General features: G+C 47.5%; 1 protein-coding gene across 1 annotated transcript; it reads right to left on the bottom strand.

Moving 5' to 3' along the window:
* Positions 1–43,874: 43,874 nt before the first annotated feature.
* Positions 43,875–143,914, bottom strand: LOC119386306 (zinc finger protein 135). Its single transcript, XM_049414300.1, has 6 exons — positions 143,702–143,914; positions 142,303–143,063; positions 127,901–128,040; positions 100,239–100,524; positions 78,457–78,816; positions 43,875–44,538 (listed from the first exon to the last, which is right to left on the bottom strand). Exons 1-6 carry the CDS (start codon positions 143,736–143,738, stop codon positions 43,876–43,878), a joined length of 2,247 nt encoding a protein of 748 aa, XP_049270257.1. The 5' UTR covers positions 143,739–143,914; the 3' UTR covers position 43,875.
* Between the last annotated feature and the right edge of the window lie 265 nt (positions 143,915–144,179).

Below are 144,179 nucleotides of genomic sequence, written 5' to 3'. Positions count from 1 at the left end.
TGATGCAGGTGTTGTGTTGTACACGAGTGAATGTGCAAAAGCTTCATGGGATTTTTGCTGTGTTTGTATGGGGCTCCACTTGGGAAAGATGTAGTAGGACGAATCTGTTCAGAAGAGTAAAAGAGGGGGGACTCAGTCTGTCGCGTCTATTTGCACGGCAACTTGTTAATCGCTTTATTTTCTTTCGGGATGCTCGAGACCCCTTGAGAACAATATGCCATTTGCGCCTTTGTCGTGTGTTGCCTAACTTTGTTGTTGGCACTGTAAGCATGCCCGGAGCCATGCGAGGTTTTTTAATGAAGTTGTGAACAGCTTCCGCTTTTTGTCAGATAGGTTTTTAAATGAATACCTGTTTTCAGTCGGTCGAAAAAAATTGCAAACATATGCGACATGATTTTTCCGGTACCTATGTATAGGGTAATAAATAGGGGGGGAGGGGGGGGGAGGGCAACGATGTTCCCAAACGTGTTAAGAAAATTCAAATTCAGCCAAGCACAAAAACCTTTTTCTTTAGGTTACATTCGGGCACCCTGCCGGTTCGGACGTTTTTAGAAGATCGAGGAGTTCATATGCCGTGGGGTTATGATTATTTTATCTGCAGAAAGCCAGAGACAGAGCCAAGCTGGTGCTTGAAACTCGTTTGCAAAAAGAGAGGCGTTATGTCGGGCAAGGAATCTTGTTAACCTATGCAATTATAGTTTGGCAGAAGAGTAAAATAACAGCCAGTCCTCACACAATCCTAATTGCGCAACGCTCAGCCATAATTCTTCGTCGTCATCAGCCACATGCAGCATCAACAAAGTGCACATAATACCTTACAGATCTGCGCCTCGCTTATCCGCAGAAACACGAATAATGGCATATATAGTGGGTGCGGTCCCACTTGACAAAATTTATAATTTATGGCGTAGTCGATACCTTGCGGAAAGTCGGAACTTCAAACACAGTTGGCCTTTATCGGTTTTTACCGATAAATGCGGTGTTTCTACGGGCGATTTTCTAGAAATTATTTCCATATATTTAAAGTCGACGCTGGTACGTTGGAAGGAAGGCGTTTATGTGCAAAAATCAGCGATTTGTATGATTCTAAGGTTGCTCTGATTCTTAGTGATTTATACCTTAGCAAGATTGACAAACGTCTAGGAGGCGCCTTGGGTAATTCTATTAGAAAGGTTTTCCGTTATTTACTTTATTTTTTGTAGTGGTGAGGACTTTGAAAGGAAGGAAAGGGACAGGAGAGAAAGGAAAGACGGGGATGTTAACCATTCTAGAAGGACCGGTATGCTACCCTTCACTGGGGGAAGGTGAACTCGTGGTAACCTCAGTGAGAGAAAAATTTGAATCAAATGGAAGAGGGCAGGACTTTACTAAAGAATTGCCTCAGAATAATGGAATACAACTTCTAGACATTTCTTTAACGTTTCAGAATAACCACGCACGCTGGCAGCATTCTCTTGAATCTTCAAAACCACGGTTAACTTTTTCCTCGAAGCATTCTAAGGTTCTAGCGAACGGTATAGCCATGTCTTGCCTTAAAGGGGCACTAAACCGCAAAACGATTTTTCTCATATTAGTAAAGTACTCTGTCGCAATACCAAAAACACCACTCTTGCTGCGAGAAGACACGCAAAAACAAAATGTGGGTGGCGACGCCACCTTGAAGTTTGCGCACCATTCGCCGTGACGTCACATGTTTTGACGGCGCGTACTGGGGACTACGTAGTTCCTCATCGGTAAAAATGAAGTACATTGTTCTCTGAGGGGCCATAGACTTAACATACCAAGTTTGGGGTAATTTTGTTGAGCCAATGGCGCCAAAATAAGATAAATACACTTTGAAATCCGTGACGTCACGCGGGGAAATTTAGGCGGGAAATTTAAAAATGCAACTTGGAACTTGATTTTCTCCTCTATTAATAAACCTATCATAGCGAAACTAACGATATTAGAGTTCTCAGAACGCAATTTATCGATCTCAGCCGATTCATTGTTTCTCTTTAGTGTCCCTTTAAGTCTTCCCTCACCAAGTCGTGTGAGCTCAAACTGAGTGCCAGCTTTAGCGCACATGTTACGCGTCTTTTAGATGTAGGTTATCCTCGCGTTGCTGTGGCCACTGTCGCTAAACATTTAAAGAAGTCGGTTTTGTTAGGCCCGAGTACGGTTGCAGAAAGTGACGGGAAAAAACGAGTCGTAGGTATTCCTTACATTCATTACGTATCTCACAGGCTGAAGAAAATGGCAAGTAGATACGGCGTTAATCTTGCTCTTACGGCTCTTTATGAGCTAGGTAATATTCGTGTCAGAGAGACGCGATGTCATGATGAAGACAGGAAGGCATGAAGGCAGACAGAGCTCAGGAAGGCCGGCTGATAGACCACCAGGACTGGAAGACAGACAGACGGGAAGGCATGAACACAGGTAGACAGAAGGGAAGGGAGGAACACCGACAGACAGGAAGGCATGAAGACAGGTTTCAAAACAGGAGAAAGTGCCTCAGATCAGGCTGGCCGACATTTCGATAGGGGACCTATCTTTGTCAAAGGCGCCTTGTCATCCCTGGCGTGTTAGTTTTAAGGGGTTAGTGATGACGTCATGTCCAGCGGTGGCGCGTCTGTTGCTGTTGGTAATTTCTGCCTGGAAAGAGAGAAACTCGAAAGCAGAGGAGTGTAGCCCTTGCCACATTTCAAGAGAGTTTGCAAACACGTTCGGGTCTGCCATGTCAGAGTTAAAGGTAGCTGCAAAGAAAGAAAAAAAAAAGAGAAAAAACATGGCTGATCCCTCCGTCATAGGAATCGGTATAACACGAAAGTTAAACGTGTCTTCACAGAAGTAGTGCTTATTGTGTAGTGATGTATGAGATCTTGTACAATGTCTATTCGTGTTTGGCAGCGATAGCACCGTTTGACGTGGATGCACCCATGTTGACAGCATGTCTCTATCGCGACGACTAACGCCCATGATCATTATTAAACCGTTCTGGTAGCTGACGATGTGATATTTGGACACAGCGAATCGTGAATCCCGCGTAAGGATGATATCAACAAGCTCATAATTAACACTGGTACCCGGTATGCGCTTCTTCAAAGCGTCGTCAATTAAGGAGAGAAACGGCACGGTGTGCGCTTTCTAGTAATGGGTAGCCGACGCCTGTGCTCATGCATACATAACACACACTGCGCTTCAGCAACACGGGAGGTAGAGTAGTCTGAGCCGCAAACGCGTGCGTCCCGCTGGCCTCTGTCTCGCAGGCGCGGCTCTCGCTCCACCAAGGCACGACATTCGCCCGTCGAAATCGCGTCCTTTCTGCAACGCATATTGCAGCAGTTTTGTTAGTCGGTGCTCTCGCAATTGAAGCAGTCGGCCGCGGAGAAATCCCGTTGGTGCACGTGGAAGCTGCACTACTCCGATGAGCCGACGCACGCTAACACGAAGCCAAAGGCAAAGAACGTAACTGCGTCAAGCGTGCCTCGGCGACGCCAGCGCGGCCAGTCTACCTCTCTGGTATCGAGACGCTTTAAACATTACCTCCGATATCGCGTGCAATCTCGGAGGAAGCGCTAGTAAGTGTCGATCGTGAAGCATTACTTCTTTTCACACCTCACAGACGGCGGCACCACCCCGCTCCGCCCGCCGCGAAAGAGAATGTGTGAAAGATATAAGGCGCGTTCGCGCTGTGTCTAGCATCTTCCGAGTTAGCTTACTTGGTAGCGCGTCGGGCGCTTGCCGTCGCGGCCGCAACGTCGTGGGTTCGATTCCCAGCGGGGTATATTTTTCTTGGTTTTTTTCTTTCTCACCCGTTGGCGTCCATTTTATCAACGTCATATCCGTGACGGATGTACTTGGTGAACCCCGGCATAAAACACTTTCGCGTTAAAAGAAAAGGAAAGGGGGGGGGGGTTCAACCAAGCGAGAGGGCGAGTGCAGCCATCACAAAGAGCTGCAGAAGGTGGTGAGGAAGGAAACTACAGGCGGGGAGAAAAACCGGGCGGCTTACGTTTAAATGTCCGCCAAGGAGCTGCAGAAGGTGGTGGGGAAGGCAGCTACAAACGAAAAAGAAAAGAGGTTCTCGGGCGGCGTACGTTTAAAATTCCGCCTGCCTACTTTAAGTGATATTGAAAGGGTTGCCTGAAAAGCTCCTGCTTAATGGGTGAAGTAATTGGCTGGCATATGCATCCAGTGTCGTCGGTGGCTTCCAGTGCATCCAGTGTCGTCGGTGACTTGGCAGCAGCGAGGGCAGTCCGACAACCTTCTGAAGCTACATTGTATATTTGCAGCTTGGACCACTGTTTCAACAGCTACTTGTGGCACGCTGCAATATCAGCAAGTGCCAGGCTCACCTGCAGTGACTACGTGTTGCTGCCAGTGACGTCACGCCTACCAGGTGGAAGAACAAGCTACATAAAGGCCTGCATCTTCGATCTGCGATCACTTGGCAGCAGCGAGGGCAGCCCGACAACCTTCTGAAGCTACATTGTATATTTGCAGCTTGGACCACTGTTTCAACAGCTACTTGCGGCACGCTGCAATATCAGCAAGTGCCAGGCTCACCTGCAGTGACTACGTGTTGCTGCCAGTGACGTCACGCCCACCAGGTGGAAGAACAAGCTACATAAAGGCCTGCATCTTCGATCTGCGATCACTTGGCAGCAGCGAGTGCAGCCCGACAACCTTCTGAAGCTACATTGTATATTTGCAGGTTAGAATTATTTTTCAATCAATACAGAAAACACTGATTTCTGCCTTAGCTGCTGCCGATACCAGTGCTTGTGTGCTCTCTTGTATTGTGCATGTTATGGCTGATTCCGCCAAGTTTCGTGAGGAGCTTAGGAAGGAAATGTCAGATTTCAAATCTAAGCTGGAACGCGAAGTCAGAAAGGAGCTCAGAGAGCTGAAGGCAAGCCTTGACTTCTGTCATGACGAACTCGAAAAGGTCAGGCGTGAAAAAGATGAAGTCGCGAAAGAAAACAAGGAGCTCAAGGCAATTAACACACAACTTGCAAGCGATTGCTCAACGCTATCAAAGCAGATTTTTCAACTCGAGAACCGTGTCACTGTGTCTAAGCAGTACTCAAGAAACCGCAATCTCGAGATAAAAGGTGTACCATTGACTGAAGGTGAAAGCCTCCCTAAAGTTTTGCACAAAATCGGTGCGGCTTTGAGTGAACCTATCATAGAAACAGACATTGAAGTGTGCCATCGTGTGCTAACAAGGAATGCTGATGCTACCCCAAACATAATCGTGCAGTTTAAGAGCCGCACCAAGCGGGATTCAGTCCTGCAGAAAGCAAAAAAGTCACGCCTGTCAACTCAGAAACTGGGTTTTTCCCCCGGTTCACCGCTGTTTGTTAACGAGCATCTTTGCCCATCGCTGAAGCATCTTCTTGGCATGGCGCTTGCGCAAAAGGGAGTGAAAAACTGGCGATTTGTTTGGTCAAGCAGCGGCAAGATTCTGGAAAGGAAAGATGAAACGTCACCGATTGTGCACATTCGCAGCGAGCGTGACCTAGAAAGGATTAACTAGGTCGCGTCGACTGCACATGTTTTTTTTTTTGTTATTTAGTGTTTCTGCAATGGCTCTGTCCCCAGAATATGTTAACAATGCATTTCACCTTTCTAAAAACCCTTTCACCTGTTTTCACTTGAATGTGCGTTCCCTCAGAAACAAGGAGGATGAACTGTCGGTTTTCTTAGGTGAATTTGTTTTCAATTTCGACGTGATAATGTTTACGGAGACATGGTGTTCTGCAACTACTGAAATTTTCAACCGTGGTGGTTATCAAAGCTTCTTCCTTAATAGGCAACATAAGCAAGGTGGGGGTTTAGAAGTTCTCGTGAACCGTGAGTTAGAATGTGAAATTGATACCCAGCTTTCCATTATATCCCAGGACATAGAGTGTTTGACGCTATTATCCCGCGAATTTTTTTTCACTGTCGTGTATCGGCCACCGAAGGGACAAATGCAAAATTTCATTGAATACCTTGAAAAGCTTTTCAATCATGTGAATTCGAAAAAAGCGAAACTAATTCTTGGCGGAGACCTAAATATTGATATCTTAAAATGTAGCCACAATACAGAAGCACTTTTTTCCGCAGTAGAGTCATCTGGTCACGCCATCATAACAGATACGGCAACGCGCGTTACATCCCACACAGAGACACTCATCGACCTTTTTATTACAAATATAAATACAGAAAGCTTGACAACCGGTGTCCTGAATTGTGATATCAGCGACCACTTACCGATTTATTTGCTTATCAGGGGTGAAGGTCAACTTACATACACGCGAATGAATGACGTAAAGACGGTACGAAATATCGTACCAACAACTTTAAGTGCCTTCTACGCATGCCTTGAAAAAGAAACTTGGAATGACGTTTACCATTCTTTAACGGCCGACGCTGCCTACGAGGTTTTCATTCGTGCTTTCAAACGTATATATTTCAAGCATTTTAAAGAAAGAATATTGCCAAAGTGTAACAAAAGCCGGAAACCGTGGATCAACCGCGAGTGTCTACGCAGAATAAAAAAGAAAGCAAGATTGTTCCAAAAATTTCTTAAGACCAGGTCACCAGAGGATCTCGATATTTACAAAAAATACAGCAATAAGCTTAACACTTTTCTAAAAAATGAAAAGCGTTGTTTTCTGCATGATCAATTTAGTAAAGAGAAGTGTAAGGACAGTGCGCAGATGTGGAATAAGCTCAACAGTTTGCTAAATCGCACACCAGTCTCGCCAGCAGTCACTGAGCTAACCCATCAAGGACATCATATTGAGGGGTTCGAGCTTGCTCAGCAGTTTAATAAGTTTCTCAGAGATGCTGTGTCCGGTCCGCGAAGGTCAAGCAGGACAAATCATGCTATAAACAGGAACCCTTCGAGCATGTATCTCGAACCAACCAATGAGGCCGAAATATGTGCTATATTTTACTCATTCAAAAACGGCAAAGCACGTGATATTGATGGCATAGAGATAATTCCGGTTAAACACGTGGTTAAACTAATAGCACCAGTATTGGCTTATGTATATAACTTATCGATTACTTCAGGTTGCTTTCCAAAACTGATGCAAGTAGCCAAAGTCAGTATGCTTTTTAAAAGTGGTGACAGAAATGACATGGCCAACTATAGGCCAATTTCGATTCTGCCAATTTTTTCCAAGGGCTTGGAGAAGATAATTTATAAACGGCTAATGAAATTCTGCATGAAATTTAACTTGATTACTTATTCACAGTATGGCTTCCTACCTAAAAGGTCCACAGAAACAGCTCTCCTAAAGCAAAAAGAATTAATTCTTGAGTCCATTGAAAACAAGGAATGGTGCATCGGAGTATTTGTAGACTACTCGAAGGCGTTCGATCGAATCAATCATGAAATACTTTTGGAAAAACTCGAATTATATGGTATTCGTGGAATCACAGCTCTTCTCCTTACCTACAATATCGATGCCAGCATGTGGCGATAGGAAACCACGTGTCTAATTGCCAGAATATCACCATAGGAGTCCCTCAGGGTAGTATCCTGGGCCCATTATTGTTTTTATTATATATTAATGATATAACAACTATTAGCGACGCGTCAAGTTATATTTTGTATGCGGATGACACAAGCCTCCTATTTAAAAGCAACGACATACAGCAACTCACCTTGGTGATCAACGAAACAATGGAAAAACTTAGTATATGGAGCACTGCAAACTGTTTGTTAATAAATTCCAAAAAAACAAAAGCTGTGCTATTCCATGCGCGTCAAAGCCCGCTTATTTTAGAACCAATGATAAAGTTGGACAACGGTAACATTGAAATAGTGGATACTGTAAAAACGCTAGGAATACTTTTCAATAAAAACATGAGCTGGGATTCCCATGTTAGCTCAGTTATGTCTCGCCTAAATAGGTGTGTAGGTGTTCTAGCGAAATTTCGCTCATACCTCCCCGTATCCGTAAAAATTTTAATCTATAACACAATCTTCTTATCGCACCTTAACTATTGTTTTCTGGTTTGGGGAAATACCACATCCTCTAACATTAGCAAACTGCATGTGCTACAAAAGAAGGCGTTGCGTCATATCGCTAATGCTGATTACAATGCACACACTGCTGAACTCTTTCGCCAGTTTAACATTGTTCCCGTGCCCCAACTTTACGAGTTCTTTTTTATGTATGCGCTACAAAAATCTGTGTATAACTGCGAGCATGCATTTCTTAGCATATCATCGCTGAAAACGAATACCTCTGTATATGCATTTCGCACCAAAGAGTATTGGTTCGTTCCATTTTGTCGTACTAAGCATGGACAGCAAACGTTACGTCATGCACTTGCAGTTCTGTTGAACAAACTGATTCTCCAAGATATTCATGTGGAACAGTGCAGCATACGCAATATACGAAAGTGTTTCATTCCATGATGTGAGTGCTTTGTTCTTCAAGTGGTGCTAGTGTTTCTGTGTATTTGTAATTATTATCAAGCTGTTCGCATTATATTATATAACATTAGAGGTTGACCTGCAATGTGAAACGGTTAAAATTTCTTGTTAGTGTATATTGTAGCCCTTTTTGTGTGCCGTGTATATGGGGGCTCGGGCGCTTCTCAAGTGAATTGATTTTCACTTTTTGCCCGAGCATTCCCGCATTATGATGATGCAAATAAATTTCAACTTCAACTTCAACTTCAAAATTGGGCGCCCGTCAACTAAGAGGGGGGAAAAAAAGAGAGAAAGGAAGGAGGGGCGGCCGGGGGGGAACAATCGGAATAAGACTCGTAGAACTTCCTGAGAAGGCGAGGGCTGTGACAATGCTGGTCAGAAGCGGCCTTTGGAGCGCGGAAAGGGGAAAGGAAACCGTGGTTCGGATTCACTAGAAAATGAAAACATCTTAAGAGTATAATATCTACACGTATGTGCACATTTATACATGCAAGGTTAAGAGATATTAAAAAAGAGTATTGATAGTGTATTATGGGAGCTGGTCGGGATTTTATTTTGCGAATAGGTTAAGGTTTTTGAAAGCTGAGCGTACTTCATGTCTCTTAATATTATGGGAATCATGCTATGGCTTTTAATGATTCCAAATTACCACGTGCTAGATTTATTCCTGATGGGTGTAGGGATTGAAATTTGTGTATCAAATACGATTCCATGTATTTCCTCTCACGTGGTGACCGGAAGTTTGTTTGTAGAATGTAAAGTTTGGCTTGATCGAAATTGTGGTCTTGTTGATTGAAGTGGCTGGCTACTGCTTTTGGTAAGTTGTGCTTTGTGTCTGCGCGGTGGCCGTTCAGTCTTACAAGAATTAGTTGTCCAGTTTCGCCTATGTACTGTTTTTTACAGGTGGCACACTCAATGCAGTAGATCAGGTTGTTTGAGGTGCACGTGAAGTTCGATGTTACCTTGTGAAGGTAATCGGATGCTGTGCTTTTTACGTTGGTGGCTGGCTGTATATGTTTGCACGTAGAACATCTTGGACGCCCACAGGGTCCAGACGTTGGTGTAGTTCTTGTTGCGAGTTTTGCATGTACGAGCATATCTTTAAAATTGGCGTTGCGTCTGTAGGCAACCTTAGGCGGTTCGGGGAAGATTTTTTTAAGTTTCTGGTTGGTTGTTAGAATCGGATAGTATTTTGCGAGGATGTTTATGTTCGGAAGTGCGTTGGAAAATTTTGTAGTGAGAAGAGGCGTTGTTGTTGTGGTTTTAGGGCGTGGTTTGAGTGTCTCAGGGCGATCTAGCTTTAGTGCGTCCGTGTAAGCCTTATGAAGGAACGCGTTTGGATGGCTTCTGTTTGCTAGTGTTTCTTTTAGGGTAGTAAGTCTGTTTACGTAATCCTGATCCTCTACGCATACGCGACGTAACCTTGTTGCTTGGCTCCTGAAAATGCCCTGGAACAATTGAGGGCAAGGCCGACAGAAAGGCAGGCCGATAGGCATACCGACAAATTTGGACGAGGGCAGACAAACAGGAAGGCAATAAAAAAGATAGAGAGACGGGACGCCATGAATACAGATAGATAGGAAGGGAGGAAGGCTGAAACAGCAGAAGGCATGAATAGAGACAGAGAGGAAGGCCGGCAGACAGCCAGAACGCCATGATTGGAGGAAGACAGACAGACAGACAGGAAGGCATTACAACAGACAGATGTGACGTCATGAAGACAGATAGACAGGAAGAGAGGAAGGCATGAAGGCAGACAGACCACCAGGACTTCAAGAAAACAAACGGGAAGGCATTAAAACAGACAGACGGGAAGGTATGAAGACAGGTATAGACAGCAGGAGACGAAGGAACACCGACAGACAGGAAGGCGTGAAAACGAACTGACAGACGGGAAGGCATGAGGACACATAGCAAGATTGAAAGGAAGGGAGCAAGGCCGACAGAAAGGCAGGCAGATAGGCATACCGACAAATTTGTACGAAGGCAGACAGACAGGAAGGCAATAAAAAAGACAGAGAGACGGGACGCCATGAATACAGATATAGTCGGATACAACTTAAGAAGTCAGGAGAGGCCGCGCCCAGATGACCGAAGCGGGGCAGCCGATCGCCGCCGCGACTAAAGAAATAGTCCCGGTCATGCACGCGCCGATGTTCTCCAAAGGCGGAGCCACCGGCCGTCCCGCTCATGACGTCAGTGCCGAGTGCGCGCCCATTGGTGCAGGCTTGTGTTCATACGCCTTTGAGGACGAAAAGTTGCAGCCGCTGTACTTCCGCGACGCATTAGGATCCGCCAGAGCTCTTGAAGAACTCTGGATCATCCGCAGATCTCCAATAGACGCTTTAAGAAAACAGAAGAAACATGCTTTTATAGCGGTAGTATATCGCACAGCGGAGGCAGCATGGGTTTGTCGCCGACGAATTTCGTGCTGCAAGGCCTCATTCACCGCTAAATTGCACTGCATTAGAGCTTCCCCGAATGTACCTGAAGGTAATATTGCTCTGAAGATATATTCAACGTCCACGGGTACATTCAATCAAGTTTTCCGGTTTCGATGCGTGTCGTAGAACTGCAGTGCCGGCTTCGCACCGATGCCCCCGAACGGGCGAGGGCGCCCCTAGCGGCTGCTCTTGTCCCTATGTCAAACTTCCGCGGAAGCTTCATGAGTAGAAGGCAGACAGAGACGATGTCAATAAAGAGACAGACAGACGGGAAGGCATGAATCAGATGTATAGGATGGGAGCAAGGCCGACAGACAGACAGACAGACAGACAGAACGCAGACAGGCAGGATGGTATTAAAGAGACAGGCATACGGGAAGGCATGAAGACAGATAGATAGGAAGGGAGGAAGACCGACAGATATACAGGAAGGCAGGCAGACAGACAAGGTTGGAAGAAGGCAGACGGACAGGAAGGCAATAAAAAGACAGAAATACGGGAAGCCATGACTACAGATACATTGGAAGGGAGGAAGGCTGAAAGAGCAGAAGGCATGAAGACAGGCAGAGAGGAAGACCGGCAGGTAGGCAGGCCACCAGGATTGGTGGAAGACAGACAGACAGGAAGGCATTAAACCAGACAGACAGACGCGACGTAAACAGGAAGAGAGGAAGGCCCGGATTTAGACCACCAGGACTGGAACAAAACCGACAGACAGGAAGGCATTGAAACAGACTGACAGACGTTAAGGCATGAAGACAGATAGACAGATTGAAAGGAAAGGAACAAGGCCGACAGAAAGGCAGGCAGATAGGCCTACCGACAAGGTTGGAAGAAGGAAGACAGGAAGGCAATAAAAAATACAGACAGACGGGAAGGCACGAAGACAGATAGATAGGAAGGGAGGAAGGCCGGCAGAGCAGAAGGCATGAAGACAGACACAGAGGAAGGCCGGCAGATAGGCGGCAGACCGCCAGGGTTGGAGGAAGACAGACAGACAGGAAGTTATTACAATAGACAGAGAGGAAGTCATGAGGACATAGTGCCACGGGCGCTTCTTTCGGTATTTTTATGTAACTGGTGCGTTACGCGTATAATCACTCTCTTGCGTAACCGTGCCCGAATCTGTGGGAACCTTCCAGAATATTTCAGAATCTTCTGATAGACTTGAGCGCTCAAACGCCAACACTTGAGTTCATTCTGCAACTAACGCGGCCACCAGCGATAACACTCGAATGTTCGACGTCCCATTTATAAATGCTGACACGCCTTACCGCAGATCAGATTATCGACGGTCGATGCTCTGCTCGCCGCTCTCAGTGTACAGCGTGAATTGCTTGTACCTTGTCGTTTCATTTTGCGGGCACAGGTTCGCCCAAATAAAGCGTTTAGCCTCTAACTCGTCTGCTGCTGTCTTCGTCACGTCACGACCCCGTGACGTTGACAGGAAGAGAGGAACGCAGACAGAGGGCAAGGCAGACAGACAGAGAGACCGACAATAGTGGAAGAAGGCAGACAGTATGGCAGGCATGCAGATACACGGGAGGTCATGAAGACAGCTGGACAGGAAGGGAGGAAGGCAGACAGAGATGAAGGCATGAAGACAGACAGACCGACAGAATTGGAAGGAGCCAGTCAACAAGAAGGCATTAACACGCACAAAAATTACGTAGACAGTCTATAGACTATCCAAACCCATTTTTGTAAGGGTTAAGACAGACAGACTGACAGGACGGGCGGCATCAAAGCAGACAGACAGTCATGCTGCGGTCTGAGAGACAGACATGTTGCGTAGTTATTTTTTCCGACGTGTAATGAACACCCGCGAAATAAAACAAAACCACGTGATTTCACTCCTGCGCTGCCGTACTGCAGAGCTCTCAAACGTGCTTCCAGCGAAACAATCGGCGCGCGGACCGTGGCGAAATGAGTGGCCGCGTCTCTAGGCGTCGGATCCCAGTGCGTCAGCATTTTTGACGGCCACACACGGAAAGGAAGCGCCGTCCTTCCTTGTCCTTCTTTTGTTCTTAAGTCGGTCTTGTGCTCCCCTAACCTCTTTTTCAAACGAAGCCCCATTTCACCTATGTCCGCCTGTTAATAGTAACCCATTTACAACCCCCACGCGGCAATGTACAAATTCATCCTCGTGTTTTACCGCGCATGCCCGCCTGTCTTATCTCTCTACGGCGTTCGTCTGTCATCCTGTAATTCCAACCGACCTTTACGGGGCTAATAGAACCGCCTCAACACCAAATCTTGATTCAATTTTGTCAGCCCTTGAGAAACGTTGTGAAAACATGGGATAACAGCTGGTTCTTTTGTAGCGTTAGCTACACTTGCCTAGCCACAGCAGGTTTCGCGGGGGTCATCATGAGCCGTGCTGCGCATGCGCGCGCGACTCGCCGCTGCTGCTCTGCGCCGCTGCTGCTCTGCCCTCCCCTTCTCTCTCCTCTCCTACGCTGCCCCCTCTCGCCCGCCTGTCAACCGCGTTCCCCGCTCGCCGTGCAGGCTAGGTGGAAGATACGACGCGCGTAGCGTCGCTCTTCGCGTTCCACGACGCGAGCTCGGTAGCTTGTCCAACGAACGCCAACGGAACGCGATCGTGCAAGTGCTCCGGCTTCGCATCTTCTCATGGGCCCCTTTAGCGGGAGATGGTGTATTCGCCTTCGCTGTGCAGTCGCCGTCTGACAGTGCGCTGGTGCCGCTTGATAGCGCCTCTTACTGGCGTTTGCAGGTGGGTAACGCCATGGAGAAGGAGAGCGCAAATGCTGCTCAACGGCGCAGAAGAGCCGAGAAGCTTATGTCATCGGATCCAGAAGTAGTTGTCTGGCAATGAGCGGTTCAGCGTACGAAGAATGAACAGAAGGCTAATAATCCTAGACAATCTGGAAAGCTAAGAATAATCAGCTGAACCTTTGCTAACGCTACGTATATCCTGGCATTGCCGAGCTAAGCCACTGCAAATTTTTTGTCTTACTGATTTCTTCTCATTCTTTTATCGCCTTGACTGACCTACCCCTATGTGACATACGTTACTGACACTGTGCTCCTTTTCACCTGTGTGTGTGTGTGTGTGTGTGTGTGTGTGTGTGTGTGTGTGTGTGTGTGTGTGTGTGTGTGTGTGTGTGTGTGCGTGCGTGCGTGCGTGCGTGCGCGCGCGCGCGCGCGTGTGTGCGAGTGTGTGTGTTTGTGTGAGTGTGAGAGAGAGAGCGCCTTTCGATACAGGCACACGGAGAAAGACAGGGTAGACACTGCTGACAGAATTATCAATGTTTCTGCAAAGTTAATCCGCACGAAGGACGAAGACACAGCACCATGTATGGCTGTTTTCTTTGCCAAAATTCCATCTTATTTGCAAAATTCGCTGTTATCAATTTGTGCTGTTTCGTCCGTACTTAGCCGGAGTATAGTACGTAAAAATGCGAGGATCGCAGAGCCTGACCGCGTGCCACACACTATTGCACCTACGATGGCCGAATTTACCACTATGACTGCTGTAAGTGCGATACCTTAAACTACATTGACATTTATTTAAATGGGTAGACCGTTGTATTGCATATGCCAAGAAGCCGATTTTTTTGGGCTGCTGACGCATGCACAATGCGTCGATATGGCAGCGTGCAAACATCGACGCGTTGCCATTGGGCGACACGTCGCGTTCACCTTGGAGCGCTTCGGCTTTTCTCCCACTGTTTACTTGGGCCACATAAAGCCACGTCCATCGCGCGGCTGGTGTCAAAGCGGCACTGGCGATGAGCGTGGCCCACTCACTCACCTCAAAAGGAGCAGCGACCAGCACAGTTATGTCTCGGAGAGGGCTAGTGTCGTGACCCCACGAGTTTGTGTTTTTTTTTTTTGCGTCTAACCTTGACCTTCATTCTTTAATAAATGTTCTTTTTTTAATCTTGAACCGGCGGCTACAGCGATGTCTTTTGCGCGAACCCCACAAAGTTTACTCTGCCGGAGCCCACCGTGCTGAACCTGCACGAAACCGCTAGAACCTAACCCGAGCCCCTATAAAGCCCGCCCCACAGCTCTTAGATGAGCAACGTCCTTGTTACTCATACGGCGTAGTCGCAAGTGAGCGCTGTGTGTCCATCATCTCTGTCGTGATGCGCTACGCCATATGAGTTATGGATCCTTACCAACAAGCCCGGCAACATGTCTTGGCCAAGAATAGGCTGTTGGTAATACATGACAAACACAATCAGCGCAACATTAACGTGACCGAGAACGTGCTGCTTCTGCCCTCACGTTCATTTCGTGCTTATTTCTTTCGACCTGTTGCTGAGTCAAGGTACAAAGTTTACGGCGCATACGCCGGACAAGAGCTCATATTCGATCAAGTGTCTACTTGGCCACTCAAATTGTACTCGTGAGACAGATTGGCTTCACCAGTTAGCTCCGGCATTGCGCTACGTGATGTGTAGAGTACTGCCACTTGCCTGCTATCACAAGCCTTTAGCGCATGGTTCGAAAGCCGACACCGTCACGCGGAAGACCGAAATATTTGTTTCTGAGCACAAATCCCGAAGACGCCATTCACTCACCGTTTTTCAAGAAACAGGGCGACGCTCAAGTGCAGCGGCTGCGTAGACTCGCAAGTGTTTTCTGGAAGGCGCTCGTGAAACAATGGCTCAAGAATTATTCCTTTCCTGCTTTCTCACCGACCGCTGACATGATCATCTCGGCACAATGCTGGCACAGGTTACGCGCAGTTATTACGGCGCGTTCCAGGATATGATGCAGGGTCTATGTCGCAAGGGCCTCTTATTTCCTCATGCCACACATTTCGGGGATAACGCGAGCAGCGCGGAATATGGAGTCGGGCTGCCCCATAGCTCCTTTTGCAGAGCATCCTTGGCGTTTCATCGCCCAACAAAAGCAGGACGCTGCCTTCGAACCGGCTCGTGATATAGCTTTGAAGCGTGCCTTGAAAAACGAACGGAGTCGCACCCAATGAAATTCCGACACATCGCGCCACCACTGAGGGAGTCGATTTTATGGGAAGCAGTCAGTGGTTAGCAGTCGCTTTGCTTTCTTCGAGCAGCGAAGCTCTTTAAGCTAGCCGCAATGCGCGGCCTATCAGAAAACTATCATCATCATGAACGGGTCCCGTAGATCTATGAGAGGTGCGAATAATGCTCGGTTCTGGAGTTTGAACATCCGTGTTGTGACTAACCGAGCTGAAGCCTGGCAACAACCTAGAAGCAACCAGATCAGAATCGTCCAGTTTCGCCGTTTCAAGCTTTACGCGACGTAATGCAAGCTTCGCCTTTTTTTTTTTTTTTTTTTTTTTTTTTTTTTTTTTTTGCTTTGAGCCAGCCGTCATGAGGTGGACCGACGTCTTTGAGTAGTTGTGCGCATATCGAGGCCTCACCAGGCACGTCGACCACAATGACACCTAAAGGGTCAGACGGATACCATCGGTGCTCAAATTAGAGCACAGGGGTTAATTTCGTAATAAGCAGCGGTCGCCGGCGCATTTCTCCTCCGGGGCCGAGCAACGTTTCGCGAAAGGGGAGTAAGCCTGCCTGGGCCAGGGGGCGCTGCTGCGCCTTTCTGAAAAAGGCCCCCCTTTTCGGAAGCGCGTGCTTTCTCCCGTTTTCTGCTCGCTCTTCAAGGGGCTCGTGATCTGCTCTCGCGCTGTGCTGCGCTCTTGCTCGCGGTGCTCATGTGAGCGTGCTTGCGCGCTAACCTCGCGCTGCGCGTGCTCTGGCGCTATATTGAACGGCGGGTCGTGGTTTCGCGGGGTCGGTGGAGATGGTGTAGAGGACGTTTGTCAACAGACTGGCCAAGAATGCCACCCTTTTGGTCGACGGTAATACCCACATGGTCGAGAAAATGAAAGGTTGAAAATAAGTTATTGCGCCATGCTTTTTAGAATGGTAAAAAGAAATGGCACCGTGATCTCGCAGAAAGTTTATGACGGGCATTTCTGCAACCTCGATATGAAAATAAACGACAGAAAGAAAGTAAGACTAGTCACCCTGCTTCAAAACGTGTGTGCATATGAGAGAAGCGTCTATAAATGACATAGTTACATGGACTAATTTATGACAACCCGAGTTTGGCATGAAAACCACCAGAAAACGGGCGTGTCCTAAAACGGATTTTAAGGCGGACTTCTTGGTAAACGATTTTTCAGGTGAAATGCACGAGGGAAAGGATGAAACACCACAACGAGAACAAGGGAACGAAGACGGGATAGGACAAGCGCTTCGTTCCTTTGTTGTCCTTGTTCTCGTCGTGCTCTTTTATTCTCTGCTCTAATTATGAACCGACTAGCTTTCATCAAGTTGCTACCGATGCACAAGGGCGAAACAAGAAAGATGGGTGCGCGTTTGCTAGCTTCACTGTTCTGTTTTTGCACATAAACTCTCCCTAGAGCTGTTTTCCTGGTACTGCGGTTTCCGAAAATATACGGAAATATAACACACACACACACACACTATATATATATATTGTGGGCGTTCATAGACACATTTACCCTCTTCATGCATGTTCATCATCATGAGTGTTCGTCATCTTCATCGGTGGTGGGAACGCTGCTTGATTGTGAGATCTGTGCCTCGGGTGTGGTCGCTTCACCGTGCCTTCAGGGCCTAATAAAGGTCGCGTTAACCGTTGCGTCACAAGTGGTGGAGGCTGCTAAGCGATCTTCCTTCCTCTCCCATCCTGCTCTACCTCCTGGAGCTCCGCTCAGGTCGCCGTCTGTACCAGGTGTCCGGTACCATGCCTCAGGACGAGCCAACCGGCGCACCTGCATCTACCGCCACTGCCCCGACTACCGCGGCCTATCCACCATGGATTATCAGTGGGCACCAGCGTGATCCCCCCATGTTCGCCGGACTTCGAGGTGAAGATGTGGAGGATTGGTTGGACCACTACGACCGTGTGAGTTCAACCAACAACTGGGATGATCCGGCCAAGCTTCGCCGTGTTTCTTTCTACCTCACGGACGTGGCGAAAACTTGGTATTTTAATCACGAAATTGATTTCACGGACTGGACCCATTTCAAGCAACGGCTTCGCCAAATTTTCGGCACTCCCGCAGTTCGTTCTGCCCTCGCAAAAAAGACCTTGGACGCTCGCAAGCAACGACTTGGCGAATCCTACACCTCATACATTGAGGATGTGCTTGCTCTTTGCCGCCGTTTCAACACCTCCATGACCGAATCAGAGAGGGTTCGCCATCTGCTGAAAGGCATCGGCACAATCGCCTTCAATGCGTTGGCCATTCAGAACCCGACAACAGTCGCCGACGTTGTTGCCACGTGCCAACGCCTAGAGGAACTCGAGTCCCAGCGGTTGCCGCCGGACATCCCTGACAACACCGCCACTGCCGATCCCTCGTTGCGTGCTATGATCCGCGCGATCATACGGGAAGAGCTACAATCTCTTGGCCTATCAGCGACCCCGAGTCCACCTCACGCCTCCAGCACTGTTTTGCGCGACGTGATCAAGGAGGAGTTGGCGTCCATGGCCGCTCCAGCGTATGTGGACTCTATGACCCCTCGACTCCAACCAACGTACGCACAAGTCGTCGCTGGTTCACCAGGTGTTGTGCAATCGATGTCTGCACACTCGACGCCTGCCCACCTGGCTTCGATGACACCGAGTGCGCCTAGCCAGCCCTTTCACCCACCATGGCGATCGCCTCGTCCGGTCTGTTATTACTGCGGGTATCGTGGCCACATTGCACGCTTTTGTCGTAAGCGTCAGCAGGACGAGCGCCGTGGATTCGACGCCTACGAACGGGATGATGGTGCCGCCGGGGCCACTTTTCAACGCCGTTCTTACGCTCCGCCGCCACGTCGCTCTCCATCGCCAACTGCAACATCCGAGACGGCACCAACTTACCGCCCCACTAGACGCCGCTCACCGTCGCCCCTTCGCCGCTCTACGTCACCACTGCGACCTGTCTCGCAGTTCACCGACCATCGCCCGGAAAACTAACCCATGCAGCTTTTGGAGGAAAAGCTGCATTGAACGACAAGACAGAAATTCCTCCAGTGCGTCCATATAATCTGGTATCTGTTTTAGTAGAGGGTGTATACGTGGACGCTTTGATAGACACTGGTGCTTGTTATCGGTTATTGATCGTTCTTTGTGTTCCCGTCTCCGGAAAGTCACCACCCCTTATGATGGACCTACATTGTTCGCTGCTCAAGGGGACGTCATTCAACCTTCCGCCATGTGCACCGCTCGTGTTTTCATTGATGGACTCCTCCATTACGTACAGTTCGCCGTGCTGAGTTCGTGTGCCCACCAGATGATATTGGGGTGGGATTTTCTGTCTACAGCAAACGCTTCCATCTGCTGTCGAGAACGTGTTCTTCACATGACGGAAACTGACTATGCCCTTTCTGCGGATGACAAGCCACTTCGCTTGCTCGCTGTGCAGGATACCGAGCTACCACCTGGTCATCAACGAATAGTTACCATCGCCTCTGACGTGATCGACTATGGTGACGTGCTTGTCCTACCCTCTGCACGCTGTCTCGCAAGAGGGATAGCCTTTGCGTCAGGGCTAGTGAGGTTCCACGATGGCTGCGGACTTCTCTACGCTACAAACCAGACGTCCGAGAAGATTCTCATCCCTAAAGGCACCACAATGGCTTGCGTCACGGAATCCCAGCCTCTCTCTGTTGTTCCGCTCGTGCCGGCGTCCTCTGGCCCTACTTCTGTTGCACGTTCCCCATGCATTTCTGCTCTCGCTGCGACTATCAGTCCCGACCTGACCTCATCGCAGTCAGATGAGTTGCTAGCCTTGCTACAGAAACATGCGACATCGTTTGATGCTCACTCCTCCTCTTTGGGACAAACGTCCATTATCACGCATCGGATCGAGACGGATGGCACTTCTATCGTACGCCGTCGACCATATCGCGTCTCTTCATCCGAGAGGAAGGTCATTGAAGAAAATGTCGCCGATATGTTGCAACGGAACATCATACGTCCCTCAGCGAGTCCTTGGTCATCTCCCGTTGTTTTAGTACGGAAAAAAGATGGCTCCGTGCGATTTTGCGTAGACTACCGGGCACTTAATAAGATCACCCGCAAGGATGTCTACCCCATGCCGCGCATAGACAATGCCTTGGATTCACTACAGGGTGCCGAGTACTTCTCAAGTCTAGACCTGCGTTCGGGCTATTGGCAGATACCCATGCACGAGGACGACAAAGAAAAGACAGCATTTTCAACACCAGATGGGCTCTACGAATTCAACGTCATGCCATTCGGCCTTTGCAATGCTCCAGCAACATTCGAGCGAATGATTGACACCGTTTTGCGAGGCCTGAAATGGAAAACTTGCTTGTGTTATTTGGACGATATAGTTATTTTCTCATCAACATTCCATCAGCATTTGCAACGTCTGGACGAAGTTCTCACGTGTCTTGCCAACGCAGGCCTTCAGCTGAACACCAAGAAGTGCCGCTTTGCGAGCAAGACAATTAAAGTGTTAGGTCACATCGTAAGCAAGGACGGCATTCGTCCTGATCCAGACAAGATTTCCGCTGTCCAACACTTCCCGCGTCCTGCAAAAGCCAAAGATTTGCGCAGTTTTCTCGGCCTCGCCTCCTATTTTCGTCGATTCATTCGAGACTTCGCCTCAATCGCTTCGCCTTTGCACAAGCTGCTCGGCTCCGGCGTTCCCTTTGTGTGGTCTCCTGAATGTGAATCGGCGTTTGTTCATCTGAAGTGTGCCCTCACGTCCGAACCAGTTCTTTGCCATTTCGACGAAACCGCACCTACACTCCTGCACACGGACGCTAGTGGTCATGGCATTGGTGGTATTCTGCTACAGAGAGACAAGTGTTCACGCGAGAGGGTCGTCTCATACGCCAGCCGTGTACTGACACCCGCCGAAAAGAATTATACCATCACCGAGCAGGAGTGCCTAGCCGTCGTTTGGTCTGTACAGAAGTTTCGACCTTACCTTCACGGCCGCCACTTTACTGTGGTTACAGACCATCACGCCTTGTGCTGGCTCTCGACACTCAAGAACTTGTCTGGCCGCCTTGGTCGCTGGATTCTTCGTTTGCAAGAATATGACTTCAGTATTACATACAAGTCGGGGAAAAAACACCAAGACGCCGACGCACTTTCGCGCTGCCCGCTTCCTTCGGAACCATATAACGGCACCACCACTACGGCACGCGACGAGCTCTCGGCCGTCCCTTCTCCACACGTTTCATGCTTAGCTACTATGAGCCCGACTTATTCGAACGAGTGTGGTTCATTGTTATCTCACCAACGCGCCGATCCTTACTGTCGCCGCCTTATGGACCGCCTTGACGGGACTTCTCGACCCCCTAACGCCCGTCTTCGTCGACAGCTGACGCGATTCAAGCTCGACAACTGCGTCCTGTACCGCCATATCTACCATCCTGACGGTCAACGCTGGGTGCCCGTTCTCCCTCGCTCTCTTCGCGCTCAAATCCTCAAGGCATACCACGACGACATGACCGCTGGACACTTGGGATTTCAGAAAACGTACGATCGCATCAGATGTCACTACTACTGGCCGGGCTTGTCCACAAGTGTAGCGAAGTACGTTGCTTCGTGCACGCTTTGTCAGCGTCGAAAGCTCCCCACATCAGCTCAAAGCGGACAACTACAACCACTCCCGTGTCCGCTGGAACCATTTGAGGTAGTTGGCATCGATCTGTACGGTCCGCTTCCTATGACAGTCACCGGTAATCGATGGATCGTTACAGCTGTCGACCATCTGACACGCTACGCCGAAACAGCTTCCGTGGCTTCTGCATCAGCTTCCGAAGTTGCTGATTTTATGCTCCGAGCCCTAATCCTTCGTCACGGTGCTCCTCGTGTCATCCTGAGCGACCGTGGAAAGGTATTCCTTTCACAACTCGTTGACGAAGTGCTCAAGGCATCCGGCACCACCCACAAAACAAGCTCCAGTTACCATCCGCAAACGAACGGGCTGACTGAACGGTTTCATCGCACGCTCTCAGACATGATAGCCATGTATATCCAACCGGATCACAGAAACTGGGACGCAATTTTGCCATTTGTGACTTTCGCGTACAATACCTCCGTACAGCGTACAACCGGTTACTCCCCGTTCTATCTCGTCCATGGTCGTTTCCCCTCTTCTTTCCTCGACGTTTCCTTCTTCTCTGCGCCTGTTGAACCATCTCCATCCACCAGTGAAGAATACGTGTCCCGGCTGCTTCATTGCCGCCAGCTGGCCCGCGTCAACACTAAAGCAAGGCAACAGGACCGCAAGCTTGACTATGATGCATCTCATCGCGCCGTGTCCTTCAGCCCTGGCGATGAAGTGCTCCTTCTTACACCCGTTCGCACTCCTGGCTTGTGCGAGAAATTTCAGTTACGCTTTATTGGCCCCTACACGGTCTTGGAGCAAACGTCTTCCGTCAACTATCGCGTGGCACCCGTTGTTCTTCCAGCGGACCGCCGCTGCCGGGCCGCAGAGATAGTCCACGTATCGCGCATGAAGCCTTTCACAAGGCGTTCTTCTTCGCTTTAAACTGCGGTCAGGATGACCGCTCTCGCGTGAGGGGAAGTTAGTGTGGGCGTTCATTAGACACATTTACCCTCTTCATGCATGTTCATCATCATGAGTGTTCGTCATCTTCATCGGTGGTGGGAACGCTGCTTGATTGTGAGATCTGTGCCTCGGGTGTGGTCGCTTCACCGTGCCTTCAGGGCCTAATAAAGGTCGCGTTAACCGTTGCGTCACAATATATATATATATATATATATATATATATATATATATATATATATATATATATATATATATAGAGAGAGAGAGAGAGAGAGAGAGAGAGAGAGAGAGAAAGCAAACAGACGCGCGTGCGAAGCAATTTTTTATTTACGTTTCGCTCGGGGTCCGAGCTTCATCAGAATGAAATGTGTAGCAACAGTGCATGTTAATATACATTCCCATATCAAGCGGAGTGAAGATATGTTAACACAACATGATGTACAAACGTGTAGTGATAGAAGAAAATGCTGCATCAGCAGCTCTAGACAATCGCTGATACATCTGATAGGCTGGCGACAATGAAAAATATACACATAAGGAAATGTACAAGTAAGTAAGAAAAAAAAACGCCAGGCCTGCGCTAAAACCGCAGCACAGTCACAGCGAAAGCTGGAAGAGCGGCGTTTCTAGAGCCCGTTAAGCTCTCTTGGGGCTACAATACAAGTACACTAGAAAGGTACCCACTACGCCATAAATCACAATTTTTGTGAAGTTTGGAAGCACCTACTAAGCCATTATTCGTCATTCTGCGGAGAAGCGAGGCACCAGCTACACGTCTGTAAGGCATTATGTGCACTTTGTTCACGCGACGACTGATGACGATGAAGAATTATGGCTCAGCCCTTTGTAATGGGTTGGAATCTTTAAACGACCCACCAGTTATGTAATTTGCATTGGGTGACGCCCGGTCGCTATTTCCCTCTCCCGTCATGCTGTATAACATACGTTGGCGTGGGAAAGAGACGGGGGGGGGGGGGGCGAAGAACTTTACTGAGACCCCGAGGAAATGGATCATACGCTTATGGGCTTCCTTGGCAACCAATACAAGGGCCCTTGCGAGGAACCCACTACGCTATAAATCATTGTAATTTTACTGAGACCCAGAGGAAGTGTATCATGCGCTTATGGGCTTCCTTGGCAACCAATCCAAGTGCACTTGCGAGGAACCCACTACGCTATAAAAATTGTAATTTTTGAGAAGTAGGCCAGCAGGCACTCTGCCATTTTTTGTCATTCTACGGAGAGCGTTGGTACCTGCTAAACCCATGTAAGGCATTATGCGCACTTTGTTGATGCTGTGCCTGATGATGAATAATTATGGCAGGGTCCTTTGTAATGGGTTGGAAGCATTCAACAACCTGCTCGTTGCGCAATTCGCATTGTGTGACGCCTGGTTACAGAATTCGCGTTGTGCTACGCTTGGTGCTTATTTTACTCTTCTACCACGCTATATTGCATATGCTAATGTGGTTCCTTCCCGACATGAAGCCTGTATAGGACCTTTTAGCAAAGCAGTTTCAAGCACCGGTATGGCTCAGAGGTTGAATACTGGGCTCCCACGCAGAGGACCCAGGTTCGAACCTCGTTCCATCCTGGAATTTTTTTCTTATTTAGTTTTTTTTCTTATTTCGAGCGATACTGGTTACGGACACCGGCGGCGGCGGCGGCGGCGGCGGCGGCAGCGGCGGCGGCGGCGGCGGCGGCGGACAACTACGGCGCCAAAAACGGCCGGTGAAATGATCTCATAACAGCTTTCGCTGTAAAAGAAACACAAAGCCGATAGGGAGATAAGGTAAAAGCAATAAGAAACACAAAAAAACACGAAATATTCACAGCTCAATCTGTTGTGCAAGTACACTCCACTTCTATGCCTACGTGGGCTAGATGGTTTAAAGAGACAAGCAACTCAATTTGCCAGCGCATTCATTTAAACCAGACGCGATGGTGTCGAATTTGTGAATCAGAAACGATTCCCGGGCTTCCCGGTCATAATTTGAGCGAAATCGAGACTCGAGTAACGTCACCTTAAGGCTATTGGAAGAGTGACCGGGGAGATGCACATGTTTTGAAATGGGCAGGTTCGGCAACGTGTTAGCGTGGGATTTATGATTGTTAAATCGTAATCTGAAAGGGCCCTCTGTTTGTCCGATATACTGCTTGTTGCATACCGTACATTCAAGCATATAAATTACATTTTTAATGTCGCAGTCGAAGTCACCTTTAATTTTGAAACGAAATTTTGAGGACGTACTGGTTGGGAAGTGCACATATGAGGACGTACCTTACATCGCGGTTTGTGGCACGGATGGCATCCGATGGCGTTGGGGCGGTCAGTCTTAGGTAATGATGAAGATGATAGTATGTCGCGAAGGTTTCTAGCTCTGCGATACACTGCTCTCGGTGGTTCGGTGAATATGTTTTTCAGGCGTTCACTGTGCATGAGAATGCTATGGTGCTTGTTTAGTACAGCCGATACACGTGGGACTGATGCACAGTGGGTTAGCACTAGGTTTGTCTGGGATGGTTGAGTGGGTGGCTTCGCGGTACAAAGAAGGGTTCTGCGGTCACGTGTATCTGCGCGCTTGATCGCGTCGTTAACTAATTGCGGTGGATACTTTTGTTTCGACAAGGCGTTTCTAAGCGTTTCACAATTTTTTTGGAAGTCGGATGGGTCTGAGCAGATTCTTTTGAAGCGCAATGCTTGGCTATACGGAATTGAACAATTGTGCTTCGTGTAGGTGCAAACGACATCGTTCGAGTTTCGGCGCAAAAAGCTTTCCAAAACTACTGTGAACTTGTTAACGAAATCGCCAAGGTGCGTCCCGAAATCACGAGGATCTACGCCAGTCTCATATTGCCAAGGACCACGAACCGCCGACAACGATATTCCAATGTGGCGTTCATTCGTTGTTTCAACGAAGAAGCATGGTATTTCAACGAATTGGTGAAAAAATTCTGCGCGCATTCTCGGCTCGTGTATTTCCTGGATCACTGCTTCGAATGGCTGCCCCCGCACAGAGTGCTGGCCGCGGACGGTCTCCACCCAAATTTTGAAGGTGTTTCTCTCATGGCCTGCCACATACGCCACCTCCGAAATCCGCGGCTATGCAGCGGCCATTTGCACACGTGGTGATGTATCATCGCGCCTTCTAATTCGCTGAGAGCAATGAGATTCGTGACGACATCGCTTCAGCGCCGAATCTGGGGCGAGAGAAATCGAGTAAGAGATATTCGGTCTATGCTTACAAATATTTCCACTAATAAGTCATCTTTTCACACCCAACCAAAACTGCACGCATTCTTCAATGCCCCCGTTCATTTCAGTTCAACTTCATATTCCTCGTTAGTGTCCCTTTAAGGTCCCTAACTGGCTGGGAGTACCAGGCGCCTAAACGGGAAAGTTACACCAGAAAACATCCATATGCACATGTTCACTACCTCGGGAGAGAAGGCGGACAAAGAACATCGACTTCACTGTCGGCTGCAGTGACGCGGTAAGCTAAACCGATACTTCTTTTTCTGCTAATACAGCTCAAGATGTTGCGTTTGATGTTCACGCAAAAGTGTTATGGTGGCTTCGTCAGATGGCATATCAGCGTCATCTGGCCCATATAGACTCCGAGTGAGGCAAAAACACAAGAAAACATGGCCGAGGGTGCTTTGAGCGAACTAGACCGGGAGTGTGTACATATATATAATATATATATATATATATATATATATATATATATATATATATATATATATATATATATATATATTGGCGGCCGTCAGATATATCCAGTTACACCCAGGGGCTCCGGAAGTATATCTGATGTGTGGGGGCGACGACATCTGTGGGCTGATGTCGCATCGTGTCTGTGTATATATATATATATATATATATATATATATATAGGTATAATACAACGAAGGCGTTGTCAACAGTGATATAAATATTTAATTCCCAACAGTTTCGGGAGGGGTCCTCCCTTCTTCGGGGGATGAGTTAAAACTGATGTCGAAGTTCGGTCTTGCTTCTTGCCGCGTCGCTCTCTCGCCTTCAAGGACATTTGAGAGCCAGGGTGCCGTCCCTGCGGAAAAGCTCGTTGCAAGGTATGCCCACACATGGTCACAACGCGTGAATCAAAGGCAAGCTTCTCAGATTTGAAATTCAACATCACCCAAAACCTAAATTGTGACTCCAGCAATGTGATATACATGTTACATTGTAACGTCTGCGGGCAAGAATACATCGGCCAAACGGACACGCCATTTCGGCTGCGGTTTAATAATCACCGGTACCACGCCACTTCACTGCCGAAGCTACCCTTATCCAGACATCTGCGCTTACCAAACCACAGCTTTGAAAATATCAGCGTAACTCTTTTACAGTCCGGTTTCCAAAACACGCGCGCGCGCGAACAACGTGAGGCATATTTTATCTTTAAATTTAGAACATTAACAGCCGGCATCAATGAGGACCCTGGAAGACTCTCCTGCCTCCGAGAGATAAGCCAAAATGAATTTGGCAACACGGAATCATAATTGGGACCATGCCTGTTTCTTGACTGGCTCGTACGAGTGCAGTGTCGTTTACTTTCTTGCTTTTCTTTTCTCCCCTTTTTTGTTTATTTTTTGTTCATGTTTTTTCACTACTTGTACAATGTAAAGTGCTTACGCTCCTCCACCACTTGGAGCCTATTCACAGGGAGCGAGCGAAGATGAAAGGCGATATGCCGACCCATTAAGGGGACGCTTCCCTCAGGTGCCTCATTCTGCCCTCCGCGACAACAATCTTGGGTGGCCCTGCGCCCGACGCGAACCGAGAAACACCTTCCACGACTTCATGCCATACGCAGTTAGCGTTTTTTTTTTTCCTCGCCTCGTTTTCTGACTTCGTCGGTGTTCTTCTCTCTCCTTTTTTTTCGTTTTTTCTTTTTCCCTTTTCTTTCTTTTTCTCGTAATCTATCTCCCCCACTCTCTCAAATGTCCTTGAAGGCGAGAGAGCGACGCGGCAAGAAGCAAGACCGAACTTCGACATCAGTTTTAACTCATCCCCCGAAGAAGGGAGGACCCCTCCCGAAACTGTTGGGAATTAAATATTTATATCACTGTTGACAACGCCTCCGTTGTATTATACCTATTACCCAAGAAGAACTGGCCCATTGAACCATATCTACACTTATATATATATATATATATATATATATATATATATATATATATATATATATATATATATATATATATATATATATATCGTGTGTGTATATATATATAATTTAGGTGCACGTTAAAGAACACCAGATGGTCGAAATTTCCGGAGCCCTCCACTACGGCGTCTCTCATAATCATATCGTGGTTTTGGGACGTAAAACCCCAGATATTATTAGTATATATATATATATATATATATATATATATATATATATATATATATATATACACACAGACACGATGCGACATCAGCCCACAGATGTCGTCGCCCCCACACATCAGATATACTTCCGGAGCCCCTGGGTGTAACTGTATATATCTGGCGGCCGCCAACTTGTATGCGCGCTCTAGGATATTCTCCCCGAAAAATATCACCCACTGAAACTTCAAAGTGGCTCGAATCTCCTTCTATGAAGTGGTCGCACACATGCTGAGCATTATTTCGTGGCTGTTGCATGCGATACTGTATTGTATGTGTACAATAGACATGTTTGGCGAAAGGGAAAATTTTATCGTATTTTTTGTTAAATAAACAGCGGCCGCTGCAATTTTTGAGATGACTTTTTCTAAGTAAATCTGAAGCGACATCTTAAGAGTCAAAATAAAGAATTTCGATGCATTAGGATAGGTGTAGCGCCTCCAGGTCAGTTAGTTGTGGTCTTCTAAGACAACAGCAAAATATGCTCACGATTACTTCTGCGAAAAGCGATCGGTGCGCGAAGTTGTACCTTGGGCAATGCAAAACTGAAAATTCACAAGAGCTGCAGGTATGTAAAAGCAAGATCGGTAATTAACTGATATGTACACGCTATATGGATTTTAACAGAAGATTTCGGGCGTCACATGAAGACGCACACGCTCAAGCATAACTGCCGCAAGCGCGCCGCGCATGTGATCCCGCGCGGGCGCCCGCGAAATCCCCCCCGGTGGCGCCGTGGTGGTGGTCCGGGAAACTAGACCTGCCGCTGGTTTCGGAGCACGCGGCAGGCCGTACCCGTGCGCTTTTTCATCCAGCGGCCGTGCACGGAACCTTGCTCTGATGACGGGAAGCCGGCGGCCCGAGCGCGTTTTGTTCTTCGAGTTTCCCACTTCAATCAGCCTCATTGCACAACCAGTTCATGTGCACTGGCATCTAAATACAACAAGAGCTTGTAAAGCGTGACCAATTGTTTTCGGCGTGTCAGCGCTGACCAAATAACGGATTTAAGGCAAGGTTCGATTTAAAGAAGAAAACTGTATTCAACTGAGGAGGTTACAAGTGAATCGGCGGAGTTACATGTGAAAGGAGAAAACGGGAGTCGGTGCTGGAGCTCGTTCAGTTGCGTCCGACGCCGCTCGTGTCTCGACTCTTCTCCGGCGATGCGTTGCTACGCGTTCCCGGCTCGCGATCTCACTTTTGTTTTTTTTTTAATGTTCGTCGATCCAAGCCTCATGGCAACAGCGCCGGGCGAATGCGCTCAAGGCTCCAAGTTCACGTTTACGTAGTGCAGTGTTTCTTGTGCGGGCGCCGAAATGCTGCCGGTGAATTCGAGCGGCAGGCAGCGCTTCCCAGACCTTAGCCCATCGTCTTTGTTTGGGTGCCAAGCACGCATGTTGTAAAGACAGCGGCCGCGTGAACGCGAGTGCCGCTGACAGGCGGCATGGTGCTCTGGTGTACTGCGCCACAATTAACGCACCACGCAAGCAAAGGAGCAGGGTGTAATTTCACATTTACGGTTTTACCTCAAGGATAACGAACATCACTACGCATGGCTCAGAAAGGGCAATGAACCGAAGTCCCGCGCACGTGTTTGCAGCAAGCGCTTCCGAGAAGGCGACATTGTTTGTGAACGACGCAAATGTTACTTTGGTGAACAACAGCGAGTTCGCACGCGACAGCTCCCTCTTCATGTGAAGACACCCACACCGGGAAGTATTTTCAGAAATTTCTTCGGGGACGCCATGCCTCATAGTCATTCCCCATCATACGCACGGTGTTACAAAGCAGATGCGAGGGTCCTGGGCCAGCCGTCCCCAAGTGCGTCTTCCCGCTTCTTGGAACCCCCTCTTTTCGGAGAACGGATTTGACACATACACATGCCGTCTTTTCCCCGAACTGGGCGCTGGAAGGCTGCAGCTACGCGCGGGTCTCCTCCGTGGAACGCGTATTTGCAACGAGTTTGTTTTAAGTGCGAATGCACTTTATAAGCGACCCTGAATCCGCCGTCCCATAGCAACGGCGCGAGGAGCGGAGAGGAGCGTCTGTAGCAACGGCGCAGCGACGTCACGCCCCACGTGACTGCGCGCGCTCCGCCCTCCGCTCCGTGGCTGCGCGCGCCCCGCGCATTGCCTGTGGTGATGAAGGCCGGCGGCGAGACGCCGAACGAAAGCGTGCGAAGCGAGCCGAGCACCCCGAAGCCGATCTGGCGCGGGGACGCGCGATGCGTGAGCGAGCGCTGGCCCTCGAATTCGATCGGCCGGACGCGCGCTTCAAGCGAGACTTCCTGGACCGCAGCTTCGGATATAGCTGCGCGGTGTGCGATCGACTGTGGTTCGACAACAACCTGAGCCCCACCTCGGGCGTGCGCAACGCCGCCAACAAGTTGAACGCGTTGCGGGTTCTTTGGAACGAGTTCGGAAGACAGATCATCATCATCAGTAAAAGTGCTTTGCACTTAAAAACGGCCAGACCTCCGTGGGTCGGCTGGCGCGTGCTCTCTCGCTGCCGTCTCCTTCGCTCGGCTCTGCAGTTTAGTCGCGCGCGCCCCCTCATAGCATCACCCCGTGCTTCGCACTTCCTCATACTCCCCTTCGGGGAAATGCGGGTTTTTTTGGTGAAAGCTGGTGCCTTTGTTCGTAAACGGATTTTCAGTTCCCCGAAGTGACATTGCCCTCCTTTCTTCCGAATTGGTCGGACCAACACCTCCTAGACAAAAAATCTTTTTTCGCCACGCAATTGCCTGTGTTGTGAGAAACTGAAAACTCGGCGCGAGCCGCACGGCCAACCCGCCGAGCCAGCCGAGCGAGAGGGAGCCGGCGGGTAGTGACGTATCCTACGTCACCTCACGTGAAGCGCAGGCCTGAAAACGTGTCTAGGAGGTGTTGGTCGGACGTGGAGAGCGAGAGTGCAGTGGTCCCTGGCATTGCTATCCTGGGGGCGGTGACCTATGTGTCGAAGAGACGGACCCACCAAAGGCATGCACGTTTGTGATTAGACGTTTGCTAGCTATGCAGCTTCAAAGGCACGCACGTTTGTAATTGGACATTTGCCGATTAAGGAGTTTCCCTATCTTGGGAATGAAGCGTGTTTAAGGAGCAGCAGAGCGTCTGCTCAAGACGGATCGATCGGACTAGATGTCGTTCTGACGATCTTGTCATCTATGATGTTGTAAATAAACGTCTGTTAAGTTTTCCTCAACGCCGGTCTCTCTGCCTCGGCTTCCTGCTGTTCTGGACATCCCTGGGCCTGCGGTACGACTCCCGCCACTCAGCTCCACGCTACCCCTTGAGTCCGCGTCGGCCAACGACGCCGCTCGTAACAACGGTAATCGGGGAACATATCGTTGGGAATGTACCAATACACAGAGAAAAAAATTACCCGCGTGTCTGCGTGCTTCGCTACAAATGTCGTCGAAAGCCGATAGTCTTTTGCCGGCCGTACTACACGAGCCCTCTTCCTCTATTGGCCGCGAGATCGAGCGGAGTCGCCGCCTGGCGGCTACTGGCTGAAGCGCGCCTAGTGTGGATTGCTCCCTGCGTCGTCTGCTAGCCACGTCGTGTTTGCATGTGCGCGTACGTCCTGCACGTTCTCAAAGGGCGGTTTGTTCTGTTACGTTAGGGCGATTTTAACTGCTCGTGCGTATACCTAACATGGTGTACAGAAGCAAACGGGCTTGCTCGGCTGCATGCGCATTGTAATAAGATCAGTGAGTGCGACTTTCGAGAGGGCTGTGTATTGGTGTCGTATACCCTTCGTTCGCCAGAATAATTTCAGTGTTGGTGCCGCTTTCTGGTTCAAGCACACCCTAAAGTGCGCTTGGCATAGTCCCAAACATGAGGAGCAATAAATGGTGTGTGAATGCAGCGTTTTAGCGACTCGTTGGTAAACAAAAACAAGGCTCTAGGCCATGCACCTTCGCGTTGTTGTTAGGTGTATAACTGCGGCCCTGTAGTTCATCGGTTATCCGATGAGCTTTAGTTGTGCTTAGGATGTCCTTTTATTGTACGGTCGTGGTCCCGCTACAGCGAAGTGTTTCTATTAAGTGAAGTCTGACACTTCTGTACTAAAACTGTCCCCTAAAAAACAGACAATGGAATGTAATGAGTTTGAACTTGGGGGCGAAATTTATGCAGAACCACCCGTGTGCTTAGATTTATAGGTACGCTTTGAAGGACCCAGATTTTCAAAATTAATCCCGACGGCGTGCCTTACATTTCTGTCGTATAATTTCACGCAAAACATCATCCTTTTTTTTACATTATCTGGAGCGTTTGTGTGGAGTTGTTAGAAATTTATGGAAGGCAGCGGACATTATTAGTTTGAAAAAAAAAAAGACATTGCTTCCATAAAATAACCGGACCTTTGTTGCATCACTGTCGTGCACGTAATCAATCGATGAAAGCTCTGTGCTAGACCCTTTTATTCTGTTCCTGGAGCAAGAACAAGTGCGTACGCGTTGAACGTCTCCGTGGAGCTAAAGCGCTGTAAATAGCGTAGCTTTCCTGACTAAACTTATCAATTGTCCTACATTTCATGGAGAACTGAACTATAAAAAAAATGCGTATTCGCGCGAACAGTGCTATTGAACTCATTGCACAAGAATATGAGCTGGTATACAAATGAACAAGAAGTGAACACTTAAGTAGTTCAGTCGTACTACAGCAGTGCGTAGTACACAGAACAAAAGCTAAACACGTACAGAGAAAACAATCGAAAGCGTCATATAGTGCGTAAGCGCAGACTGTCATCCAGGGCGAGCATCTCTTTCATCGGCAGATTGCGCTTCTCTTACTAGTAATAGTAACGTTGGCTCTTCTGCTTGCATCGATTCAACAATGAAGAGCGTATATATTACCAGTAAGCTGTAATCCACGCATTTTATTCGCCGACAATCGGCTCAACCCGCTCACGACGAAGCGCCGCTGTGTGCATTTGTATTGGCCTCGAGATCGAGCAGAGTCGCCGCCTGGCGGCTTCTGGCTGAACCGCGCCTAGTGTGGAATGCTCCATGCGTCGTCTGCTAGCCACGTTGTGTTTGCATGTGCGCGTACGTCACGCAGGTCCTCAAAAGGCGGTTTGTTCCTTTGCGTTAGTGCAACTTTAATCGCTCGTACGTACGCCTAGCACGATGTAAAGAAGCATTTGGCCTTGATCGGTTGTATATGCACTGTAATAAGATCAGTGAGTGCGCTAGTTGAGAGTGCTGTGTGAGGTCGTCGTACCCTCCGTTCACGAGAGTCATATCAGTGTAGGTGCCACTCTGTGGTCCAAGCGCACTGCAAAATGCACTTGGCATTGTCCTAAAGATGAGTATTAAATCTCATGTGAATATAGCCTTTTAGCGGCTCGGTGGTAAAAAAAAGGCTGTCATGCACTTCCGCGTTGTGGTTAGGTGTATAACTTCGGGACTGTCGTTTATAGGTTACGCGACGAGCTTTAGTTGTGTACGGTCCTGGTCCCACTACAGAGAAATATTTCTGTCAAATCACGTCTGACACTTCGGTACTTAAATTGTCCGCTTAAAAGAACAGAAAAAGCAATGACACGGAAATCGCAAAACTGAGCTGCCTTGCGCAATTATAACTTGTGGCGAAATGTATACAAAGACACCCATTTACTTAGATTAAGGTATACGTTGAAGAGCCCTGATGGTCAAAATTAATCCAAACGGCGTACTTTACATTTATGTCGTAGTGATTTCACGCGAAGCCACATCTTTTTTGTCTTTACATTACCTTGAGCGTTTGTGTTGCGTTGTTATAGCTAGTAGATTGATGGAAGGCAGCGGACATTATTCGCATGAAAAAAAAATGTATTTTGGTCCCGTGAAATAACCGGGCCTTTGTTCCATTACTGTCGTGCAAGTAATCAATCGAAGAAAGTTCCGTGCTGTACAATTACCTTTGTGTACTGTTACTGGAATAAAAACAAGCTTCGTGCATTAATTCGGGAATGAAGAGCGCGCACATTACCAGAAAGCTGCAGTCAACGCATTTTGTTTGCCGGAAATCGGGGCAAATCGCTCACAACGAAGCGCTGTTGTGTGCGTTTGTATACGCACCGACAACCGCCTATCCACACTAGCGCGGCGACGGTGCTGCCACCTGTAGCCCGATCTCGGGGCGAATACGCGCCGCCGACGGCCTATCCACACTAACGCGGCGACGGTGCTGCCACCTATAGGTTGATCTCGCGGCCAGTGACGTCGCATTTTCAGTGCAGCCTAAGCAACATTAGGGTCTTTAGAATTACTTATCTATGTATCATTTAGTAAAGGAACACACCACCTAATACTTATGTATTGATGTTGCGCCTCAAATATGTGTAGCGTTTGCTTTTTGATCGACAATGTTCACATGTACGAACGGCCGTACCAGTCAAAGATGGCTGGGCGTTCCGCAAGTGGTTAAACTTTGGCCGAGTGGCTGAATCGGGTGACAGACAGGCAAACGGACCAAATTTTCTGCGTTTAAGTTCCCCAAGAAAGACTATCGTCTTTAAACTTGGCCGCGTATCTGCGTGCTTCGCTGCAAATGTTGTCGAAAGACGATAGTCTTGTCCCGGCCGTCATAGGCGTGCGCAGGGTTCCCCATCAGGGGGGGCAAAGGTTCATCGCAGCGCCCCCCCCCACCCTATTAAGTCAATGTATGGGGTAGATCTTGCGCCCCCCTCCGTCTTAGGTGATTAGAAGGGTCAATGTACGGGGCAGATTTTGCGCCCCCCCCCCATTAGGCGATTAGAGGGGCCGACCGCCCCCCCTGCCCCCCCTCCCCCCTGTGCGCACGCCTATGCCGGCCGTACTACACGAGTCCTCCTCTATGTTGAACCGCCGCATCTGGCTCATAGCGTCGTATCTTCAGCGCAGCCTAAGAAACACTAGCATTTTCAGCGCAGCCTAAGAAACATTAGGGTCTTTAGAATTACTTATCTATGTATTTTCTAGTAAAGGAACGCACCACCTAATACTTACGTATTGATGTTGCGCCTCAGATATGCGTAATATTTGCTTTTTGATCGACAATGTTCACAAGTATCAACGGCCGTACCAGTTCAAGATGGCTGGGCGTTCAGAAAGTGGTTAAACTTTGGACGGGTGGCTGAATCGGTTGACAGACAGACGAACAGAAAGACAGACAGACAGGCCAAAATTTCTGCGTTTAAGTTCCCCAAGAAAGACTATCGTCTTTAAAGGGCCCCTAAACCCCCTCCGACATTTTCCCAAACATTTCAAGTAAACAAGCGCATCGCGTGCAGAATGCCGTCGCGATCAACGATGCCACACGCCGCAGCGCTACAGGTCGCGGGCGCGCCACAATTTCGAAAAAACAATAGCTTCTCCTTTCCGGTCCCCGCCATTCCCACCACTAACATGTGTGACATCACCAGTGAAACTATGACGTTATCAGTTTCGATGCTTGCGATTGGCCGAACGACAACCGACGACTTCCGGTTACTCTGCAAACAGCTGTTCGTGCGCACCTTGCTGTTCTTGGTCGTGTTGCTGCTTGCGAATCGACATCTGCGGCCCGTAAGGGCCCGCTCACGCTAGCGGCAAGCCTGCCGCAACGGCGCGGTGCCGCAGAACGTCGGCCGTCGCCGCACGCGCGACAGCAGTCCAACTTGCACGGCAAGCTACGCCGGCAAGCCTCCGAAAAACATGGCCGCAGTGCCAAAAGCGGTTATTGTCGTCCACCTCGAGTCTATCAAGTGGCCGCCGTGTGCTCTGTAGCGTGTAAGCTCCGAACTGATGCTTCCATTTGCTTCAGATTCATCTCCTTAAGCTTCGACAGCAAAGTATTCGTACCGATTCAGCCCCGTTTTGGAGAGCCATACTCAAATAATCGATGCTGTAGGCTTAGCGAGTCGAGAAGGGCGCTTCCGAATGCTCGGAGGACATAGATTACGCGTTTGTTAGTTGTTTCTAATCCTCCATAGCTGGCGCCACTTGACCTGGCGCCAGCTTGGGGACATTTTATTTGGGTTTACGCGACGCTTTCTTTAACGCCGGACAGACTAAAACGCAACCGCCAAGTCGCTAGCGTAATTACACATCCACGCCTAGCGGTTTGATGAGCTCCGTGAACTCATCTCGAGCCGAGGTGGTCTGGCACGGCGTGTCCCCGTACGGGTCCCATCACGTTGGCGATCCTTTGAAGGCGTGCGCGGAACACAGGGTCCATACCGGCACGATTCGTAGGGGCACGGGGCGGCACGGCAGCAACAACGGTTAGTCAACGAACAGTGCACCCAGATACCACACAGAGTTGACGGCGAGCTGGAGCGCCGGAGTCGCCGGAGTCGCGGCAACCGGAAGTAGACGCTGTCTCGAACAGCGCGTCAGCGGTGACGTATGCCACGCGAGATGAGGAGGGGCATTCAGCGAGGAGGGCAAAGCGGTTTTGGAAGAGGGTAACGTAGGAAAGAGGGAAAGAAGCGATCGTCGCGTTTCGATCATCAAACGCGTGTAACTCCGCTATTACGGCACCGTTTCGAAAAATTCTCACGGCTACGTGTTCGTTGTAAACTCGAGCACAACTTCCTCACCTCAACTAAATTTCGACCGCTGGGTGGTTTAGGGGCCCTTTAAAATAAAAAAGTGGGAACGCAGTTCGATAGAAAAAAAAGCAGTCTGTGAACGAGTTTCTGGTCTGAAAAAAAAAAAAGCAGGAAAGCCCTTACTTAAATTTTAGTTTCAAATCGTCAGTTCGTCCCGGTGTCTGCCCATAAAAGCTCGCCGTGTGCTTGGAGGCTGACATGCCTGATGAGTTCGTAAAGAGCTTCTCGATCGCAAAAAACCTTCAGCAACAAGACCTTGGGCCGTGCCTTCCCTTTCCGATTTTCACTGCGGTCATTATGTGTGGAGGAACCGAGGTGCGTCTTGGCCGAAACGGAAGAAAACGAACATCTCACGCCATAAGTTCAATGGAGAAGCTAGTAGGGGTTTCGGGGGGTTCAACCCCCCACCGCCTCAAAATTATTGCATTCTGTGTGTGTATATATATAAGCGCACCCATACACACACGCGCAAGAACATAGATAAAGCGAGGTCAGACATTCAGAAAAAACTTTCTGGCTAGGCCCCTGGGTAGGTTCACGGTTAAAATCGTGCTTGTGTGGGAACAGGCTTGAACCGAGTTTTTTTTATCTTACTGCTTTTCATCGGCTTGGATAGAAAGAAGCAAGGAAAGAGAGAGAGAACGAGAGGCATCCTTATGTCGTGGCGCTGAGACGTGCGCCTGCAAGGGCTGCAGAATAGAGCGCCAGCCATTACCTCCTCGAGAACCACATCAGGACAGAAGATTCGTTGAACCAGATCGAAAGCAGGCAGTGCTGTTTGCGCAGACAAAGCACCGACAAATAGCGAGTCAGAAGTCACACTTCCACAAGATTTTGTTTCGTTTGTTGAAGAAAGGAAGCACCCTTCAACAAAGTCAAAGGAGTTTCTAGCCTCCCGGGTGGTACCAGGGGAAAAGAAGCCGAGGGAGGGGGGTGTTGGAACAGCCTTGAGTGTGGGGGCATGCCCCCACTGGTTCTGAGCCTGTGGGGGTGACAGCCCCCACGAGTTCAGGGACGGGACCACGATCAGCTAGAGGCACGATGCACGTCGTTGACGAGGCGGCGAAGGCCCCATCGGTGAGAGGCGCACGGCATGGCGGACGAGGCAGCCGTCACGGGGCGTCGATCAGCGAGAGGCACGAGGAGTGATCCAGGACATCGCGGACGACGCGACCGTTCTTCATGAAATCCTGCGAGCAACGTTCGGCGCGAGCTTAGGGGCTTAGGGTGCCTTGATGCCCGCGCGCTCCGCTGAGGGTGAGGACAGCCGCGTCGTCTGCTACGGCTGCCGCCATTGCGAATCCCGTCGCAGCTAGGCAGCATGCGAAACGCGCTACACAACGCGTTTGCGGTACGCGGTAGAGTCACTGTATATGCTACCTTCAGGTAGCAGAGTTGCGCATAGGTCTGGCTAGCAACCGCAGCTATGCGGCGAAGCTGCACACTCTTTTTGCAGGCGACATGCCTACCGTGTCGCCGATTGACATGCTTGGCGTGTCGAAGGCTGGTGATTAACTTGACTGTCGATGACAAGTGTCAATCCAGTTCACTGCGGCGGCGGCGTCAAAAAATAGAAAAATTGGCCCGAGCGTCAGCTTCTCCGCAACGCATGGTTGCTCGCGGCGTTGGAAGACAGATGCGCAACTCTGCTACCTAAAGGTAGCATATACAGTAACTCTAGTACGCGGATACGTCCGGAAATAAGTGCACGCTAGCGAGTTTTAGGAGCAAAGTTCCTTATAGCATATCACCTGGTCGCTTGTCGCTCCGTCCGGCGTTCCCCCGCCGTCGCGTCTCCCGTATCATTCAATAGATGGCGCTGTCCCATAGAGATGGACAAAAAAATAAAATAAAAAATATATAAAGAAATAAAAAATAATAATAAACAAGAAGAAGAAAAAAAAGGAAAGAGACCATGATTGCTTCAGGAGCTTTGCCCAGGCTCTTCATCATTCACCTGTGGATATGCTGTAATTTTTTTTAAATGCGAAGCATTTCTTAGCGAACTTCTGCGACTTTGAGCGTATCTATCTATCTGTCTATCTATCTAGCCGCCTACGACTTTGTGCTCTCCTGGCCGTTTCGTTAATCAGATGTATACAAAAATTTGTATGGCATAACGTGACTGTATTACGAACATAAATGACAAGTCATAAAGTGAAAATCATGACACGCATGCCATTAACAGCACGATTTACATTCCACGGCCTTGGGGCTCTTGCGGCCGTTCCGTTAATTTCATATGTTATACCAAAATTGGTATGGCGTGACAAGAGTTCATGACGAACATGACAGGTCCTAACGTGCAAATCATGACAGGCATGTCATGTGCAGCATCATTTACATGACACGGTCTCGGGGCGCTAGCTGTCGTTTAAATAAATGGATATATACAACTGGTATGACGAGGCATTTTTGTATGACGAACATTACAGACACGTAATGACATGAAAATCATGACATTCATGTCATGTACGAGATGATTTACATGGTACACTCATGGCGCACTCTCGGCCGTTTCGCTAGACTGATATACAACAAAACTGGTCTTGCGCGCTGTAACTGCGTGAAGAACACGAATAACAGGTGGTAACATGAAAACCATGAAATGCTTGTCATGTATGTCATGATTTACATGCCACGCTCATGGTGCATTCGCGGCCGTTTCGCTAGCTTTATATACACCAAAACTGGTATTGCGCGATGTGACGGTATAATCAACGTGAATAACAGTTGGTAACATGAAAGCCATGACATGCATGTCGTGATTTACATGCCACGCTCATGGGGCATACGCGGCCGTTTCGGTAGCTTGATATACACCGAAACTGGTATTGCGCGACGCGACTGTACGACGAACGTAAATGAGAGGTGGTAACATTAAAATCATGACATGTATGTCATGATTTACATGCAACGCTCATGGCGCACTCGTGGCCGTTTCGCTAGATTGGGATACACCAAAAGTGGTCTTGCGCGCTTTGACTGTGAAGAACATGAATTACACGTGGTAACATGAAACACGTGGTAACATGAAAACCATGACATACATGTCATGTATGTCATGATTTACATGCCACGCTCATGGTGCATTCGCGGCCGTTTCGCTCGCTTGATATACACCAAAATTGGTATTGTGGGACCCGACTCTATGATGAACATAAGTTACAGGTCGTAACATGAAAACCATGACATGCATGTCATGTATGCCATGATTTACATGCCACACTCATGGTGCACTCGCGGCCATTTCGCTCGTTTGATACACACCAAAATTGGTATTGCGCGATGTGACTTATGACGAACATAAATGACCGGTCCTAACATGCGAATGATGTTATATGCATGTCATGTACGGTATGATTTACATGACATTGTCATGGCGCACTTCCGGCCGTTTTGTTAACTGGATATATACCAAAAAAGTGTGTGGCATGACAAGAGTGCGTGATGAACATAAATGACAGGTCATGCTTTGTATATACCAGAATGTACGTTTCATAAGCATAGTATATACCAGATTGTGCATGCATGCGCGCATGGAAAACATGCGATATATGGTGAACCAGATGCCATGGTATGAATGATTTCGTTTGGCTAAAAGACAAAAAAGGCGATGTATGCAGCTCTTTGCTGGCTGCTTCGCATTACATCGATTCCCACAGTGCGTGGGATCTGCCGGATTTTTTTCTTCTTTTCTTTTTTGATGCTTGGACAGCCTTTAGTGCTGTTGTTGCCTAAATGGTTTTAAGGGACCATGTAATTTATGTAAACTGACGGCATCTGTATGTGGTATGCACTAGACGTGGACGTATGCATGTTGAAAACGAATCCTCTTCCTTACGCCGGAAACGACACAGTTAAGTTTAATGCCTTACTTAGTTTTCTCGTAAACGCTGCATTCCAAAAACACAAATAATCGTTTAAGGTATTTATATCCATGTCAGCAGCAACAGCAGTCTGTGTATCTCAACCCACACATTTTAGTGTTGCGAAACTACCTATGCGGGATTAAGGTGCCTTATTTTGCTGAATTTACAAACAATTTACTCGTTTATTATAAACGACATCATACATATTGTACACAGGATAAAGGGCCGAGGGGCAGTGTGGTGTAAATATTCTGCGATAATGAAATGAAAGCTTCTTCATCATTATTATAGCTGACATTTCTTGCTCACAACCTGTGGCCGCATTTGTATCGGCATCGGAGTCCTTATGAAAACAATGAATACGTTGTTGTGTACTATGTCATAAAGCTTTGCATAAGCGCAGTATATGTGCGTCTTCCCATTTTTTTTTTTTTTTTTGCACCTGCAGCTTTTCTTTTTTGCATGCCCACTCGCATGCACATGTTATTGAGTGTTTCCAATACTGTCTTGCATTCTGCGCGGCAGATCCACTAGGTTCTTTGTTTGTCTCTTTTATAATATATTTTATAATATCTCTTTGTTTGTCTCTTTTATAATATCTGGGGTTTTACGTGCCAAAACCACGATATGATTATGAGGCACGCTGTAGTAGAGGGCTCCATGAATTTTGACCGTCTGGTATTCTTTAACCTGCACTGCCATCGCACAGACACGGGCCTCTAGCATTACACTTCCACCGAAATGCGACCGCCGCGGTCGAGATCGAACCCGCGATTTTCGGGACAGCAGCCGATTACCGTAACCACTATACCACCGAGGAGGAAGTTTCTTTTTTTCGTTTTTTTTTTAAGGCAAAAGCCTTAAATGCCTCATAAAACGTGAAATTTGACCGTTGGCGTTCCGCGGCGTCGGGGATTAGTGACGAAAAAAATAGTCACGTGATGACGTCACCATATGACGCCATCATGACGTCACAAATCTCGGCGTGACGTCACATGATGCTGTCGTTACATATGACGTCGTAGCTTGGTCAAACAAAAGTGGGCAGATCCCGGAGGCAGTGCAAAACCACGCTAGGTGCGCAAAGCTTTCGGTGGATGGCGGGACAAGATTAATACATCGGCTGAGAAGAAGATGGCTTTCGCCTTCAAGTCGTCTTAAGTTAATGCATAAATGGCACTTGAGTTTTTATTGCATCAACTGGTTTTCCATGAGGTACTCATTGTACAACTTGACTGTTTCTTGTATTTTTTTAGTGACACAGTGGGTCGACTGTACACAATGCTGCCCCGTCATCTTGTTTTCATGCGCCTCCTTTGTAATGACGCTTCGCGAGTGCTGTTTGTATGCGCACTTCTGTGTGAGCCTTCACGGCATATATATATATATATATATATATATATATATATATATATATATATATATATATATATATATATATATATATATATATGTTATGCTTGCTCAAATAATTTACATACTGAATTTGTGTGTGTGCGTGTTATTGACCCCCTACTAATATCCAAAGTACAGGTCATTTGTTTGTGCGCATTAATGCTGTGATGACAAAAGCAATTACACAAATAAAGTGCTCCATGGCAGAATTTGCTGAGGACTGCCACTAGTCGCTTCACAGTGATCGTGAATGCTTAAAAAAAAAACTAGAACTGCGTAATGATTTAAGACATGACAAAAAGGTAACCTGGAAACGCAGAAACAGTGAAGAATAAAAAAATTACACCATCTCCCGCTAAAGGGGACCATGAGGCGATGCGAAGCCGGAGCACTTGCACGATCGCGTTCCGTTGGCGTTCGTTGGGCATGCTACCGACCTCGCGTCGTGGAACGCGAAGAGGGACGCTACGCGCGTCGTATCTTCCATCTAGCCTGACCGGTAATTCTCACAGGGCGAGCGGGGAACGCGGTCGACAGGCGGGCGAGAGGGGAGCAGCGTAGGAGAGGAGAGAGAAGGGGAGGGGACGCGCATGCACTCGAGCTCATCGCGGCGTTGCGCAGGAGAGAATTTCGGCATGTCTAGCCCGCGTTTCAGAGGAAGAGTGGAAAGGGGGAGGTGGAGGGGAGAGGGAAAGTGGAGAGGGAATGTGGAGAGGTAAATAGGTGAGGGAAAGTGGGAGGGAAGTGGAGAGGGACAGTGGAGAGGGAAAGTGGGGATGGGAAGGGGAGAGGGAAATTGGAGAGGGGAAGGGGAGAGGGTGAGTGGAGAGGAGGTGTGTGGAGAGGGTATGCACATGCGCAGTAAGGGTGGTCACGCCGCACACCACCACCACCACCACCGCCGGATTGAGCTCGACCTTAAGATACTTCGCATCTAAAAAAGATTTAACTGCACACATACATACATGGGCATCAGACAGCACAGAAGGCGTACTTAAATCACGGAAAGGAATATAGAAAACAAGAAATGTCGCGGTTTTCTAGTGGTCATGGTGCTCGATTGCTGACCCGAAGGTCACGGGATCGAATCCCGCCGCAGCAGCCCCATTTCCATGGAGGCAAAACGCCAGAGGCCCGTACACTTAGATCGCGGCATCGTCACGCTCTCTCTCGGAAACGGCGGGAAAATCGCGGCGCACTATAGCGACGCGTGCACGATATGGTGCGGCCACACCGCGCGCCTGTCTCTCTCGCAGGCAAGAGAAAGCGATAGCGTAATCGGGCCGTATCTCCTTCCCAATCGGAAGCCTGCCTTCACTGCTTGGTGGAGATCCGTGCCGCAAGGAAAGCCAAAAGGGCGGACGCCCTCCGGCTCATATCCTTATTTGCACTTACCTCGAATTTTCGCTCACGGACAACGCTGCTTTTCCGCTCACAACCAAAGACGCCGACACCTGAATTTCTGCGAAACGAGCTTTTTAACGCGCGTTAAAAAACCTTTTCTGTGGCCATTTACCTGTATTCTATACGCATTGGCTATTCTGAGGACCAGACCACAAAACAGACTTGAAACTTTATTTTGTGGGCCAGACTGCGCAGTAGCCCAAGCAGCCAGCCTTCCTTGACGACGTTCTTTCTCACGAATGGCAACATTCGCTTGCCGTTCGGTGCATGGGTGCAGACATAGGGCGCCCTCACCATAGCGCCCTCACGTGCGAGGGACAGTCACATGGCTTGACGTGCTTCCAGTTAGCTGGCCTGCAATTGTTGACTTTATGCCTGTGAATTGAAGGAAGACAGGCCCGCAAAAAGATGCACAAATGACTTATGCAATTCTTGCCTGTCGTAAGCGATCCTGTCAATATTGGTTTGACAGCAGCATTTGTTGTACTCACATGAGTTTTCGTGAGTCAATCATTTGCACATATGCTGCTGAATAAAAAAAAGAAAGGCGGAGGAGGGCCATTTTTCTTTTTCTGCAGCTGCCATGTTTTGATAGTTTTCCTTTGATAAACCTGCCTGCCTTCTCCTTTTCCTGTTTCCTTCCTTTGATAAAGATTAATTTTTCATACACTGTACTCATCACCACAGAATAAACACACTGGCAACAGAGTGAAAAGTTCCAGTAAACTTTCAGTGCAAGGAGGTCCTGTATGGTCGCATTTTTCACGACTTTGCCTTGTCAACGGCCAACGACATGTGCATGCAAACAATGTGGCATTTATTATTGAAAAGGCAACAACACGAACTCACTTTTTGTTAATGTAGACAACAATTGCACTCGTCCCCCTGGACACATTGTGTGTCTTCATATGCACCTGGAGGGACTCAACGTTGACAAAGTCACGCTGACACACTTCACACGTGGCCACTGGTCGCACTGGCTCGTGCTCGGACGCCACATGTTGCTTGAGGTGCAGCTTGCGTGTGAATCCTTTGCCACACTCGGCGCAATAGAAGGCTCGCTCGCCAGTGTGCTTGCGCATGTGCGCTTGCAGGCCGGCAAACTTGGCGAATCCTCGGGAGCACACCTCACACTGGTGGGCGTGCTCGCCGGTGTGGGTCTTGACGTGCGAGGCCAGTGCGGTTGCCGTGGAGAACTCCTGCGGGCAGATCTCGCAGTGAAACTGTCGCTCCTGCGAGTGCTTCTTGCGATGCGAAGACAAGTTGGACGCGGTGGAGAAGCGCAGCGGGCACAGCTCACACTTGTACGGCTTCTCACCCGTGTGGGTGCGGATGTGACGCACCAGCGTGTTGTTGAACGTGAAGGAGCGGTTGCAGATGGTGCACGTGTACGGCCGCTCGCCCGTGTGTATCTTCATGTGAGCGTACAGCGTGGAGGCTGCATTGAAGCGCTTCTCACACACACGGCAGGCATAAGGCCGCTCCTTGGAGTGAGAATTCTGGTGGACCTGCAGCAACAACGTTTCCATTCATTACATCGCTACCTTTAAAATGCACAAAACACTTTACAGCCCACAGCAGAATGAGCTGTCGGGTTAGGCCCTGTGGTACAGGACAATGATGACGTGGCCCTTTGAAAACAAGCCACTGCCACCTAACCCCAAACCAAAGACACAAGTCTATCGTCCACCACCGCTTACTGTAGTCACTACCACCCGCATTTCTTCAGTGCGTTTGTAGCTAGAGGAGAAACAGGCCCCTTGTCCACGCAGAATTCGATGACGTGCTTGACAGTCTCACATACAACAGCACTGGTGGCACCATCTCGTGACATTGGGATGTCACTTATAGGACAGAGAACACTGCAACGATGTACTTCTAACCTCCTGCTAATGCAAAGGCAGCAACAATCATTGGCATGTGCTAGTTTTTCTCTTCTCACCAGTGTGACACCACACAAATGCACATCACCTGTTTCAAATGAAAATTGTCGAAATGTCACTAGATGCAGTTTGATAAAGTGAATCATCTGTATATGGATACGTGTTTTTGTGGAAAGGCAACAATGCAAAACAGCTTCCACTACCACTGAGAAAGCCACTGGAACAATGTGTCGCTGAGTGAGTAAAACACGAAATTCAACGCCTCTTTCTGCCATTTGGTTTCGCAACTTTTAATTCTGTTTTCCTTCATCTCTGGATGATATAGAACTCGCTGGGTGCAGGCCCCTTCAAGTAATGCTGCTATGTCTCCGTACATGTGACATTTCACTGCTATTGAAGACGTCCAGTTTAGGTGCTGTTTTCACCTGAAACATGACAATGCTTGCTATAGATTAACTGTGCTATGTTTTGTGGATATACGCTTTGACCGGCCAAGAGGAGGAGGGCCCATACACAGAAACAGCTCAAGTGGCAACAAGGCTGGCAGCACAAAACGCAGGGTCAAGAAGGCATCACAGCTGAACCCTTCAAACATGCTTCCAGCTCCCCTCGCTTTTACATCATCTTTAGTCCCATAACAGTTTGCCTTCTGAAACATTTAGGCTTCAGCATCTTCATCATCACTTATCAAACCCTTAAAGGCCTATACAAGGCATACATAAGGGGGGAACAAATAAATATCGTAAGGGCATGTCACGATACAAATGCAGCGTTTAAAGAATAAAGTGATAGTAAGTATACATCACAGTGTTGAACAGAATAGATAAAATAGACTGGGAAACACGCAATTGTTGCTAGATGACATAAGAAGAAGCGTTATTGAAGAACTGGTTGGTGCGAGGGTCAGCTAAAAAGAGAAGACAACAACACTCTGAATTTGACTGAGTCGCGCTCTAGAACAACAGACTGTTCCAGTGTTCAATGGCTCACGGCAGGAAGGATTTGTTCAATGCGCGAGCTGAGCCATGAAGACATTCAACACCTTCCGAGTGGAACAGTCGACGGGAGGAGCGAGTTGGCGGAATGAGCAGAGTGTCATGCAGGTGAGAAAAGTTGTGGTAAAGTTCGTGAAACAGATTGATCCGTACGGTTTTTCTGCAAACAGCTAGAGGGGATAGCTCAAGAGAAGACTTGATATAAGTGAAGTGACACTTGCATGTTTACTGTACCGAGATGATATTGACACGTCTGTATAGATAAAAGAGAATGACGATGGGGAGGTTTTAGAGACCCTAGCTAGTGGGGAAGTAGGTTTCAAGAAGAAAGACGAAGAAGACGTTCGGCTGTACAGCTGCTTTTGAACACGCTGTCTCGCTGTTGCAAGTTGTTCTTGTCCTTTGTTCGCGTTGCACCGTGACACTGGTGGAGGTGCTGGACCGCAACCCTGCCTGATGCTCCACACTCCCACTGGGAGCCGTTCATTCAGCCCAGACGCACCTATCGCAACTCCCGTGCATCGCTTCAGTCGTCGGCTGCGAGGCCTCGCTCCAGAGCTCACCCCCTCGCAGGAACCCGCCCCAAGCCGCCGCTTACCCCTACCAATGGCGCCGTCGTACCGCCACGCGTCTGCAGCCATTCCTTGTTCACCGCCGCAAGAGGACACACCGAGGCGCCCTGCCGTCCAGCCGCCATACGACCAGCCGTCTGCTGGCACGCCATGGCCTTCGTTCCAAGAGGAGATGTTGCGACGTCCACAGCTTCGCAAGACAGACGCCTGGCGCACTGTAGATAGGCGTCCACTTTGCTTTAACTGCGGAGGTGTAGACCACATTTCCCGTCATTGCTGGCACCGAGTCGATTCGTTTCGCCCTCTCAGGCCATGGTCTGACAGTCGACGCACCAACAACGACTACATATCGCGCCGCGATGACGCTGCTTCTCAAGGACCTCCATTGTCACGGCCCCATTTTGACGACCGCCGTACCGACAATGACGAGAGCATGCCTGATTACCAGCCGGGTTTGGGACATCGACCACGGTCTCCGTCTCCTGCCAACTCACCTTCATCGCACCGCCGCACTTTTTCTGACCTCAGAGGAAGGAGGTCACCCAGCCCATGCCGGGGAAACTGAAGGCGGCGACCTCCGGGAGTAAGGTTGCAGGTCGTCAAGACGCCGAAAAAAAGCCCCCATTACTATCACCACAGGACGCCGTAAAGCCGACAAGAAGTAACACCGACGAAACTGTCACCGCAGACCTTACCGTTCATGTGGACGGACAGCAAGTGACAGCCTTAATCGACATTGGTGCTGACTTTTCTATTATAAGCGAAGACCTCGCCGTACGCCTCAAGAAAGTAAAGACGCCGTGGACGGGACCTAACCTAAGGACTGCAAGCGGCCAGTTATGCCTATAGGCATGTGCACAGCGAGGATCAACATCGGTGGTTTTTTCGTGGCGGCGTTCGTTGTTCTCGCCTCATGTTGCAAAGAGCTAATTATTGGGATAAATTTCTTGAGAAAATATGGCGCCGTCATCAACATCCCGGACAGTTTAATTACGTTCCAGAACAGCCCTGATATAGTCGAGTGTTCAGAGGCGAGAAATAAACCTTTGCGTCTAACTGACGATGACGTGGTCGTCCCGCCACAATCATGCACTTTTGTTTCGGTGGCAGGGGACGCACTGTTTGACGGCGAAGGCATTGCCGACCAAATCAGCTCGCTGCTATTTAGCCATGGCATTTCAGTTGCACGAGGTATTGTCAATATCACTGCTGGACGCACGAACTTACTCCTCACCAACTTTAGTGCTGAGCGCCGGCACCTTCCGAAGGGCACAGCCGTCGCCTACTTTGACAATACTGTAGAAGTAGAAGGCTGTTTATCGGTACTGGACGAAGCGCCTAAACAGGAATCAGTACCCGTTCTTGACGTTGGCACTACTTTGCCAAAGGACAAGCGAAAGCGACTTGTTGAGTTGCTAGCCGAATTCCAAGGCTGCTTTTCATCGACATCACGAGTTGGTCGCACACCACTAACCAAGCATCGAATAATTACTCAAGACACAGCGAGACCTATTCACCAGAATCCTTATCGCGTGACTCTGAAGGAACGTGAAGTGATACAGCAACAAGTAGCGAAAATGCCTGAAGATGACATGATTCAGCCATCACAGAGTCCCTGGGCGTCACCTGTAGTGCTAGTCAAGAAAAAGGACGGCACCCTGCGTTTTTGCGTGGACTACCGGAAGCTGAATCAGGTGACCAAGAAAGATGTGTACCCATTTCCACGTATCGATGACTCCCTTGACACACTTCGACATGCTCGCTACTTTTCTTCAATGGACTTGAGGAGCAGATACTCGCAAATTGAGGTAAACCCGAGAGACCGGGAGAAAACCGCTTTTGTGACGCCAGATGGCTTATACGAATTTAAAGTCCTTCCATTCGGTTTGTGCTCAGCGCCCGCTACTTTTCAAAGGCTCATGAATACCGTACTTTCAGGTTTGAAGTGGAAAACCTGTTTAGTTTATCTTGACGACGTCATAGTGTTTTCGGCAACTTTTCACGAGCACCTCAGAAGGCTGGAAGTTGTTTTACGAGCCATACGGTCCGCGGGCCTCACGTTGAAGCCAGAGAAATGTCACTTTTGTTTTGAAGAACTGTAGTTTTGTGATGAGTAAGGGCTCGTTCACACAGGCGTTAAACGCTCCGTCACGTCACTGTCACGTCAAAAAAAACGTACAGCAGACTCGACGTAGCAGTGTACGAACAGACGACGGCGGTTGCAGCGTCGACAGCAGCACGTTTTTGTGCAGTGTTGACCGACTGATGCACCAAAATAGGAATTGTCCACGCAGCTCAAATGCTTCGCTGGCGCTCTCCCGACTCCGCCGGGCGCTCCTCCTCGCACCACAAACACACACACACGCACAAAAGCAACCACTTGTCCCCCCGTTTTATGGCCCATTCAGTCAGGCGCGTGTTCAGTGTTTCAAGGCCACGGTCCCGGGGGCCGTATGCTAGACGCGTGGCTCTTCTCAGAACTCGGAACTCCAAACGTAAACTTCTGATTGGTCCGTTTTCTAGGGGCGGGGCTCCGTCCCCGTGCCGGCGACGGAAACGTAGAGCAGTGCTCTACGACACCGTCAACCGTTTTTTCCGGAGAAAACGTCTCGGAAACCCTCTCCCCTGACGGAAATCGGCGACGTGACGTTGACGTGACGGAGCGTTTGACGGCTGTGTGAACTAGCCCTAAAGAAGGGGCACGAGGCGCGTGCCGAACGTGGAAGCGCGGCGACGGTGCGCGAGAAGCAAAATGTCACCCGATGGCATGCACACCAGCCACGTCGACGCAGAGGATTGGCCAGATAGGGGCTCGTGGCATGCGACCGGAGCCGTGATGGTGAACAACAAAGGATGATCGAGGCACTGTTCTGTGGGGCGCCGGACGGAGAAGATCGAGGAAGAAGCAAGCGTCGCATCCGCGGCGAAAGCGGCTGGTACTCGGTTCAGGAGGTGGCGGCACGCAAGGCCCGGGGAGTGGCCGTCGACCTTGGAAGGCTCCAAGCGAGGCTGCCCGGACCCGTCGCCCCTCAATACGGCAGTTCCGGGATCACCAGCAGCCCTTCTCTTCTCGGCAGGGCGGCTGCAGACCACAGCTCAGTCAAGGAGGCGCCCATCACCTGAGGAGTCCTGAAGCAAGGGACCAAGGCCCAGTTAGGCCTAACCTCGATGGACCGAGGACGGAGAAGACTACTGGGGACACACTCGACGAGAGCAAGCGGCAGGCTGGACGAAGGCAACCGACGATGAACTTGGAGGCCTACTGAGGACGTCAGCGACGGTCTCGACGAGAGATTGACGCGGCGGGAACATCGAGTCGTCGCGACGAACTGTAAGAACATTCTATTACCGCAAGGCCCATAGTGGGCAGACTGAGTTGCAGAGACGTGTATAAGCCTAGCTAAAACGCATTGTTTAGCAAGTTTCAGTTCTGGGCATGAACTGAGATTTTGCAAATGTAAATAGGTTTTTGTTTGGATTGTTCAGGGTCATTAACGTTTTCTTTTTTATGTTGTCCTTTTGCTCGCTATAAACTTGGTTTTTGCCGTCCTAGCACGGTCTCACGTGCCCATCTCACTCTCTCCCGATCCGATATTGCAAGCACCCCCGAGATAATCGTGACAAGTTTCTTGGTCACGTCGTCAGCCACGCAGGTGTTCGGCCCAATCCTGAAAAAATTGCCGCCGTTGCACAGTTCCCGGTACCGTCCGATAAGAAGGCTGTCAGACGCTTTCTGGGCCTTTGTGCCTATTATCGACGGTTTATCGCAGACTTAGCACGCATCGCGTCACCTTTAACTCACCTGACAAGAGACGACGTTGCCTTCGAGTTGAACGACGAACAGGAAGCTGCGTTTGATAATCTGGGCCAACATCTTCAAACACCCCCAGTGCTAGCCCACTTCGACGAGGAAGCCCCCACGATGCTTCACACTGACGCTAACAATGTAGGTCTGGGACCTGTGCTAGTGCAGCGGCAGGAGGACACAGAAAGAGTGATTGCCTACGCAAGCAGAACGCTAACACGTGCAGAGGCTAATTATTCCACAACAGAGAAAGAATGCCTCGCCGTGGTATGGGCAGTTATGAAATTTTGCCCGTATTTGTATGGCCGCCCCTTCAAAGTTATTAGCGACCATCATTCACCTTTGTTGGTTGACTAATCTTAAAGATCCCACCAGCCGATTAGCGCGTTGGAGTCTGAAGCTGCAAGAGTTTGATATGACGGTCATACACAAGTCAGGGAAGCGACATATGGATGCCGACTGCCTGTCCCGATCACCAATACAGTCGGCTTCTCTACCTGATGAGGATGAAACTTTATTCCTTGGTGTCCTCGGCACTTCCACCATCGTCCAACAACCACGTGACGACCCCGAGTTGCTTGGTTTAATTAATTACTTAGACGGACGGGCTCAGAGTGCACCAAGAGTTTTTGCAAGAATATTGTCGTTGTTTTGTCTGCGAAACAGCATCCTTTATAAAAGACACTTTTCATTGATCGGATCTCCCTATTTGCTCGTCATTCCTGCAACCCTTCGTACTGAAGTGCTTCAAGCATGCCACAACCTGCCTCGACTGCCAGCGACGCAAGTCGCCTCCGACGAAACCAGCCGGTCTGCTGCAACCTGTTCAAGTCCCACGAACGCCATTTGACCAGATCGGAATGGATATTTTGGGTCCACTTCCTTTTCTTAACGCTTTTCTTACGGTCAGAATAAACCTTCTGAGACGCGTCACGGCCTCCGAGATTGCATGCGCGAATCTTTGAGGCTCTTATGTGCTTCTGTGTGCCTTCGCGTTTTTTTTTCTTTCTAACGCGTTGACGTGCGCTGCTGTCGTTGTACTGTGTTTACACGTGCCTGCCTCGTGCATCAGATATCCTATGAAAGGTGGACGAGAACCGAAAGAACGCGAGGACGGTCTTGGCGAAAGAGTCAGGCCTCGCAACATCAACATGCGCGACCCATGAGGTCGCACTTGTGCGGGCACAGCCGTGAATCTCCCAAAAAACAACCCCAACACCTCCGCAATAACAAGATCATAACACAGGACCGTGGTTTTGTAATTTTGTGGCCTTGATCCAAGCCGCCATCTGCGACCTCGCCAAGAATGGCACTTTTGTTCAGTCTGGATTGGCAACAACGATAACAAGCACATGAAATACTGCTGGCAACCCAACAATAGGGCACACAGTAGCATCAATAATAATTGTTGGGGTTCAATAAGGTTGAGAGCTGGGCGAGTTGGTGACTGATCGTTATACCTACATGGTGGAGTAGCGCACTTTTGATGGGGACACAGAAGGACACGACACTCACAACTGAATTTACTTCAGAAAAATTACTTCATATATATGCACCCAAGCACCCCCGAGCGACACAGAAATGAATCAACCCTCAATACAAACTTATCAAAGAAGAAACTGTGTGCACACTCTAGTGATAGGATGACCTATGCACGTGTAAAGATGAACCAATAGTCCATTTATTCTTCTCAACGCACAACTTCCTGCGCACACTCAAACGATAGCAAAAAAAAACAAAAATAAACGAAGCGTGTATAGCTTATATACTTTGAAAATGATGTACAGTCTAGGGTGATTGCAATAAGTTCCACTAGAAATCTACACGCGTTTAAAAATGGAAAAAGGAGACAAGAAAAAGGGCGTAGCAAAAGCAACATTACAACTTAAAGGGACACTAAAGGCAAATAACAATTTATGTCAGAGTGAAAGCTCAATGTATGACAACGTCTAAAACGGCAATGCCCTACTTACCGCAGCAGTGCCCTACTTACCGAGAAATTAAGCTAAATGTATCACACGGTGAGCGCCACAAGTGGCACATTTTGGAAATGATCCCGATGACGTGTGAGAGTTCGACTACAATTAATCACTTGTAATCAAACTAGCTTCAATAAAAAAAGAACCTTCCATGCGTCAAGAGCATAATAAAATGCTGCTTGTTCGTTTCTTTTTGATTCATGGAAAAAAGAACCTCTTTGGCGTTGCCATGGGGAACAGCGCGCGTGGTTCAAAAGTTCCATTTTCGCCGAACTGCGCTTCGCCCGGCGCCCTGCTTCGCTCACGCGGTCGCGTCTCAGTGGTAGCGTCTCAGCGTTCATGAAAGTCGCTCTGACAGAAAGTTCGACAAAACGCCGCATGCATGTGGTGTTGCCTGATGCCCAAATGGCTCACGCCGCCGCGCAGTAAAGGCGGGCAACGTTGGGCACGGCAGCAGTGACGTGAAAAACGCCGCTTTCAGGCGGGTGATTTGAAGTGCGCTGACGCGATGCGGACCACTAAAACGTGATTTTAGTTCAAAATAAGCACTTCCCTGGCACAAAAGTAACACTACGAGGTTGCTGGACCGTTATTTCAACAATCAACGTCGACTTCATATTTGCCTTAAGTGTCCCTTTAAAGACCTTCCAGGAAGGTGGCTTCCCGACGACTTAATGAAACTGATGATTGACTGATGCAGCAGTCTTTTCTTTTGTTAATGTGAAACGCTTCAACTATTTCCCTGGTTAGTTGGTTCCCATGATGGAAAACCACGGAAGTGTCATCAAACGGTGGCAAGCAGCCACACTGAGAACGGTGTCCCTTTATGTGGGAATGATCATTTTTTTCTAAGGCCCTCTTATGCTCTGACAGCCTGGTGTTCAGACACCGAACCTTTTGGCCGAGGTATACTTTCCCACAAGATAGGGGCAAGCAATATACAACAGATAACTTACATCTAACAAACTTTGTTTTGTGAAGGAAAGAAGATGAATTTTAAGGGCTCGTTTTTCTTTCTGTTAGACACAACATTAATGAGAACTAACAGACAATAACGCCAAGGAAAGTATAGGGGGATGTTATTTGTAATAATTGGGATGTAATTGTGAAGAAAGTAAAGTGGACGGAAAGATAACTTGCCGCCGGCAGGGACCAAACCTGCGACTTTCAAATAACGCGTCCGGTGCTCTACCAGTGAGCTACGGCGGTCATCCCCCCATCCACTTTATAGGGTATATATATGTGCATTTAAACCTAGGAGTGTTAGTCAGCGCTTTGTGTTTTGTGTTTTATGATTTATTGTGCATTTATCGTGCAGTGTTTTGTGATTTGTCGTGCATCTGGTGGCATTCATTTTTTCTGCTGTGGAAAGCTTACGGTTTAATTTTGCACATATCTTAACAAGCTTGATGGGTGCCGAGAAAATTACTTCTAGGTCAAACCTATAGCCTACGTTTTTTTAAGTTATGTGCAATCTTGTGGCAGATGGTATAGACACTATCTTTTTTTCTGTTGTCATTTTGTTCCAAGAGTTATCTCGTACGTGACTAATCAGCTTGATTGCTGATCTACACAGCATGTGTTTATCATACCCCGCATTCTTTAGCCTGCTAATTTGTTGACTGAAGCTCTCGCTAATCGTTTCTGAAGCTCTCATTAATCCTTCTTGTCCCCATCAAAAGTGCGTTACTTCCCCATATAGTTATAATGAGTTGTTGGGGTTTTACATCCCAAAACCACAATATGATTGAGAGATGCCGTAGTGGAGGGCTCCACATATTTCGACCACCTGGGGCTCCTTAACGTGCACCTAAACCTAAGCACACGAAACTAGCATTTCGCCTCCATCGACATGCGGCCACCGTGGCTTGGATTCGATACCACGACCTTCGAGTCAGCAGTCGAGCACCATAACCACACTAGACCACCGTGGCGGGTGAAACGGCATTTGTTACGTAAAAAGTGTGAACGCGAATTCTACAAAATACAGCAGCGCACGTCTCGGCCGTTCCTCCCAGGCCCGCAGCACGCTTGCACTTTAGTCGTCAGCAACTGGTTAAACGTGTGGTGGTACAAGCCACCAGAGTACACTGGCCACCCTGAACGTTTGTTTTGTCCGTCTAAGCGGCTGTGGGAAATTCTCTCCGTCAGCTGACGTCACTGTTACGTTTTGGGTTGGCTATGTGCGGCGAAGCCAGAGACGCACCTGCACAGGTCAGACACAACCACCCAGCCCCCGACACAGGTGGCGGCTGGCTGAACACAGGTAACACCACAACAGCCCCTTATTTCAAGAACTTGTAGCATAGTCTTACAACTTCAGAGGGGCTGGCGGAACTACACGGCGGCCACTACATGTTCTCGTCTCGAGGGTCACTGCTGATGTCTGGTTCGATGCAGTGTCCGGTACGTCTGCCGTCGAATTTGCAGGAGAAGCACCCTGCGTTGTGTCCGTCGGAGCTGCAGGGTTTCTTTGATTCTGCTGTGAGAACCCTGACGGGTGTGGCCGGTCACGCTGCAGGACTGCACCTTGATCAGACACTATGAGGTAACAGCGAGGTGATTGGCCCTTCCTTGACCCTGCAGCTCGAACTCCTTCATGTCAAACCCACACTCGTTCTCCCGTCTCCAGTAGAGGCAGCGGCCTGGCCCGATGACGCTTGTTAAAGTTGCACTCGCTTTTCGTCTTGATGTATCACTTGTGGCCACTGTGACTAGCAGGCCAAGAGGGTTGCAGCAACTGCTTTGCCTTCTGTAAGCGAGTTCCGAGTTTTCTCACCTTTAGGAGCTGAGTGGGGCTAAAACCATTCCCGCCCAGGCTATCTCTATAGCTGAGTAAAGCTAGATGTGGGCCGCTCTACTTGCCGAGCAGTTCCTTCACTGTGCGGACCATCTCTTCAGCCTCTCCGCTTGATTGAGGAAAGTGGAGGCTGCTGGTCACGAGGGTGAATCCGTATACATAGGAGTCGGCAAAGTTCAGGGGAGGAAAATGGCGGCCCATTATCTGATCTCACAACTTCCGACATACCATGTCGAGCAAATACGCTCTTAAGCGCCTCGAAGACCGCAGAAGCTGTAGATGATCGAAGGGTTTAATAACCTCAGGGAAGCAGGAGTAATAATCCAAGACGAGCAAAAACATTTGTCCTTGGCTATGGAAGTAACTAGGCTGCGCCTTTGTCCCCGAGGCTCAAAACTCAAAAGGTAGCATTAAAAAAAAAGCAAAAATAAATATTAAAAGCCAATTCACAACCACTTTTTTTTAATCAGAAAAATCATCAGACGAAGATCACACCCTTCTTCAAAAGTTGTGACTGCGGTCCTGTTTTGTCAAACGAACTTTGCTCTGTTGTCATTTCTCCTTCTCATGTTCCAGCCTGCTTAGTTTGAAATGCCATCGGGAGAGAGGTAAGGATTACTTCATCTAGAGCTGGTTCGAAACTTTTTGTATGTAGGCGCGAGCGAGAGTGCAGCTTTGTTCGAGGCGACACTTACAACAAATATTGTCAACAACGAACTCATTTTTGGTCCCGACAAAGAGGTCTGACTGCATTTCATAGGCCGTGCGCAGGGTTCCCCTTCAGGGGGGGGGGGGGGGGGCAAAGGTTCATCGCGGCGGACCCCCCTCCCAATTAAGTCAATGTATGGGGCAGACTTAGCGCCACCCTCTTCCTGGGTGACTAGGGGTGGGGGGCGGCCGCCCCCCCTCTGCGCACGCTTATGCCAGTGAAGCCAAGACTGAGATGACCTCCTGTACAGTTTATGCAGTGCGGTGTCGTCGGATGGTCGCTGCATTATGCACAAGTCGCTTTGCCTCTGAGTGAGTGAGATCTAAATCTGTGGCACTCAAAATGTAGCCTGGTGTTCAGGACCGAGGGTCTTACATTGTAACCTCCAACGACAGGTGTGGCCATTTCACTGGGAAGGGGAAGTTTGGTGGCGATTAACTGGTAATTTCAACAGATTATGATTCTTTGAGCTATAGTTATGCTTTGCTCTTCTAGCAGCACCTCATCACTCAGGTTTAAGAAATATTCAGATATAACGCCTCTGCGCAGGTTGAGTGACATGTGGGCCCAAGCCGTAACTGCGGCACTGCTGACACTGACTTGGTCAACAAGAACAGCTTCCTCACATGTGTGTTTCCTTTGCTGCATGTTACCTCGTATTTTGGAATGTTAAGTCGGTTCAAAGTTTCCTTCAGTGCAACCTTTTTTATGAGGCCAATAAAATATAAGAGAAGCTGCAGAAGTCGTATGCAACAAGTCTGAACAACATCAGTCGTACGCCGCCACAATGACGAAATATGGTACAGTTAAACCTGGATATAACGAAATCGACAAATTCCCGAGAAAATTCGTTATAAACAGCTTTTCGTTATATCAAGTTTCAGCACAAAAATTTGGAAAGAAACGCACAAATTAAACACAAGGGGAATTGAAGGCAGAGCTCACCCGAAACATTTATTTAGCGGCAAAAAACTGCGTTATTTTGCTCTATTGCTTGTTTGTGAGGGATGGCAATACTGAACGTTCGTAGGACATTAAAGGGGCCCTGCAACACCTTTCTTAGTTATATTGGAATAGTCTCATTATTGACGTATGACACTTCACGAGTCATATGCCGCAAAAATTTTTCGAATCCGTCAAGTCTAAGTGGTGTTACCAAATTATAGAGATCACGTTCCGCAGCTTTCTCCCTCAACTCAACGCAGCGAGCGCGCGGAAAGCTGCGTGCGGCTTGAAGGGAGGGAGGGCGGAGGTGCGAGGAGGCGACGTCAGCGCCGGCGGCATTTTTTTTCTTCATTTTTTTCTCTCTGGCGTCTCGGCGCAACCACGTGGTCTGTGGCGCCACTTCCGGTCGGCTCGCGCGGTCGTCGTCGAGCGGCGGAGCCCATGGCACCGTGTATCGCGCGTGCTTGAAAACTGCGAGTCGGTTTGGTAATGTTGGGTGTGCACCTCGAACTGCCGTAGTGTTTTCATCGCTCTGCCAACCATGGACGCAAACTTGCGTGCGCGTTTGGAACGAATGACAGCTGATATGGGTTTCGACCCACACTCTGATACACCGCCTCGTCGCACTGCTCGCGCTTGAATCGTATTCAACACGGCAAAGCTGCGTGCACCCTTCTCCCAGTGGCGGTACTTCGATGCTGTTTGCTCTTCGAATGCGGGCGCACAGCGAGTGCGGGCTGACAACAAAGAACTAAAGACTAGAAGAAAGGATCGTGGGGCATCGGGCCGGCGCGGACCCATCCCCCGGCTGTCTGCAGCTACCGTGAAAATGCGAGTCTGCTTGGTTGCTGTGTCGCGGTTTCTCGGGAACCTGAGACTACGGGGAGGATACGCCGAGGTACGGCTCGATGACATACTGGACAGACAGCGAACGGGACTCTCGCCATACAGCGAACACAGGTATCCTAAGCTAGCCGGCGCCAGCATTGTTATCGGAGAAATGCTGCACCGCTGCCTCGGTCGGTCGTGAGAACGTGCCGACGATGCAGTTTCCAGCTGACGAGGCAACACTCGAACGGCTGCCACTCTCAACGGCAACCGGCGATGCTCAAAAGCACAGAAATATTAATGATTTCGGCACTGTGCATGGTGAAGAAAACGCAACCACGCAACTACGAGCAGACGAGCTGTCGGTGAGACCGGAAGTGCTAATATTAATGTTTGTTCGGTGTTTTAACGGCATAACACAATATAAACATACATATTATCTACTTATTGAACTCAAAATTAACAACTAAGGTAATAATGAGGGTGTTATCGTGATTCAGCCAATGGTGGAACTGCCGACAATCGCGTCATATATTGCGGACTAATACATCATTTGTCGAGAGAAGAGGGAGCGATTTTCAGCTGACTTTGAGAATTTATTGTAAATTCCAGGCCGCTCGCTTCGCTATAATATTTGGCTCGCGTGTTCTCGGGAGCCTCGACTACCGATTGGCAGCGCATTTTGACCCTGCTCAAAAAGTGTTGCAGGGCCCCTTTAATACAACGCTACTCCGTCATCGTCTAGCCATGGCCTCCGAGATTGGCTCCGGCAACGCGCACTGCGCGTTGCCGGAGCCAATCTCGGAGGCCACGGTCTCGCGAACCCGCGGGGAGCGGCGCAAGACGGCAAAGCGCGTGACGACAGTGACGAGTCGACCTCCGAAGATCCGTCGTTGTCACCGTGGTCGCGGACAGTTTCCACCAGCGCCCAATCTGACATCCCCTCGGTAATGACGACAGTTGTCGGCTACGAAACTGACCTGGTTCTAGGGACGCTGGAGCGGTGATGCGGCGGGGAGCTTCGAAGGCAACGGCGGGGTACGAGCCTAAGGAGCTTCGCTCCTAAAAAAAAATCGCATAAGCTACACGTCGTCAGGGGCTGCTCCATGCGCGCGCAGTGAAACCACGCACGCGCGCATGGCGTCGAAAACGAAGAGCGAACTCCATATGCGGCGCGAACTCGAAGCGTAACGACACGGAGCAAGGATTTCTTTTAATGGCGTCACCTGGTGTCAACTTATGGCCTCCGAGATAGCGGGCGCGCGGCGTGTCACGCCGCGCGCCGGAAGTCCAGTTCAGAGATTACTGCAACAAGAGTGGTGCTGCCAACGCAAAAGCCGGTTTTCTTTCTTTTTTATTTTTAAAGAAAGCTGGCGTTTAGCGTGGTTGCACCCACGAGCGGCTGGATGAGGTTTGGAGGGGGGGAAGGGGGGGCACGCCTGCGCACGCACCCGCGGCGGCATGAAAGCCGGCTCGAGGAGCGCAGGCCTCGCCTGCCTGCCTCGCGCACACCCGCACGCACAAACGAGCGCTCGCTCTCGCCTCGCAGTCGCCGGGGCTTCGAGTGCGCCATGCGCGACGTCGCCGCTTCGCGCTTCCGTCGCGGGCCAACCGCAGAAGATGCATGCGGCTCCTGCTCGTGTCAAAATGACAAAATTCGAGGCAAAATCCCTAGGTTGTCACGGCGAATATTCCTTATATCAAGGGTGTCTCCCACTGCCACTTTGTTACATAGAGGTCGCAAATACATGTGCTTTATGGAGGAAGGCGGGGAATAGAAAAACTTCGTAATATCGAGGAATTCGTTATATGGAGGTTCGTTATAGGCAGGTTTAACTGTATTCCCAAAGTTGGCCACCCACACATCAAAACCTCATAACCTTGGCCACCAGGGAAGTTGGAAATAAATCAAAGAAACAAGAATACAGGAAAAACAAAAAGGAAACTTCCCCCAGGCAGGTCAATCCAGGCATGCTGTCTTCATGAAGCTAGGGAGAAAAGGATGTTTTGGCTTCACCAGGCCTAGAGTTACTGTATAGGCTAGTTGCACCGCTGTTTTCTGCATGCCGCTCACTTCAGCACCATTATACGCCGAGCACCATCATGTGGTCAAAAGTGGCTCTGCGAAAGAGTCCACACTTCACAGGTTCCTGCTAGCCAGCCAAGCACAACTGACACTGTTGTTATTCTTGCTGCTGCTTCTTCGATGCCACCGGTCGAGGGACATGTGATATCAAGTACATTCTCTGGTGAATTGCAGAGCCAATTTCATACGATGCACCAAAAGATCTCTTAGTATGATAGGGTGTTGCATGCCCTACATTCACTACTGAAACAAAAAAAATTACACCATCCCGCTAAAGGGGACCATGAGGCAATGCGAAGCCGGAGCACTTGCACGATCGCATTCCGTTGGCGTTCGTTGGGCATGCTACCGACCTCGTGTCGTGGAACCCGAAGAACACTACGGGCGTCGTGTCTTCCCTCTAGCCTGGCCGTTAATTCTCACAGGGCGAGCGGGGAACGCGGTCGACAGGCGCGCGAAAGGGAGGCAGCGAAGGAGAGGAGAGAGAGGGGGAGGGGACACGCATGCGCTGGCACTCATCGCGGCACTACGCACGAGAAAATTTCGGAGGAGTCAACCTAAGCAAGCGCTGGACTGAACGCGCGCAGCGCTCTACCACTTAAGGAGGGGAGACTAGACGAGGAGAGTAGCGCATGCGCCGCGAGAGCAGAAGCGAGAACGCAGGAGAAGCGCAAGCGGGTGCTGGTAGAGAAGTGGAGAGAGTAACGCACAGCTGTTGTAGAGAGGGAAGGAGGAGAGTTGCGCATGCGTAGTGTGAGTGCGGACTACCAGGCCGCGGAACATCAACCCCGAGCAAGAGATGCTTCGCATCTAAAATGGCAAAGCATTTCTCGTGTTGCCACAAGCGGTATCTGTGATATTGCCACACACACACTTCTTTTTCTATTTTCATGTAACCGGACCCGTTACAGGTCTAACCACTGTCTTGCACACACCGCACAGGAATGTCAAACATTCCCAACTATTTTAGACTATTCTGATAAGACTGATCACACAATGCAAACAGTAGAGTTCATTCTGGAACTAACGCGGCCACCAGCAATAAGCCTGGAATCTTCGATGCCACATCTATGAATGCCGACACACCTTAGTGCTAATCAAATTATTCGACGACCGACGAATGTCTGCACTAATATCGTTAAGCTCTGAGTCGTTTTTTTTTTTCTCAGGCACAAGTTTGCCCAATAAAGAGTTTCATCTTTACTGGCTGTGATTGCTTTGTTCACCACCACGACCAAGTGACATCTGGTGAAGTGCTGGTTCTTTCATGTTCCGGACACCTACGAAAAGCCATGAACCAAGTCTAACACATCAAGCAGACACGAAAGGCCTGCTCTGCTACCACTGTAGGGAGGCAGGTCACACAAACCGCCGCTGCCAGTACCATGAGCTGGGACTGTGTGGCTTAAAGGGGGCCCTGCAACACTTTTTGAGCAGGGTCAAAAAGCGCTGCCAATCGGTAGTCGAGGCTCCCGAGAACACGCGAGCCAAATATTATAGCGAAGCGAGCGGCCTGGAATTTACAATAAATTCTCAAAGTCAGATGAAAATCGCTCCCTCTTCTCTCGACAAATGATGTATTAGTCCGCAATATATGACGCGATTGTCGGCAGTTCCACCATTGGCTGAATCACGATAACACCCTCATTATTACCTTAGTTGTTAATTTTGAGTTCAATAAGTAGATAATATGTATGTTTATATTGTGTTATGCCGTTAAAACACCGAACAAACATTAATATTAGCACTTTCGGTTTCACCGACAGCTCGTCTGCTCGTAGTTGCGTGGTTGCGTTTTCTTCACCATGTGCAGTGCCGAAATCATGAATATTTCTGTGCTTTTGACCATCGCCGGTTGCCGTTGAGAGTGGCAGCCGTTCGAGTGTTGCCTCGTCAGCTGGAAACTGCATCGTTGGGACGTTCTCACGACCGACCGAGGCAGCGGTGCAGCATTTCTCCGATAACAATGCTGGCGCCGGCTAGCGTAGGATACCTGTGTTCGCTGTATGGCGAGAGTCCCGTTCGCTGTCTGTTCAGTATGTCATAGAGCCGTACCTCGGCGTATCGTCCCCGTAGTCTCAGGTTCCCGAGAAACCGCGACACAGCAACCTAAAGTCCCTAGATTTTTCCCTGGACAAATCTAGGGACTTTACAGCAACCAAGCAGACTCGCATTTTCACGGTAGCTGCAGACAGCCGGAGGATGGGTCCGCGCCGGCCCGATGCCCCACGATCCTTTCTTCTAGTCTTTAGTTCTTTGTTGTCAGCCCGCACTCGCTGTGCGCCCGCATTCGAAGAGCAAACAGCATCGAAGTACCGCCACTGGGAGAAGGGTGCACGCAGCTTTGCCGTGTTGAATACGATTCAAGCGCGAGCAGTGCGACGAGGCGGTGTATCGGAGTGTGGGTCGAAACCCATCTCAGCTGCCATTCGTTCCAAACGCGCACGCAAATTTGCGTCCATGGTTTGCAGAGCGATGAAAACACTACGGCAGTGCACACCCAACATTACCAAACCGACTCGCAGTTTTCAAGCACGCGCGATACACGGTGCCATGGGCTCCGCCGCTCGACGACGACCGCGCGAGCCGACCGGAAGTGGCGCCACAGCCCACGTGGTTGCGCCGAGACGCCAGAGAGAAAAAAATGAAGAAAAAAATGCCGCCGGCGCTGACGTTGCCTCCTCGCACCTCCGCCCTCCCTCCCTACACGCCGCGCGCAGCTTTCCGCGCGCTCGCTGCGTTGAGTTGAGGGAGAAAGCTGCGGAACGTGATCTCTATAATTTGGTAACACCACTTAGACTTGACGGATTCGAAAAATTTTTGCGGCATATGACTCTTGAGGAGTCATACGTCAATAATGAGACTATTCCAATATAACTAAGAAAGGTGTTGCAGGGCCCCTTTAACGCGTCACGTCCACAGAGCGGGGAATGACCACGTGACATCGCGGACTACCATGCAGGATATCGCAGTGGACAATCTGACGACATTCCCGTTCTCCGTCACGTCACCGCACGTCGCCGAAAATCACTGCACATCACCGAAACAGCGGCAGCACGCCAGCCCTGCCTGCGGCCGATGCGCGAGCCCATATCCCTCCGCCGCAGTAGTAGTGTAGCCAGAGGGTAACACATCACGCACGTGCCCCTCCCACCCCCCGAATTGTTTTTTTTTTTTGCCACGGCATACAGAGCACGAAATGACTCAACAACATCTGTCTGCCCGACCCCCACTTCAAGGAGGTGGCCCCCCACCTCTCCCCGAAAGATTTCTGCCTACAACCCAGCTTCACTGCCGTCAATGCCACTGCAACGAAATCTTCAGAACACTCCGCTAGCCCAACCCTGATGACTGAACCTCGCCACCGAAAGAAGATTTGACGACTCGATGTACCAGCAACTGAACAAGCCGACGCAATCATGATCTGACACCGGCAGTGGCATAGGAAGGATTTTTTTTCAGGGGGGGCACCTCCTTCATCCGACATAGGGTCGGGGCAGATAAGTGGGGTCGAGTGTCATTTTGTCCTCTGTATCTCATGGGGAAAAAAATTTCGGGGGAGGGGGGAGGCACGGGCCCGGTGTGCCCCCCCCCCCCCCCCCGCCCTGGATACGCCCCTGGACCCTGCGACCTAATCGTAACGCCAGACAACAAACTAGTGACCTCGACGTGCTGATCGACAGCCACATCGTCGCTCTAGTCGATACTGACGCCGACTACTTTATGATCAGTGGGCCTTTCACTATGAAGTTGAGGAAAGTTAAAGACCACCTGGCAAGGCCCCGCAATCTGCACAGCTGGAGGCTACCTAATAATGCCAGCTGGAATCTGCACAGCAAGAGTCATGATTAATAATCGGACTTATCCTACAAGCAAGCTTGTCCTGAAGCAATGCTCGAGGGATTAAACCTACACGGCACAGTCATCAACTTAAGAACCAAGTCAATAATGCTATCAATGAACAAACCAACCCTGCTGGATACCGACCTGCGTGACCGTTCCTTGAACGTGCTCGAGGATCAAGTGACGATTCCGTCATTATAGGCCTCCCAAGCTCGGCCAGGGTATAGTGTTCTAGAATATTGGGTAGTGAGCCCACTCTCCGGGGAGAGGGTACGTTGCCGCGGCGCAAAAAATGTAAACGAGTTTTCGTTTTCCTGAGTGCCCGCGTGGCGGCGCTACCATCGTCAGCAATGGGAGCCTTCGCCCCGCTGCTGTAGGGCTGCTGCTGTGTTTCGTCGTCGCTGCAGGTTTTCGGCCGAGCATTGCTTCGTCAATACGTTTCATTTTTCAGTTCCTGTAGTTGTGAATAATGTAGATTGGTAGCAAGGCTTGTTCACGGGCTGCTTTTCATGTGAAGAACTCCGTGCAGACAGCATTTTAGATGTGCTGACCACTGTGAAAGCAAGGCTTTGGCAAGAGGTTGGGTGCCGAAGCCATGCCTCAATGCTCTCTCAAAAAATAATCCAATTCTATGTTGTTACGCGACTTCATTTTTACATTAAGGGGCTAAACACAGACAGAGCAGGAAAACGCCAAAAAGCAAAGCACTTCAAGATAAGCCGCTGCACTTAAATTTTTTTTCCTTGCTATAGAAGATTTTTTTAATTTTATTATTGTTCCTGCATTTAGGTTTTACAAGTGTAGGTTAAACTTGAAGTATGAATCTTCTCTGAATATTCTTTTTCTGTTTCACTGACCCAAATACAAGAAAATGCCAGATTTGAAAAACAAGCAAGATAGTATGTTAATTGCCACTCGCCATGCATACTATAGCAATAAACCCTTAATTCAATTGTGAATGGTGGCTTTGGTCCTTAACGTACCATCAACAGTGCGATTAATATGATCTACCAGAACGTCAGTAGATCTGTATAAAAATGCACGTGTTTGAATGGAAATGTGTCTATTATTTGTCATTTTTTTAGTATTTCTTCTGATTCAGTGTCTTCACTTATTGTGTGAACAATATGTGTTGAGTATTCATGTGCTTTTGTGAACTTTTTAAATTTATGCTATGCTAAGTATGCTATTGAAAATATTTAGCGTCTCTTTGTGAGTATTTTTCTAGCATCTATTGGGCTGTTTTAGGAGACATGCTTTTTGCCGCACACGCTGATAAGTACAAAATGGGGCAAGGCCCTCTTCAAGCTATTTCAGCTTTTTTCCATCTGTTTTCACTTTAAAAAAAATGAAAGTGATTGATACGCATGGCTTTTGTGGAGTATATAAGGTCATTTTGCTGCCCCACCAAATAAACTTTTCACTTATTTCCGCGAACGATTGTTGTCTACATTTTTCCACACCTTCATTACAAATTCATTTTTCTAAATACGGGAGTGCGGACAAATAGTTCTGTAGAAAAGAGTGCATATGAACCTTTGAGGCATATTATAGTGTCAGCAGAATTGCTAACTGAATTTTGCACTCAACTGATAGCGGTGTTTGCATGCAATTTCTTACACAAATATAATTTCCAGCATGTGAGGGGTCTTCAAGAAGCAAAATCTGATTGCATGGTCTACCCTTACTTTCGGTCTTTTATTCTTTGGGCATGATTAGGATAGGTCTTTCCTGCTGTGCACTCCCACACATTTTCTTGCACTTTTCAGGAGAATATATCAACTGAGAGCGCGTAAGGTGCTTAAGTTTGTAGTAATATTGTTTTATTTAGTGAGAGTACGACCTCACTAAAGAGACTACCGAGTACAAACGCTAGCATGAAAATATTAGTCTCTTTTATCTAAAGGCAATCGATGTCAGTGCACGTTAAAGAACCCCAGGTGGTCGAAATTTCCGCAGTCCTCCACTACGGCGTGCTTCATAATCAGAAAGTGGTTCTGGCACGTAAAACCCCATAAATTAATTAATTATCTAAACGCAATAAAACTGCGAGATCTTTTTTTTTAAGCGAGAGCTCGCTACTGCAATACAAAGACTGGCGGTTTACAGCATATATCAACGTTTATAGAACCAGGTAAGTTGCAAAACTCCCCGCGTCAGCCAACCCGTCGCGCGGCGCCGGGGCAGCTTCCGGTTTGGTGGCGCTGGCGGCGCAACAAGCTTCCGCTAGCAGACGAAAACACGTAGTCTGCGTGGCAAGACGCCGCGGCAGCCGTTCAGAAAGGGCGCCGTTGTTTACTCACCGACTGTAATTATCGAGATTTTCCGTTGCGCTGCCGCTGCAACGTAAAACTGAGTAATATTTAGCAGCGGAAAGGTAAAGTCAGTTAAGCTATGGCTTTCTAGACTGCCCACGATAACTGATGCTTGATAGCGTAACATATGAATCAGTATATATGCCGCATTCCCGTAGCGTAAATTCTTTAGCTTTAGTGGATGCTTCGGCGTGTTGGTACTTCTGTCTTTTCGTTTTGGACTGTGCAAGTATTGCGCGGTGTTAACGAATGAATCTTTGTTGCAAGTCAGCGCGGTTGTTTGTGTAATCCTTTTTTCTGGTGCTTCGTCTTTTTTTTTGCGTTGTTTTCTTTCCAATAATTCTTCAATTTAACTTTTTTGAAGTGCGGAGTTTTCACTATGTATCGCGGCTGTCGTTACTTGCAGTTATCGAGTGGTAAAATCGCCGTGTGTGTACTGCACGCCACAATTTCAGTCCTGCTACATAAAGAAAAATTGTATTTATTTTACGCACGCAATGCAGAGAAACAATTTTTCAGATATTGCACGTATGGTGTGATGCACACAAACGGCACAACTTATTTACAGTCTCAGGCATTAAACCTTAACAAAACAGCTCTAATTAATTGTAAAAAATTATTTACCGCACAATTTTTAGGATCACTCAAATCAAGGTAAGTTCGAGAATATCTTTGGGGCGCATCCTTCAACGAGGCTCTTTTCCGCTGGCGATTGCATCCTTAATTCCCATTGACCATGTGAGCGAAAGTCTTCAGGATATATCTTCCTCATGAAAGTGCATATCACATACACGTGATATGCCGGGCACTTTCTTGTCCCCACGATCGAGAAATGGCGCGATTCCACGCCGCTCGCTGGTCAGGGTCACGCGGGGCACAAACAGGTTACGAACTTTCTCGAATTTCGTGGGACTGTCGCGACTTTTCATACAGCGTCCCGAGCCGTACCTGTCGGGACAGCTGTATGTCCAGGATTTATTCCGGACCGTCCAGATAGAGATTTTTGTGATCCAACGCACACCCGACACCGCGCGTCACGCTCCAGAACACGAAGATCTCACGAATACCACGCACGAAGCAATGTTGCGGTGGTACAGCGGTGGCTGCGAAGGGCTTTGGTTACTTAACTGTACTTCTGTGCGCAGCGCGACAACTTTTACGGGTACATTCTCCAGCAGGAGGAAGTGTTGCGAGCAGCACGTAGCCAGCTGAAGAGGCCGAAACAATGAAGAAACAACCCCCCCCCCCCACCTCCCTTCCCGACTCCCTTCATTGAAGAACCCTACGCCCAAAAGGAATGTCGTGGTGTCTCGGATTTCCTCTAACCTAGCAAAACGTTTTCTTGGACTAGTTGGTTCATGACTTCTGTGAGAAAATTGTAGCGCAGTACAACACAAGGACCGGCAAAGAATACGTCCCGTGTTCTTTGTCGGTCCTTGTCTTGTTTTGCGCTACAATTTTCCCACAGAATTCCTGTAACCGCTCGTACAGCCGGGAACACATGTCGGCATGGTGAAGACACGCAGCACATCCGAAGCACAATAGAAAGCGCAAAACTGCTCACGCAGAATTAAGCAGCCCCCACGAATACTGACGCGCCGCAACGCCGGCTGAAGAGAGTAGAGCGAGTGAATCCTGATGCGACAGCAGCGCCACATCTGTCGCTGATGGCGGCGGCGCCGCGCAACATCGCTTAGTTTTGCAACTGACCTGGTTCTATAAACGTTGGCATATATTGCATCCGGCGCCCGCTGATGACGCGCTCATGTTTAGCGATACTTCATGCGCCAGAACGACGGCCAAAGCAAGAATATGCTCACGCAAAAGAAAGAAAAGCAACGAAAATGGCTATGTACAGGGGTTGCACAAGAGTAGTTTGTGCTTGAAGCGCTGGCAAACTAACCTTCGCGCTGAGGGCAACAACGCGTGGCTTACATTGCAGGTGGTGGTGGCGCCATCTACCAGGTGAGACATAAAGTGCGTCAGTGCACGGCCTCCAGTCAGCCCACTACCCCTTTCTAGAACACTTTAGCCAGGGGGCGCTGCGTCGCACGCGTTTCGCCGCCTTTCTTGCAAAAACCGGTCGCTTCTCTACCCGCACCTGCCTTCTGACTGCGCTGTCTCAGCACGTTCCCGCACCCTGCACACGCTGTTCTCTGCTCGCCGTGCACGTGCAGCTTCACGTGTCGCTTCCTCTGAAGGTTTAGAAAGATCCCAGAGATGGAAAAAACGTTTTCACGGTGGGAATCTCACCAGAGGAGGACGGTTGATCGACCACCTTTTCGGGACCGAGCATGTCGTCAAGGGCGATGCTGTTTGTGCGAGCGCTACGTGCGTGCCGATGCTGAACGGGCACATTTCTTTGACATGAGTAGGGAGGTGACTGCGCGAGTTCTGTAATTATGTTACCGGTAAAACGCACATTCGTTGCGGCAGTCGTGTCTACTCGGAGCTGTCAGCAAACATCCAGCACGCTTTCGCGTGCGTTTTCTATTGACAACTTTTCGATTGCATGGATGCCAAGTTTGTCGTGCGGCTTTAAATTTATTATGAGCTCAGTGTGAAGTGCATAAATTTACATCTGTCCTGTTGATTCACTGGCTGCATCGCAATGCGCAGTGTTCAGTTTCGTGGGAGTTTCACTTTTGCCGAGGTTTGCATCGAATGATAACAACGTCGGATCGCAAGTTTAATGTCACCTTGGATTTTTTTAGAGCTCCCTTTGACAGCATAATGATACGCGCAAAAAAAAAAATTCATGCCCACTTCGACCATGCATGTTTCTTGCAGAGGCGTGTTTCATTTCGAATAATATCGACGCCTGATCACGCACAGTGTTCGCTTATTCTAACGTCGCTTTGGTTGTTTCGACAGCTCGCTTGGTCAGCATCATACTATACAGGGGCGTAGCCAGGGAAGGGGGGGGGTTGGGGGGGTTCAAACCCTCCCCGAAAGTTTTCAATTTTGCTTGCGCATATGTACACGCACACATACAAACGCACGCACGAACATAAAGTATGGTTGCGCACCCCCCCCCCCCCCCCCAAAAAAAAATTTCTCGCTACGCCCGATACTATACAATACCCACTGAGATTACGCATGTTTATGATTATGCCGAGATTTGTGCCCAATGATAAGCGCATCTGAATTCGCGAAGCCACCGAAAATTTAATTGCCGCCTTGGTGGGGGACTTCGGATTAATTTCGGCCACCTGGGGTTATTTAACGTGTACGTAAATCTAAGTACGCCGTTGTTACTGCATTTCGCTCCCATAGAAATGCAGCTGCCGCATGCGTGAATCGAACCCATGACCACGATATTAGCAGCGCAAAACTTCAGCCTGCTAAGCAATCACGGCGTGTCGTATGCAAGGCCAATGTAAACGCTCAGTGCAAACATGCAGCTTAATTCTGTTTACAGGGAGCCGCGACGGGAAATGTACTGCAATCAGCTGAATTAAACACTTAGTACTCACGGTACGTTATTTAAACTGTGGTGTAATAAGCCCACATGCTCCGCTGCTGTCACATTACAAATGGTTGACTCGAAAAGCCAGCGCGCAATCTCGAAACGTACAGCGGCTGTCTATTTGTTGTAGCTTCGGTTCACAAACGCACTTCCCTTTCAAATGAGCACGATCATCGCGTTTCTCCCCGTTAATAGTTAGTAATACTGTGTACGACAAAAATTGCTTCAAGGTGACAAGACCGCGAAAGCATCGCGGCGAACTGCCATAATCCACTCTCGATGCCTCTGCTCCTCGCACTGCTTGCATTGGAAACGGTAGAACTTGACGGGCAGTTTTCGGCCCTTCGTCATTTTTAAACGTTTGTGACAGTTCACAATGCAGCAGGACTGCGTGCCTGCTTTCGAGTACGACGAAGGAACGGCACCCATAGCGTGAAAAATGCGAGATAAAAGCCCCGGGGAGCACGTTCTCCGCGCGCGCAATGGGAAAACCAAGCAAGAGCGACCCGTCCGAGCTACCGGAGCTTTCCCCTCTCTCCGCTGGGGCGGTGGACCGCGCTGCGCAAACTTTAGCGTTGGAGGCCTATAGAAGTCAGCACGAAAACACCAGCTGACATAGGTAGAAGGCATTATCGAGAGTGACAACTGCTTAGAGACCATGAAATTTGTGTCGCATGCGGAATTGCTCGATTACATGAAGGAAAAGAAAATGTGATACTGATGAACTTTAGCCAAGAGAACAAACACCTCAACAAGGGCATGGCGATTGTGTAGCTATAAGAAATTGTGGCCGTCAGCAATGCCATCGCATTCTCGTATGCTGCCGAGGCTGCTATGGTAACCCGAACACCTGAACTAACATTCAACGTCAACCCAAGCCTTCCCACTTGCAAATACGAACAGCTCCGAAGCCTTCTTTAAAAGTACAAGGACTGCTTTTCGTCTTCGTCAAGGATTGGACAAATGCCACTTGCGAAGCGCCGTATCATAACGAAAGAAAGTGCTCCTGCACTCCATCAGAGTCCCTATCCAGTTTCGACATGAGAACGAGAAGCCATAGAAGAACATGTCAACAAGATGCTGCTTGACAACACCATACAACCACCTAAGAGTCCGTGGGCATCGCCTGTAGTATTAGTGAAGAAGGTTGGATCCCTGCGCTTCGGCGTCAATTACCATCAATTGAACCAGGTCGTGAAGAAGGACGTGTACCTCCTCCCACGGATAGACGACACTTTGGACTGGTTGTGCAACACAAGGTATTTCTCGTTGATGGATTTGAAGAATGGCTACTGGCAAATTAAAGTTGACGAAAGGGATCGAGACAAAACCGCCTTCATCGCGCCAGACGGCCTGTTTGAGCTTAAGGTCATGCCGTTTGGACTCTGCTCGGCACCTGCAAAGTTCCAACGCGTTATGGGCACAGTGATGGCAGGCTTGAAGGGGCAGACTTGTCTGGTCTACTTGGATGACATTGTCGTCTTCACATCAAGCTTTAACGAACAACTCCGGTACCTTGGAACAGTCCTTCAAGAAATCAGGTCATCTAGGCTTACACTCAAGCCGCAAAACTGGCACTTTGCATACGAAGAACTGCTCTTCCTAGGACATGTCATCAGCAGGGCAGGAGTGCCCCCAGAAAACTGCTGCCATCACTACATTCCCGCCACCCGGTGACAAGAAGGTGGTATGCTGCTTTCTCTGTCTGTGTGCCTATTAAAGGGTAAAGCGCTTTTCCCGCATCACCGAGCCACTTACTAACCTAACAAACACAGACGTCCATTTCAAATGAGGAACACCCCAAAAGGAGCACTCCATGAACTCAAACGACGTCTTCAGTCACCGCCGATACTTGCTCACTTCGACGAAGACACATGGACCGAAATCCACACTGACGCAAGTACTAGTGTAAGCCTTGGTGCTGTGTTAGTTCAAAGAAAGGGTGGACTTTAAAGGGTCAAAGTTATGCTAGCCGGTTCCTCTCAAAGGTGGAAGCAAATTACTCGACTACAGAAAAGCAGTGCCTTGCCATCATTTGGGCAACATCGAAGTTTCACCCCTACTTGTGCAGCAGGCCCTTCAAGGTCGGGAGTGACCACCACGCCTTTTGTTGGCTAGCAAATCTGAAGGAGCCTTCAGGTTGCCTCGCATGGTGAAGCCTCAGACTTCAGGAATTTGACATCACCGTGGATTACAAGTCTGGCCGAAAGCATTCTGATGCTGACTGCTTGTCCCACGCACCTGTTGACCCGCCACCCTATGATGATCGTGACGAAGACACCTTCCTGGGGCTCATCAGTGTCGATGACTTCTTTGAACAACAAAGAAGTGAGCCGGACCTTAGGACACTGGCAGAATACTTAGAAGGTAAGAAAACCGTTGTATTCAGCGTACTTAGACAAGAAGTGACGTCGTTTTCGTTACAAAATGAAGTCCTTTTAAAATTTATCACCGGCCCTAGTCAACTACCTTCTCGTTGTGGCTTCAGCATTGTGACCAGAAGTCCTCCAAGCCCTACAGGACGACTCGACAGCTGGACACCTCGGTGTTTCCCACGCGCTCATGAAAATACAGCAAAAGTACCACTGGCCACCTGGCCGCCGACGATGTCCACTACATAAGGACATGCCAAGACTGCCAGCGACGCAAGACACCGCCGACAAGGCAAGCAGGCTTTCTTCAGCTGATCGAACCACCTCAACGACTCTATCAGCAAATTGGGATGAACTTACTGGGCCCATTTCCGATGTCAACTTCTTGTAATAAGTGGATCGTCATAGCTATGGACTACTTGACCCGCTACGCCGAAGCCAAAACCCTGCCTAAAGGTAGTGCTGCCAAGGTAGTGAAATTCTTCGTTGAGAACGTCCTGCTGCGTCACGGCGCTCCAGAAGTCCTCATCACCGACAAAGGTATGGCTTTTAGAGCAGGCCTAACGCAAGTGATCTTGAAACACAGCTAGACAAGTCACCGACGGACAACTGCCTACCACCTGCAGACGAATGGCCTCACCGAGCGACTAAATAAAGCCCTAGCCAACATGCTGGCAATGTACGTCGCCGTCGAACACAAGACATGGGACACCATCCTTACGTTCATAAGCTGCACTTATAACAATGCAAAGCAAGAAACAGCGCATATGAAGCCATTCAAGGTAGTTTACCGAAGGAGCCCCTCAACAACGCTTGACGCCATGCTGCTGACCGTCAGTGACGAGGACAACCTGGATGTTATGCTCTACCTTCAGCGTGCCGAAGAAGCCCGAAAGTTCGCCTGCTTATGCATCAAGATTCAGCAGTTGACTGACAGCCGCCGTTACAATTTTCGATGACGCTTCATAGAATACCAGCCCGGCGACTCTGGACACCAACGAGGACTTAGCGAGAAGCTTCTTCGATGTACTTCAGACCATACAGGGTACTTTGACGTATCGGCGCCCTCAACTACAAAGTTGTCCCCGAGGGCATGATGAACTCACAGCGGTGCCAGGCAGGTCCCGAGCTTGTGCATGTGATGTCGTGCGCCATGAGCCTTTCTGTGCACTCTAGTAAACTTCCAGAACTTTATATTCCCACTTGTTTTTGTGCTTTTCCTATATTCATGTATGCGTTTCTTTCTTTGGATTCCTACTCTTTTGCAGCATCGGGACGATGCGTTTTCAGAGAACAATGACATGCGCGCTTCTTCTATTTTCATGTAACGGGACCCGTAACACACGCAACCACTGTTTCACACGCAGCATACCGGAATGTCGAACATTCCCGATTATTTTCAGTTGTTCTAATAAGCTTGAAGGCGCAACGTGAACACTAGAGTCTATTCTGGAACCAATGCGGCCACCCACAATAAGCTTGAAATCTTCGATGCCACGTGTATAAATGCCGATGCGCCTTTGCGCTGATCAGATTATTTGACGGTTGATGAGTGACTTCGCCGATATCGTTGCAGTTTGAGTGTCGTTCTTTTTCCGGGCACAGGTTCACCCAATAAAGAGTTTCATCTTTAGCGACTGCGATTCCTTTGTTCAGCGTCACAACCACGTGACAATATTGCCACAAGCGATATCCACAAGTGACTACTGTGGCTGCCGCATATGGCCCATGACAACCCGTCTCCAAAATGATTGCGGGTTTGATCAGATTATGATTTTGGCATGTAAACCCTAGAATGTAACTGCTCGTTCTGGCCCAGACTTTTCCCCAGAATTTTTTTAGGGGCGGACATTATGAAAGCATGAGGGGGGAGGGGGGCAGGGTGAAAGGAAAGATATCAGAAATTTCAAGTTTTCAAACTTCCCTTTTTCGACCGACACACATCCACGTTTGATTTCTGGTCGTGCATTTCTGGCATCTATGACACACATAAAAAACGGAAGCAAGGGCACTTGTGTTCTAGCGCTGGCACTGGGGCTGGCAATCTTTGAAACCACAGGACCACTTGTTCAAGACTCCTCCTTAGGTAACCAGGGCACAGCTTGCAGCTGCTGTGTATTCGCTGCTCAAGTACACATTTGAAAGGGGTCGATCGGAGCAGTGGGCGGTCTTTCAGCAGCAGTGAAGCGGAGTGGTGGGCGGAATTTCTGCTGCCACCCACCATGGGGAGAACACTGTTCTGGCCCCAAGGGGTAAATCTTTTTTGGGTGCATGCCATTACAAAGCAGGAAATTGGTAGTAAGTCTTTCATGCAGCTCCAACCAAAGGGTAGTAGCTGATGATGTAGCAATAGCAAAGAATGAAAGTCCTGCATTGTGATGTGGTGTCATGGCAGTCATTAGACACATGCTTGTTAATTCGTTTCGATTTGTGATTATTAATGCATGCCTTGCAATCAAAATCGCTGCTTAACTTAAAGGGACACTAAAGGCAAATATTAAGTCGACGTTGATTGTTGAAATAGCGGTCCAGAAACCTCGTAGTGCTACTTTTATGCCAAGGAAGTGCTTATTTTGAAATAAAATCACGTTTTAGTGGTCCGCATCGCGTTAGCACACTTCAAATCACTCGCCTGAAAGCGGTATTTCGCATGTCACTGTTGCCGTGCCCAACGTTGCCCGCCTTTACTGCGCAGTGGCGTGCACTGGTGGCGTGCACCATTCGGGCATCCGGCAACGTCACATGCATGCGGTATTTTGTCAAACTTTCTGTCAGAGCGACTCTCACGAGTGTGCAAAACACACGCGGCAGTACACGATACCGAAACTACCACTGAGACGCGACCGCATGAGCGAAGCAGGGCGCCGGGCGAAGCGCAGTTCGGCAAAAACGGAACTTTTGAAACACGCGCGCTGTTCCCCATGGCAATGCCAAATAGGTTCTTTTTTCCATGAATCAAACAGAAACGAACAAGCAGCATTTTATTATGTCTCTGGATGCACAGAAGGTTCTTTTTTTATTGCAGCTAGTTTGATTACTAGTGATTAATTGTAGTCGGACTCTCTCACGTCATCGGGATCATTTCCAAAATATCCCGCTCGTGGCGCTCATCGTATGATACATTTAGCTTAATTTCTCGGTAAGTAGGGCACTGCTGTTGATAATACTGCCGTTTTAGACGTTGTCATACGTTGAGCTTTCATTCTGACATAAATTGTTATTTGCCTTTAGTGTCCCTTTAAGTCTAGTCAAAAGAGAAGGCATCGGGCATGTTTTTAAATGCAAAGCATTTCTTAGCGAACCTCTTGCACTTTGAGCGTTTCTATCTACGTATCTATCTATCTATCTATCTATCTATCTATCTATCTATCTATCTATCTATCTAGCCGCCTACGTCTAGGTGCTCTTATGATCGCCTCCTTAACTTTGTGTAGACCAAAATTTGCATGGAAGGGTAAGAGGTTTTGACGAATATGATTGCCGGGTCATGACATGAATAACGTTAAAATCCTGTCGCGTACGTCGTCAAACCCTTTCCACTAGACACGTGTGGCACATACCCGTTTACCATGGGCCACGGTGTACGGGTATGCGCCACAGGTGATTGACAGTTTATATCTACCAAGGAACGGCGAGAACAGACATTGGTAACTTAAATGCTAGAGCGTTAAGGAAAACCAACATACGCAGTGTTGACTCAACGAATTGAAAGAATGAAAATTAGGATCCCAGCAGAAATCGAACCCAAGTATTCTGCGTGGCAATCAGGTATTCTACCACTGAGCCACGCCAGGTCTATAAAATGGTTTGGAAAAACAGCCTACGCAGGCGTAATGTCGATGCAACGTCAACTGTGGTTGTGGTGCTGGCTATCTAATTTTACAAGAAAGCAATAAACACTACATGATACTCCTACGATGTGTACTCCTACGATACAGGCGTAATATCAGATTAACGCCCGTAGTTCCAGCGTTGGCTCCGCTTTTATAGCAGTCTAATAAACATTACGTTTTATTCCTACGATTCAGCAATGTATATTGAAGCATTGCTCGACCCCGGAGGAATACATTAACGAAAGTTACAAATGATATCCACATCACCGCACCGTAAAGTGCACTTAGTCCGCCAGAACGACGCAGTGTCCTCTTCATTTCTTACGAGGCTGGGCGATGGCCTCATGCTGACCGAGGATGATGACACATTGATTGACAGCCGCTCTGTAGACTAGGCTACGTAGGTCACATACGCCGAGGTAGTCTAGGAATAGGACAAACACCATCCGCTGATGTTGGTCTACGTAGCACTATGGTCTACTAGCCTCGACGGCCTATACCTCACCAACGCGAAGAGTGGCTTCAGGTTCCGACATGTCGCCGGCTCTGTCGACAGACAATTTTTTGACGAAATGACCGAGGCATCCACGAATTCCAACAGCTCTACTATACCACATACTTCACTACACATGGACCCCTCGTCACCACGATCACGACCGGATCCTATAACAAGTCATTTCCAGCTGCTGGTGCTCACTGATCACGGCGATGATGCCCTTGTTCAAGAACTGTCGAGAACTTCTTGCAAACATGCACACGGGATCGTGAAACGTGCGTGCGTTCTCGGGACACGTATAAGCACTACATAACAGCTTTCCGCTTCTGGTGTTGGTAATACCGGCCTTGCCATTGGCAGCGTTACCCAACCGTGAACAACTGGTTATATAACACATATGCGGCTCTTCAACATATATATGTGTGCGTATAAAATTTATACAAATCTTCAGCGTCATTTTGTAACGTGTCGCTCATTAAAAAGCGTTACACCAGTCACCTACCCGCCGCATGCTTCGCAAACATCGAATCCCACGGTACGTGGGATCTGCCGAATTTTTTATGTTATAAAATTCCTTGCCTATAAGCCTTACAAATTGGGAAGTGCAAAGCACCACATCCGTGCATAGGTTGGCAAACTCACTCATGAGGCGACTTACTCAGACTCAGATCAGGCCGTGAGTGTGAGTCTGAGTGAGTGCAGTTGAGAAAAGGTTTAGTGAGTCTGAATCCAAGTGAGTCTAGATGAGTAAAATTTTGGTGAGTCTTAGTACAAGTGAGCCCTCAGAGGAAAATACCTTGAGTGAGTCTGAGTGAGCTCCAACTTTTATTTAGGTCGGCAAACTCACTCATGAGTCGACTCACCAGACTCACTCAGACTCAGATCAAGCCGTGAGTCTGAGTCTGAATGAGTCCAGGTGAGTAATATTTCGGTGAGTCTGAGTAAGTCCGATTGAGAAAAATTTTAGTGAGTCTGAGTCCGAGTGAGTCCGGTTAGAGAAAATTTTGGTGAGTCTGAGTCCGAGTGAGCCAGAAGCGGGAAATATATTTCTTGAGTGAGCTCCACATTTTTTCGACGACCTATGCATCCGTGTAACAGCGCAAAGGAAGGGACAATGATAGAGGAGAGCTACAGCACTATTTTCCTCTGCATTACATGAGCTGTCACGAGCCCAGCAAGCAACCATAAAGCACCAGCTGCACTGTCTCTGTACAAGTGCTTAGTAACCACATCCTGTGCAGCAGGTGTTGCTATAGAAACAGGGATTGTGTTGCGTTCAACAAAAGCGAGATTTCTCTTTATCTAACTACAGCAATGCGCAAGACCTTTACAGGTACAATGAATACGTATTAGTCCAGGCAGCCTCAGTCAGCACATGTGCCGGCTGCATGAGACCCGCAAGACATCGAAATTTGTCCATGATGTGTAAAACGCAACAAGGAAGCTATGCTGGAATCGTTCATATCGACATAATGATCGAGCTGGCAATATGCGAACAGTTTTATTTAAGAGTGCATGCTATGGCTTGTGTCAGTTCACTTCACTGAATTTAGCTTTCATACGTTCAACACCAGTAATGTTCGAGTGCAGTTGAATTGTGCATTTACAGTTCTCAGCTGTTGTGGGCCGTGATCACATACATGCACACTTAATGCAGGTGCTGCATGGCCACTTTCAATTGCTATCGAGCCCAATCCGGTTGAAAACTCTCGACAGCAGCTGGCTTCGTTCCGCAGTTAACCTAAAGGAGCCAAACGTCATTGAAAGTGCCACAAGACTCACTGCACCAGTGTGACTGTGTGTCACACACTGTATTTTATGCGATTATTGCATACTACTAGGAAAGCAAGCATAAAATTAAGACCCATAAGCGTGAGCTGAGTCACAGAATTTTCTCTCGTTAATTTGGTCGTATTTGGCCACAACATCTCTAATTCGGACGATCTTCTGAGTCCGCCGAGCGCAAAGCTATGCAAAGGAACGAAAACGGCGTTTGCAGACAGCCAAAACGGCCACAGGCTTTTTGAAAGGCATGGGCGCCATCCACAATTGCGTTGTTGGCACGTAATAAAGCATAGCTTAGCTTCAGACCCCGTTACAAGTGAAGAAACAGGGGCCTTGAGCTGTGGTCACATTGTGAATTCGTGAATGACGAAAATTGCGGCTTACACTGCTCTTTTGCAAAGTAAGCGCTGCACTTACGTATTCGCCAAGAAAATGAAAGCACATTGATGTAATAGACACTTGCTTATTGTTTTCTTGATACTTTCAATAATTGGGCATTCGGTCTTTTCCGGTCCCGTGAAATCCGAATTAACGAGCTTTTACTGTACTTCGCACGGGCGCAGCTCAGTCCAAGATGGCGTTGTAACTGGCTCCCAAGGAGCTTATTATAAAGTAAATCTACAATCGCCAGTTATCCTTTTCTTGCTCAATCCCATATGACTACATATGGGCCCCAGCTAGCAGCTAGGGGTGGTAGTTGTTTGAACTCACCTTGAAGTTAGCTGGATCCTTGAAGGTCTTTGAGCAGACAGCACACTGAAAGGGCTCCTCGCCAGTGTGCCGGCGCATGTGCACCTTGAGTGATGTGCTGTGCCGGAAGCACTGGCCACACACCTTGCATGGATAGGGCCGCTCACCCGTGTGAATACGCCGATGCCGACGAAGGTGGAACACCGTTGTGAACTCCTTGCCGCAGTCGGTACATGCGTGCTTGGGGCCCCCTAGAAGGGCTTCGGTGTCAGTACTGCTGGCACCAGCCACATGCTCGGTCAGGATGCAGTGAGCCTGCTCATCCACTGTGATTATGTCGCCAAGCACCCAGATCTCGCTGCTCTTCTCACAGGGCTCCATCTGAAGAAAGAAAATTTCATGAGTTTTGAGATAGCTGAATTCACAAAAATGTAAGCATAACCACCGCGTAAAGACAATGTGATGCCTTTCCAATATGGTCTTGGTCTCCACTAACTTTCTCACAATATACCAGGCAGGAGTTTTGTGCAACTCAACAACTGACACATCGGTTGCATTTAGGCAACAACAAACCTCGCATATGTAAGCACAAATGCAACTGCACGTTGACATTAACGTGTTCAAAATTGAATAACCTGAATATCATGTGCTCAGATCACCAGCGTTTTCCACCGAGAACAGACCCGGAGCATCGCTCTTATGAGCACTGACGATGCATGAAATTAAACAGCCCCAGATAAGCCACTGCTACAAAATCGCAGTCTTTAGAAGTGAAAAGTGAAAGGGGGGGGAACACGCACATCGCAGTTTCATTAAGAGGGTATTGACATGGAAATTTTCAGTTGTGGTTCTCTTGCATTAAATTAGGGACCTCAAGAGCCTACAAAATGTACTGGTAAGTGTGATTGCACTCTGAACAATTAATCACAGTATGTGTTTAAAAGCTAGTTTCGGTTTCACTGGACCCTGATGTCGCAACACGGTATGAGCTTCCCGTCACGTGCTTGCGCAAGATATTTTCATGGCCGCTAAATGTACTCCCTAGCGTGCAAGTGGCCATTTTTTGTCTCTCTTGGTGCTCGACGTCAAAACAACTAGCTGTGCTGGTGCATGAAGTGACCGGGAGAGATACTGTGGCCAGACCTCATGCTAGTGTAAATTTCAGTAGGTACACCATGTAACCGTCAAAACAAACATATCAGCATTCACTGAGCTTCACACTTGCTGGGAGCCATTTCTATATACAGGAGACTTGTATGGCGGAATAAACTCGGCTTTGGAAATTGGTGTCAGCACCCCTTTAATACAGGTCAACGCAGTCGGCTCTTGAGCCACTTATTTTCCCCATAAGAAACGTGTAATAGTTGGTGGTTGCACTCAGTGAGAGAATAGCGCTCTCAACTCCGCTTGGACACACCTCAACAGCTGCTCATCCCCACCGCTGCTGCGCTCAACTTTGTTTCCCAGCAGCCGAAACAAGTCGGAAACCACGCTCGAATGTCCAGTTCTCCAGGCTTCGAATTTTCCATTCCCAGCTGGCTGAGAATAAGAACCACTTCTAGCTGAAAATGGTCTTTCCATAAGCTAGAAATTAAAACAATTTCGAGCTTGAAATTGCATTTCCAGCTGTATATGAAAATAACTGCCAACTGGAAAATCATTTCCAGCAGGAAGTATTTCAGTTCTACTGGGGAAGTCGTATTTGCAGCTGAAATTTCCACTTTCAGTTGAAGAAAATTTGCTCAGCAGGAAATTTTCCTCTCTTCATTGAAGTGCTGGAGTTGACAAAAGGAATTCAAGCTGCCCATACAGTGCACAATGACGTACAGCATGGTGTCCATTCATAATTAAAAATCATTTAGAATGTTCACTACAATGTCCATAGAGCACATTTTACAACCATGATGTAAAGTGCCCCGTACGACTGGGTTGCAATAAATGTCGCTGGAAAACTTTTCGCGATTTCTTAATATGTACAGATGGGCTAGTTGGTGAGCCATGATATTTGATGAAGCAGCGCACAAAAGGACAAAATCACGCACACATAAAATGACACAAAAGCAAGCGCTCTATTGCAACTGATGCTTTATTGACGAAAGATCCGCCTTATATAGAATAATACGCACATGCGCACTGACAGCAGTGAACGTGATCAAGACCACAAAACCACACACACACAAAAAAAAAAAAGATTGCACAGATATGACAGGTGTTTGTGTCATTTTGTGTGTGCGTGATTTTGTCCTTTTGTGCGCTGCTTCATCAAATATCATTATTCGAGCTTTCCCATAGATGTGCAACCGGTCGACACGGCATTAAATATCTTGCTTAGGTTTGCTCATACTGTGCAAACAGGTGGTCAAAGCCAACATTACTAGAACAAACTCAGTTTAAAAGCTCCGCCGGAGAGGCGGTCCGCATGGCGGTCGCGAGAACTAGTGGCGCTGAAGTCACGTCTAGCTCCCGCGGCTGGCGGCTGGCGCTTGTTGTGATCGGCGCCGGCGACGTACGAGCACACGTGGGTTACAGCTACGTCTGCGCTTTGTTCGCTCGTCATTTTTGCGACTTTTCTTGACCAGCCTTAGCGTCTTGTACGAAGACACGTGCATGATGTACGAAGTGTAACGAGGACGAGCAGATTCACGGTGCGGCATGCCGACTTGCTTTGCGCCAGGCTGCAAGAGCGGCTACCGCAACGACGACTCCGCTTCACGACATTTCTTCAGACCTCCAAAAACCCTGCGCAATTCAAAAGGTGTGAACAAGCTTTGCATCGCCAAGATAGAAAGCTTACTGGGAAATGCAAGGACTGTGATGTTCATTTTGAGAGTGACGACATTGTAAAGCACTATTGTCATGTTGTTGCGGTACAAGATGTTTTGATCCCACGTGGAAAGTGGGAACTCGCGGCCGGTGCCATGCCGCGCTTGTTCCCAGCACTTCCACCCCACATTTCAAAGCCAAAATGTATGGGGCCAAGGTGCAAATCCCCCAAAAAATGCACGGCGTCCCGCAAAGCCTAGTGCCCAGTTTGCAGGCGCCGCCAGAAATAGAACAGCAAAACGAAATGCAGGCGATTACCTATATGCTATCGAGACTGAGAGTAGCATCACACTGACATTCGATCAGTTGTCTTCTATAACGTGGCTGTAACAGTATCTGCCGTAAGCACACAGCTGAATAATTGTGCAGCTGGCGTGCTTCGCGCTCAGGAGGAAACTGTGCAGCGCTTGAAGACTCACAGCGTATATGTAAACACAAGCGAGAAACTGCGATTCCGGCGTAGTAACTGCTTTTCTGCCTTACCCAAACTGAAACCAACCATTTTGCATCCTATGTAATATCATTTTACCTGGTACTGTCAACTACACATTGAGTTTGCTAGAGAAAAGCCTCCCATTTTACTGGCCCGGGCTGTCTCACCAGCACGTCTACGGCCACCTGCTCCTCTTCGTCGCTAGACGCAGAATGCTCGTAACCGTAAGCGATTATAGGCAGTTTTAGAATAGCGTACGCAAAGCTTTGCGTTGGCTTTTCGCGCAACCACGCATGCGTCGTACACTAACTGCTTGCGGGCTCCCGTTAAGTGATGGAAATAGCGAGCCGCAAGCGCTACTGCTAACTTAGCGTACGCTATTCTAAAACTGCCTTATGTTTTTTGGCATGTTCGAACTCTCTTCATCGTCGGAGGTATATCTGTCGCAGGTGGAGGGACCAGAACTCGTGTTCATGCCGTGCCGTTTACCTACGGCGCGTTTGGAGAGACTGCGGCCGGCCAGCTGGCTGTCCGAGACGGGTGTTGTGACGTCACTTTTTGCAACTCTAGTCGGCCGGGCGGCTCAGCGCGCACCCACAAAAACACCGAAAATACAACTATCCGCTGAAAAAATTGCTGAGAGAGGACATCTATTCAATGTAATCACACACTGAGATTTAATTTACAGAGTTCTCATAAAATTTTCCGATTTTGGGTCAGCATCCCTTTAACCGTCGCGAAAACGTGTCTTGTAAACATTGCAAAGCATTGGTGATGTTTTTCGAGAAAGTTTTTTTTTAATAACTTGCAGACAACATGATCACTGTTGTTCTAGAATGTTTTTTGTATCTCGAGTGAGTACCCTTCTTTGTACACCATAAAGGCTTTTACAAACATGTTAGGTTATTCTTCGTCTAGAGAAAACGGCAGCGGCTAAAATTGTAACGGTAATGATGAAAAAAGTTACACTGAAAACCCTCATTTGCTTTGAAACTCCTATGCTTGAAAGTAAAGTGCAATGTAGACAGCTCAAATATAGACCGAACATCGATTCTTAGCCAATCAATGAGCAACGCACGCGGGCCAATGCATACAGGTGACCTTATGCATATCCACCTAAGTAGTCCGCAAATAAGATGCTCGAGCGTCGACTGGAAGAACGAAAAATGTTTGCGTTTGCCACTAGTACAATTAGAAAGTTGCCGCGCAGTTGCCGCGAGCAACTGCGCGGTGGACCACCGCATTACGCCGTGGCAGCAGACGACGCACCGATAGTGGTGCAAGACGTGACTGCAGCGCCGCTAGTTCTCGCGACCGCCGTTCGGACCACCCTCCTCCGTTGGCGGAGATACGGAGCTTTGAAACTGAGTTTGTCCTAGTAACGTTGGTCAAAGCATCCCTAAGAAAAGGAGCCTTTTTGTTTTCCACATGCCATTCCCTGCCCCGCTGTGCACTTTGCTAGCTTGCTCTTCTATAACCCTAAAGAATGCCACATTGCTACAGCCCCTAAGCATTGCAGCCATTTTTCTTGATTATGAGTACAAATTAGCCCAACTGACAGGAGGGGACTGTCGGTTGCGCTGATTTGCACTCATAGTCATGTTGTGGTTAAGTTTTATTTTTGTTGAAATCTCAGTAGCATTAGTCTCTAGGCTTGTGCAAATAGTAAATTTTAAGTTCGAAGTGAATTCGAAGCAAATAGTGACTTGGTCAAACAATTTCGAATCGAATTCAAATAATATATATCACATATTATAAAGAAAAATAAGCACATTTGTCATGGCCCAACTAACCTGCATAATATTTTTTTAATTGAAACAAGGCATGTGCAAATGTCATTATTTTTGGTTCAAGGGAAGTGGAAGCAACTTTGAATAGTAGCAGGATTTGACTTTGGTAGAATGCAAGTGATAACCCGTAAAATATGTTACATTTTAAAATTTACTATACTTAGAGCATATAAGCCCAGTACAACGAGCTTTAAAACTTCGGCAGATCCCATGCCTTGTGCAGTGATGGAAGCGACATTTTGCTTTTTGGAGCAGATTCTGGAGCAGAAAAAATGCTGCTTTGGAGCAGCAATAGGTGTTTTTGGAGCTGATGGCAAAATATTCGTGTAACTCCTGGAGTTTAAAGCATCATTGAAGCATTTCATAAACATTAATATTTATTATTAAACATAATGCACATACAATAATCAGTGCTAATTGCAAGAAACATAATTAAGCAGATAGACATCAGATTCTGCCCAGGCGGCACTGCAAGAAACACCGCCACCAGCGCCCTCATCGCAGGCAGCCCTGGCGCTAACTGGGTAGTGCAAAGAGAGGCGTCCGCAAGCGAATGTGCATAGGCCCCAATATAGCCCCCCCGTCTGTCGTTGGTGTCAAGGCGCGGTTTCCTGAAAACCAAGGAGCTGGAAAGCTCCTTGCACCGATCCACGCTTCAGAAACGTAGGAAGCTAATCAAAGCGAACTGTGGGTACAATGCAAAAGTAGTTTCAGTTATTTCGGCGCGCTGCAACTCGCAAGTACAAGCGAGCATCGCTCGACATCGAGCTCGAGGCAAGCCCTCCGATGTCCGTTCTGTAGCGCCTAAATGCATTAAATTCGGGTATATACGTAATACCAAAGCGATGAAGTACATACGCGATCAATTTACTAAGCTATGTATCTTACGATCAGTGATACAAAGCTCGCTTTATCAGGGACGAATGGCCCAGTCGATTTTCACCTTTTCAGTTGCATTCTCCTTCAATTCATCTCTGTCTTCCTGTGCATTGGACTGCTTTATTGCGCATCCTCAAATGGTCTCTTAATTGTTTTCTTCCGTTTGTATATACTGCAAATGGGGATACGTGTGTGTCCACTTTCGCAGGGTACAATCAAAGGCAATACCGTGGCCTCCGAGATAGCTACAGCAATCATGGAGGCCACAAAAGCCTGATCGTGGTCACGATAGTGATGCAGAACTATCGGTAAATTGACTATCGATAGCATCGATAGTCTTTTTTTAAACTAACGATAGTGAAGACAAGCTATCGATAGTGCAATCGGTAGTACCATGTTTAATACTACTAGCGATATAACTGTCACACATGTTTATTGCTTTGTTGTGATGTATTCGGGTTTCACCCACAAAGACTGTTAGCAACGTTTTAAGCAAACCGCGCCGTAATGTTTGAGAAGCTTCACGATTGTTTGAGATCATTCTGTTAATATTACGTGCCGGACGTGAATAGTCAAGTTTATTCGAGAGCTTAGCGAGCACCAGCGATAACGTTGGAAGGTTCGATGATTGATTTATAAAAAACTCACGCGTCTTCCATCGATGATCAGATTACTCGGCGGCCAACGACTGTTCTCGCCGCTATCAGTGCGCAGTGTGCATTGCTTGTGCATTGAGTTTCAATTTTCTCGGCACAAGTTCGCCCAAATAAAGAACTCCGCATTTCCCAGTGTTGCTGCAACATTTTTAACGTCACAAACACCTGACAATACTATCGATAGTGGTGTGAATAATGATGCTGTGCTGGCTGGCCAAATTGCCAAAATATTTGCGATAGCCTACTATCATCTTTGCTTAATTTATGAGCAATTTTTGGCAAAAGAAATAAAATATTTCCGCAGTGAAAATGGCAGCATATGTCCATAAATAAATTCACATCCAAAAGCAACGAGTTACACCTTACAATTAACCAACCTAGTTCATGATATATTTTTTTTATTTTGAAATCATAAAATGCACTGCACATTTGAAGTCGCGCCGTTCCACCACATGTAACGCCTTCCTTTCTGCTACAGCTGAGCAGTTTGACTTTATGATTATGTGTCAGCAAAGCATTCAGACGAAGAACACAAGCATGTCAACTTTCATGCCCTTCAGCCTGCTCCTCCCTCCGGCTCCACTATGTACCACGCGCGTGGGGAACCAAGTTGATTCTGCAATGAGTTTGTGCTGTTGACTTTATACTATCGATAGTACCATCGAATTTTTTACTGTCGATACGCTAGCGATAGTATTTTTTACCATCGATAGTTTGATAGTGACTCAGCTATTGATAGTATCAATAGTACCATCGATAGTTCTGCATCACTAGGTCATGACCAACGTTTCGCAATTTACTTGTATGACGCACGTCTAAGCTAGTTAGAACTGGAACTCTGAGCCTTGAAAACGTACGTCTGCGATGCTGTGCGGTGACGACCAACTCATATTATAGGATGTTGCGGTGTGCATATCATGCGTCTTCAGTCTGCCTCTAGCTACTCACTCCGTGTTGCACGGCACGCACCGCAGTCAGAGCCTCTGCTGAGCTTCATAGTCAAGGTTACCACAGTTCTCCATCAGGGCTACGCTAAACAACAGCAAAGCCACATTATCACACCTTTTCACGCGACCAGCTGTGGAGAACGCGAGCACTTCGCTTACCCAACATGCTCGCATGGCACATATCCAGTGCTTTCGCCTTCTTCGTACGACAGCTATGGAAATCAGTAAAACTGAACGTTGCTATTCAGTCCTTTACGTCTGTGGCAATTCACAACGCAACAGTAGTGTTTCTTCGTAGCGTGCGGAGCGGTCTCATCTGCTGTTTTCACCGTCGTTCTGGCGAGTGATCCAGCAAGCACTTCATATGGCTGTTCGGTGGCGCGTCTGACTAGAGGAGAGAAATTCACAGCTCTCTTTCTGAGTGTTAAATTCGCAAACACACGCAATATTAAGCTCAATCGTTGTGTCGTACTCGCTAGTTGCACCTGGTCCCACAAGAAACTGTGCGAGGGAGTCTGTCTTTGTACTACCCAATACTTCTCCGACAGGTGGCGCCACGCGCCTTGGAAACTCCAGAGTCTGACGTCTATGGATGGTCACTGAACAGTAAGAAAGATGAGCTATGTATTTAAAATGCCAGTACTTGTGGCAGAAATTATATAAAAGCGATACAGCTGAACACCACATGATAAAAGTAACCACAATCACATATGACCATCACTAAAGAAGCAGTTTACAAACGATATGAGACCAAACCAATCTGTTATTTTCATACTTCACCAAAATAGCCTGCACTGAAAATTAAAAACCACTCAATCAGCTGACTATGCACTTAAAATGCCTGTTCTTTTGGCATAAACGATGTCAAAGCTGATAAAGCAATAAATGTAAGCCACACATCACATGTGTAACAGACGCAGTTATTAATCAGTATGATACTGAACTAATCTCGCACACATTTCACCAAAATAGTCTGCCTGTCAGGTACAAATATATTGCTAAATGAGATATATATTGACAACGCTAGTATGCAGCTAGTGTACATGTGGCGTGCTAGGATGATAGTATACAGCTCGTTTTTGGTTTTGTTTAGGCTCTCTGGATGATCACACGGTTAAAGTTCATTGTTTTCAGCTTCCCAATGCCATTTCGGAGCAGGTTCGGAGCAGTTACTAAAAAAAATTACAGTTCGGAGCAGCATGAAGCAGCATTTCCCTTTTGGAGCAGTTTGGAGCACTTGTAGCAGCACTTCCATCACTGCTTGTGGGAATCTGTCTCATGTGGAGCAGTCAGGGAGTATTTCTATGCTGCATTTTTTGGCTTTGAGCCAAGCATTACCAGGTGGATCGACATGTATTTGTAAGTGTAGTAGTTGTGTCCACATCCTGGGCTCACCAGGCACGTCAACAACACTGGCGTTTAAAGGGTAACTTATGGTCTGACGTAACGTCAACACTCACGTTAGAGCAAATACGTTAGTATTATCGAAACAAAGTGCACTTTATGGTGCGATGATGTGAATATCATATGTAACTTTTGTTAGCGCATTCCTCTGGGGTCGAGCAACGCTTGTATATAGCTTCCTGAGTCATAGGAATACAAATGTAATGTTTATCAGACTGCTGTAAAAGCGGAGCCAACACTCAAACTACAAATATTAACCTGACAACCTGACATGACGCCTGTATCGTCGGAGTACATATCTAGTGTTTATTGCTTTGTTATAAAATTAGATAGCCAGCACCACAGCTGCAATTGACGTTGCACCGACATTAAGCCTGCATATAGCTTTTCCAAAGCAGTTTCCATACCTACAGTGGCTCTTTGGTAGAATACCTGCCACGCAGAACGCTTAGGTTCTATTTTTACTGCAATCCTAATTTTTATTCTTTGCATTTGTGCTTGAACGTTGCCGTTGTCTGTTTTTTCTTAATGCTCTCACATTTAAATTACCAATGATTTTTCGCGCCATTCTTGAGTAGATACAAACCGCCGATCACCTGTGCCACATACCCGTACACTGCGGCCTGTGGTAAACGGGTATGTGCCGCGCATGTCTGGGGAAAAGGGTTTGACGACATACATGACCAGATTTTCACATTATTCATGTCATGACCAGGCCATCACATTCGTCAAACCCTTTTACCCTCGATGCCAATTTTGGTATACACCAAGGAGGCGATCACGAGAGCGCCCAGACGTAAGCGGCTACACACACACACACACACACACACACACACACACACACACACACACACACACACACACACAGACAGCAGTTCAGCCAAACGCGTTTTCAAACCGCCCACTACCAGTGCACGTCATATTGGAAGCGCGACATCACGCAGGCGGCTGATTTGATTGGATATGTCCAGTCCACGTCACTGAAACTCCAGTGGGCAACGAGCGTCATCTGCCTGTGTTACAACGTGTTTCGTGTTGACGTGAGCTGAGCGACAGTGTTTATCTCGAGGTTTCTTTTCTTGGACACAATGAATTGCCCTAGCCGTGTTGCGTACCACATATCTAGCAATTGGTGACTTGCAAAGCTGTAACATCGTGCAGTGTTTGTGAGGCATCTGGCGAGCGGAATCCCTTCAGCTCGTCGCTGCAATGAGCGTCACGCTCTCGCTATCCATTCAACGCCACGATCCACGCGTCTGCGGCTCTAACTTGACCCCTGAAAACAGTCAGTCGGTCAATGAACTTTATTATTAAATTGTCCTGAGGAGCCCATTACCCTGAAGAGGGAGGATCGGCTGCGGGCCGCACCCACGTGGGGACAGGAAGAGCGAGCCCCTCCGCCAAATTGCGGGCCCTCTGGACAGCGCGGATTTGGACCTCCCGGTCCGATCTGGTGATTGCCGTCCTCCAGGTGGCTTCTGTACTGAGAGGCTCGCCATCGCACAGCGCCGTGCATTGCCAGAGCATGTGGGGTAACGTGCATCGTCTCTCATCGCAATGAGGGCAGTGCAGCTTTATGCTGTCAATAAACTTGCTGTACACTAAAGGCAACGAGTAAGTACCCATTTGCAGCATTCTTAATGTGACTGACTGGGCCCTAGAGAGTTGCAGGTGCAGGAGCGGAAAGCTACGCCTGGCCAATTTCATTAAAGGTGAGGAGCGAATCAAGCTGCCGTATGCCATCCCCAAAATTAGATGCCGAGGGCCCATCATGGTGGGACAGTTCGCGTGCGCGGGCATGGGCAAGCTCATTGGCATTGGAGATAACAGGGTGGACATCCTTGCCCATGAGGGCAGGAAACCAGGTGATGTTGCCATCGATTTCTGTGCAGTGTTGTCTTTTGGTAAGAATATGGGCCACATGCTCACAGACTGACCCGGTCATGAACGCTCGTGCAGCAGCCCGAGAATCAGTGAAAATGCGCGTGCGCATGGGAATCGCCATGGCCAATGCTATAGCAGCCTGCTCTGCCCTGGCCGGTGTGGCATCTCGAAGAGATGCTGCTGTGAGGAGTTTACCGTGAAGGTCAGTGACCACAGCCACGAAATTGGCTGTGCCGGGATACTGTGCTGCGTCAACGAACGCCACAAGTTCAGGGGTGGCAGCGGCGGAACTGAGGAGCTACCTAGCCCTAGCGGCATGGCATCCGACATTGTAGAGTGGGTGAACGTTTCTAGGAATTTGTGAGACCGTAATCTGCTCCCTCAATTTGGGTGGAAGTTGTATCATTTTGTCTGCTACCATAGTTGGTTCGCAGCCCAGAAACTCCAGGATGTGCCTGCCAGCTTTGGAAGAGGACAGTCGTGCAGCTTCTGCTGTTTGTTACGCTTCTGCAATCTCATTAAATGTATTATGCATTCCAAGGGTCTTAGGCTTTCCAAACAACACTAATGAAGAAAAGCTCAAGACCTTCTTAATGCACTTTTGAATAATAGCATCCAGTTTCCCTTGTTCTTTCCTTTCCCACCTATGCGCTGCGGCAATGTAATTAATGTGACTCATAAGAAAGGCATGGAAAAGCCTCATGAGGTTGGCCTCACAAAGCCCTCCACGCCTGTTAGACACCCGAAGGATAAGCTTGACCACGCTCTCCGCCTTCACCACAATACGCGTCGGAGTATGAGAGTTACTTCCGTACTCCTCTAGGAACATGCCTAATATCCGAATTTTATCGACTCGGGGGATGGCCTGCCCTGACTGCGTGTGAATTTCGATCCTGATCTCTTCCGACGGAAATGGGATGGTAGTGAACTTGCGTTTCTCTGGCTGTGTGTACAGGAGGAGCTCCGACTTGGCGGTCAACAAGCACAGCCCCGTGCTATACAAAAACTCTTCCGTGCACCTGAGGGCCTGCTGGAGGGACTCCTCAACGTCTCCGTCCCTACCCCCAGTGCACCATATAGCAATATCATCCGCATACAGCACATGTCCAATGTGGTCAATACGAGAATTTCCTCATCGCAATGTTAAAAATTAGCGGCGAAATGACCGATCCCTCAGGGGTTCCCCTAGGTCCAAGGTGAAATTCCTTGGAGCAGAGGTCCCCGAGCCAAATGGTGGCAACACAATTTCTGAGAAAAGAGCGGACGAACCCGTAAAAGGGGGCCCCCAGTCCCAACTCAGAGATCGAATCCAGTATGTGAGCATGTGAGATATTATCGAAAGCTTTCTCCAGATCTAGTGCAAGAATCCCTCGAACATCTCTGGTGTATATGTCGAGAATTTGATGATCGGCCGGTTTTCGCTGTCGCCGCCGTCATGCACCGTATATGTATAAGTATATATATATATATATATATATATATATATATATATATATATATATATATATATATATATATATATATATATATATATATATATATATATATATATATATATATAAGAGTCCCAAAGAAAAATAATTCAGAAAAATGCTTCCGAAGCGCGGAATCGAACCAGCGACTTCTCGCTCTGCAGCACATGGCGCTAACCACTACGCCACAAAGCGCAGATCCTTCAGGTAGCTAACGGCAAGCATTATATACACACCCTTTACCACTGGCAGGACTCAGAGACGGCAGGTGCTTATAACCGTTTATTCATTACCAGCGAGATGGCGCGAGGAGCGCAACGGGCGCATTTAAAGGTCGTTGGCCAGTTCGCTCGCTTCTAATTATTTGCGCAGAGAGAACCTTGCCCTTCCGCTGTCTGCTCACGCGGTAGTTGCTGCCGGGAGGCAGATTTTTCTGCAGCGTAGCAGCGCGTCCATCACGGGCCGCTTTTCTTGCTATCGCATTCATTGCTTCGCCCTTGTGGTGAAACTGTGACTTTTTTTAAGGTTGATATCTGCACTCGTGATCTGCAAGGGCAACCAAATCTTTTATTTTATTATAGAATGCCCGCGTCACGGGGTGCCCTGAACACAGGGGCGTAGGCAGAAATTTTTTTTGGAGGGGGCACCTCCATGATCTGAAGTGGGGGCAGGGCAGGCAGATGTGGTCGAGTATCATTTTGTGTTGTGTATTTGTGTATGCCATGGCAAAAAAAAAATGGGGGGGGGGGGCACTGGCTACACCACTGCCTCAACAACACACACCTCTGGTGTGAATCAAAGCCTCCTGCGAATCTCTGTCGACACACATTCAATGCGTCATACGCAAACTGAAGCTGGCACAATTAACTATTTCAAGTGTATGTGAAGATTTTTTAATCAAATATATTACTTCAAATCTACCTTTCTGTATTATGCATGTAGTACTTAAAGGGACCCTGAAACGGTTTTGACGATTTTGTACGAACACATTGGGCCGGTAGAGCAAGTCCTAAGGATCATTTACAGACCGATTTAAGCTCTGTGCATAAACTGTGTAATTTATTACAAGGTTTTAAAGCTGTGAATCGCCACCTATCACAGCGGCTCAGCCAAACGCATTTTCAAACCGCCCAGTTCCTGTGCGCGTCGTCTTGGAAGCGCGACGTCACACAGGTGGCTGATCTGATTGGATATGTCCAGTCTACGTCACTGAACCTCCTGTGGGCAGCAAGCGTCGTCTGCCTGTGTTACAACGTGTTCCGTGTTGACGTGAGCTGAATGACGGTGTTTATCTCAAGGTTTCTTTTCTTGGACACAATGAATTGCCCTAGCCGTGTTGCGTACCACATATCTAGCAATTGGTGACTTGTAGCTGCGACATCGTGCAATGTTTGTGAGGTATCTGGCGATCGGAATACCTTCAGCTCATCGCCGCACTGAGCGTCGTGCTCTCGCTACCCCCTCAACGCCACGATCCACGTGTCTGCGGCTCTAACTTCACCCCTGAAGACAACCACATTGCCCGAGTTTACGCTTATCGGTTATCGTTCTCGAATTCTTTTGTTTGTCCGCAAGCTCTTACTGGTTGTCGTCGTACAGGAGAATAAAATAAGATCGGCTGGTAGTGTGGCGGCACCTGTCGGAGCAGATATCAACCACTACGCGAGCTTCGTCTTTGTTGCCAGACGGCGTGCTGCTGGGCACACTGGGCCACCAAGATTGCACGCGACCTGTCGGCGCACAATATCGGAGACCGTGACTCGGCGAAGCTCAAACCGTTGAGTGCGCTCATGAGAGCGCTGCGATCGCAGGCGATGCCAGCGTGTCTGTGAGTTGAGGGTGCAAGGCAGTGGTGAGGAGGAGGGCATAGATATAATTGTCCGCAGCGGCCTTGGTGCCCGGTGCGTCGCTTAATTTCTGGTGTGAATGATTTGGGGATGCTCTTACCTAAACGCTGACAAAACTTCAAAAAACCGTTTCAGGGTCCCTTTAATGGAATTTCAAGATAGCCACACCTGTGGAACTACAAGCTCTTGAGGGGAACAAACTTTATCTGCACATTGGTATCATTCAAACTATGAAGTTCGAATGTGGCAAATGTTTAGCTGTGAACAAACTAACTTCCAGCCAGGAACATGCCAGATTCCAGCCGGAAAAAGCTGGAATTTGGCTTACTTCCAGCTTGTTGCTTGGAGGTGTTCTTCAGAGTGGTGAGTAATAAGTCGGCTTACTGCCTGCAACACTGCGATGCTGGTTCCATCCCATCGCTTGCTTGGAATGTGCACTACTGGAACCAGTAGCAAACCAACAGAAATTTTTCACCTGGGAAGTTCATATTCGTTCTTTTTGCATCCATACAGACACAAGAAAGAAGACACAAAAAAAAGAAAGCATAGCCATGTGGCACAGAAAGAAAACTATCATCTTCATGAGCCGGCATGAGCTCTCTTCATTATCTTCATCTTGGTCCTCTTCTTCCTCATTTGTTTCCCTGCCAGAACATGTGCGCCAATTTGTCGATCGTGGGATGCAATATTTACGATGGGTGAGAGATGCTACGTTTGACATGTCATCAATTCTATAAATCCCAGTGTGCCGGCGCCGTGCCGCGCCAGTCTCGTCGCTACCGCTTCACTGTTGCCATAGCAAGACCAAGGAGAGTCAACACACCTGAAGAAGCCGCCTCTGTGTGCACCTAAGCAAGACTGCACTAGACGAAGGAGAACCAAGCCCGCCCACCTCACCAAAGAAGCCGTAGCCAAACACAACTGCCGAGCTGAAGACCAAGAACTCACCGAGCATGCGAACGAAACCAAATGGGAACGAATGAGGAATTGCCAGAAACCGTTCCGGGCTTGCTAGCAGCCAAGAACTTCCAAAGCCAGGCCCGCCGATCCATGGGAGACACGTATGGCTGGTTCAAGCGTGAATTTTTGGACATCAAGTTTGGACACAGCTGCCACGTCAGTGACTGCCTCTGGTTTGACTCTAATCTCTCAATGAACTCAGTGTAAAACAATGAACAGTGGTGCCGAGTCTTGCAAGAGCTTCGCGAAGCCTTCCCCGACGCCTCGGGCCACGATGAGATGATGAGAGCTGGAGAGGACGTGTCGGCCGTCGAGACGGTCGAGCTCGCACGGAGTTCGAGAAGGGCGAGGCACAGTTCATGCAACTTTATGGCGGTGCGATCACACAAGTTGTAATGTACGTCTCACCCGGCACTACTCAGAACGAGGTCAAGCGATTCCCAAGCACGAAACTTCAAAGGATTTACGTGTCGGGCCCACTAGTTCTCATGGGTGACTTTAGCGTTGATAATGGCAAGAAGAATCGGCTAGTCAAGCACGTGGCTAGCTCATTTGGCTTGGCCCGCCTTCCTCAAAAGTAGGGTTGCACACCCATGAAGGTGTGAAACACGTGTATAAACTTAGTCTTTGCAAACTTTACCACAGACGCCGTTGCCCACCTGAGTAAACCCTTGCAATGTACCACAGTGACCAAAGGCCATCTTGGTGAAGACTAGCAAGAAGCCGGCCTGTAATCATGGTGCACTAATGGAAAATTCTTCGATGCATGGCTTTGAACCTTGCCTCGACGCTGCGCAGGTACGACCAAGCACTTCGACGACCCCCAAGACGAACAACTCGTGGAAGTCTGCGTCGATGACGAAGACCTGACCGAGGACCTACCCTTCGCTTCGGCCAGTTCGGACAATGACGATTGGTTCTAGCCAACCGCACTGTACATAATAAATGAACTGCACAAATCCACCACCAGCCCACCAGCTCTACTGTGAACCAGCCTTGTACTAATTAGTGCAAGCTGCACTAATTTTTCTAAAGATGTTTTTTCTTTGGCTCAATTTATGACGCAGACCTGAAACAAGTGGTACCCAAGCTCTGCCATGGTGCTCGTCATAATTATACTACTTTATAGTAATTATGACATCAAGGACAAATGTAGCTTTTCTGAACCACCTCAACGGTCTGGTGTGACAGACTTGCGCAGGATGATTCAGGTGCAAGGATGCACGTGCACGGGTCCCAAACATTTTTCAGATGGTACCCTTGCAGGAAATCCCAACGCCAATCTCGGTAGCGCTAGATATATCGGGCAGGAAGCCCCTGGCATAGCAGATTAGGGGGGGGCGGGGGTGCATGCCCTCTTTTCCCACAAATTTTTAAATTTTGTATAACTTATGGTTGAACCTCCACCCCACCCCTTCAGAAAAATATCTGGCTACACTACTGCAGGAAGGCATATGCACCATATAAAGGCGAGCAAACAGTGTGCGCTTTTTTTGCATGGACAGACCTTATAACATCGGTTCATGGTGCACATGGCAGCCTGTACATTTTGCAAACACACAACTTTACATTCTAGCAAGGGAGGTCTCAGATCCGTCGTAACTATTGGTGGGGGGCCTGAGAACCTCCGAGACCCCCCTGACTTTAAGCACTACACAGTAGAAGCTGCTTTGTCACCGTGTGTGGTGTTGTGGCTTAATCGGTACGCTCGCGTGAGCAACGTTTATAGTATCCAGAGTTGCCAGATGCTCCAAACTAACGAGCAAATAATCGTCACAAAAGAAGCCCAAAAGAAGCATAAATTTAATTAATTTTGTCATTCTCGAAAATATTTTTAATTATAAAAAAATGTCACTCAAATACAAAGGTGAGTTGAGAGAGTCACTTTAATTATTTTATACAGCGAAAATATGCGCAACTGTGAACGAAAGCACAGATCTACTTTTTAACATTGTCTCCAGGGTAGTCTCCATTCGGCTGAATGCAAGTTTGCCAGTGCATGATTAACGTTACTTGTTGGTTCCCCCAACGTATGTTTGACTTAAACATTCAGCTACTCGAAGTCATCGACAAACGTGCTATCAGTGAACACAAACACGCTGTTGGTGAACGTGGTGATCACTAAAATAACTATATTTGCTGGAAAAATGCAAATAAGCCCAAAAAACGCGACAAGCTACTCGAAAATTCTACAAGCGACTCCGCAGAAAAAGAAGCCCAAATCCGCATATTATAAGCGGAACTAGACCGCTTATAACGTAAGCATAGACCGCTTATAACGTAAGTCGCCGGTGTCGCGAATATCCGCACTATAAGCGGTACCGCACTATAACCAAAACAACAGTTTTGAAAGGTTGCACGTGTGCAAAACATGACCAACGGATAGGCGCGCGATTCCGACTATCGAGGCATATGCGACTGGGACGTAAGTTTGCGTCTGCTTACATTTGGAAATGTTGAATGGTTAGCGTCCGCGGACCTGCGGTGCCGACGTAACGAACGCGGAAAAAAAGCGCCATCACGGGAAGTCGCTGCGGTAGCACACTGCGCGTGCGCGATGTCGAAAACGGTGGCGACCACAAACCACCACTCGAGTGTTTCACACGCCCACCCGCGTTTTCGTTAAAGATGTAAGTCACCCCTTCTAAATGCAACAACTGAAAAATGTTTCATTGACTCGGCACCAAACCGCAACTTCTGTAGTCCGCGGCCGCCGACATGGCAGCTAGCGCTCGTTAGGCCTAGCGTGCGCATTGCAACTTGGCATGCCGCCGCGAGAAGCTTGCCCTAGGCAACATGGAGATCGGGCGTAGAAGGTAGAAGAGCTCGCACTCGCGAGCTAAACCGAGGGCATCACGCGTGAAACGCAGTTTCGGTTCGCGGTCGGGAGAACAGCCGCGGCAACTATCCTGAAAAAGTCTCTCACGCTTGTAAGTCCGCCTGTTGGTGGCAAAGGCGAAAGCTCAATCGCGTCTCAAAGCATTGTTACTAGCGGGGGAATCGAGGTTGCACGCGCGATATCTGCACTCTACGACGAAGCAACTATTTTCCCGACGGAGACAAATAGCGGTAACGCGCTCTTGATGCGGACGCGGGCGCCCGTACGTAGCAGAGCGCGCATGTCATGCGGCCGGGGCAAAGCACGCATGTCAAGGGAGCAAAGGCTTCTCCGTCGGCCACGCAACCGCTCCCCCTCCTCACACCACGCACCCGCGCCAAGCTGCTGTCCCCCACCGCCGCCCCTTTTTTTTCTCCCCCCGCTCCTTGTTCGTTCGTTCCGCGTCCGCTCCTCCTTCGTAACGCCGTCGCCGCTCTCTCCCCCGCCGGCGCATCTCCGCTGAGAAGCACGCTCGCTCCCTCGCATCTCTGAGGACGTTCCGGCAGCCGCATTATAACCGGTCTTTCATCTCGGGGGACTGCACAATAAGCGGTATGCGTATGCATGGAGTTCTATGGGAGGGTAAACGGGAGTCAGAAAAAACCGCATTATAGCCGGTACTGCACTGTAAGCGGTTACGTTATAAGTGGTCTGAGCTAGCATCTCTGATAGTATCTATAAATGTTACATCTGTTGTACGGTGGCATGTAGTATAGCATCTATAAATGCAGCGTGCGAGCACTGCTTCATCTGCAGAATAATCCTTGGTCCATGGCTGTGAAGTTTGGTGGCCTCAATATCAAGCTTCACATGCCTTGATGCGCTGGCAATGAGATTGCCAGTGATAGATACAGTCAAACCTGTGACCCTGGTGCAGTTTGGTGCAATTTATGTCCATTTCATCAGCATGGCGTAGCAAATGTCACCTGGCACACTTTGGCACAGTTGGTGCAGGAGTGGAAGCACTGGACGCAGATGACTGGCCCAAGGAGTTCGAGCACGTAGCCAATGTAAACGGTTGGAACAGTGGACAGAAGTTAGGCCACGTGTACTTCTCTCTTCAAGACAGAGCTTGAGCATGGTTCACAAATCATGTGTGGTCATCTTGGGACGAGTTCCTGGACGGAAGCATTGAAGGATGAGAGCATGCACAGCGATTCCTCAAATCACGCATTCAGAAGCCGAGTGAATCTGTTGCAATGGTTCTTGAGGGCATGGCCCGTCTATTTCATCGAGCAGATCCTGATATGTGTCAAGTCAAAAACATCAGCCACCTCATGCACAGCGTTAAAGAGCAGCTCTTTGCTGGTCTCGCATGAAACCCACCTACAAGCGTCGGCGAATTTTTGAAGGAGGCGATAGCCATGAAAAGCGCACGCACTACAGCTACGCTACTGACAGTATGACCGCCTAAACAGCGGTGGACCAATCAGCACCCCAGCTGTCACCCCAGTGGCTGCAACTGACGAGAGTTCTTCGCACCAGTTGATGTGAGAAATCGTACAAGAGGTGAAGAAGCTCACCGCCATGCCGAATGAACACTCGATTGCATCAGCAACTGAACTTGTGCGCCAGGAGATAAGGCAAGCATTTCCGCTTCCCGAGCCGCACACCAAGACCCAGCCAGCTATGCACACGCCCATTGACAGCCGCCTACCACTGTTGCTCAAGCAAACTGTGGAAAGACCAAGAGGACATGCAGTTCCCATGCTCACGTGCATTTTTCTTTTATTTTTTTTTTACTCACGCAAACACTGCAATGATGAAGCGGGCAAACCAGACATGCAGCTCATTCCCTTTTCTATGTTTTACAGTGAAAGCTGTTATGAGACGACAACAACAGGCCTTTTTGGTGCCGCAGTGGTTTGCCGCTGCTGCCGGTGTCAGTAACCGCTATCGCACGAAATAAGAAAAAAACTGAAATGAGAAAGAAATATCTAGGATCGGATCGGACTTGAACCTGGGCCCCTCTATATGGCAGTCGAGTATTCTACCACAGAGCCACGATGGCACTTGAAACTCCTTCGCAAATAGACCCCATACAGGCGTCATGCCGGGCAAGAAATCATGCTAACATATGTAATATAGCATGGTAAAAGAGTAAAAAAGAGCCAGGCATGACACAATGCGAATTGCATAACGAGTGGGTCGTTCAATGCTTCCAACCCATTACAAAGGGCTCAGCCATAATTCTTCATCGTCATCAGCCACAGCATCAACAAAGTCCACATAATGCCTCACAGATGTGTAGCAGGTACCACGCTTCCCCACAGAATGACGAATAATGGCATAGTGGGTGCTTCCCCATATACTTCATAAAAATTATGATTTGTGGCGTAGTGGGTACGCTGAAAGTGTACTTGTATCAGTTGTTCCAAAGGAGTCTACAAGGGGCTCTCCAGCTTTCGCTGTGACTGTGCTGCATGTTCAGCGCAGGCCTGGTGCTTTTTTAAAGGGGCCCTGCAACACCTTTCTTAGTTATATTGGAATAGTCTCATTATTGACGTATGACTCTTCACGAGTCATATGCCGCAAAAATTTTTTGAATCCGTCAAGTCTAAGTGGTGTTACCAAATTATAGAGATCACGTTCCGCAGCTTTCTCCCTCAACTCAACGCCGCGAGCGCGCGGAAAGCTAGGCAGCGAGTCGAGGGAGGGAGCGCAGAGGAGCGAGGCTCCGCCCAAGAGCGCCGGCAGAATTTTTTTCTTCATTTTTTTCTCTCTGACGTCTGGGCACAACCACGTGGTCTGTGCCGCCACTTCCGGTCGGCTTGCGTCGTTCTCGCCGAGCGGAGCCGATCGCACTGTGTATCGCGCGTGCTTGAAAACTGCGCGTCGGTTTGGTAATGTTGGGTGTGCACCTCGAACGCCGTAGTGTTTTCATCGCTCTGCCAACCATGGAAGCAAACCTGCACGCTCGTTTGGAACGAATGACAGCTGAGATCGGTTTCGGCCCATACTCCGATACACCGCCTCGTAAGACGGCACTGGCAGACGACCCCGAAGCGCCGCCATTACCGGACGCCAGCATTGTTATCGGAGACATGCTGCGCCCCTGCCTTGGTCGGTCGTGAGAACGTGCCGACGATGCAATTCCCAGCTGACGAGGCAACACTCAAACGGCTGCCACTCTCAACGGCAACCGGCGATGGTCAAAAGCACAGAAATATTCACGTTTTCGGCACTGCGCATGGCGAAGAAAACGGAACCACGCAACTACGAGCAGACGAGCTGTCGGTGAGACCGGAAGTGCTAATATTAATGTTTGTTCGGTGTTTTTAACGCGATAACAGAATATAAACATACATATTATCTACTTATTGAACTCAAAATTAACGAAAGTAATAATGAGGGTGTTATCGTGATTATAACATCAGCCAATGGTGGAACTGCCGACAATCGCGTCATATTTTGCGGACTAATACATCATTTGTCGAGAGAAGAGGGAGCGATTTTCAGTCGACTTTGAGAATTTATTGTAAATTCCAGGCCGTGCGCATCGCTATAATATTTGGCTCGCGTGTTCTCGGGAGCCTCGACTACCGATCGGCAGCGCTTTTTGAGCATGCTCGAAAAGTGTTGCAGGGCCCCTTTAATCACACGACGCCACTAAGACAAAGTGGACGGAGTACATGTGCAGCTGGTGCACTTATTTTTTTACCGTATTTTCTGCTCCACGACCTTGAAACATAGACACCTTAAAATGCTAGTAGGACCTATGATAAAACGTTTGCAATGAGCTGTAGTTTTGGACTTCAATCATAGTCTGCATGCATATTGAAACGAGAGTTGATCAGAAAACTCTACTTATAAGAGGGAAGCCTTGATACCTTGCAAAGGACTGTGTTGTCCACAGAAGCCATGACCTCAGCTGTGATGTCTTCTTGCACTTCTTCAACTGCCTGCACCACCGTGCCATGAAATTCCTCATCGGGCACCAAGATGGTCTCCACAGCATCGGCTGCTTGCAGTTCACCGGACGCAGCCTCCATCACCTCAGCAGCAGCCACTTCGAGGGCCTCGTCAGGCACCACTTCATCGGGGCCTTCATTCTTGACTAGCACACTGGCCGATATCTGAGCCAGCAGGCTCTGTGGGCAGGGCTGGCCAGACATGCTGCATGCAAGATGCCATAGCTCCATTATGAATCATGCATGCGCAAAGGAACTGGACAACATTCATCACAAATAAGTGGTTACCGCTATTTATAACGTTCGTTGCTATCCACGGGAGCTCCTCTGCAAGTATTCACCAATTACACAAAGTCCTTTCCCATAGCTTCAAGCACCCGCAAGCCTGTTGAGGGGCGCGTATGGTATGCATCAAGTCAAGCATCACTTAGTGGAGCCTCATAGTGTCAAGAGGCTTTATATTACCACTATAATATAGGCAGAGAGTAACAAAAACAAAACTAAGGCACAGCTGTACCTTTGAGATCCTTTAATGGCTTGTAACTGCGCAGCCTGCATGTTGCTGCCTGGTTTCCTCAAAATATGCAAACAAGCACATCAGAAAAATTACTTATATTGCAGTGCACAGTTTTAAAGGGACACTAAAGAGCAAAACGATTTTCCTCGCGTTAGTAAAGTAGTCTTCCACGATACCAAAAACACCACGCTTGCTGCGAGAAGACTCTTAATAAGCGAGAAAATGCACAAAAAGAAAATACTAGTGGCGACGCCACCTTGGTATTCTCGCACCATTTGCCGTGACGTCACATATTTTTGACGGCGCCGACCTGGGCCTACGTAGTTCCTAATCGGTTAAATCGAAGTACATTGTCCTCTGAGGGGGCCAGAGACTTGACATAACGAGCTTGTGGAAATTTCGTCGAGCCAGTGGCACCAAGATACATTAAATGCTCTTTGAAACCTTTTACGTCACGAATTACAAAGTCCAGCGCGAAATTTAAAAATGATACTTTGAACTTGGTTTTCTCCTCTAATAACAAACCTATTGGGGTGAAATAAACTACACAAGAGTTCTTCGAGCACACTTTATCAATCTAAACCAATTCATTGTTTCTCTTTAGTGTCCCTTTAATGAACTAAAATAGGTGGGGCTAACTTGTGCCCGAGGGAAACAGGAAACAACTAAAACGAACGTCTCTCAGCAGCTCTTGAGAACAGTCCTTTTTTTCCTTGACATCTACAACTCCTCTTATTCTCCTTGTGTGGGTCGTGCGTAGCTCCTGTGGCCTGGGTCATGCAGGCACGTGCTCTCTCCAACACATTTACCTCCTTTCGCACGTATGAAACCACGCTAACAGACTTATCGCCTGCTTCAATGAACACACGGTGCTCTGTATGACTATAACTTTTGTCCGTTGTCACGCCTTACACATCGAAATATACTAGCTGACACCACATCACCACTGAAAAGACTGCTGAAACATACATGCCATGCCCAAGTTGCGCTACTCACGTCAACTGTCAAGTTGCACATTGGACTATAGGTGCTGCGCAAAGCACCTATAGCTCAATGTGCAACTTGACAGTGTTGGAGAGAGCACGTGCCTGCATGACCCAGGCCACAGGAGCTACGCACGACCCACACAAGGAAAGTGTAGGCGGGCCCGGGGCGAGCAGTGTTCCCGTGAGCGTCAAGGCAAGCGCTGTAGTTTCTGTGCGTTTTCCATCGCAATTTAATGCTTCTCTAAGCCTTCAGCGATGCCCAGAAACAACTGCTGCGTAGTTGGCTACTCAAACATGCACAAAAACTCGCCAGGAAAACACTTCTGCAAGTTTCCGGTGCTACTTCACGAGCAAGAGCGACGGCGGCGGTGGATTGCCGCTGTTCGACACAGTAGGTAATCAATCACGCTTTGTTTACAGCAGTGTTAGAATGATTACCGTGTTTTTATTTCCCCATTCATGTCACTACGCCTTTAGTGAATTCTACCATGTTTACCAGTTAGTCACCTCATCAAAATTCTGGAAGCTACAATGCACATGAGGCTGTTGTTACTCATGAGGCGCGATGCCTCACTTTCGAAAAACGAATGATGCAAAGCGCAGAGCCAGACAATGCGCAGTAAAGCTATGAAGAAGTAATTGCGCTTAGATGCTTTAAAGAAAGGACTCAGTGTTAAAAAGCAGGTTCAGAAAAGCGCCGATTAAATCACACGTGCTGCACGGAATCGGCTGCATGCTCAACCGATCGACGGCACTGGCATGCGATCTTCAGAGCAGAATGTTCGCTATCCGCATATTGGCTGTACAACCTGGCACCTGTGAGCATTGAATGATTTTCCGACAGTACATTAAGCCTCGTTTTGAATGCCTCTTAGCCTTAATTCATGATATTGGGAAACGTCTGAATTTTAAGCCCTGATGTCTGCCACTTATGCACATTCACTTTATACTAGTTGTATAATGCGTGGGGTCGATTCTGAAACCTTCAAGTCTTTTTTTTTTCTTTATACTTGCTAAAGGTGCTAGCTACTGCTGTTTTTTTTTTGTTTTTTTTTTTTTTTTTTTGCAGGAAACTGGAGAATATATGTCCATGTTGCTTCATTGTCGTTTTGTACCTCCTTTGAAAATGAGATTGCAATGAAGCACATGGTTTACAAGCAATATTTATGACCACTCTTCGCATTTGCTTTCAAACTGGTTGGTTGTGTCGGGTTTTCTGGTGCAAAATGGACCGTGGCTATATCGCGCCAAACACAAGGCGTCTTTAAATGTACATGGAAAGTTATAAGAACAGGTTCTAAAAGCTTTTGCTAGAGAGTCTTCAAGTAGTTTTAGTACCTTTACAGCTTTCAGGAATCTGATGAGATTTTTTTGTTCTATTTTAGGGTTCTCTCCTCTAAAGAAGGCAGGATGAAATGGTGTTGTTTGATGCTATAGAGGTTGGAAAAACAGTTTCCATTCCTGCAGTAGTTCTGTACAAGAGATCAAAATATGATTTACTGTCACGATTTCTCCACAGCTCTGACAAGTCGGTCGTTGCTCCTTACGTAGAAGATAACTGTGGGTCAGGTGTGTATGTCCGATTCGTAGTCTGCACAGAACTACTTCTATAAAACATTCCTGGTGTCTACAGGACTTCTATTCTCCAATCATTGGTTTGATAACATGGAGTTTGTTATTTAGGTTTTTATCCCACTTTAGTTGCTATTGTTTGTTGAGTGCTTATCGAAATGCTGCTATACAGTCGGTAGATGGTATTTCTAGGTTTTTAATGGGCAATTTTGTTGCCATATATGCACTCTTATTTGCCCTTTCATTTCCTTTTACACCGACATGGCTCGGGATCCAGCAGAGTTTTATAGCTTTCCCTGTTTCGTTTGCCTCTATGACGATTCTCAGTATGTCTCCTGCAATGGGAGCCGGCTTTTTTTGTATGCTAGTGATTGGAGTGAACTCAACGAGTCACTATATATAACTGTGCTATGGCTGTCGTCTTCTATTTCTTTTTGTACCGCTGTGTATACGCGAAGAGTTCAGCAGCGAAGATCGAAACGTGATTCGGTAAGTCTACTCCAGAACCAACGTGTTCGTGTGTTCTGGATTCGTCGGTGTAAAATTCTGTAGAGCATCAGTGTAGTGTAGAATCATCATAGTGTAGAACATCACATCATAGTGTAGAACTGTTGGATTAAGTGTTCCCTTGGTGTTTCACTCTTCTTGAATTTCGTTAGCGTAAAGTCGCAGATAGCGCGAAGACTTTTCCATGGAGGTATTGCTTGGGGTTTTTTTCAGACACACATATACGCATGTGGAATGTTTAATTTCCAACATATCTCTTCTAATCTGAGGCAAAATGGTTTTACAGCGGAGGGCTTATTGGTATAGAATAGAGAACTCTTTCCCTGCACTGCGTAACAATGTTAAAACATGGATGTGAGGGCAATGAGCAAATTTTTAGTGCATATGTTGTCATAAGTAAACACTCTCTGTCGTCTAGGGATGGTTCGTTAGCTTCTACACATAGACATTCAACTTGGGATGTTCTGTATGCTCCCGTGGCTAGTCCGAGGGCATGGTTATGCATGGGATCTAGTCTTCGCAGGTATGATGGTCTCGCTGATCCGTACACAGCACGACCATAATCAAGAATGCTGCGTACCAATGATCGATACAGGTGAAGTATGCATGTTCTTGCGAGCCCCAGCTCTTTTTAAATAGGATTTTTAGGATGTTAAGAGATTTATTTGCTTTTGCTTTTAGTGCATTTATATGAGGTGTAAAACTTAGTAATTTATCAAATACTAGACCAAGGAACTTGTGTTCTTTTCTTACGGGCAGATTCTGTTTGTTTAGTTGTAAATTAGGGTCAAGTTGGAGTCCTCTTTTGCGTGAGAACAATACAGTTGCCGTTTCCTCGTTTGAAAACCTAAAGCCATGTTTATCTGCCCATTCAGACAGTTTGTTTACGGTTTGCTGGATCTGTCTTTTGCAGGTGTTTATGTTGGAAGAGCGACAGGCAATTTGTAGGTCATCCACATATATGGGATACCATTATGAAAATCATATAGACCTGGGCAGGTTACGCAATAAGAGATGGATACCAAGGTAAGTATGATAATATGCCATCACGCAAGACAAACGAAGGAGTTTTGGGATCCTGCAGCAGACATATAAATAGACTCATCATGGAAAATTCCTTGGTGGCAAAATACATTACATGCATGACCATTGATTGAATAGAATTCTTTGTCTTTCACCGTCAAAATTTTCACACACCCTACACCGGGGTGTGTGAAAACTTTTTCCAATTCCATGAAAGTGCACGTATTATGTTGCTCTCTCATTTGTTTTCGCTTAAGTGTATAACTTCAAGGCTAACGCACAGGTTGTTGGAATTTTTAGTATACTTCCTCATAGGTATGTTTTCAATAAAGCAACACACAACCTTTTTTTTTTTTAAGCGGGACCATAAGTCATGCCCATCCTTGGACTGTACACCAATATCAAAGTTGCACTTTCTATAGATGAATAAACCAAACTTTCTGTGATTGCTCATGTTTTTTAAAGATTGCATTTTTTCATCACTAGAACAAAAGAAGGAAAAAACAATTTATAAAATACCTCCCTCAACAACACTACTACATTAAGACAAGGACAAAATCGCACACAATTTGTTCGAAGGAAAGATGACTTTTAAGGGCACATTTTTCTTTGTTAGACACAATATTAATGAGAACTAACAGACAATAATGCCAAGGTAAGTATAGGGGATGTTATTAGGATATAAATGTGAAGAAAGTAAAGTGGACGAAAACATTCAAGGCCAGCTTCAACGTTCAAGAACAGCATCATACACGAAAAATATTTCCAGTTCATTGATCAACCATCCTGTTATATTTCAAAAATTCTTCGGCAGCAGGTGCCCTGTGAATAGCACAATGTACAAGCTTATCGCTTCGTGATCGGATGACCATTTTTAACAGCTCCGCCGCGTGATGAGAGGGTTGCGAGAAAGTAACAGTTATAATAGGATGCTGTTTTGTAAATGTTTTAGCGGGCCAGGTCAGCATTTACTCCGCAGTTCTGCTTAAAAAGCACACGCTCAAGTTCCGCTACCGTAGTTCCGCGTCCAGTCAAACGTTGGGGTGTCCCCTCAAGTTAATTGTGCTGTAAACGTGACGCGTTCACTGCAGCTTTTTCTGCGGCGATTTTTAGCAGCCAGTCGCACTCGACGTCATTCGCGACTGTATGTCGCGTTTTCTCTGCACCTATCTAATGGTCCAGCACACATGTTTAGGCTTAACATAGGCAAGAAAAACAAACGTTCAACTCGGCAACCTCTGTCACATCCAACTACACCGGCCCGCGAAATTAAAGTTCAAAAACGCCAGCGTATCAACGGCTTCCGCGATGGGACCACAGCCAGCACCGGGTAAGTCCTGCCGAACTCAACGCGCTGAACCTCCCGGTTGCACTACTACGAGGAGCGTTTTCATTCGCCTGGGTACATTCTGACTCCTCTAGGGATGACAACGTTTGCGAACAACCAGATCCCACGCAAAAATACTTGAATGAAAACAACAATGGGCCACCATCTCTGCGGCAGAGCCGAGGAATAGACGACAGAAAAAAAAGGCCTCGTACAGTAGTTATTTCGCTCTGACACGGGCATTTCTGCACAACCAAAATTTAGGAGAAGAGTTGCAGCACTCACCTTCGCCTATAAGTCTAACGACAACTTCCGAGGCTGGCAGTGTGACTAAGGAAAGTGAAAAGTGCGCTACCGACAAAACGCAGCAACCAGTGTGGCTACCACCTTTCCACCAGGCCTAAATTTGTCGTGAAACCCAACAATGCCCTTTGGTTAAAATAGATTCTGCCAACTTCACCACGGCCTTAAATACCGTAGTTTCGTAGACGCTTTTATTTTTACCTCTCTTTATTACATCAACGCATTTTCATTTTCTTTATGAATACGTAAATTAAGCACTGATTTTGCATTAGAGCGGTGTAAAAGCCGCAATTATCTTCATTCGCGACCTCTACCAGGCCCTATCATAGAACCTCTGGAGTGGCAGTCCCGGCCGCCGCCAACGGGAGCAAGTGAAGCCGGCGCGGCCATGTAGCTAGAGGCGCGCGTTGGTTTGCAGTCCCACAATCAAAAGATGAGATGGAAACTGCTTTAAAGTTACACCCACGAACAGCTGCCTCTTCTCGTTTATGAAACAAATTATGTAATACACCCATTGTCAGCTGCCAAGGAGGTTATATACTATTTCTTCTGGAGTGGAGGTGGCGCCCCCGTAAGTGAAGCCGGTCGCCGCCATATTGCAAAAGGAAAAACTCGGAAGCAGACGACGGAGTGCGCTCCGTTGCCCCGCCGTCGCAGTTGTCTTTGGCGGCGGTGGCATGCTTTTGTAAAGCAGTTAAACATTTTACGAGGCCATGGTGACTTCATGTGTCGCTTATGGCTGCACAAATCGCAATAAGAAGACGCCTGGGATCACTTTTCACGTGTAAGTGTCCTCACTTCGTTCGCTGACGATTGTCTGTTTTTCCGTGCATCCTGTTAAATTGGAAACAATTTGAAAGGTGCGCATACATGTAATACATGCGTACAGTTGTATCGACGAAAATTTTACGCTTTAAATGTTCGCTGACACGACGTTGCACGTGATTTTTAAGTGTATGCACGAAGTACCAAATAATGGGATGCAGTCTAGCTGGACGTACCGAGCATTATTGGTACGAGTAGGAAGTCTGAACACCCTTAGAATTCCGAGCTTTCTGGTGTTTTCTTGCAAGTCAAGACTGACGGCGTGCATGCATATTTATCCGGTGCATGGATGTCGAATTTGATGCATGTTTATCGAGGAATTGGCAAACGCAACATTCCATGGCGTGATTATCCGTGTTACATGTTTCCAAAAGACTGCGCGCAGCGTTCTATAACGTGCCGGTCGAAGAAGTGGTTAGAGAGCTAAGGACGGTGACCAGCTCTGACCACCTCTGCTCCATGTAAAACAATTTAATCTCTAAAATAAGGTGCCGCCCGTTTCATGGCCGATCCCCCGCGGTGGGTTGCGCAAGGGAGGATACCTCATTTCGAGGCTGTGCGCGCTGCGCTTGCCGTGATGGCACACATCGCCCACGTAGATTAATGCTTGCGAATCCTCCTTCTGGCCAAATGTTCGCGTGATGGATGTGTGCTTATGTATCTACATGGCCGCCGGCAGCTTCACTTGCTCCCGTTGGCGGCGGCCGGGACTGCCACTCACCTTAGTTGCAAAACTCCCCTCTATTCCCCGCGTCAGCCAACCCGTCGCGCGGCGCCGGGGCAGCTTCCGGTTTGGTGGCGCTGGCGGCGCAACAAGCTTCCGCTAGCAGACGAAAATGCGTAGTCTGCGTGGGAGGAGACCCCAGTAACCCGCGTGGGAGCGACTAAGGCTGTGTTCCAATTCTGGACAGCATTACAGCATCGTAGACAGTCTACGCTGACAGCTTAGAAGACAGCATCGAGGTCATGTTGTCCGACAAATGGAACGCGTCTAGAAGACGATGGATGGATGGATGCTATGAGCGTCCCCTTTGTAACGGGGCGGTGACATGTCTGCCACCAGGCTCGGAGAAAAAAAAAAAAAAATCCTTCCTTGTTTTATGTTGGCCTAATACCTTATTTACATTGATTAAATCTATGTTATTATACCAAATAAATATAAATTCACGGTCTATCTCTCTGCCTCTTAAGGCAGAATGACCTTATTTTTCCCCCCATTATTTATTTTTGTTCTTTATCTCTACTTTTCTGCCACCAATACTCTAACCGTCTCTTACTTATTTCTATCGCGGACGTGTTCGGCTTTCCATTGTTGTCCCTAAAACCCAAGGCTTCATGTAGACTCGTGCCCACACGTATACCTGGGTGAATATCGCCACATTCAATCAGTACATGTTCCATCGTTTCCTTAGTTCCCCCGCAGCATGTACATTGTTCTTCTTCGTTACTGAATCTCGCTTTATAACTTCGCGTTCTAAGGCAGCCCGACCTTGCTTCAAACAGTAAAGCGCTTCCCCTTGAATTATCATAAAACCTTTCCCTCCTTATTTCGTTTTTTCCCTTTCGGTAGTTACTCAGAGCCGGCTTCTTTTCCATCGCTGCCATCCAATAAGTCCTCTCCGCCTCTCTGACCTTCCGCTTAATGCTCCTTGTTGCCATATCGCCCGCACTGCTAGCCGTATATTTACTGGTGAGCCTCCTAGTTCTTTTTCTCCACTGCGTGTCAACGCTTTTTCTATACAAATACCTGAAAACCTTCTCTGCCCATCTACTCTTCTTCATTTTCCTCAGCCTCTCTTCGAATCTCATTTTGCTCTGAGCTTCCCGCACTTCAAAGCCTGTCCATCCCATATCACCCTTTACAGCCTCATTTGTCGTCTTCCCGTGAGCGCCCAATGCGAGGCGGCCCACCGTCCTTTGATTTACATCCATTCCTGATTGTACCTCTGACTTCATGCACACCACTGAGTTCCCAAATGTAAGCCCCGGGACCATCACACCCTTCCACAGCCCTCGAAGCACCTCGTACCTATTGTACCCCCATAAAGCTCTGTGCTTCATAATTGCAGCATTCCTCTTTCCCTTTGCTACCGATGCTTTCTCTTGTACCTCCATATATCTATCCCCCTCATTTACCCATACTCCGAGGTACTTGTACTCGCTTACCCTCGGTATTTTTTGGCCCTGTATAAAGACCGCATGGTCTTCGTGATGAATACCATCAATCCACATTTTGTTGCACTAAATCCTAGTCCTAAAGCCTCACATTCCCTTCCGCATATATCCGCCAGTCGCTGTATATCATCTTGACTGTCCGCAAATAAGACAATATCATCAGCATAAAATAGACCTGGAAGCTTCTGCTCAACCATCGTGCCGACCTGTTTGTGTGACAAATTAAATCCAATGTTGCTACCTTCTAGCGCTTTTTCCATCCTCACCATGTACAGCATGAATAACAGCGGGGACAAAGGACATCCCTGTCTCAGCCCCTTGCTGATTTCAACGCTGTCCTTGCTACTTATTCCTTCCCATTCTATACAAACTGTATTTTCTCGGTATATTTCCCTCAAAAGCTGTATACAGTCGTCACCTATGCCCACTTCTTTCAGTATATCCCACAAAATTTCCTGATTAACGTTGTCATACGCCCCGGTAATATCTAGATAAGCTACGTATAAGGGCCTGTTTTCTATTTTCGATATTTCTATACACTGGGTAAGAACAAACAGATTATCGTCTAACCGCCTGTCGATTCGAAATCCATTCTGAAGTTCTCCCAAAATATCATTTTGTTCTACCCACGCTTCTATTTTTAATTTTACTGCCTGCATCGCCAACCTGTATAGCACCGATGTAATGGTTAGCGGTCTATACGAGCGAATGTTATCCTTTTCTCCCCTGCCTTTATAGATTAAGTTCATTCTACTTTTTCGCCAACTGTCTGGTATTTCCCTCTCCTGTAAGCACTTTTCTACGGCTTTCAGCAGTGCTTCTTTAGTGTTATGTCCGAGTTCGTTAATGAGGCTGACGGGAACCCCATCTAAGCCCGGTGTAGTGCGCTTAGGAATTTTTCCTTCGGCTTTCTTCCAATTGAAATTCTCTAGTACTACATCTTCGTCGGTTGCACTCCTTTGCGCACTTTTACTCACCGGGGGAATCCCCTGGGCGACCTTTTTAAATGAATCGGCTGTTATCTTTCGGATGTAACCTAGCGCTTCATACCCTTCCAATTGATTTCCTCCTTCATCTACCATATGTTGTTGCATTGTGACAGACTTCCTACCCAGCGCTTTTAGGTGGTTCCAAAATATCCTGGGCGCGGCCTTCTTCTTTTCGCGAATCTCTGTCATCCAGCGTTCACTTTCACCTTTAATTTTTGCCTCGACTAATTTCTGCACACTGGATTTTTGCTCTAAATATATTTCCCATATTTGGTTGACTTCGTCCTGTGGCCGCTTCTCCTTTTTTGCTTGTCTGTGCTCCCGTGATGCCTCACGTCGCTTCTCGATCGCCTCCCGGATTTCTTTGTTCCACCAACTTTTTGGCTTTCTCTTTCCTTTCCAACAAATAGTTTTCTTCTCTTTTTCCATTTCTTTTGTGATTATATGTAGCAGCTCACTATACTTCCAGTCTTTACCTGGTAGTTCGTCTACTTTTTCCTCGACTCTTGCGGCTATATTTCTCATTTGTTTGTCATTTAGATACAAGCTGCCAAACTTTGATTCTATGTTCTTATTATCAGTTTTATATCCCATTTGTAATATTATGCGTTTATGATCACTACCCAAGCTGTTAATGCCTTCCTCGTCTATTCTCATCTCTCTAAGTTTGTCATATATTCCTTCTGTCATGAGACAATAATCAATGCTCGATTGCCGGTTTCCGACTTCCCACGTGATCTGCCCCTCACACTTAGGCCCCACGTTAACTGTCTCAAGACTATGTTGCTCGCAGAGATCTAGCAATAACTTGCCATTGGTGTCTGAATATCCGTCAAGGTCATGAATGTGAGCGTTCATGTCCCCTAGAAGGATTATTTCGGCATCAGGACCAAATTCTTTAATGTCGGTGCTTATGCATTTCACCATCTCCAGATTCTTTTCTCTGCAGTTATTCCCCGTCCACAAGTAAGCTACGCCTAGCCACGTTTTCTTTCCACCTACTGTGCCCGAAACCCACATGTGCTCTGAACACGTTTGTTTCACTCTATCCAATTTTGTTCTGCTATGAATTAGCATTCCAACACCCCCACCTCTCCTTTCTGATGTGATCCTGTTACATCCTTCCCAAATATAATTGTCAATACGTGGTGGCTCTTCCAAGTCTCTAAGGTGTGTTTCTGTAACCGCATAAACACCTATCTGTTCCTTGCTTAACTGCTCCTCAATCTCTAACCATTTTGCCTTTTTTCTGCCACCCTGCATGTTTATGTAACTAATTGCAACACGCGCCTTCTCCCTTCTTTTACCTTTTCTCTGGTTTTTCGCTATACTGCCTGTCAAAGAGTCCCCCTGGTTGTTTTCCTCATTACAAGCTATCCTGGGCACCGAAGGGCCCGCGTGCCCCCCAAAAAAGCTACTGCGCGACCTGCCAGTCGCCAACCCACCTCATGACCAAGCCTCTTATCGAAGTGAATTCTGTCTCTTTGGAAACCGCCCCACCTGTGCACCTCCCTGTTTATATCCACTACCTCGAAGCCCTTCTCACGACTAATTCGCCATATCTCTTTGTTTGCGTCGACAACCGCTCTTTGCAAGTTGATATTCCTCACTGGTACTTCCGGTATTGTGCATACCACTATCTGCACCTGAGGGGAAATGGCGCGCATGTCATCGACGCCAGACCAGCCAGACGTCTACGCGACGTGACGCCACCTCGTGTCGAGAAGAGAAAGCTAAGAAAAACAAACGTAAATTTCCTTTCTTTAGCCTCTTTCGTGTTCAAACCTATTAAAAAATTAACGCAGCTTACATTGAGCGCCTGGAAACGCGCCTACTGGTGCACAGACGACCATACCGGCGAGATCCGAGCTACGCGAGCATTGCGCTGAGCCGCCATCTTGTTTGGACAGCAAAGTAGCCTGCATCGTTTCTGTCTTTCTCGAAGCTGTCTATTTTGCCGGCTACGTGAGAATTGGAATGGGACTTAAGATGGCCGCTGTCCACTTAGCCATAGAGTATAACTCTATGCACTTAGCTGTCTATTTAGCCGTCTACGGTGAGTATTGGAACACACCCTAAAAAGCCACCAAAACATGCCCGCGTTGCCAGACCACTTTTTGGTGCTGTCCCTAGGAAATTCCAAGCGAGATGTACCTAGCCTAGTCCCGTGGCTGTGCGTGTGAGACGTTGACCATGCGATTTAACCATGGAAATGCAGGTGGCTTGATTTAATGGACGCACGAATAAGGTGCATACTTGCTGCTTTCTTTGAGAAGGGCCACTTTTTGACTAAGGGGCACGCAGTTCGCAAGGCGGGGGAATCAGTTTTGTTTCAGCTCAATGAGATCACTGCGCAGGCATAGCCGCACAGTGCATTAGGTTTCATTTTTGTGTTAACCTTGCTACAGTGTGCGCATTAGTTTACGAAGCTGGTCCTTTTTGGACGACGAAGTTTGAGACATGATCGGAACTTGTCTCGTGGTTCCAGAAAAACCAGCTTTTCCCAAAAGGTGCCTTAGAAAAACGTTTAGCTCCAATATTCCGCGATATAGTCACCGAATAATCAATATTATTGCTTGTTTTAAACAAATGCTTGTGGCGATCGAGCCACCACGCGAACGAGCGTCATGCCGAAGCCGGCCTCCCTACTTAGGGCACAGTATGTGTGTACTAGGCGCAGCGATGCAGATTGCTTATTTTCTCGTCAGATCAGTCTAACAACCTGGCGATACTCTTTCCGGCTACTAATTGCAGCCACAGGTAGCAAGCTTCACAGCGTGGCATTTAGTTTTCGTCGCATTACACCCCTGTGTAGCGGTAAAACTTACAAAGCAATTCATTGTGGAGCGCAAAGAAATCTGTGCTGCGCACGCCGCCCATATTTTGACTCGTACCCTGCTTGTTTACGCCATGCTTGCCCTGCCCCATGGAGGAAGGAAAAACTAAGGAGAGGCCCTATCGTATCCCAATGCATTGCGAAAAGTGTGGCGGAAGTGACGTCAGATTTATGGGGCAAACAAGCCGATATGGGGCAAACAAAACAGCAGACGCCCCGCGGCTGCCGCGGCGTGCTCTCTGTGGTGGTTCGCTTCTGTTCGGATTTGTAGTCCCGGCGTAAACTTAGCGCGTATTGTGCGGTTCGCACGCAGTAAAATGTTGCAAGCAGACGTTTACCAGGCTGTTCGTGCGCGGCAGGCCCGAGCGTTGCGTGATGAAGTTCTTCGAGGAGCGTTTTTGTGCAACAGTACAGAAAGTACCGGTACGTGCCGTAATCAAAAACATTCAGCCCCTGCCTCATCGTATTCGAACTCACCTAGCAGTGACTTACGCGTTCTGCTGGGCGTTAGGCCTTTTTTTCCCTTCCTTGTAGCCCGATTTTCAGATCTATTGCCCGATTAGCGGTTCTTTGCTCGTGTATATGGAGTGAGCGCAGTAGCTATTCGGCGCAACGACGTAACTTCACGTCGAAAAGAAGACACAGCTGTATTGTATACGCGATCGTGCACGTAAAGTTTGTAATTCCAGTGCGCACACAACACAAGCACGCAGCGAGCGCACACCGCACGATACATACATCACGTAGTCCGATAACAACAACATAAGTTTATTGCCCTTTCGTTGAACGACACAGCCTCTAAAAACGTACGATGCCTTCGGCGCATGTTATGTACGGCGCGTCAGACGCCAAAAACAAAAGTTCACGCGTGTTCTGAGTTGACACAATGAGTAAGAAGCAACAGAGCGCACATCCGAGAGCTTCGCATGCATATACCATGCATTAGTGATCAGCAATGAAGCGAACGTGTACGTACACATGAAAAGTGACAACCGGTACTTTCCGCAGTGCACGCGATTTGCACCCGGGTATACACAACCATACGCAACAGCTGGGCATTGCGTAGCTTTCCTAAAGAACACACACAAGGAGCAGCACGCGTGAATCGACTGCGCCGCGGCGGCGGCGCCGCTTGCACGGCGAAAAAAAAAAAAAAAAAGGCTCGAATCGCGCATGCGCTTCCAAACGACACGGCGGAAGTCGCGAAATGTTTCGAGCCTCCTTCGTTAGGAGGCGATGCGGGTGTTTGCGATGTGCAGGCTTCACGAACGTGACGTCAGGGCCTCTCCTTATTTTTCCTTCCTCCATGCCCTGCCCCTTGGATTCAATGCACTATATATTTACATTATATATACGTGCTACAAGATGACAGCAACTTCCAGGTACCGTGGCGCCGCCGAGCGGTGGCCGCCGGAAGCTCTGTTGAGATTATTGAAATGTTGGACCCGCTTGAGTCAGCGAATGTTGTCACTTGTTTTGTCTCGTTTGGGGTCGTTTTGCGACGGTGTGCACGGTCTCGATACGTGACACTTTCGGGTCCTCAATGTGAATGCAAAATAAAAGAAAAAGGCAACTGATTTTACTGCGGACCTCGGTGCTCACAGCGTACAGCGGGAGGCAAAGCAAAAGCCTCCCCTTCAGATTAGCGCCTCGAAAAGCCGTGAGTGGTTAAGCGGGTTAAACTTCGCAAGCAAATAACCAAGACCCACGAATGTATGCAGAATCCCATTTTGTGTTTGAGTATATGTCTACTACCTCATATCACCTTTCTCGCGCTTCGTTCCTCCGCTCGACACAGTCGCTGTGCAGACAGTACCAGAACTGATAAGGAATGCGTTCCGCCTCTAGAATATAATGAAAAGTCCGCTTTCAAAGCGTCCATTGCACCATTCCACGTCTGAAGTGGCTGTGAAGTGCCTCCGTGACCTTCACATCTCCTGTATTACTTGCTGATGGCGCTGTTTTTTCGTCCCTGTCCCGTACGATGTTACTTATTGCACTTCTCATAAACACCGAAAGCGTAGGATGATAACAGAAACGTCCCTTCTTAAACGTGAAAATTGCGTCTTGCTCTGGTTTCATTCGCTGCTTGTCGGCCCATTGTGGCATTCCGCTGGTTTTTTTTCTTCTCTTTTTTACCAAGAAAGCGCAATAAAATCGTATTTCCGATAATCGCACATGCCTCAAGTGGTTCTTGTGCTTCGGTCTCGAAGGGCAACACATTTTTTTTTCGTTTACTTACATTACTTCGTGCTTTGAAGGGAGCTGAGCTAGCTACGCGGCAGAATGCAATGCAAGCAAAAATGAGATAAAGCATGTCTCCGAGAATGTCTCTGATATTACTGAGACATCTTTACTGAGTCTCCTACTACCATACCGTGCTAACAACACAGCGGGGGTTGCAACGCGCGATTAAGCGCCGCAAGCAACGCGACCAGTGTGTTTGCTTTATTTACAATTGTGTGCATATTTATCTTCCTAATGAGGTTCCAATCACGTACCCGACATTCGTTTACTTATTATAATATGTCACCGCAACCCTGCTTTCACTAAAACATAAATCGGAGTGCAGCCGAAGCGCAAAGAACTGAACTCTTCGCCAAACATGTACGTTCCTAAATCGTCTGCAGCGGGCCGATAATCTCAACGACCGCCATGTTGGATGTACAGTCGCGCCACCTATAGGCCGTGAAAGTTGCGAATAGTCAGCTTTATGGCATTGCAGCTGTGTTATGCCACAAAGCATGTACTGTGCATCGGTGATTCGTTGTGCAGCGAAGCCCACCAGCAGGGAAATCGTAACAGCCACATACGTTACCTGGTGCTTTATCTTCTTTAATTACAAAAAAATTCGGCAGATCCCACGTACCGTTGGAGTCGACGTTATGCGAAGCATGCGGCTGGTAGGTGACTGCGGCGTAACTTTTTTTACTGAGCGACACGCTACAAAATGACGCTAAAGATTTGTATATATTTTATACGCACACATATATATGTTGAAGAGCCGCATATGTGTTATATAACCAGTTGTTTACGGTTGGGTAATGCTGCCAATGGCAATGTTGGCATTGCCAACACCAGAAGCGGTAAGCTGATATGTAGTGCTTATACGTGTCCCAAGAACGCACGCACATTTCACGAACCCGTGTGCATGTGTGCAAGAAGTTCTTGACTGCTCTTGAACAAGGACATCATCACCGTGATCAGTGAGTACCAGCAGCTGGTCATAACTTATTATAGGATCCGGTCGTGATCGTGGTGACGAGGGGTCCATGTGTAGTGAAGTATTTTGTATAGTAGAGCTGTTGGAATTCGTGGATGCCTCGGTCATTTCGTCAAGACATTGTCTGTCGACAGAGCCGGCGACATGTCAGAAGCTGAAGCCACCCGTCGCGTTGGTGAGGTATAGGCCGTCGAAGCTGGTAGGCCTGGATAGTGCTACGTAGACCAACATCACTGGATGGTGTTTGTCGTATTCGTAGACTACCTGGGCGTATGTGGCCTACGTAGCCTAGTCTACAAAGCGGCTGTCAATCAATCTGGCATCATCCTCGGTCAGCATGAGGCCATCGCGCAACCTCGTAAGAAACTAAGAGGACACTGCGTCGTTCTGGTGGACGAAGTGACTTTACGGTGCGGTGATGTGGATATCATATGTAACTTTCGTTACAGTATTCCTCCGGGGTCGAGCAATGCTTCAATATAGCATGCTGAATCATAGGAATACAAACGTATTGTTTATTAGACTGCTATAAAAGCGGAGCCAACACTGGAACTACAGACGTTAATCTCATATGACGCCTGTATCGTAGTAGTACACATCGTAGGAGTATCATGTAGTGTTTATTGCTTTTTCGTAAAATTAGAAAACCAGCACCACAACCGCAATTGACGTTGCACCGACATTTCGCCTGCGTAGGCTGTTTTTTCAAACCAGTTTATAGACCTGGCGTGGCTAAGTGGTAGAATACCTGATTGCCACGCAGAATGCTTGGGTTCGATTCCTGCCGGGATCCTAATTTTCATTCTTTCCATTCGTTGAGTCAACGCTGCCGACGTTGGTTTTCCTTAACGCTCTTGCATTTAAGTTATCAATGTCTGTTCTCGCCGTTCCTGGGTAGATATAAACTGTCAATCACCTGTGGCGCATACCCGTACACCGCGGCCCGTGGTAAACGGGTATGTGCCACACGTGTCTAGTGGAAAGGGTTTGACGACGTACGCAGCAAGATTTTAACGTTATTCATGTCATGACCCGGCAGTCATATTCGTCAACTCCTCGTACCCTCCCATGCAAATTTTGGTCTACACCAAGTTAAGGAGGCCATCATGAGAGCACCTAGACGTAGGCGGCTAGATAGATAGATAGACAGATAGATAGATAGATAGATAGATAGATAGATAGATAGATAGATAGATAGATAGATACGTAGATAGAAACGCTCAAAGTCCCAGAGGTTCGCTAAGAAATGCTTTGCATTTAAAAAAGGCGCCCACGCAGTCTCCAGTCACCGTACGAGCACCCAAACGTCTAATAAATGCGCCAGTGCGTAGCAAAGGTTTCTTCAATTCTTCTACCCGCCAGGCAAACGAATTAGCAGCAACCCTCTACATTAGAGAACAGACCAAGCCACTTCTTGGAATAGCTTGGAATAGTGTCATGGAGAAACTTAATTATGCCAACAGAAATTATTACAAGATACGCGCCTTGCAGGACCCAAATAAAGTTTTTCAACCAACCAACCAACCAATGAATCACGTCCCAATGGACCACACTTATCCATTGGATGTCCGATTTAGAGCCGAACGTCCACGTCCGGGAAATAACATCTGTCGTACAAACGGAGGACGTACATTTTCGGATGTAAAAAAACGTCCACACTTTAAAATACGGTGGAAGTCCAGTGGATGTTTGCGGATTTACCAGCAGCGAGCGTCCCGCGGATGTCCTCCCACGGACAATAATTGGTTTATGCTTTTTTCGGCACTTTAAGCACGTACGTGGAGCTACGGTGATTTCAGTAATATGTAAAACATCAGCAAAAGTCGTTTGATTTTACATTGAAAGTGACTGCCACTGCAAAGTCATACTGCAAAATCACCTCCTGGCGTAGTGCTCAAGAAAAGATAAAATCTTCTAACCACCTATTTTTAATTGTTTTTCGAAAACCGGAACAAAACGGCTAAAGAAAACCTCTACTCGCTGAACCGGTGTTTTGGTCGGTCTTGTCGCCGTACGTTATTGTGGCGTTTCGGTTTCGTGTTGCCCGTTCACCTCCAATCGTCATGGCCATCAACAGTGAGAACCGACGGAACTAGAGTGTACTAGAACTGTCGAGTGGCGTGAACGCGCCTCTCCGCCTGATGCCTTCCGCGTCGACCGTAGCGGCGGCGCTGCAGTCGCTCGGTACTGAAGGCGCGCGGCGCCGCGCGCAAGAACTGCTGGGCGCGTCGGCGGCACCCGGCTAATCGGCACTATTACTGATGCGGCTTTCGTTGCGTGTCTATCATTATTAAGCTTAGGACTTGTCGTGGTAAGCCTTGATGGACGAAACTTCAAAGCTTTTAATGGATGCTTGCATCAAAATACCTTTGTGAGATACTGCAAATCAGTTCTTGTAGCCGAAGTGACTGCTGGAAGGTACGCAAAATATAAAAATGAAAACGGGCTGATACCGACCGTGTAGATTCACGATCTCGGTTTAATTGAGCCGAACTCATTGCTGGGCTAGTTAGTACATTAATCTCAATTAACTAGACGCCGAACGACCGCCAGAAGAAAGAGACAGAGGAAACAGAAAGGGCGCATGCCTTATTCTGATTTCTCCTGCTTTAATGTTTTCTTCTGGTGATGATTCGGCGTCTAGTTTATTCAGAGTAACTGAGCTGCTCTATTGGAATTTAACTGTGCTCAGAAAGCTGTGTGCTGATATTCTGCCGAAAGCCCGCCGAACATTTACCGCGCGTTGGCGAAGCTGTGTGTACGGTGCGTATCTTTATAAATGCGCTGTGTAAATGTGACTTTTTCGACATTACGAGTGCTCAAAGGGATTGGAAGACAAAGGTAGCTCGACCGGTACAAATAACGGTCGTCCTCAGGGGCGTTGCATGGATATTGTTATTGGCGCCGGGTGGGGAGGTGAGACTGTAATATATATATATATATATATATATATATATATATATATATATATATATATATATATATATATATATATATATATATATATATATATATATATATATATATATATATATATATATATATATATATATAGCAAAGCGTAGAGCACCACCGCCCCTCCTGGCTTCACTTTTGACACTTTACAGATGAAGCAATGAAATTATAATACAAAACATTGTCAAAAAGAAGTTTTTGCAATGGCATCGATAGGTCAGGAAAAGTGCAATATAAGCTGTCCATTGAAAAGGAGAACTGGTTGTAGTGAATTTAGCCAGAATAACCGACGGGCTATATGTACATCTGCGCATTTTAGGATGCTTGAGATAAGCCCTGATCCATGAAGTTTGTGCCTCAGAGGTGAACGTGCACCGATGCATAGTAACCGCGGAAGCCCGCTGTTGAAACAAGATAGCCTTTCGGCATTAAAGAAACAGAGCAAAACTGGCAGCACTCAGCCGTCACTAATATAAATGTTGTGATAGGGTTATTTTTGCTCAGGTTACTCATGAAACAGCCGAGCGCATTGGAGCTCATGTAAGGATCAATGCTCTGGATATCGTAGAGACTGCCGGCAGAAGAATGGTAGGCTTTTGTCGCTGGTTTGTTATTTCTTCATAGTCGCTTATAGTGTAGCGCGGCTCGAAGTGTTGGTTGCAAACCGCACAGCAATCAGTGAGCAGCTAGGTGCAAAATCCGATTGTCGCCTTCTTTGGGGGCCGGCAGGCTCCAAAAACAGGGAACATCTCGGCGCAATTTTGGCACGCCTGCATATTCACTCGTGCACAACGGTGCGTAGCAGGCGTTGAGACATCGATTAAAGCTCAGTAATGCATTAAACGCGCTCAAAACGCGCAATTACACGCTTTCGCAGGCTGCGACGCGCGCGCGCCAAATGCAGACGCTCTCCACAGCTTCAGTACAAAGTGACTACAGCGCCGCCGCTACGATCGCCCGTCGGAGCATCACCCGAGATACGGCGCGGCCGCTTCGTTCGTTCCACTGCCCCCTTCTAGTACACTGTAACGGAACTACGGTCCCTAGAATAGAGTGACCTAGAATAGGGGGAGTGTCCAAAGCGCCGGCTCCCGCGTGGGCCTTTTGTCGTGAACTCCCGCGCCGCGCCGCTGCTGCGCCGGACCCGTTGGTGGAACAAAGAAATCCGGGAAGCGATCGAGATGCGACGTCAGGCATCACGGGAGCACAGACAGGCAAAAAAGGAGAAGCGGCCACAGGACGAAGTCAACCAAATATGGGAAATATATTTAGAGCAAAAATCCATTGTGCAGAAATTAGTCGAGGCAAAAATTAAAGGTGAAAGTGAACGCTGGATGACAGAGATTCGCGAAAAGAAGAAGGCCGCGCCTAGGATATTTTGGAGCCACCTAAAAGCGCTGGGTAGGAAGTCTGTCACAATGCAACAACATATGGTAGATGAAGGAGGAAATAAATTGGAAGGATATGAAGCGCTAGGTTACATCCGAAAGATAACAGCCGATTCGTTTAAAAAGGTCAACCAGGGGATTCCCCCGGTGAGTGAAAGTACGCAAAGGAGTGCAACCGACGAAGATGTAGAACTAGAGAATTTCAATTGGAAGAAGGCCGAAGGAAAAATTCCTAAGCGCACTACTCCGGGCTTAGATGGGGTTCCCGTCAGCCTCATTAACGAACTCGGACATAACACTAAAGAAGCACTGCTGAAAGCCGTAGAAAAGTGCTTACAGGAGAGGGAAATACCAGACAGTTGGAGAAAAAGTAGAATGAACTTAATCTATAAAGGCAAGGGAGAAAAGGATAACATTCGCTCGTATAGACCGCTAACAATTACATCGGTGCTATACAGGTTGGCGATGCAGGCAGTAAAATTAAAAATAGAAGCGTGGGTAGAACAAAATGATATTTTGGGAGAACTTCAGAATGGATTTCGAATCGACAGGCGGTTAGACGATAATCTGTTTGTTCTTACCCAGTGTATAGAAATATCTAAAATAGAAAACAGGCCCTTATACGTAGCTTATCTAGATATCACCGGGGCGTATGACAACGTTAATCAGGAAATTTTGTGGGATATATTGAAGGAAGTGGGCATAGGTGACGACTGTGTACAGCTTTTGAGGGAAATATACCGAGGAAATACAGTTTGTATAGAATGGGAAGGAATAAGTAGCAAGGACAGCGTTGAAATTAGCAAGGGGCTGAGACAGGGATGCCCTTTGTCCCCGCTGTTATTCATGCTGTACATGGCGAGGATGGAAAAAGCGCTAGAAGGTAGCAACATTGGATTTAATTTGTCACACAAACAGGTCGGAGCGATGGTTGAGCAGAAGCTTCCAGGTCTATTTTATGCTGATGATATTGTCTTATTTGCGGACAGTCAAGATGATATACAGCGACTGGCAGATATATGCGGAAGGGAGTGTGAGGCTCTAGGACTAGGATTTAGTGCAACAAAATGTGGATTGATGGTATTCAATGATCACGGAGACCATACGGTATTAATACAGGGCCAAAAAATACCGAGGGTAAGCGAGTACAAGTACCTCGGAGTATGGGTAAATGAGGGGGATAGATATATGGAGGTACAAGAGAAAGCATCGGTAGCAAAGGGAAAGAGGAATGCTGCAATTATGAAGCACAGAGCTTTATAATAATAATAATAATAATAATTTTTATTTGCACAACAATGTGAGCCCTCCGGTGGCGTGCGAGGCTAGACAGAAAGGAAAGACCCTTACGCGCGTGCGTCTGCTAGCCCGTCACCGGAAGGCAGGAAAGAGAGAGAAAAAATTAAAAATATAATAGGTACGAGGTGCTTCGAGGGCTGTGGAAGGGTGTGATGGTTCCGGGGCTTACATTTGGGAACTCAGTGGTGTGCATGAAGTCAGAGGTGCAATCAGGAATGGATGTAAATCAAAGGACGGTGGGCCGCCTCGCGTTGGGCGCTCACGGGAAGACGACAAATGAGGCGGTAAAGGGTGATATGGGATGGACAGGCTTTGAAGTGAGGGAAGCGCAGAGCAAAATGAGATTCGAAGAGAGGCTGAGGAAAATGAACGAGAGTAGATGGGCAGAGAAGGTTTTCAGGTATTTGTATAGAAAAAGCGTTGACACGCAGTGGAGAAAAAGAACTAGGAGGCTCACCAGTAAATATACGGCTGGCAGTGCGGGCGATATGGCAACAAGGAGCATTAAGCGGAAGGTCAGAGAGGCGGAGAGGACTTATTGGATGACAGCGATGGAAAAGAAGCCGGCTCTGAGTAACTACCGAAAAGGAAAAAACGAAATAAGGAGGGAAAGGTTTTATGATAATTCAAGGGGAAGCGCTTTACTGTTTGAAGCAAGGTCGGGCTGCCTTAGAACGCGTAGTTATAAAGCGAGATTCAGTAACGAAGAAGAACAATGTACATGCTGCGGGGGAACTAAGGAAACGATGGAACATGTACTGATTGAATGTGGCGATATTCACCCAGGTATACGTGTGGGCACGAGTCTACATGAAGCCTTGGGTTTTAGGGACAACAATGGAAAGCTGAACACGTCCGCGATAGAAATAAGTAAGAGACGGTTAGAGTATTGGTGGCAGAAAAGTAGAGATAAAGTACAAAAATAAATAATTGGGGAAAAGAAAAGGTCATTCTGCCTTAAGAGGCAGAGAGATGGACCGTGAATTTATATTTTTTGGTATAATAACATAGATTTAATCAATGTAGATAAGGCATTAGGATATGAAACAAGGAAGTTTTTTTTCTTCTTTCTTTTTTTTTTCGCCTTCGAGCCTGGTGGCAGACATGTCACCGCCCCGTTTTAAAGGGGACGCTCATAGCATCCATCCATCCATCCGTGGGCTTTCCGCGCTCGGGAAGCGCGCGGAAAGCGAGGGGCGTCTGCTAAGCGCTGTAGTTTCTTGCGCCGCGTTTCCACACAGGGCACTTGAAGTCTACTTAACTTCTATAATGCGGTGCGGAATGGAGCTTATCCATCTTTAAGCGTTGTGTTAGTGCTGGGACAACAACCGAATGCGAAAAATCATGTGTCAAGCGGCATCAGCGTGGCCTAGTTCCGGTCACAGAGTTCGAGAACGTTGGTGCGTGTGTAAAAACGCGCAAAACGGACACGCACATGCAAAGAACGATAACAAAAAACCTTATTCGCACGAGTAATCGGGCAATAGCATCACGCATGCTCGAATTAGGAGTAATAAAAAAAAGTTAATTGCACGCGCAGTCAGCTTAAATACTTGCGCGCAGTGACCGCTTCACACTGCGAGCTTTTTACTCATGGTCGCCACTGGTTTGCTAGCCATATGCACACCTCTTTATTCGACAATTCATTAGCCTCCACTAGCTCTTTATTATGGACTGAGCACACCGGGAAGACGCAAGGGAAACAAAAAAAAGAAAAGAAAAAGAGTATAGAGACGGCCATATACGACCGCAATGCTGTTGGCTTATTTTTGCTTCTGAGTTAGTGCACAACAAGGCTCACCGTGCGCAAACATTTGAAAGAAAAGCAATGCCAGGTAAACTAACCTTATTCCACAAGATTTTGCATAAAAGGGGTAATATAGAAAATGCTTTACAAATATCCAGATATCATGCAATAAAGTTACAAATGCCCGCATTCTTGCTGTACAAGCTGCCTGAACGAAAATACGGTAAGAAATTGACAAATAGAAGTGTAATATCTCAATCACTTCAGAAAATTGTTCATATGCAGAGATCCCTTATGTACCTAGCCTGAAAAAAATGCAACATGCGGCAATGTGTATATATATATATATATATATATATATATATATATATATATATATATATATATATATATATATATATATATATATATATTCATATTATCGCACGTTGCATTGGATCGCTGACGTCAGTATGAAACGTTCGCGCGAGATGCGTGCATTGCTTCAAGCCTTCACTATACGAAATGAAAACAGTTTCAAACAACTTATTCTCAACTTCAGATGTTGTCACGGTTCTCGGAGGTTAGCGTTCGCCCGGTTCAGAGACTTTACAAAAAGATGTGGACGAGTATAGTTACATAAAATACAATTGTTTCCGCGGCAGTTGAGTGCGCGCCAACAGGGCACCCGACCGCAATTTCCCGCTTTTTCCTGATGACCTCAATATAGCGTCCACCACAATTTCGTGCTTAAACTCCGGAGTACTTAAATAGCGGGTCTGGTCATCTGTTGACTAAATATAAAGAGATGACCAGACTGGTAAAGCAAGCCTCTTTTGTCCCGCAGACGCGTGCAATCAGTTGCTCTGAACAGAGAATCACGTTTGCTTTCGGGCGATCGCTCGTAACGTGAAGTGAGGCATACACCATGATGCACTGTTATCGTTTCATTTACTTTGATTTGTCTTGTTTTTTTTTTTAAGGTAGAGCCTTAGATGCCTCATAAAACACGAAAATTGACCGCCGGCGTCCCGCGTAGCCAACACGAGTAATGCACAATATCATCACGCGATGACGTCGACAGAACTTGTGACGTTACTATGACGTCATTCAACGTGACGTCATATGATGACGCCATCACATGACACGGTCGCTTTGCATTGCCTCCGTGATCGGGGGCCGGCAACGTACACAGAGGCAATGGAAAAGCAGGTGAGGTGCAGAAAGCTTGCAATGCCTTCGATCCTGTCGGCAGTCCGAAAGCACGTTATGTACAGAAGAAAGCTTTCGGAGAGGGGCGAGGGAGGATCAATGCATCGACTGACGAAAAAGATGGCTTTCGTTTTCGAGTCATCTCAGGCGAATGCATAATGTTTTTTTTTTCATGTAAATTTTTCGCATACATTTTACCTATGCGGTCAGTTCTTCAAAATGTATGGGTAAGTCTAACATGTTTACATCGATACAGGTGACCACCACGTTTTTTATAACCTGACGAAAACAAATCGTCAGACCACACATCGTCAGAATTATTTCTGGCTACAGAAAGCGGGTTTGCGCGCCACACACCATATCATTATTGTTAGTCGTTACGCAAATGGCAAGCATGTCAAGTTAGTGATGGCATGACCTATCGGTCGTGTTGGGCATGCGTACATTCGTGCCCCTCCATGCTAATTTTCTTGTATATCACGTGAACGAGACGCGAGTATTTTTTTACTTTTGGTACCGCGGCCACGCCGACTGACACATTCGGCTTGGCATGAAATGGCTTGAAACAGCAGAGCGCCGTAGGCAGCCTTGTAAAACAAATCGAATGCACGAAATAAAAGATAGGATATGAAGGGTGCAAACGCATTAGCATGCATGAGCTAGTTACTTGCATTATGTGCTACGTTCTCCTGGTTATCTCCAGTTTATTCTTTCCTGCAGCAAGTTTTCGTTCGTCATTCCACACGAAAGTTAAGCGCCTTTTGTCACGCTGAAGTGCGCGCAGGATGCGTTCCTCAAACAGCCGCGGAAGTGTGGACCAATGCGGTGACAAACCAGCTGAAAGAATATATACAAAATCCCCGTTTCACAACACACAAACTAACAAACGCGTTTTCTGTGTGATGAGTCGCTGCTGTATTATGTTGCAGTGACGCAGTATTAAATATAGCCCAAATTTCCGCAATTTCAGCTAATAGCGGCCAAAATATCATGCGCGTAGCAGACGCTCGCCGCTTTGACGCGGCGTCCGCCGCGGAGAAAGCCCACGGGTCCTAGAGTTACTGTATATGCTACCTGTATATGCTACCTAAAGGTAGCATATACAGTAACTCTAACGGGTCCGACACGGCAGCGCCGCGGCGCGGAAGTTCACCGCAAAAGGTCCTCGCTCCTCCTATGTATTCGCGCGGCGCTTTGGACACTCCCCCTATTCTAGGTCACTCTACCTAGACCTAGAGGGAACTCTGGCGCTGCGATCGTTCCGCCACCATGGGAATGATGGGTAGTACACGGATTTGCCTAGTCTTCGTGCTTGTGGGCTTCGAACGCACTTGTGGCATTGTTTATTGCTATGTTTTGGTTGTCTTTGGGATAAAAGAATGGATCGTTGTGAACTTCGTGACCAGATTTGAATCGGTGAGCCTAAAGAACTTAAAGTGTTGAAGTGAAACTGCTGATTTTTGCTGAATTCGTTTTGCGACAAAGCGGATGCAGGCGATGCGGAGCCAAACGGAGCCGAAAGAACGAAGTTTAGACAAATCCGTGTACTACCCATGATTCCCATGCTGGCTGAAGCGCGATGCATTGCACGCTGGATGAAAAAGCGCACGGTACGGCCTGCCGCGTCAGGCGGCTTTCTATGGGAGAGCGCGTGTTGGCCCTAGTTGCAGTTGCGGCCGCTGCAGCGCGACGGGGCGGGGAAGGAGAAACGGGTGCCGGCGGCTCCGTTGGTGCAACAGCCGCAGCAAATTAGTTGGTGGTGGTCACAACAACGGTCCCACTCAGCTGTTCTAAGCGGTTTTTTTTCTATCTCATCTGTCGCAGTCATGACATCATATGCATTCAGTTGTGTCCGTTCGCGTAATCTGGTTAAACAGCCACTTAAGTTTCCGTGTACGTGCCGAGCTCCTGGCATTCTTTTTTCCAGGACTAACTTTTTGCTGTGTGTCTGAAAGAATATTCCAAAATGCGCGTAGCAACATTATAAGGCGCTGAATGTGTGAAAAAGTGGTTGTTATATTTATGTGCGTGTAATCAATGCATCGTTTGTTATTTTAACATATCGATTCCCGTGACATTTCTTCAGCACCTTTGAGTTTTCTTAGCTGCAAATGCTTGACAGGTATTCATTTGAAACATCTGACAATACACGTTCATGTTCTTTATACACAGAAAGTGCACGTAAAAACATACGTCGCATCTTTTTGATGATGTCTGATACATGATACTGTGCCGAAAACTAATTCAGCTTCGGATGCTCGATGCTGCGGATTCTACAAATATAGCGACGCACTCCTCGTAACTTTGTTGGAAAGGCTGCGAAATTATATATTCATTAGAAGTGGCTTGCAAATTTGTTGACAGTTCTTAGCAGGGCAATGTCATCAAATTTATGTATTTATATAAGGCCGATCACTGGAGTGACTAATATCTCGAAGAATGAAGCTGACAATAATAGGCCACAACTGAAGTTTTCTTTCACTCAAGAAACAAAACCACGAAATGGCGGGAATCAACTCAAGCTATATATATATATATATATATATATATATATATATATATATATATATATATATATATATATATATATATATATATATATATATATATATATTGATGCGTGCCAATCGCTTACCCGTTTTTTTTTTTTTTCGAGACGGCCGGGTCAAGTGACAACCACGCAAAACCACGGCTGCTGTAAGACAGTCAAGTACGTACCTTTGTTGGATCGAGCACGGGTGCCTTTGTAGACAATATATAATAGAAAAAATAAACAGTAATAGATGACAGAACCACATGACGGAGATTGCCAGAAGACAATCACGTTGGTGTGCAACGAAGATTCGCCAGTGCCTGTACAGCGGCTAACATCAAAGGACCAAAACGAAAGGTCTGTACAGACTGGAAGTAGACAGGGAAGCCAAAAATTGGGCTCACAAGCTGGAGGCATAACAAAACAATAATGAAAAATAAGAAGAAAACACAGACGAGTATAAGAAAAGCGTTTACCCCCCCCCCCCCTTTTTTTTTGTTGTTTACCGTATAGCTGTCAAAAGCGACCCACCTTAACTTTGTCCCTGTGAGTCGCTCGCAACGTGTGAGTTGGCTGCCATGTATATTTGTTTGAAATGAAATCTTGTCGTCGCCCACCAGCCGCTTTTCTGCACTTTTTTGTCTCCGCATGTTTTGCTGAGGTAAGTTTGAGTCTGTGCCTCGTTCAGCAAATGGCCAGACAACTTAACTCTCTGAATGAAAGGGATACACGTGCTTTTCACGGCAACCAACATCAGTACCACATGGCACTGCGGGGCAACGCACGCCACCGCAACGCGACAGCGTTCGGAAACAACCGGCACAGATGACAAAGGTTGAAAGATGGTAACTAGAAAAAAACGAGAGATAAGAGAAAACGGGAAGGTGGTGTCACGGCCGTTGGAATTCAACCAGCCGCCGTTTGCAGCTAGCAGGGATGAGCCCTGAATTTATAATAAATAAAATAACTTCTCACATTTTGTCCAGATTTTATGTTCACTATTGAATTCGTTACAAATTACCATGAAAACGGCGTGACGGCAAGAGACAAAAAGACTGAAAAGCGCAGGAATGCAAGCAGTTGTGTTCGTGTGTTTTCAGCTTTTTCATCACTCTTTTCGTCTGACCGTTTTCATATTAATCCGTAACAGCTCACCCAATTGTCAGTATTGAAGATATAGTCACTGAAATTTCAAATTGGCTCGAATCTCCTTCTATGAGATGGTCGCACACATGATAAGCATTATTTCATGGCAGTTTCATGCGATACCGTATGGTATGTGTACTATATAGATGTTTGGAGGAAGGAAAAAGTTTATCTTATTTTATGTAAAATTAACAGTAGCCGCTGCAATTTTTGAGATCACTTTTTCAAATGAAATTATTAAATCTGAAGCAACATACCCAGAGCCAAAACAAAGAATTTCGATGCATTAGGAAAGGTGCAGCGCCTCCATTTTGGTTAGTTGTGGTCTTCTAGGATACCAGAAAAATATGCCCATGCGATTTATTCCGCAATAAGCGATCGGTGTGCGAAGTTACATCTTGGGCAAGGCAGGAAGGAAGGAAACAGAAAAAGGAGAAGGCAGGGAGGTTAACCAGAAACACTTCCGGTTGGCTACCCTACACTGGGGGGTCGGGGAAGGGGAATAGGCAAGACCAAAAATTCCCAAGAGCTGCAAGTATGTACAAGAAATATCGGTAATTAACTGATGTGTACACGCTAGATGGATTTTAGAAGAAGATTTCGGGCGTCACATGAAGACGCACGCGCTCAAGCATAACTACCGCAAGCGCGCCGCGCATGTGATTCTGCGGGCGTCCGCGAAACCCGTCCCCCTCCGGTGGCGCTGCGGCGGCGGTCCGGGAAACTAGACCCGTCACGCCAGTTTCGGAGCACGCGGCAGGCCGTACCCGTGCGCTTTTTCATCCAGCGGCCGTGCCTATAGACACTAGCGCCAGAGTTCCCTCTAGTAAGTATGATTCTAGGGACCGTAACGGAACAATCGCCGAGTCGACGGAACAACGTTACGTTGCAGCTGGGCTTTTTCGCGCGCCTTTCGAGACGCTACAAGTGTCGCACCACATCAACTGTGCGCATTGGAAACACGGTGAGCGAATTTTTATTCTGTGCATGTGGTTAGAGGGCCATTTTTTGCGCGGAGAGTGCTGACGCCGTTAACAAAATTGCGGTTAGGCCTACCGTCACAACTCGCGTACTGCAAGTCAAACTTTTGTTCTGGCTTCCTATGCACGTCGCTACCACCTGACGGGCGTGCTTGCGAGAAGACAAGCAAGGGGACTAAGAAATTGATTGAAGTTTTTGCGAAGTGTTGTAAACACAACCGTCTTTGTTCCGAGGATTCCTTGTTAAACGTACCGACGCATCATGGTTAGGCGGCCGGAACAGCTCAGAAAGCTTAAATCTCATACGTGAGCTCTGAATAAGAGGACTGCCGCGAATACCTAGCACCCGTAGACACCGATGACGGGGAACAATGTACAGGTGTCGCTTGAGATCTGCTCACGTTTGTGCGTACAGTAGTGACGGTGATGAAGAGCACGAAAGCGAACTCCCATAGTAAGTGCAAACGCATGCAGTCGCCGAGGTGTTCCTTCCATAGATATGGGTGTCACTTCCACGCTACAGCATTGTCATAAACCAGTAGAACAAAGGTAGGCGTGTAAAATGAGTAAGGAAGAATAGGCATACCAGTGTGGTGCATTAACAAGGTAGTAACGAGGCACAGATAACGAACAACGATAGGATAAGTAGAGGCAAAGAGCGCTGATTTGCTGGTGCCTACCCGACCTTTTAACATCTTTGCGCTTTTAATACCTTCGTAATGGATACTTACCAACTCGCCCAACCTTAGAAGTACTTGTTGCTGGGCTAGTTGGTTCATCGTAATTCATTGTTCATCGCACAAACGTGATCTCAACCTTCATGCGTGGATCCGATTTTACTGCAGAAGTGTCCTTCGACTGTTAAAATTAGCTGTCTAGATCACGACTCGTCCCTTAAGGTGGTCATTCAGATAGGCTATATTGTGCGATGTCTTGATTATCCACAAAGCAAGCTTGCACTGTCTTGTTTTCCCGTACCTCCCACGTTTATAATCACTGTGCACCTTTATGTTTCTGCAGAACAAGTGGAGGCCATTGTCATTACTATTGAGTTGCAAATGATTGGAGCCATGATCAAGGGACTGTAGGTGCATCTGAGAAAAGTTCCTGCTTGGTTGTGTGTGCCTGTGCGACTGAACCTTGTGCAACTTTGGGAATCTTCTGTGGACTGTGCAACACCAAGGCATGTTCTGTAGACTCAAGGTAGCTACCCCATGGTATTTTTGTTTTTATTTTTGGAGATATTTTCACGTTCCTATTGATAGCTTGCATGTGGTTTCATGGATTCAGGTTCTTAACATGCTGTATTTCAACATGATCGCTTTGATAACATCTAGGTAGCATAATTAGGTCACCGTTAACCGACTTCGATGTGATCACAATGCCGCTGGATTGTTTTGGGCTCTGTGCATGCATAAGAAAGAACCTGATGCGGTGTACTGATAACATTAACGTGACATGGCAATTACGGTGAGGTCACTGCAAGCCATGCATTGCTTCTTTTTATTGTGCCTCTGTACAAAATATGTGCGTGGAAACCACAACATTAAATACGAGATATTTTTTGCTTAAATTTCTGTTTGTCCTATATGTGTATCTATTTGTTGACCCACTGTTAGCATTGCAGATGCCAGTGCATGGTTCATACACAGTGTAGAGTGCAAGCGGTTTTTTTAACTTTCATTTGTCATCTGCATTGCATCACGTAGCACTATCTTGATGTCACTGCAAAGCCGCACTTTTGTAAGACCAGTATTCAGCCCTCTTGTAAAATAACCTGCAAGAGCCTGTTAATATACATAATTTTACGTCACGAAGGATTCCGTTATCTTCTACATAATATACGTTGCTGTTATTGCATAGCCATACTTTTGTGAGACCACAGTGTTATGCGTATAATTTAGTGCGAGATACCTTCACAACGTCTTATTTTTTTGTGTTTGTGTTTTAGTCACATATACCGGGTGTCCCAGCTATCTTTAGCCAAGGGTTAAAAAATACAATATTAGAGGCAGGTGAGTGAATCAGTTGCAAATTGCTGACAGCGACCTTGCGCACCACAGGCAGTTTTCTGTTACGTAATTGATTAATTTATTAATTAGGATTATTTAATTAAGTTGCTAATATTGGCTTTAGGCAAGAAATGCAACTTGCAAAGTTCGAGAGCGTCTTCAGAAACCCCCATTGCATAATTTGCGATAAAGAAAGTCTCACGTATACAATTTTTCCCAAGCTACAAAAAGAACCACGTGGTTAAGCCACAGATGAGAGCAGCCTCACGTGGTTCTTTTTGCAGCTTGGAAAAAATCTTATATGTGAGACTTTCTTTATCGCAAATAATGCAATGGGGGTTTCTTAAGACACTCTCGAACTTTGCAAGTCGCATTTCTTGCCTCAAGTCAATATTTAGCAATTTAATTCATTAATCCTAATTAACAAATTAATCAATTACGGAACAGAAAATTGTCTGTGGTGCGCAAGGCGGCTGTCAGCAATTCGCAACTGATTTCACTCGCCTGCCTCTAATATTGTATTTTTCAACCCTTGGCTAAAGATAGCTGGGACAGCCAGTATATTTGCTGCACCAAGAACATTTTCCTGCTACAGGAAAGGTGTGCCTTAGCGAAGTATCCCAATCAGTTTTCTACATTGTGTATACATTGCTGTATGTTGCATGCCATAGTTCTATTTTATACAGATTAACTTTTCTGTGCAGTCCTTGCTTGGGATATGCCTACAGATAATGTGTCATTGCTATCAGTCTATATTCATGACATCCAATAAAAGAGCCCATCTGTTTTTTGCATCATGTGGATTACTGTTTATTGTTGGAAACATGCCATTTCATGTCTGTACAAAATGTATTTGTATTCCTTGTGCCCGATATTTGTTCACTTCTATTCTGTTCCTTTAGGTTGCAGTTTGTAGTTCAGGTGTAAGCGTAGTCAATTTATTCCAGTAATTTCATTTTCCTTCAGAAAAAACATGTTAACATCACTGCTTTAGGTGGACAAGTAAAACAAGTTAAGGGCAGATTACTAAGTAAAGGAACTCTAGACTTTAAGTTGTGTTAAGTGACTTCAAGGTGCATTTATTATTTCTCTTCTGTGCTACTCTACTGATGCTGAAATTAACATGTACACTTTATCTTGTTATTTTCAATTCTTGTGGGTCCTTATCGGCTTTTAGTTAATGTGTTCATATGCTAGGGTCTGCTGTGCCAGGTGTTTTTATGCATACAAGTGATGTGTTTGCAGTATGCTTTTTAATAAAAATGCTGTTGATCTGCTTTATGTGCAAGTCTATGCCTCGGTCAGATCGTCGCGAAAAGCTGCACAAGTCTTATTAAAAGGCTTATATGCATCATTTCTGATGACTGTGTACCAATGCAGTCAACATTAAGATGTTGAACTTGCTGGGGATGCTATGGGTGTTGTTGAATGGGCTGCTGCTATGGATCTTGTGCTCAGTGCTAATATGTTGTCACTCATCAAACTGTTACCAGTGAGACTGTCCTATATTTGCCTTGGCGTACGTATTAGTGAACGCAACAGCACAGTAAAGCAAGGGAAGAATGGTGCATATAATTGGTGCTCTGATTCTTGAATAGAGTACAACCACTATAGCATGGAAAAAGCTGAAGTATGACAAGCGATACACCAACAAAAACCAATTCATACTTCTCCATTTTCAATGCTTCAGAAGCTGTACTCCTAACAACCTATGCACCATGCTTCACTTTCTTTACTGTGCTATTGCGTTCACAAATGTGTGACCTCAAAGCAACTAAAAGACCTTCTTACTGGTAAAGTTTTCATGGGTGACAACATATTACCTCAAGACACAACATCCTCAGCAAGAGCCCATTCAACATATTTAATGTAAGTTACATTGGTGTGCAGTCGTCATAAATGTATGAGAACTGCTTCCACGTGCACCAAATTAGCCAAAATATGCATGATAAAGGCACTGTATATTAACTTGAATAGTCATATAGCTGTTAATTTAGATATTAGGCTTGTTAATGTGGAACTGAATGATGCATGTAAGTCTTTTATTAACCGGTATGTGCCCATTGTGCTACATATAGGACGCTTCTTTGATGCACTCCCCAGTACATCGCTATTTCTTCAGCTGATGAGTAGCGCCACCTACAGCACATCATGCAGGCCTCAATGAGGCCTGCTTGATGCGCGGTAGGCGGCGCTAGTCATCAGCTAAAGAAATAGCGATGTTAGAGTGCATCAAAGAAGCGTCCTATATGTAGGACACTGGGCATATATGGGTTAATTAAGGCTTCAAAAGTTCCGGATTTATCACGGATGTCCGCATTTAAAATCCGACAAGTGTCCCGTGGACGTTCATGTCCAAATTATTGAGTCCGGCGGACGTCTGAATATCCGTGAAAGACGTGTCCAGGACGTCCAGTTTAATGCCTTTTTGTTTGCGCGGGACGGTCCGTCAGATATCCGCCGTACGTCATTGGGATGTGTACGGATGTCCACTGGACTCACGAACATCCGGCACTGAACATCCATCGGATGTACTGGGGATTGCTTGTGGTCCATTGGGGTGTCCTGAATTCAGCGTGATCGCATAGCGTCAACGTGCTGCAAAATTGCGACGAGGCGCCGCTACGGATGTCTACTTCAAACGCCAGCTGCTACATTTCAGGTCAAATAATAAATGCGCAGATGATGGATTTATTAGCGCTGCTGATAGTCTTAAGAATCTGTATAAATTCAAGCGAACACACGCAAGGTAACATAAAGCAGGGCATACACAGACAGCAACGCACACTCTCGAGTGCCTCAAATTTCACCTCACTTGACGACCGTCGGACCCATCGGATTCGAAGGGGATCGCGAAATAATTCGATATATCCATTATTACAAATGGAAAATATGCCTGTAAGCTTTCATGTTAACACGTCTCGGACAGTCTCATGAGATGACTGATTCCTTTAAGTTGCTTCGAAGCCGTAAATGTTTTATCAACCACTTTGCGGCAGCGAACCCTTCTCGGCCACGAAGGGCTAGAGCTTCACAGCGTGACGTTTAGTTTTCTTCGCATAACGCCACTGTGCAGCGGTGAAGCTTAACAAGGCAAATCCCTCATTCTGGAGCGCACTGAATTATACCAGGCGCTTACATCGGAACACCACTGATACTTTGAAGAGTGAACTTGTTGGCTAGTTGGTTCAACATAACTTAAGGGAGCAGCACGAAAGACAGGTACAGAAAAGGCACACACACACCCACACGTAGCGCAGTATGTGTGGTTGTATGTGTGCCTTTTCTGTCCCTGTCTTTCGCGCTTCATCCAAACTGACAGCAGAGTCGATGTCTTAGCAATCTCAGTCACTTCTAAGCGAACACTCGCGAGGTAACACAACAAAGCATGACACAGATACACAAAATCTTTAAAGAAGACACGCCATCAAGTGCCTCTAACTTCAAGTTTCAACTCGGCCTCTCGTTGCTCTCGTCTGCTCTCGCCAACTTGACTAGGGAATTTCTGGGTACACCACGGCGCTAGTTTTGCTCGGCGGCACAAGGTAGCCAACATGAAACATGCTTACACCGCTAACATTGGGCGATGTTTAGGTGGCTTTTTAGTCTCGTGCAGTCTGCGTCAACGTTTATAGAACCAGGTCAGTTGCAAAACTGAGCGATGTTGCGCGGCGCCGCCGCCATCAGCGACAGATGTGGCGCTGCTGTCGCAACAGGATTCACTCCACTCTCTTCAGCCGGCGTTGCGGCGCGTCAGTATCCATGGAGGCTGCTTTCTGCGTGAACAGTTTCGCGCTTTCTATTGTGCTTCGGATGTGCGTGTCTTCACCATGCCGACATATATTGTGTTCTCAGCTGTACGAGCGGTTACAGGAAATCTGAGACGCCTTTCTTTAGTGCCTAGGGTTATCAACTCTTCAATGAAGGGAGTCGGGAAGGGGGTCATTGTTTCTTTATTGTTTCGGCCTCTTCAGCTGGCTACGTGCTGTTCGCAACACTTCCTTTTGCTGGAGAATGTACCCGTAAAATTTGTCGCGCTGCTTTGGCGAAGCAACGGAGAAAAGGAGCCGACGACCCGTCCAACGGGCGCGGAGGCACCCGAGTAACTGTCGCCTAGTTGGAGCACAACATCCTCGAGGTCTAGGCTCTGAGATTATCGGACTCTAATAGCCGTAATCTTAAGATAGGGAACATCCGCGCCCTGCGAGGCCGGGGACTTCCCACACGCCGGATGTGTAAATAAATGTTATTTCTCTCTCTCTTCGAACAGAAGTTCAGCCAAAGTAACTAAAGCCCTTCGCAGCCACCGCAACATTGCTTCGTGCGTGCTATTCGTGAGAACTTACGTGTTCTGGAGCGTGACGCGCGTTGTCGGGCGTGCGTTGGATCACATAAAAATTTCTAATTGGACGGTCCGGAATAAACCCAGGACATATAGCTGTCCCGACCGGGAAGGCTCGCGACGCTGTATGAAAAGTCGGGACAGTCCCGCGAAATCCGAGACGTTTGGTAACCCACCTATTTATGCCCCGCGTGACCCTGACCAGCGAGCGGCGTGGGATCGCGCTATTCCTCGTGAGGACAAGAAACTGTCCGACGTATCACGTGTATGTGATATGCACTTTCGTGAGGAAGACATCCTGAAGACATACTCACGTGGTCAATAGTAAGAATTAAGGTTGAAATCGTCAGCGCAAAGGAGCCTCGTCGAAGGATGCGTCCCAAAGATATTGCCGAACTTGCCTTTTCATTGATTCTAAAAAAATGTGCTGTAAATAATGTTACAGTTAATTAGAGCTGTTTTGATAAAGTTTAATACCTGAGACTAAATAAGTTGTGCCGTTTGTGTGCATCATCGGAAAAGTTGTTTCTCTGCATTGCGTGCGTGAAATAAATACAATTTTTCTTTCTGTAGCAGGACTGAAATTGTGGCGTGCAGTACACACACGGCAATTTTACCACTCCATAATTGCAAGTAACGACAACCGCGATACAAAGTGAGAACTCCTTACTTCAAAAAAGTTATAGTGAAGAATTATCGGAAAGAAAACAGCGAAAAAAAAAAAGACGGAGCACCAGAAAAAAGGATTACACAAAGAAACAGCGCTGACTAAACAAATATTTATTTGTTGACATCGCGCAATACCTGCAGTCCACAGCGAAAAGAAATAAGTACCAACACGCCCAAGTATGCACTTTAGCTAAATAATTACGCTACAGGAATGCGCCATGTAGTTAATTTCTGTAATGGACAGACTCTCAAGTTATGTTATCAAGCATGAGTTATCGTGGGCAGTCTAGAAAGTCATAGCTTTAGTGACTTTGTCTACCGCTGCTAAATATTACTCAGTTTTAGGTTCCAGCAACAGCGGAACGAAAAATCTCGATAATATACAGTCGGAGAGTAAACAACGGAGCCCTTTCTGAATGGCTGCCCCGGCGTCTTGCCACGCAGACCAATAAACGTTGCCCATAGGTGCAGGCTTGTATGCATCTGCATTTGAGGAGGAAATTCTAACGCTGTATCCGAGTACAGTTGTAAGTCAGCACCTTGCTCGTCTTTAGTGGACGAGCAAGGCGCTGGTGATGCATGGTGAACCACAGCACAGCTCAGTAGCTGTGCTGTGGTTCACCATGCATCACCAACTCGCCCAAATTTTCACATTACCAGCCCTCCTGTTCATCCTGTAACAATGGCAATTACACAATACTTGACAGTGACTAGATGACCTTCCTTAAAGGGACCGACAACTGATTTTTCTCGACAAAGTTTTTTACGGCGCGACAGGAAGCCCACCCTTCGTAGCGTTTGTAGCTGCAGTGGTTTATCCGAAAAGCACGTAGTTATTTTATAAGCAGTATTTTTCGATCTGAAAAGCTCCAAACACGCATGGAGGCTTGCTCCAGCAACGCTGAGAATTGATAGCGATGCCACTAGCCCTTGTGAAAGCTGTCGTTGTTCTGCTTCGCAGGTACTGCAACTATGATTAACCACCTTTATTTTGAGCTTTCCAACCATTTTTGAAAATAGCAAGCTGTTACAATGAGATGTGTGGTTTTATACACCTTCCCGGTATTTGTACAGCGTTGTGTGCGCCTGCACCTATGTCATGGATGACTTGTCCCGGTGTCGTTACTCTCTCGATACACGAGCCAAGACAAGTAATCGAAAACGTAACTGTGCATATGTATGGCCGCACCGAGTAGCAGCGCGCGTCATTTCTGAGACGAAGCGTAGGTAGCAAAACTATGTCGCTCCAAAATCTTAGCGACCTGGAAACTGCGTGCACGGTTGCATGAGCACGCTGAAAAGTTGCTCAAGACGCGCTGACGAGCATGGGATCATTATGTCACGCGAAGGCAGCGCCACTTTAATGTATACTACTAACGCAGGCCTATATGTATATTATTATGGAGTAATACATTTTAATATAAAGAAACAAACAATATTTCAATACTAACAAAAAAAAAATCGTCAACCGCGTACAGCAATCAACGGTCACGTGGCCGTCTTCATCGGATCATTCATGTTTTTGCCGCCAGAGGCGCCACAGGTCATTTTCCATCACGAAAAAAACATAAATCCATCATGAAAAAAACAGGGTTGGTTTGAGTCAGTGCGACGGACAATCTTTACATCAGTGGAGTCAACTCATTTCATATTCTGGGCAGTTGTCGGTCCCTTTAAGACTTTTAGGATCAGTGACTTTGGTACCATCTGTATTTTTGAAAATTTGCCAAGTTTTCAGCTTTTTTTGCCCAGCAGATGCTGTTACCCTGCGAGGATTCAAGGAGTTTTTAACAGCGCAGCTGTTTAGGGCAGCCATAATTTCTGTGGCTTATCCTGCGAGGCCTGCCCTGTGTGGCCTATCAGGTGTGTGCCACAGAAATTGGGTAAATCCCAGTACTCACCACTGGTCCACTAAAAAGGCAACAGTCAGCCCAACACTAGGGAACGAGAAAGGAAATGAGAGCTGCAAGAAGACCCTGATGCGATGGAAGGCCTACGCCAACAATGACGTGCCAGTAGATCTATGAGAGGTGTGAACACTTGGTTTCAGCGCAAGTTTCTGTCTCTGGAGTTCGGACATGTGTGTCATGTCCGTGACTGTGTGTGGTTTAACTCGAACCTCTCTGCACTGAGAATTAATGCAGAAAAAACCTTGTATCACCTAGCTAAATCCTAGCAATGACCTAGAAACAATCTAGAAACAACCTTCATCACCTAGCTAAGGCCTAGAAACAACCTAGAAGCAACCAGATTAGTCTTCAGAATCATCCAGTTTCGCTGTTTCAAGGCTTGCGTGGCTTAGTGTAAACTTCAAACATTTTTTTTTTTTGCCTTATGGGCGGTTTCAGTTTGTCGCGCTTGAAAAAACTTGTGTCTATCTGGTTTCTAATTTCTCAAAGATCGGCTGCTTCATACCTGTTCATTTATTACCCACAGGGGTGCGACTTCAGTGGTTCAACAGTGGAGCACGTGATGCCACTGTGTACGAACAATGCTGCCACACCTGCATGCTTGCTTTCTTGAGCATTGCAATAATTGATTGCGTCTTCGTGGCAATAAGATAAAGGCTTGCTCAAAACTTCTCACTTTTGTTGTTCTGACACATAGATTTAACGTGCATCCACACACACGGCAACTATGCTATGGACACTGGTCTCTGTTGCAAGTGAGCCAACTGGCGACTCCTTCAATACGGCCCAAATTGGAATCAGATTAATTGGATGCCAGCCACCGAGACAAGGAATCACTAAGCAGTTCCAACTTGGAATTCCTTAGATTTTATTATTCATGAATAAGCAATGCATTTGTACACATGAAAAATATTTCGTCACTTTATGGTCGCTCTTCAAAAATTTGGATAAATATTTTTCTAAATAGTTCAGTCTGAAGATTGTTAATCTGCAGTAACTAAAATCAATCCAGCAGGGTCGTGTTTTGGCAATTGGACCTTACAGAGTTGACAAACGTTACTTAACTGCCAAAGCTGATCACCAAAAGGAAACTTGGTGACATATGGTAGTGCTATAACCTCAGAGACAGCAGTAAAAGAATGTGGCAGCATCAAAACAGCTAAAAATAAATTGTATAGAAAGGACCAAAATATGTGATATGAAACATAAGCAGGGCAATGATACAAGCAACTTCGATAACACAGTGAACTGCACAGTTCAGACAAGCCTGAATCCAACATTGCGTGCATACATAAGTACTGACGAGGTTGGAAGGGCATGTTCATGAAGAACCATCTGGAAAAGATGGCATAATAGTCGATTTGGTCAAAGATTGAGGAATCTTATACTCAAGAAGCTGGCAACACTCTACCCATTTTGAACTCTGAAGATAACCAAGTTTTGAAAACAACATAATGTTAATACACAAGGGAGACATGAAAGACTATACTCGGCGACAACTTATCTTGACAGTGGAGCGAAGGCTACAGAGGCGGAGCTTCCGCACATTCGTGTTGCTCCGCAAGTAGTGCGGCAGCTTGCGGCTGATTTCGGTTTTGCTCGCTCTCAGTTTAGAAAAACACATACACGAAAAATGCGAACGGGGTGACATTTAGATTGTTCAGTGTACAGTTTCGTGTCGTAATACGAGCATATTTTTCTTGGAGAGCTAAAGAGCACGTTTGCGGCCGCACACTGGCCAACTACGTCACGGACGCCATGTTTACTTTGGAAAACGGGCGTGCTGAAAAGGTGGTGCTGTCTAAGAAATGGAAAGAAAAGGAAAGAATTCTTGCAAAGTGAACAATAGCTGTATTTTACCTACGACTTCCCGCAACTGTTTGAGTCTCATAATAAATAAAGCAGCATTTATTTCAGCAAGGCAAATCAGATAATTATCAGTAAACTAAAGTACTATTTTCTGGCGCAGTAGCAGGCATGCGCTTTGGTTTTGTAGCTTCCACAGTGCTGTCAAGAAAAGTTGTCGCCGAGTATATAACTATAGATGAATCAGCTTACTTTTTGGCACTATTCATGAAGGGAATTTTGAATAGAATAAGAACGCTTCAGTTCAATCAACCAGCCTAGAGAACAAGCTGGCTTCAGGAAAGAATGAGAGCTATGTGCTCAATCGCATGATTTACTGAAGCACAATGAACTCCTTTATAGCAAATATGAGATTAGTGATTTTTGATCCAACATAGTATCCCCAACAATTCACCCTTCAAAACATTTTTATACAGCTATCATAAACTATGAAAAGGCATTCAACTCCGTAGAGTTACCAGATGCCTTAGAGACATTGTCTTGTCAAGGGGTACGTGAAACACGCATGGATAATGTAGCAAACATACAGATATTCCGAAGGTACACTGCTTCACAACAACAGCAGGAAAATTCCGATTGCAAATCAGGCAAGGAGGTACAATCTCTCTAACGCTGTTCATTGCATGCTAGAATAATTCAAACGACTAGCTTAGGAAGAAATAGGAATAAAGGTTTACAGAGAATATTTCAGTAACTGGTGGATTGGAGATGACAGCATGCTTTCAGGCAATGATGGTGACGAAATGGCTGAACCAAGGAAGCAGGGTTGATCATAAATGTGCAAAAGGCAAAGATAATTTTGGCAGGTCTGGAGCCTAGAGTTTGCATATATCAAGGTCTAATACTGACATGGGATTGGATTGGAAAAACTTTATTTACGTCCTGCAGGACGCGCTCAGCGCGTAGCGGGCGTCTCCCACGTAGGGACCGACAGAGAATATCTGGCGGCCGCTTCGTGGGCCTGCTGGACAGCCCATTGCTGGTCGGCGAGAAGCGAGCTTCTGAGGGACGTCTCCCACTTGTGTGAGGTAGAGCCGGGATGAGCGTTTCTACACTCCCAGAGCATGTGTGTGAGTGTCGCCGTGTGTCCGCACGAGGGGCACGTGTCGCTGGGGTACGCGTCGGGATGTACTGACATGGGAAGCCATGTACTGACATGGGAAGCTACTCATGCAAAGGAAGTTCTCAGAAGAGTAAGAATACAACAGACATTTCATACCTATGACCTTATAAAGTGGAGGTAAGACAGCAGTGTGGATCAGAGAACGAACAGGGATGTTCCACTAAGACAAAAAAAGTGTACCTGGGTGGGTTATGTAATACGAAGGACAGATAACCGGAATGCATAACAAGAGATGAAAAATCTCGCCAAGGTCGGCAGGGAAACTAATGATCGAGATAGGCCTTCATCCCACAGTGGACATAAGATAGGTTGAAGGAATCACAGTGGTTTAGACATTGTCCAGCACAAGCCTTTCAGTGGCTAAATTTTTAAGTAGCAATGCATCAGCACATTTCATAGCCTTGCACAGAGGGATACGCTTGTATTTCCCATACCACCAAGTCGCCCAATCAGCCACTCTTGCACACAGAGCAAAATGAGTAACACAGTAAGAGTGCAATGTCATCACTGTATTTGAGACAATGTACAGACATGATTCAAGCAGTTCCATCGGCTACACTCTGGTAGCCCACAATCATCTCATTGGGTTCCTCCATCTCAACCAGAATGACAGTGTCCGGCCTCGGTGCCTCATCTTCACTTTCCTCCTTCTTAGAAGACCGGTGATTATCGTGCGTCTTGCGATGCTGCCTGAGGTTAGCGGATGAGCCAAAACGTTTACCACACTCTGGACAGGGGAACGGCCGTTCGCCAGTGTGTATGCGCAGGTGCTGCCTCAGATTGCTGGACGTCTGAAAGGCACGAGGGCACTCAGAGCAGGCAAATGGCCGCTCGCCTGTGTGAGTCCTTTCGTGCTGCCTCAGATTCGTGGACGTACCAAACGAACGGTCACAGTGTGGACACGGGAAGGGCCGCTCACCTGTATGCGTTCGTCGGTGCTGCCTCAGGTTACTCTCAGTATTAAAACGCTTCTGGCACGTGTCACATGCAAAGGGCCGTTCTGAAGAAGTGTGGCATATGGTGTAGTGCTGCCTGAGATTGCTGGCACTGCTGATTATTTTCTTGCAGACGGGACACATCTGTGGTCCCGATCTCCCCGTAACCCTGCTGGTTGTCACCGTCTCTTCAGCAGCAACGAGGGGAGCCCTCTTGGTCAGCGAGCTCTTGGCCACCACCAGCTCTCGAGGCTTCACTCCACGGTGTGCCAGCAGTATGGCACTGCTGCGGTGAAAGCACGGCTCTGGTTCTTTCACTTGGGCTGGCTCACTGGATGCGGGCTGCTCGGCCGGCTTCTTGTCATCTGAGAATATAACGATTGCCGGCACTGCATTAAATGCCATCAGCACAGCCCAAATGGTTATGAGGTAGGGCCATCTAGCTGCGTAGCGCTTGTGTAAAATGATTTCGAAACAATGAGCACTGCCTTTAGTTGTTCAGCGTAATCATATGAATGCAATAGGTGCGGCACCGCAACAGTAAGAACATTAGTTCAGCACAGCTTGCAAGCATCGTGGATTTTTAGCAGAGCGTGTATCCTAGTTCGGATCCGTTCTCATTTTTTTCTTCACAGAGCAAAATGCATTTATCGATTTGTCATTTTCATTAGGATTCAGACGGTATCAGAAGAAAAATATATATCACACTCCCCCTGAGGGAAAACATTCCCAGCTCCTCGCAAATATCAATTTTAGGCCATGTCGACGTGGGCGCAGCCGACGCAGTGGCAGTGACGGTGCTCGGCTGCTGACAAGACGCGGGTTCGATTTCGGCCGCATTTTGTAACCGCAGATAGCCAACCCGAGCCCTCCACTACGGCGTCTCTCATAGCCTGCGTCGCTTTGGGATCTTATACCCCACAAACCAACCAAAGCAGCGCTAAGAGATAGCATAAACCACAATCGCCATCCTGATCAACAAAATGTAGTTCGGCCTGCTTACCCGACTCCTCCGTGCGATCAGCTATCCGTTTAATCATTATTGCAGTTCGGCCAGCAGCGAGAGATGATCTACGCCTCCCGGCGACAAGGTGGTCAGGCTTTAAATGGCTTCACTGAAGAGGCCGCCGCGCGAAATGCTCGCGATACAGAGGCTCTCTACTCGCGAGGTTCTAAACGCCGCCATTTTGAAATCTGCAATAGAGGAGAGAGAGAGGATACACGGGGAGGCGCATGTTTTCGTGGCCGCTACATGCCGCTACAGGGAGCGACCGCAGCGCCGCCATTCGGTAGAGCCTGAAACGCCCTTTTTAGGCACTTTTTCTCCCTGAAGACGGCCGCTGGCCTAGGTACTGAGGAGAACACCCCTAGCTCCACTCGTCTCTAGAACGGGAGCGACTAAAAAGCCACCAAAACATGCCCGCGTTGCCAGACCACTTTTTGGTGCTGTCCCTAGGAAATTCCAAGCGAGATGTACCTAG

This window comes from Rhipicephalus sanguineus, chromosome 3, assembly GCF_013339695.2.
Source record: "Rhipicephalus sanguineus isolate Rsan-2018 chromosome 3, BIME_Rsan_1.4, whole genome shotgun sequence".
Lineage (NCBI taxonomy): Eukaryota > Metazoa > Arthropoda > Arachnida > Ixodida > Ixodidae > Rhipicephalus > Rhipicephalus sanguineus.
Note: the sequence above shows the minus strand (reverse complement) of the source record. Positions and strands in the feature narration are given on the sequence as shown.

Bases quoted from the DNA above. Each gene is read 5' to 3' on its own strand.
- LOC119386306 (XM_049414300.1), bottom strand. From the start codon at position 143,738: ATGATTAAACGGATAGCTGATCGCACGGAGGAGTCGG. The intron at 128,041-142,302 runs TGAATCATGTCT...TGTTAGCCGCTG, and splicing joins GTGTAGCCGATGGAACTGCT to TACAGGCACTGGCGAATCTT. The intron at 100,525-127,900 runs GTACGTACTTGA...TCTTGCATGCAG, and splicing joins CCGTGCTCGATCCAACAAAG to CATGTCTGGCCAGCCCTGCC.